This window comes from Lissotriton helveticus, chromosome 2_1 (assembly GCF_964261635.1).
Source record: "Lissotriton helveticus chromosome 2_1, aLisHel1.1, whole genome shotgun sequence".
Lineage (NCBI taxonomy): Eukaryota > Metazoa > Chordata > Amphibia > Caudata > Salamandridae > Lissotriton > Lissotriton helveticus.
Window position 1 is genome coordinate 509,140,220 of NC_136059.1, and position 144,179 is coordinate 509,284,398.

The following is a 144,179-nucleotide window of genomic DNA, read 5'->3' on the forward strand; positions in this document are numbered from 1 at the left end:
CGGCAGAACAGAGGCAAAGAGAAAATAAACAAGAGGGCAACACAGAATGCAGGCAGGCAAAAACGGGAAATACAGGGGCAAAAGCAAAATTCACGAAGGTCAGAGCACAATGCAGGCAGCAGAACGAGTCAAAGCAGTGGTGAGGGGGGGCGACCTCGCCTGGTGACGTATTGGGCAAAAGAGATTTTCCAACTCATAAAAGGCCTTTGATACATTTTTAAAAGCTTTCAATCCTCAGGGATTGCAAGCTTTGCCGAAGAAGTACAGTAAACTTTGTCACCAGCTTTATTTTTTGAGCCAGGGTCTACATCACAATCAAGCAATGAAAAGGTTCACATCAAACTCTACCAAAGAAAAATCGCCCCGATACCTCAATGGAGATGGCAGTATTTAGTAACTAGGCTTCTGTAACTGATGTGATTTTGTATAATTTTGTATCTCGCTAATCCACATGTAAAGTGCTCTGATACCTCCGGGTCTAGCCAGCGCTATATAAAACTCTGCAAATAAATAAATAAATAGTACTGCTTACTACAAACACTACTGTGATGTGACACTTTCTCCGATCTTGGTATCATGCTTCTTACTGGAACCTCTACTCCTGTAAAATAAAAGAAGAGACTGAAGTCCAGAGTGAATGTGCTTAAAACATCTCACCTGGTAATGTACAATGTAAAGAAGAGGATTTGCCACTACTTAGCAATGAAAATTTGCACCTACATAGCAAAGAGGATGTGGCATTACAAAATAATAACACTGCACTGTTTTTTCCATACCATCTCCAACCAAGAAAGGTATTCCTGGGAAGTGGCTAGCAGGAATGATTTTCATTAAAGATGGGACTGGTACTTCTGCTATTTTGGGTGAGTATTTGTACATTAAGGCATCTGGGCACTGGTGAAGTTGTACTAATTGTATTTGTGCCATTGTCAAACTCACATCCCTTGCATTTTTTGGAATAGGCCAACAGGCACAGTTATTTATTGATATATAAAAGTTGGTTTAAAGAAGAGTTGGGCTGCATACATGTTATTACTAACAGTACTGTTCTTTCTTAAGACACTAACATTACTTTCTTTATACAAAGTGATAATACAATTAGATTTAGCTTTAAGGTTGAGGTAATGGATGTAACAGATGCTGCCATACTTGTACAATGCAGTCAGCATAGGAATGTGTTTGTGTAGGAATGACGTATTGGGCCACAGAAGACTACATGGTTACTCACTATATGAGAATAAATGCACTCAACCTTGGAACAGTGAGGAGAATGTTATACCTGTCATCCTTAGGGTGGCCTTCACCCGACTTTTTGTCTGGTTACCTCCACTTTTTGCGGTATCTTTTTGTTGGTCTTAGGACTCTGTGCACTTTACCACTGCTGACTAGTGCTAAAGTGCAGGTTCTTCTCCTCTAAACATGGTGACATTGGTGTATATCTGATTGGAATTATTAGTTTACCTGTAAGTCCCTTGTAAAGTGGCATACCAGATACCCAGAGCCTGTAATCTAATTCCTACTAGCGGGGCAGCAGAACTGGTTGTGCCATCCACACAAGTAGCCTTTCAAACCTGTCTCAAGCCTGCCTTTGCTGGACCTGTCTGTGCAGTTCACTGCCACTTTGTCTTGGCATTTAAAACCACTTGCCAAACCTTAAAATCTCCTTTTATTACACATAAGTCACCCCTAAGGTAGGCTGTAAGTGGCCCTAAGCATAGGGCGCTGTGTAACTAAAAGGCAGAACATGTACTTTTACGTTTTACATGTCCTGATAGTGACAAACAGCCAAATTCATTTTTCACTGCTGTGAGGCCTACTCCTCTCCCAGGCTAGCATTGGGAATGCCTAAAAGCACTCTTAAAGCTGTAATGTTTCACCAGAAAGGAGTTGCTACATCATGTTTCATATATTTGGCATGGTGGTGATAAATTTTCTTTAGTGGTAAAGATTGGATTTGGCATTGCCATTTTAGAAATGCCCCTTTTAGAAAGTGTGTGAAGAATGGGGGAGTCAGGTCCAGGGACGTGGGGCTAGCTGGACCATTAATATAAATTCTAAGTACACAAATTGCCGGCCACACACTTACTCAAATCCTCTATTTTTGAGGGAACAAACCATAAGAGACTTCCTGGTTCGTTCGGGTATATCACTCAAACCCTTTTATTATTTGTTTGTTTTTTGTCTTTTTTTAAAGTATTGATGTATGAAAGGGACACCTTATCGTTTTGTACACCTTATATACAATTATTTACAATTCGCGATTATTTACAACACAAAAACATACACATACACATAACTAGTTGTATTATACAAAGTGAATTGCTCTGAAATATATACACTCAAATATTCATACTATGAAGAAAAAATCATCTGTAATTCCATAAAGACCAGAGTCAAAAGTATAAACTTGATGACAATCATAAATCAATGAACTACAGTTGAATGTAGACAGTTCAAATAAGGAAAAATAGACTCCAAATTAATTCATTCAGTCCATTCAACCAATAAATGGCTAATCTTTTTACGCCAACGCGTTTCGAATCCGGTATGTCAACTCTACGGATTCTCATCAGGGCTCTGTCTTAATACGGGATATCTGCAAGTGTATAAAATAAGACTTGTTTTAGCTACATTTTTGACAGTTGTTTAGCTTCCGACTACATTTAACTCAGATTCCTCATATTACCTGTTGAACCAGCAGCCGCCGGTCAAGGGTAAGGTATTAGTTCTGACTGAGTTTCTTTTCTTTTCGGGATCTAAAAACAAACGCAGGTATCATGACCTGTTCTTGCTCACTTTTTAAGACCAGAATGGGGCACATATGTTATTAACATACCTTACTGGATCATGCTCGTGATCCTACGTTTCCACCAAATGGGAGTTAATTTTCAGTCTTGTATTACAGCCTGAAAATAATGAGAATAACGTTTTATGCGCTTTTTATGCACAGACGGAGAGAGTATGGCACTCGTTGCTCTACTCGGCATACCTTTTAGAAAGTGGACATTTCTCTGCTCTGAACTTTGCTCTGTGTGCCTGCAGGCTGTCCCCAATACACGTCTGGGCTGGGTGACAACTACACTTTATGCATCCCCTCTAGACAGCCATAAACACAGGAAGGGCTGAGTGTGACAGAGGACCCATCTGCATTCTGATAGCCTTCTTAAGCAGGAAAGGGAAAAGGAGGCTCACACTTACATCTAAATAGGCTGTGCCCTGTCCTTACTCTAAGGACTGATTACCCCCTACAGATAGCCTGGCAGACAGGGCTGGGTTGAAAGGGATCCTTCTGCACCCCCTACATCAAAGGCACTTTGGGTATAAGTATTGGGGCTCTGACCCTACCAAATCACTACACTTCCGGACCTGCAAAGAACTCTGCTGGAGTAAAGACTGCTGTGTTGTAAAGATTGCCACTTTGCCTTAACTGACTGTTCTGAGGAACTGCTTCTCTGATTGCCAAGCTGCCCCGCAGGCTGCTGATCTTTGCCTTGCTGAGGACAAGGATGGGACCCATCTCACTTGAACCCAGAATGACCCCAAATGCTTGCCTCCTGGTTTCTGTAGTCTCTGATCAGAAAAGACTTCCTGCAGTCCTGCAGGTGCTGCTGGACTCTGCTATCTGTGAGTCCTACCCTTGCCTGAGTTGCCCCCTCCTGTCCTGGGCCTCAGAAGCCGGTTCTGAAGCTGATTTCTGCAAACACTGACACATTGCTTCAACTGTGTGATAGGTACTGCCACATCACCCTTCGATGCTGAGGCAGAGTTGCTCGATGACATCGGATCCACAGCCTGCATGGCTTGATGACGACGGTGGACCTGAATACCTTAACCACTACCTCGCATTCTAGACACCCACCAGATATCTTCGCTCCGCCCAACTGGCCCTGGTTACCATCCCACGTGCCCACAAAACCACAGCCGGAGAAAGATCCTTCTCCTATGTTGCAGCAAAGACCTGGAACACCCTGCCTCTCCACCTCAGGTAATCACCATCACTGTCTAAATTCAGGTAGGGCCCCAAGACCTGGCTTTTCGACTAAACCACAGCGCCTCCGACGGACCAGCAGTTCCCCCCACCCCCACCCCCACACTTCTGCGCCTTGAGACCCTTGCGGGTGAGTAGTTGCGCTCTACAAGCTCCTGATCAATTGATTGACTGATTCATTTATTGATTGTATTTACTCCGACAGAGCTTGATGGAGCGGGACCCCTTTTGCTTGGTTCGACGACAATGCAGTAGACTCCGTACGTCATGCTCCATCCAAGGTATGTCTTCAGATGGAACTGTCTGGGTATCGTAGATGGCCTGCCCTCTAATGCAGTCAGCCTGAACTTTGAATTTGCGATGATCTCTGGTGACCTCAAGTAAACGTTTGACCGCTAGTAACTTCTAAGCACTGTTTTCACATTTAGGGGCCGATTATGATGGCGGATTTCCCGCATCCACCGGGCCGGCGGAAGCCACCGCCGGCCCGGAGGATGCGGGAAATCCGCCGGGGAGCCCTGCAAGACCCACCGCCATATTAGGATGGCTGGTGGGTCTTCCTATCTGTCCGCCACCTTTCCGCCGCGGGCGGATTGCGCCCGCGGCGGAAAAGCATTAACATGGCTGGTGGTGTCTATCAGACACCGCCAGCCATATTAGGATGACAGCGGAAAGATGCCTTTACACGGCGGCATTTCCGCCGTGTAAAGGCATACGGATTTGTGTTTGGGGGCCAGTTGCGGGCCCCCAGGGGTGAAGGGGGGTGGGGGGTGCACATGGGGGGTACCTATGGTACCCCCCGGCATTTGCCTGCACAAAGCGGCAGGCACCGTGAGGTGCCTGCCGCTTTGTGCATGCAAATGCACAACTTACTTTTTTAACATTGCGGCGGGTGCTGCTTCAAGCAGCACCCGTCGCAATGATAAAAATACAGGATGTGACCGCCAGGGTGGCGGTCACATCCTAATTAGCACGGAGGGACCGCCGCTGCCCCTGTGGACGGTCCCTCCTCCTCTAGGGTGGCGGACGGACGCAAGTCCATCCGCCATCCTAATGAGCCCCTTAATCTTTAAAAATGTATATCTCAACTTCTACTTATTAGACTTTTGTCATTTTGGTCTTGTTTTACTCAGATAAATATTATCTATTCTTCTAAACCTGTGTGGAGTCTTTTTGTGGTGTTTTCATTGAGTTACTGTTATTTAAGTATTGCACAAATACTTTTCACATTGCCTCCTAAATTAAGCCTGACTGCTCTGTGTCAAGCTACCAGAGGGTGAGCACAGGTTAATTTAGGGTGTGTATCTGACTTTCCTGACTAGGATCGTGGTCCCTACTCGGACAGGGTGCAAACCTCTGCCCATTAGAGTCCTAATTTCTAACACCTGTCCTCTAGTTAGGTGAACACCTTCCTCTGGAAAACTGGTCATCACTAGCCTTTGAATACATGCATTTATCTGCCATAAAGGTTGCAAAACATTGGATCATATACATTTATATGTAAAAATATATACTGCTTGTATCATTAAGATTTATTGACCTAGGTAGAGTTGAGGGTGGAATAAGCGCTGGAAGATTGAGGCCCTACTAGATTCCACCATATCAAAGTGTGGTGGGAGACTAAGAAGTGGTGTTTGGTAGTGTCAACTCTAAGATAACCATTATCTCAGGGAAAGAGGAAGTGCATAGGTAAAAGGACAATTAGGAACCCTTGGCGAGAGGGGAGATGCATGGGGAAGGGTATGGTGAATTAATGAGATGTGGGTTGCTTATTAATAAAATAAAATTGTGTTTTTCATCACGTTTTGCATCATACCTGTACTATGCTATGCCCAAAAGGAGACCATGGGCCTATTTTAAATATATAAAGTGGGCATGCAAGTGAGACGAGATCAGTGCGGGTGAAAGACAATATTTTTTTTTTAGAAACTTAGTGTTGAACCTTTTACAAACATTCTACGAAGCCAGTCACTTTTTGTTTTACTAATAGAGAACTAGGTCCCGGGAAATGCACAGAGAGCCTTTCTGTTTGATGAGACAACCATTCAACCTTTGTTTTGTACATTCTGCTTAGTATTTCATAATTCGGCAGCCATTTCTGCAAACATTGTGAAGATAGGATATGTATAAAAATACCTATGATCTGTTGTTTAAAAGAATACTAGAAATGGCTGTGAACTCGCCCCAGGCTGGTCAAGTTTTTTGTAGGGCCTATATCAATAAATTGAAGGGGGGGGTCTCAAAGAACAAGGACCTGTTTCAAAGTTATAAATAAATGTTGCAGAATGATCAAAGGACCCTGAAAAGCAAACTGTACTATCTACAATGGTAATCCTAGTGTCCTCCCACATCTAGCAGTAAAATCCAGATCTAGCTCCAAAATCCAGGTTTAGGCAGTCCCTGTCCCCAACAAATGCAGAGACAAAAGTCTGGCAGACAAAAGCTAAGTTCATCAGCAACCAGACGGTGAATACAAGAGTACTTATTTGGCATCTTCTTTCTCTCTTTTCCAGTGCACCCCAAATGTCATATGAACAACTCCAGCAGACCTGTTCAGCAGGTCTCGACACTCCAGCAGGATCTGACACAGTGATGTCAACAGAAGCTTGCTGGTCTGGCTGAGAGGAGAGAGGGGCGAAGGAGGTTCAGGCCTGAGCGTTAGCTACATTTGCTTATGGTTGGGTAGGCCTTTTTAAAGTTAATCAAGTCCTTAGGCCAAGCCCACTGGTCATCCTGTCAAGGGCACAACACCAACTCCTCACATCCAAGACCTTTTGCCCCTGTCCTGGGACAAAGTTCACACCTCATTCATGCCTACTGAAATGTTAATTACTGGCTGGCAGAAAGGAGTGTGCAAAACACAGATATAGCTTCCATGGACTTCAAGCAGGGCAAAGGTGACTTTCTGTGCCTTTCTAAAAGTCATATTTTCCAACAATATATATAAAAAATCTGACTTCATCAGTAAATTGAGTTTCTAATAAATATTTCAAAAGGTTCACAAAAAAAATTTGTAGCTCTTGCCTAGGTGGAGATAACTTTTATTAAACTCAATATTGCATCCCAATGCTTTCCTATCGAACAAACAAGTCTGCTACAGTGAAAATCGCTTGTAGGGATTTTTCACTGTAAGGACATATTTTACATTAAACTTTTACATGTCCTACTTTTGAATGCCTTATGGGCAATAAGGAATACTTGTGGGTGATGTGAAGATATTTTAAAGGAAGATTTGGGCCTGTGAAAGGGAGTTATGTTGACAGGGTGAATTTGCAGTTTTAAACCTGCATGGCCAGGCTACGATGTTAGGCCCGGAGACATGCTTTCCAGCAACGCTGAAATGAATGGCACAATGTGTGCAGCAGCCCTCTGGTGAAATTTAACTTACAGGCCCTGGCTATGTCTGATACCATATTCTAGCGACTTATAGGTAGGCTAAATGTGTCACTCAAGTGTATACCGATTTCATCATGTGTAATGGGGGAGCACAGCCACGTTACCTCTTATTAGCAGGGGCAAAGTGCACTGAGTTAAATGGCCAACAAAAGCAATCATGGTAAAGATCATGTAAACAATCATCATTTCCAACACCATCATATTGCAATATAAGAAGAACCACTAGTAACAAATGCTTGTGAGCTTTAGGTCATGGCAAAGGGTGAGCGAGTGCTTGACACCAACTGAAATTGCGTGCAAACGTACGACAGTGTGACGTTATGCGAGCTGCCTAATGTGGTCCTTTGAGAGTTTTTGGTACTAGGCATTGTATACTGCGTGCCTGAGTGTGAAGCTTCTGTTTCCATTGAAACTCTTCTTATCTCCTTCTGCCACATCCCGGAAGTCACCAATAACTGCAGGTATTTGTCAAGGTCAGTAATTATTGAAGTGCTGCAATACCTTACCAACCTTAACCCCACCCATCTACTGCTTCTGTCCTTCACTTGGTTCTGTTTCAGCCTGGGGTCGGAACAGCCTTCTGACAATCTGCAGTCATTGAAAGCTGCTGCCAGGCTTTGAAATCTACATGTTCTGACCTTGAACTTTACACGTTATTCACTCGACCTGAAAATGAAGCAGAAGTACTCCGTTCACCTGCCAGCACTTGTTGAAAGATGCATATGGATGCCAGGGGAGCAGCTGAGAGCCACCGAGCCTCAGTTTCAACCTAACCCTTCTTTACTGATATAAAAAGGTGGCAGCCATCTTAGTAGTTCCTTTAAAGGAAACCACTCACCTCCAACGTGGGCCCATGAGCACCCGTGGTCATATCACTTCTGCGGTGCAAATGGAATCAGGGTGCACTCAGGTCATTCAAGAAAAATAAACTTGAGAATACTTTCGAAAGTCAGCGGAGTGCAGAGTACCTGCACTCTTGGATGTATGCTGGGGTACACACTTCCCTAAAGAGAAAAATAAAGTGTGTTGTGTTTAGCTAAAACTCAGTGCAAACAGGAAAGTTACGCAACACTGATTTGCATTGATAACCCTTGCAGTTTTCTGTTTTTAATTGCACTGCTCTGAAGGTCACCACCAGCTAAGCAAATTCCTTCTTTTGTCAAATCATTCTTTGGTTTACAGCTCATCTCCTTAAGCAGTTGAGACATTAGCACTGTCACTGTGACAGTCTGCTTCAGCGGCCCCCTCAGCCCCACACACAAGGGTGGCAACCGCAGTCACCCAAGTCCAAAAAGAGGCAGGTTTATTTTAGGTGTGGGGTACATTTCGTGTTAGGCAATTCAAATTGTGAGACCCAATTCATCAGAACAAGTGTAGTTCGAATGATTGTTTCTAACATATTTTGTTACTTTGTTTTCAGTTTGGGCTGGAATTCGCTAGGCTGCAACTGGAGCGATCAAACACAGTTTATCTTATCCTTGAAAGATGACAAACGAGTATTTCTTTGTTGTATGTGATACGGGCATCCAGTGCCGACCATCTATTCAATAGGACATTGCATTGTGAAATCTGTAGCTTTTCCTTTCAATGTTGTAAAAAATAACATTCAAGCATGCATGACACTGCACTAAAGAGCAGTAGCTGTAAGGTAAATGTGTCACTCATTAAATGGGGCAACTTGATGCTGATAGCACAAGTAGATCAAATTGCTGAGGGATCTGATTCTGCCTGTGCTGGTCACAAAGGACTTGTTTTAAGAGTGTGCTTGCTTCAAAATGTCTGCCTCCCACTTCCTCTTGCAATTTGCATTGGCATCCACACTGCATATTTAGACACAAACTTCCCTGCTTCGGAAGAAAACTTGGGGCCATATTTATGACCCGATTTGCATTGCTCTTTCACCACGCAATGTAACTGTAAGTCATATTTTTGAAGCCACACAAAGCCACTTTGTTATGAATTTTTAAAGTTCTAAATGAAAAATAGCGCCTAAAATATCAAAGCGCCAACCATGGACATCTAGTCACACAAGACCAGTGCAAAGTCAACAGTTATCATTGACCGCGATGGAGCATGTTTCAGATACATTCCTCTTACCTTCAGATTTAGAGGAAATTTTGAGACAAAATGCCTGGACGATAAAGTTCAGTGGGGCAAGGCTGCCAGCGGTGTCCAAGAAGGGGGGGTGATCGTCTGGGAGCTGTTGGCAGAGATTGCAGTGAAGATTTCTTCAATCGAACTTCAGGGTATATTTTCAAGCCCCGATCACCACAGGAACATCGCTTTTTATGATGTTCCTGCTGCGATAAACACTTCGCCTTATTTATTAGGCAGCGTTAAGCTACTTAATGTGGCTTAATGTCGCCTTGTAATTAAGGCCCCCTTACACGGGCGTGCAATGTGTGTTGTGGTGGGCGTTCCGCCGCAACACCCATTGATTTTGATACTGCCCCCTATTTACAAGGGTAACGTAAATAGGAGTAAGTGCAAAATTTAAGACCAATGAAAACCTGGTCCTGACATGGCAAAAAAAGGAGAAATGTCTTCTTGTTTTTGCTGTTTCTATGTGTGCTGCGTTGTGCAGCACACATAGAAACAGCAAATCACCATGAATGATTGTACATGTGCAGGAAGGTGTCCCTTCCTGCACATAAACAATCATTAAAAAAATTATGATTTGCAACTTCTACGTGTGCTGCACAATGCAGCATCACATAGAAGTTACTATTCACCATTCTGGCTTGTTTATGTGCATGATGGGACACCTTCCTGCACATAAACAATCATTCCACCCAACGCAGACACTCTTGCACCAAGGTGCAAGTGTGCCTGCATTGGCGCTAGGCAGCTAGATTTAGTGTCAGCGGAAATGTAGGGGTGGGCCGCGTCCCTGCATTTTCAGAATGGCGGAGCGTGGCATTAGCAATGTTTGCTTAATGCCACGCTTCCCCATTCCCTTATAAATATACCCCTTAGCCTCTTTTTTGGAAGTTGAAGTTCTCCAGTAGGACACAGCTGCAGGTTATATCCAACAAGGGCTCCACGAGGCTGGATACCCCTTCTGCAAGGAGCCCCTGAACAGGATTTGCTGCTGTGGAGAATAACATAGCTACAGTGAAGTCAGGCCGACCGGCAATGTACCTTGGGCATATCAGTAGGCCTCAGTCTCCTATCAGTTCTCACATCACTTTCTGGCATAAAGTCCTCTTGTTACAGCAGGGAAGACCTCTGAAGTACACAGCAGGACACAGGCAGCCGGGCAGTCCTCTGCGAGTCCCTCCGCAGGGCCAGAAGTGCACTGAAGAGTGGTGGGCCAGAGGGTCCCACTTTTATAACTGATGTCAGATTTGAAGTGGGAGAAGCTTCTGTTTTTTTCCCCACAGAACTGTTTGGAATTTCCTGCCTCCCTGCTCTGGTCCTAAATTGTCTGCAGGCACAGTAGGCTAGTTTGAAGTTCTTTGTGCTTGAGCTGAAGCAGTGTCTTTTTAGTGCAGGTTCGACTGTGCACAGCTCCACCTCCTCTTCCTGCCTTGGATAGCCCATACTGCCAACATCCTGGGAAGAATAGACAAAGGCCAAGTGCCCACTACACCTAGACATATGACCCAGTAAACAGGCTGCAGGGACCAAATGGTTAGGAAAATAAAATGCCAACCTTCTAAAAGTGAAAGTAACAAAGCCAGGATGTATATCCAAGACTACTGAGTACACTACTGCAAATCATTTGAAAAAGTGTACATGAACTCGGACCAACAGCTAAACTGATTATTTAAAAATGAAACAGTTCTTAATACAAGTGGATCACAAATGAATCAATGTGTCCAAAATTCCAAACAGGTAATCAGACGTGAAGAGTTGTTCAATCTGATTTTATCTCCATGAGTTGCAGATGAAGTCAAATTCATAAGGGAAACTCAAAAGGCTTAATATCAGCGAGATGGTTGAAAATATGATTTCTCTCAGTGCATTTTGGGCTTCTTCACTAGCCCTTCGTCAGGGGAATCTGAAAACATTGACATAATTAAATAGCGATTGCTGCTGACAGATATTGCAAATTTAGAAAAATATAGGAGAGGCTCAATACGAGGTCATGGCAAATGTGCTAAATACTGACATACGGGGTGCCACTGGAGAAAGGCCACATGTAGTGACAAAGTAGATGAACCAAGGTGCTCAACGTGAACAGTGAAAAAAATCATGAACAGAATTCCGCACTCTAATACCTTAATGGCTGGTGTGACTGCTGCATCAGCGTAAAACACTGCGTGCCATTTCATACTTAAAAACGTGCTCTATGCTCTAATACATTAATAGCTGGTGTGACTTTGAAGTTAACGGAGGAAAAACCATGCATGTTGTTACATGCTCACAAAAGTGCTACCCATATAAAGAAAAAGTGTCAAAAACAACTAAACATGCAATGGTGTGAAGCTGAATAGACTCAAACAGCATACCTTTACTGATAAACGCCTGACTAAAAACACGGTATCAGAGCCACAAGCTGAAAAGCAAATTAAAACATCGGAGCAGGAAATACAAGTCGCCACGTCAAAAGAAATAAATGACCACGACAAAAATAAGTGACTTACTAAGTCGTGGATTCGGGTAAAAATGACTCCTGCTTTCTCGCTACTTTTGGGACTACAATTTTGAATTCGGAGGACATACCTGGGTTGATTCCTTGGTGCCCTGCTCTTTTGGTGCTGCTGTTTGTTTCCCCCCGCCGCCGCTGCTGTTGCCATTCTGCGCGCCGCTGAGTGGGGGAAACTACATTTCCCGCAAACCCCTCCTGCTCACGCCCATACGAACACGCGCCCGGTGGTGCATAAAACTCCGCGAGACCTGCAGTGGAGCCGGTGCTTTCTCGCTGCTTTTGGGACTACAATTTTGAATGCGGAGGACATACCTGGGTTGATTCCTTGCTGCCCTGCTCTTTTGGTGCTACTGTTGGTTTCCCCCCGCCGCCGCTGCTGTTGTCATTCTGTGCAGCCGCTGAGTGGGGGAAACTACATTTCCTGCAAACCCCTCCTGCTCACGCCCATACGAACACGCGCCCGGTGGTGCATAAAACTCCGCGAGACCTGCAGTGGAGCCGGTGCTTTCTCGCTGCTTTTGGGACTACAATTTTGAATGCGGAGGACATACCTGGGTTGATTCCTTGCTGCCCTGCTCTTTTGGTGCTACTGTTGGTTTCCCCCCGCCACCGCTGCTGTTGTCATTCTGTGCGGCCGCTGAGTGGGGGAAACTACATTTCCCACAAACCCCTCCTGCTCGCGCCCATACGAACACGCGCCCGGCGGTGCATAAAACTTCGCGAGACCTGCAGTGGAGCCGGTGCTTTCTCGCTGCTTTTGGGACTACAATTTTGAATGCGGAGGACATACCTGGGTTGATTCCTTGCTGCCCTGCTCTTTTGGTGCTGCTGTTGGTTTCCCCCCGCCGCCGCTGCTGTTGCCATTCTGTGCGGCCGCTGAGTGGAGGAAACTACATTTCCCACAAACCCGTCCTGCTCACGCCCATACGAACACGCGCCCGGTGGCGCATAAAACACAGCGAGATCTCCCGCGTCGCGGGACGCGCGCGGGAGTAGCCCGGGAGAAGCCCGGGACAAGGGCGGGGCCGTTTGTGGCCATTCGGGGCAGGTCGAGGCTGGGCTGGGCCACCTTACTAACGCCAAATAACTGTATGCATTTATTGTGACACACTGTGTAAAGTAACAACGCACATTGGTGGGAGCTCATGGCAACTCAAAATGATATCGGAGAAAGGGGGGGGTTGGGGGTAGTGTTGTGGGAACGCTGGATAACCTCATAATAAGAGCAGCTAGTGTCCTTGAAAAAGAAATTGCCCTGACAGAGAGACGTCTCTCGTTAGACCCGTTATATCTGAGACGATCATCCATGGGTGCTATTGCAAACTCAAGTACACCACAGCAAGTAAGGTTAAAAGTGGGGGAAAATAACTTGGCAATTAGTGATGAAGGTTCCCCTCCTGCCACGATAAATTCATCTATCAGGCAGGTTAGTGGCTGTGTTGAAGAGCTAGTTGAGTCTAGTGAGTTAAATGGGGTTAGCACAATTAGGGAAAGTACACCACTCCTAGGACCAGATCTAAGACTAAAAACAACTCTAACTGTAGTAAAAAACACTCAGCAGCAAAAGTAATCTCTGCAAATACGCCAAAAACAAATAGGAAACATAGAGCAAAAACAGCGACATTAAAAGCTGGGAAAGGAGGAAGTAAAAATAAATTACCTAAGAGTGTTAGCATAGCAGTGCAGACCCCAAGTATATTAGAACAGACTGCGCCTATAGCTACAAAGAAACCATCAGATCCTGAAACCATTATGCCAGGGCATGTAACCCATGAGAAGGATAATACGCAATATATAGAGGGATTCTTGTCTAAAATGGAACATCTGGTTAAGTCACTCATGTTACCCCTTATAGAAAGCTCCGCCCCCAAGTACGCACTCTTCCTCCCCTCTCAGGCACCGTCATTGAGATGAGTTCGAATCACTGCAACCAATATTGTGGAACCATTTGTACAGTTAGATTCTTACCAACTTGATCACCTCCGTGAAATCCAGTGTTCACAGTGTACCTCTGCACTTGAGGATTCACATTATTTGGCATGGGAGCTTGTGGCACCTGTAGCTGTGGAGTAACTACTTGCTGCTGCTGTTGATTCACAATCACCTCATTCTGCATCTGTGGATTTAAATTTTGATTCATCCTATTATTTTTTTGAGCAGATCTACAATCGTTCTTCCAATGTTCAAATTACATGTCCAATTTTTCCACACGTATGACAAGGACATTTCTTCTTAGCTTCTTCTCTACTCATTTTACCTCTTCTGCTACCTCAACTGGGTACCTGACCATTTTGATTCTGACCATTCATTTGATAACCTTTTGAGAACTATTGTTTGTCTCTTGCTGCTCTGCTACCTTCACTTGCACCCACATCATTTTCTCTTTCAACCTTTTATGCTTGGTATCAATTTTGTCACTACAATACTTTGCATACCTTAGAATTTCATCTACTGTTTTGCTCTACCAGCAGATAAAATTATGCTGTATCAGGTTGCTAATCTCTGGTCTCAATCCAAACCCAAAACGGTACACAAAATATCCTATATCTTTGTCTCCGATATTCTCAAACTCAATGTACTGCTTGAATACCTGCAACAACCGTTCATAGTAGGCATGTACTGATTCCTTTGGTTCTTGGGTTGTCCTGTCAATCTTAACCCAATTGGTTTCCGTAGGGAAAAGTTTCTCTTTCAAATAAGTGATTGCCTGATTATATTTTTTCATTACTTCATCTGATGGTGCACCTGTTTTATGATCCCTAGAATATTCTTCTTTTGGCCAATCAACAGTGATCTTACACTGTGTCCATAAATCAGCTGGAACGACAATCTCAAACAATCCATCTAGATCCTTCAACAAAACCTTTGAAACTTTCACAAACCTTTCTACCTCTTTGTACCATTCAACTGGTTTCTCTCTTAACCTAGGAAAATCATTTGTGAAGGATAATATATTCTGTCTCGTCCAAGGAACATGAACATATTCACCATCTGGAACTTCTCTCATTAGACACGCCCTTTCTACTTGTTCTGCCTCTTTTAACGGAAATATAAACTCTCCTTTACCAGCTGCTTCTTCTTTCTTTCTTGTCCATCTAGCGTTCTGTGTCTCCCCATTTCTTTAAAATCTTCATCAGCTCTTTTATCTGTAAACTTTTTCCAGATGCATTCAGACTCTCTAAATCCTTATCAGTAAAGGCCAATCAGTATGATTTCTGCAACATTTTCGACTTCTCTTTGTCTATTCCATACTCACTAGCAGCTTCTGATATTTTCTCAACAAGATTCCTCTCTCTGCAAGTAATACTTTTACACAAAAACACCAATTCTTCATCTTGGTAAGTCCTTAATCTGTCTGGACTTAGTGTACCAATAATCATCTCTTCCAGATCTACTTTCAATTGGCTCACATTTATACTTTGGGGTTGAGGCTTTGGCTTTGCCATTTCCGTTATCTAATCATTTAATTCCTCTAGTGAAGGACCTGCTGAACTCCCTGCCAGTGGAGTGACATTTGGCCCTATTCTTCTTGGTTCTATTTGAATATTTCTTCCAGGGGTTTCTGTTATCATCTCACAAACCGGAAGATCTAACAATGTGTTAATCGGCTCGGTCTGTCTATTCTCATTTGCTACCATCAGCTTTTTACTCCTGACACTACTTCTTGGATCTCTTGGAACTGCCAATGTATGTACTTTTGATAGTGGAACTACGGCATGTTACCGGTACCGTTAATGCTTCCGCATTCAGACTCAACTGATTTTGTTTCTGGACCTGCTCTATTCGTGCCTTATTCAACAAGTTCATTATACTTTCTCGTACTATTCTAGCTATTTCCGTGACTTGTGGAGTTATTGGGGTTCCGATTTTTGGTGCACTTGGAGTCACCTCCCCTGAATTTCCTTCATATGGTCTTTTAGTCATAATTTCCTCTAACAACTCATCACTAGAATCATTCAGATCATCTCTAGAAGTCTTTATATTTTTGTTTTTCTCTTTACATTTGCCTCATGTCTGGTCTTCTGCAATTAAAACTGGGTATAAACCTTCCATTATCACAGCTCTTCTCCATCTTTTCAATTTATCTTCCCTCTTCTCAAAAGAATATCCAAACATTATATTTCTGTATCTTCTACTATCTAAACATTATATTTCTGTATCTTCTGCTATCTCTGAATTTCTCTCTTTCAAATGCCTCAATTTAATTTCCCATTCCTCTAATGCTTCATTCAGAGTAAATCTAGGATTCGGCTCTAGTAAATTCATTCGTTCCCTCATATTCTGAAATATCCTTATATTAAATGAACCATGCTGTGGAAAAGCTTTAGCACCATCATCCTTTGTATACTTCACCCAGTTCTTCGCGACATACACATATGGTACCCTCGCTCCAACATCATATAGGAAGCAGGCTTTCCTGGAGGTGGAATTGGAATTCCCTCTCTAGTCACAATTAGTTTATCTTTGTTAAAGAAATTCTTTGTTTTCTTAAGCAACTTCATTTTTACCCGACTCTTTACGCTATTGTATCTCAGCAAACAAACAAGCAAACCTTTTGCGTAATTCTGCTTATTCTATTTGTCAGTTCTTGTCCTATACCAGCGCGACTCACGCCAACCGTCCAATCCCGGTTTTCTACGTATCTGCTATCTCGACCAATACTAGTGCAACTCACACTAACCAACCAATCAGAGCTCAGCACACAACCGCTGCCTAACCAATGCAAGCACAGCTTTTCTGTGACATCAGTATTACTCCTACTACTAACCCTACTACTGACCCTCCCTTCACAAAATATTACAACAATATTTTTCAGAGTTTTCAGAATCAAAATTTCTGTTAGTATCTACACGAAACAATGCTACCTTGTCTGTTCCACTAAATAAAGAGGTAGTCTTCACTTTTTCAAGAGAATTCTTTACACTGCAAGCAACAATAACAACCAGCATTATTTTACCATTCAAACAAGCTCTGGGAGGACCTGGTACTCCTCTAGGGATAAAGCCAAAGACTTTTTGGTGTAAAAAGAGGTCTTGTTACTCCCCTGGGTATAAGGCTAGAGTTTCGGATGTGGACCCTTCGCTATTTCAGATACTCCACTCATGTACAAAATTGTCCCTAAATATAACACCTACAGCCCTGTGTAGCTTTGGTATTATTACAACAGACAAAGTACTTCTGCAGTGTGATTTCTTTATTCCAACACTCTTCTTCTGCCTACTTCAGGCTAAATTCCATTCTCGGGATTCCTCGGGTAACTCCGTACCGGTACTTCTAGACAACATAGAATAGGACACTAACTTTTCATGTTAAGTACATATAATCAATAATCAATAATCATTACCGAACTAATCAATAATTAAACCGTCCTCTGCTACCAGAAAACTGATCCAGTGGGACACCTAATCAAGAACCAATACCCGATAACATCACAGAACAACGGCCCATACATATTATCCCAAATCCCTGATGCGCTGGGGGTCAAGCTTTAATGACGTTACATTGTTTCTTTCTATAAATTCAGGGTTACATCTCTAAATACGTAGCTAAGCTTAATACATCTAACTTTCTTTCCTCTTGGTCGACGGACCAATTAGTTGAATTGTTGATGGTAATGAAAGTACTATCTAACTAACTATTCAGTCAGCTACATAATCACAGACTCTCAGTAAAGTTAATTAAGTTTTGTCTAAGAAATTGAAAAATGCTCATTGCATATGGTCACTAATGCAAACAATGACATTCACAAGAGGGAGAGAAAATATCAATAAATGCAAATAGTTTCAAACTCATCATTCAATTAATAATATGCGCCTGAAAAGAGTGGATAGATTAAGAGACAAAAGTTTCAGCAAAATTAATCATGCAAAATATTACACTTATGACGGAGTGGATAGGTTCAGAGACAAAAATACTATTGCAATAATTATGCAAAGTACGAGTCAGAGTAATAATACAAACCAAAAGGATCCGTGGAATACCACCCCACTGGCCAAAGAGATGGTTGGGGTCCCCTGCAAAGTAGTCAGGGAACAAAGATTTCAGGGACAGGAACGGGACAGGACAGGAACAGCCTCTCTGCAAAACTGACGGACACCCCTCTCTTCTTTCTCCTCGCAAGACAACCCAGGATGACTAAACCCCTCCCCCAAAGGTACCCCAGTTATACCCTAAAACCTACATGTCCATCCCACAACAGTTGAAACATTTCACAAAATATGACAGCTTATTGGTGGATTCAGGAGGTGGTCTGTCACACCACTGTGACTTCACAAATAATTTGGTCATTTTTATTGTTCTTCATCCCTTCTCATTACCTAATAATTGACATGTTCACACAATTTAATACATAAAACATTTCAACATTTTCATTCATAATTTTAAAGCAATGTCCGCTGAAGGAGACTTTAGTCCCATGGTCAGTCACATCCTTTCGGTATAGAAAAACAATGGTCCTAGACTATTGTGGCATGAGTTCAAAACAGTACTGTTAAATGACTGAATACATTTGTTATTAGTCTTTTGACAGTGGCCTTGAAATTTTTTGCCTATGACCTTATGTGCCTAAATGAATATCTGTATACTCATTTAACAATACTGTTTTGAACTCATGCCACAATAGTCTAGGACCATTGTTTTTCTATATCGACCAATACCCAGGTCCTTTGAATTTACTGGGTAACCCCATTTGTTATAATGGTATTTCTGAGCAGGCATTCCTGCGAGGGTCTTTTGTGTTTTCAATAGAATGTGTGTTTTTCTTTGACTGTTTATTGTCCTTGTATATGTTTTTGGTCACTTTGGGTTTCTTGAACAATTCCCACTGGACATGTCTGAAAAGGAGGCTTTATCATATAATGAGGACTACATTAACAGACTTTTGCAGACTCAGGGAGGCAGTAGTTTTCTGGGCTCTAACTCAACGAGCATCGACCTATCACTAAAAGAGAAAGTAAACAAAGTAGAGAGGTTGGAGAAAAAACTTATAAGAACCAGACTACATGGGCTTGCCTTAACTAAGTATCTGCAAGCCAATGTGATTCCAGTAGGCCTACAAGTACGTAATGCGCCTGAAATTTTTGTGGACAATCCTAAATTCAAGGGTAATTTCATTTTAATCTCCAACTACTGCTCCAGGCACTGGATGGTGCTTGGAGTCGAGACAGCTTTGGAAGAGGTGGAACGTTTGATGAAAGAAATTTCTGATCTTAGGAAGGAAATAATTGACGATAAGGCTTTAATTAATGCTAAAAAAAGCCCTAGAACGTCTTGAAAGGGAATCACTGACATAATATCGAAAGACACAATATCGTCTTACAAAAATATTGACACACAAATATCGGAAGCGTTATTATCGACATACTATACATAACTAAAAACTTACAAAAATATCGGAAATTAAATATCGACCTACATACACATCGATCTCACTAATATCGACAACATACATATCGTAATATTTAAATATCGACTATTAAAAAATATACTCACTAAGTAATAAATATCGAGAGTTAATTTATCGACAACAAAAATATCGTTAAATTAGAAATATCGAACGTTTTTAGTAATATATAAGCACTTTTTAACATTAAAAATACGATTAATACAAATTTAAACATCTCTCATAACAAACTATAAATATATTTACATTTCACAATTAAAACATACTAAATTCGATACAAATGTAACTAAAAATATTTTAAAAACTTATATAAAATTATCTCACCAATATATTAATTAGCGTTTGCCTTATATGGAAAATAAATACACAAACATAATTTCAAAAATACAAACTAACCAATAAAAACACTGCAAATATAAATTGACCAATAGCAAACTAATTACTAACTCCTAACCACTATATAAACAAGTAAACACTAAACACAACCCGCCAGGAAAAAATACGACAGGAGAAAATACTGTAGATAAATTCGATAACACCTACAAGAACATCAAGATTCAACCTACAATTCAGAGGATTAAAAGTAAGTAACTTAAATAAAGTAAATGAAGCTAACTGCTAAAATGTTAAAAAATAAAAACATGATCCAATAACTAATACATATCTATTTGTTTGTTCTCCTACCACTACAGAATACTCTACTAACAAAGAACAGACAACAGAACTCAGAAAACCAAGATACAACTAACAAAGTAAGTATGTCCAACGATTTTTATAACAACATTAAATAAATCTAAACTAAAACTTATAGCATAAAATGAAACTGCAACCAAAACTCTTTTATCAACACAATGAACACAAATAAATGCATTATTTTTACAGATAAAGAAAATACAGAAAATACAAGCCACAACTAAACATTGGATACATTCGACTTCAACTACAAGAACATCAAAACCCAAACTAAAAATCAGTAAATAAAAAGTAAGTAAATAACATGAACTCACTGAAACTAACTGCTAAATTGTAAAAAAGTAACAAACATGATTCAATTACTGATGCATATCTACTTTTTATTTTCTAGCACCACTACAGAATACTCTACTGACAAAGAACAGACAACAGGACAGAGAAAACAAAGATACAACTAACTAAGTAAGTATGTCCAACATTTTTTATAAAAACATACAATAAATCTAAACTAAAACTTATAGGCAAAAACTGTAAGTGCAACCTAAAACATATATCAGAACAATTAACACAAATAAATGCATTTTGTTTTTCAGGTAAAGAAAACACAGAAAATTAAGACCACAACTAAACAGTAAAGAACATCAAAATAAAATCTTGAATTGGCAAAAAGGTAAACATGCACGATAGAAATGTTTCCAAATTTTATTTAATATACATACATCTATATTTCTTTTTTTTTTCTCCAATTTTTATTCAAGTTTTTACAACATATTATTTATTGCCCCTGATTCCCCCCCCCCCTAATTTAGTTTGCCATGCCGCCCCATGTTTGTCCGTATCATCTGGGAGTAAGGCGTTAAAACTTTCATAGATCTCACCAATTCTTGGGGGCGTGTTGCTGCGTATATTGTCTATGATTTGGCATATTTGAAATTTAATACGACCACCCCCCTTTTTTAATAGGAAGTCTCTCGCCTGAAGATATTTAAAAAAATCCCTGTTGGGGATGTTGTAGTCTTTTTTAATTCATCAAATGATTTAATTCCCTGAATAGAAAAGAAACAACCAAGTTGCTCTATCCCTAATGCACACCAGCTCCGTACATAGGAGTCATGAAATATTTCTGGGAGATCTGTATTCTGAAACACCGGTGTGTAGTGTGAAAATCGGCCAAGACCAAGTAGTTTTTTTGTTACAAGTCTGTTTTATTTTTAGAACAAAACCCCAGAAGGGGCACAAATACACAGCGTTAAGCCTACAACCTCTATCCGAGGCCGGCCGCGAAGAATGTGCAACAGAATTCGTTAAATCAGAGTAATGAACACAGCGCCGTGCCTACAACCCCGAGGGGCCGGCCGCGTGGCTAAGAAGAAGCTGAGGAAGTTGTCCAGCGCTGGAATAGCCCCAATTACAGTTCAGGGGGGGATGGTGAGAGAGCAACAGGCTCAGGAATTACTAACGACCCAACGGGGGTCCATGAGGCCATAAGAGAGCTACAGAAGAGAGAAAGAAGATGAAAGCGAAGAGGAAAGAAGCCAGAGACGGAAGATAGAAGGGTGAGCGTGCTAACAGGTGTGACGGGTAGACCAGGGGCTGGGAAGCAGTGCTGAGCGGCAGGGGTCTGTCTCCGGAGTGCAGCTGGTATAGGAATCACCTACGGGAGCAACCTAGTAGGGTCTGTAGGGACGATGGCATCCTCAAAGAGGTGCAGGGTCCTGAGTCTAGTGGGCATGTGTCGTGCATGCTCTGTGGAGCACAGATAACGCACCAGGGGCTTCCAAACTGTTTCGAAGCGGGTGGGGCGCATCTGGAGTCGCGCCGTTAGGAGCTCCATTGCCAGGACGTGCCACAGCCGCACAAACCAGGAAGCTATTGGAGGAGCGTCAGGCTTCTTCAAATACAAGGCTATGAGTTGCTTGGCCGCACCGAGCATCTGTAGTGTTACAATCCAGTCGCTACGGGTTAGGGCCTTAAGATTTGATGGTCTAACACCCAGCAGGATCGTACCTATGGCTTCAGGCAAAGGGAATCCCAACACCCCCCTGATGTGGCTAAGGACCTCCTTCCAGAAGACAGTGAGGAGTGGGCATGCCCACCATATTTGCACAAAGTCCCCCGTCGCAGCCCGACATCTCCAGCACTGCGGCGAAGCATTGGGGAACATCTTGTGGAGTCGCAGGGGAGTGTAATACCATTGAGTTAAAAGTTTGTAGGCGTTCTCCCGTTGCGGGATGCTCCGATACACTTTAGGAATATCTCTCCACACCGCCTCCCACTGAGAAGGCGTAATATCCGCATCAATCATCTTTTGCCATTGACGCTGATATGTATGAGTTTGAAGGCGTGTTGAGTGTTGTAGGATGTGATAGATCTGGGAGACCAACCGTTTCAAGCCCCCTAGGGAGCGCACCAAGCGTTCGAAGGGAGTGAAGGCGCGCGTAGCAGCCCCGTATACACTATCACCAGAGGCCCAGTGCCGCAATTGGACGTATTGTAGCCGCGCAGTATGCTGCAGGTGAAACTCCTTTTAACAGTGGGCGAATGACTTAAAGGAACCCCGTCAAACAGGTCACAAAGCACCCTACAGTCCCCCTGCACCCAGTTCTCAAAAGCCCGGGTGCGATGGGCCGGCGGGAAGTGAGGGTTTGCCGCAATGGGGGTATGCGGGGACGGGAACGTTGTGAGACCCCTGGAGACAGCGACGGCGTCCCAAATGTCCAGCACCGTTTTCGTAGGCACTGCAAGGTACGCACTCCTGGAGCCGGTCGCCCGATGAAGCCATGGCAGATCCCAGATGGTGCGTCCCATCACCGCCCTGTCCATGTGCAGCCATCCTTTCTCACTCTCACGTACTCCCCACTCTATTACAAATCGGATGTGCGCAGCCCAGTAGTAGTGGACCAGGTGAGGACAGGCTAGCCCCCCCCTATCACGCGGAGCCATTAGGATTTTCTGGGAAAACCGGGGGCGCTTGCCGCCCCAGATAAAGGATGTGAGGTCACGCTGCAAGCTCCGTATGCAGTGCAGCGGAATGGGAGTGGGGAGGCATTGGAACACGTACAGAATTTTGGGGAGGATCGACATTTTGACTGCATGGAGGCGACCTAACCAGGACAGCATCAGGGGTTTCCACCGTAGCAACTCCTCTAAAACCTCCTTCCGGCAAACTCGCCAATTAACAGAGCTCCAGTCTTCAAGGGAGGCGGTCAAGGTGAGACCCAGGTACTTAATGTGACGCTCGGCCCACTGATAGGGCACAACCTCCCTCAGGGCAGGGAGCTCGCCCGTCGGTATGGTAAGGTTCAGGGCCCAGGACTTGTCATGGTTAATCCTGAGACCGGAGGCCCTCTCAAAGAGGCAAAGCGCTCTATGGACTGCCGGCAGAGAGTCCCGCGGACGCGTGAGAGTAAGAATCAGGTCGTCCGCGAATAGCGCCACCTTGTTGTCCCACCCTCCGTGCACTATCCCGTGTATGTCCGGATCTCGCCGTATGAGCTCCGCGAGGGGCTCCACTGCAAGAGCAAATAGAAGGGGTGAAAGGGGACACCCCTGTCTAGTGCCCCTGTGAATCGCTAGGGCCGGTGTCAGGTCCTCGTTAATCCGAAGTCGAGCGTGGGGCCCTTTGTACAGGCCATAATCCTAACAATCATCTTCGGACCCAGTCCGAGTTTGCGAAGCACCTCCCTAAGGAAGACCCAATCCACTCGATCGAACGCCTTCTCCGCGTCCAGGGAGAGAAGGCAGGCCGGTATTTTCCAATGTCGCACCTTCCCCACAAGGTGCGCAAGCCTGCGTACATTGTCTGCCCCCTGGCGATCGTGAATAAATCCAACCTGGTCGGGGTCCACAAGCCACTGCATGTACGGATCAAGGCGTTGGGCGAGAAGCTTAGTGTATATTTTGAGATCCGTATTAAGCAGGGAAATAGGGCGGTAGGATGCGCACAGCGTAGGGTCTTTTCCAGGTTTTGGTATTAGCGCAATCTCTGCCATGCCCATGTCGTGGGATGGACCCATCTCCACCGAGAATGAGTTGAACAGCCTGAGGAGATGGGGCCGAAGCTGGGACTGAAACGTGCGATAGAAAGATAGCGGCAAGCCGTCCGGACCCGGCATTTTCCCCAGAGGCAGGTCCTTAATCGCCGTCGCAATCTCATCCTCCGAGATGAGGCGCTCGAGTTCCGTTGCGTCCCCAGCCGATAGTGTCGGCCCCTCATAGTCATCCAGGACGGCTGCCATTGCATCCATCGACACAGGATCGCTCCTGTACAAGGTTGTATAATAGTCCAGAAATGCAGTCTGCTTGGAGGACTCCGAGACCACCTTTGATCCATCCGGCAGTTGGACACTAGTGATGGCCTTGGCAGCGCGTGCTCTCAGCCGTCCCGCCAACAGTTGACCCACCTTGTCGCCTCCCTCAAAGTACTTTTGCTTCAAGGCCAACAGGGCACCTTTCCGCCTTGTTGGTGCGCAACAAACGTGGCTGCCCTCTAAGTGTGGCCAGCCTCCTCCTAGTGTCTCGAGTCGACCGCTCCCGATCCTGCATCTCAGCTGTCTTCATATCTGCTGCCAACTCAGCCTCCAGTTTGCAGGCGGCTCGTCTGCGTGCAATCGCCAGGGAGGTAATATGTCCCCCGGATCGTGGCCTTGAAGGCATCCCAAACCACCGGGAATGACATATCCGGGGTATCATTAGTAGCAAAGTAGGCTTCTATGGCTTCTCGGATGCTATTCACATCGTCCGCATCTCGAAGGACACTCGGTGGAAAGGACCAGCGTGCAATTCTCGTGGGAAGCGCCGTCGGGTCCTGAAGACACATCTCAACGTGAGCGTGGTCCGACAGAGAAATATCTGAGATAGAGGCGCTTAGCGTGTCACGGAGCAGCCCCAGCGACACGAATAGGAAGTCTATACGGGAGTAGGACCTGTGGGAGTGCGAATAGAATGAGTAGTCTCGAAGGTCCGGGTTGTGATAGCGCCACACATCGAATAGTCCTAGATCCACAATCTATTTGCGCAAGGCAGAGGACATCACCCCGGAAGCGTTGGAGGTAGTACCGCAGCGGTCCAGGTCCGATTCCCACACCAGGTTGAAGTCCCCATCCAGTATCGTGTGCTGATCTCCACAGGGTACCTGCTCCCTCAGGAGTGTCTGGAGATAGCGGTCTTGTAGCTGGTTAGGAGCGTACACATTGCATAAGGTGAACCTGCGCCGTCCCGCACACACCGTGACCCTGAGGAAGTGCCCATCCCCACTCTTGAAGGGCCGGGAGTCTCTCCGCCTGAAGCCAGTCCTACAGAGTATGGCCACCCCCGCCGATTTGGTGTCCGCTGCCGCCCAGAACTGGAGAGGGTAATTGGGGTGGGCCATGCGGTGCGTGTCCCCCTGTAGTAAGTGGGTTTCCTGGAGATAAATGATGTCGGGGTTTTGTTGGAGGAGATAGCGCCAAACCTGCTTCCGCTTATTAGGGGAGTTCAGGCCCTTGACATTAAGTGATAGAACCTTCAGGGTACTAGGTATAGTCGCAGCCATAGCAAACGTCAAACAGTGGCCACCTATATGCCCCGTTCCCACCAGCGCAGAAGGAGGAGACCAGAGGAAGATGCCAAAGATCCCGCTCCCACCACCCAGACAACGGTCGCCGCCCCAGCCCCACCCCACCACCCGCCAGACCAGAGGAAAGGAACAGAAGGGAAGGCCAGATGAGGGAAAGCAAAGAAGAGAAATAAGAGCGGAAGGGAAAGAAAGAGTAAACAGCCGGAGGCCAAAAACGCCCTAGACACCTCAAGAACAGAAGAGGCCAACAGGGCCATATCGGACTACCCCATTCACCGGGCATCCTCTACCCAAGGGTTTGGACGCACTCAGGAATGTCACTCCCTATGGGGTAGTAGAGGGGGGGCACCCACAGGCAGAAGAAAAGACCTCAGCCCCAGCAACCCTGCTGCTCGAACCAGGAACAGGGGCACCATCCATCCAAGCGGAGCAGCCAGGCAGGCCAATTGGCATCGCTCAGCCCCTAGAGGCAGAGCAGGCCGCGTAGAGCAAACATAGCCCCACTGGGACCGGGTCTATCCCACAAGCAGCTCTGGGGGGGCCCACACGTTGGGGTCGGGAGCAGTGAAGTCACCAGGTACAGACCAGGGCGAGGCACCATGGGAGCGTAAGCCGCCCATGATTCGAGGATACCGGAGATCCGGCCGGCTACCTCAGCTAGACGCAAGAAACCAGGCATCCACTAGGGCGTCGGTGCAGGTAGCTAGCCAGAGCAGGTCCCCATACCGAGGAGCAGCGGCGCCTCCCAGAGCGCCGGAGGGGACCATCAGAAAGGACGTTGCAGCACAACCCAGATTACGGAGTGGGCGGAAGAGAGGTCTGGCCGTCGCGGTCATTCTCTAGGGAGCGGATGTGCGCTATGATGTCCTGCTTGGCCTGGGACGCGGTCTTCTCATCCACCAGGGGGAAGCGATGATGTTGTCGAACCTGGGTCCAGTCCGGGCGGGCAGGGGCCCTCTCCTTGTGCCGGGGTCTTGAGGGGCTGTAGGCCGGCGATTCCCGCATCTTAAGAAGCTGCGCCGCCTCCCGGTAGGATCGAAGGACTCTGCGTTTATCCTCCCAACGAAAAATGAGGGCAAAGGGGTGGCCCCATTGGTAAGCTATGTTGCGAGCCCTCAGCTTCTCCGTCACTGGGCGAAAAGCTCTTCGTCGTCGCAAGGTGTTAGGGGCCAAGTCTTGAAAAATCTGTATTTTGTGGCCTCCGTAGGTGATGTTGGGCTTGTCTCGGGCCGCTTTCACGATGGCCTCCTTCTCCGCAAAATAGTGCACCCATGTCAAGATGTCCGGGAGGGCGCCCGCTCTACCCGCCGGTCCATACACCCGATGGGCACGATCCAGGGTCGGGGGGGAGGCATCTTCATCCCCCCACACCTCGTGCAGGAGTTGCGCCACGTATGTCAGAATGTCCGTCCCTTCTTCATCGAGCGGTACGCCACGGATTCGGAGGTTATTCCGGCAGCTCCTGTTCTCAAGATCCTCCTGCTTAACCTGTAGTTCGATGTTCTGCTCCTCCAGGGCCACCACTCTCTGCCACAGCTGTTCCTGGTCCTCCGTGCGCGCATCAACTATCTTCTCCAGGCCGTCCACCCTATCGCCCAGCTCAGTGACCTTCTTGCGCAGCTCCTTGACGCAAGTTTGGACTTCCGTGCGCAAGGAGCCTATCTCCGTCTTGAGATCCGACATGAAGGAGACCATGAACACTTGAGTCACCGGCGGTGAGTCCGCCATCATCGACGAAGGGACTTCAGGTGGCGCCACCGCTCCAGTCTTTTTCCCCACATAGCCATCACCGACGTGTCCTTGGCCGACGCCGCCAGTTCCTGCTTGCCCCCTCTGGATCTCGTCATCGTCGGGTCCACAGCGAGGAGCCAAGTGTCCGTGACTCCAGGCCCAGGGGGAAGGGCGCCCCACGTCAGTGCAGTCAGAGGATAGGGGCCAACAACGCCGGGTGAAGTGCAACGCGTGACACCCGGGGCAGAGCAGCAGACCGATAGGGGACCAAAAGCCCGCACCCACACAGTCCAAGGAGTGTAGGCCCCAGGCAACGCACCGCCCCCAGCACCACAGCGGGAAGAAGCAGCAATCCACTCAAAGAGACCAGGGCAATGGCCGCCACGCCCTCAGGGCCCAGTGTTTATGACTCCCACAAACCCTCCAGCCGGCTCCTCCACCCAAGCAGTCCAAAAGCGCCCCACCGCACTCAAAGTAACGTCTGTAAGAGTCAAGGGGCAGGGCAGAGTCCAGCAACAGGGAGCACCCCACCTTACCACCAGACTGCACCCAGCAGTAGAACCAGGCGGCAGGGCCTCACACCCCCCGCTACACGCACACCGCCAGGCAAGGATAGGTAAGAGCAGCAAGCAGTAAGGTCTGGGGCCAATGTGCGTCCCACGCTGGAAGGGTCCGCTCCCCCAGGGACTCGCAGGAGGGAGGCCAGCAGGCAATGAGAGCCCAGGGCTGCGCAGCGTCCCCGGCTTCAAAAGCTCACAGTGTCCAGTTCTCCCCCGCCGGGTGCAGCCGCCAGGGTAGGCCCTTGGTCGTGGGGAGGGAGGCGCAGGATAGCAGTGCAGGCCAAGGTCCACAAGGGGCACCAGAAGCGAGGGGGCACCCTTAGCATGCAGTCACTCCCCCCGTAACCCCCAACGGATACGCCTCACCTCCTAGCGGTCTCCTGTGTCCCAGGGCTCCACAGCCACACGAGAAGACCAATCTCGGCCCACACGAGGGTCAGGGACAAAGACGGTGGCTATAGTGTCCCCTCAGGTCCGTCTCATCGCTATAGCGCCGCCTCGTCCTCCGGGCAGTCGAGCTCGCAGGGTCCCTGTACTCGCAGGCCTCTCCGCTCGCCACCAGCAGAATCCAGCGCCGATCGCAGAGCACCGCCGCACCACAGCCCCCAGGCAGGGCAGCACCAGGACTCCTCACCTCCGCAGGCCGCCCCGCCGCTTCCAGGGGGCGCACGCCTCCAGAGTCCGCTCCCTTCTCAGCTCCATCCCGCCACCTCCAGGAGCGCCGCCGGCCACACACCAGGGCCCCTCGCAGAGGCAGTCCACCGGCGCTACTGCGCCCTCCGCCGTCGCGCCTCTTGGGCTCCTCACAAATACAGGCACCGGGGCAGCAAGATGGCGGGCACAGCTCTGTACCAGGGTGTCAGCGTACAAGGTGGGGTCGCTTTCGCCCTGCCAGCAGTCCGATTAGGCCTCTCCGCCCCTCAGGGGCTCCTCAAGCGCTCCGAGCGGGCCCAACGGCCTCGCAGTCCACCCCCGGCTGCGGCAGGCCAATATTCCCGCAGGCACCTTCAAGCTCCGGGGCCGCCGCCCAGGCTCCCGTCCCTGGCAGCCCGCACCGATGTCTCCGTGTCTCCGCCAGCCAGAACGCGCCCCGGCACTCTCCTGCACCCGTCCAGGTCCCAGCCGGGACCCACAAGTAGCCCACAGCCAAGTCCAATAGTCAGGGGCTTGCGGCCGTCCTGGGAGCCAAAATGGCGGGTCCGGGTCGCTCGCAGAGGCTGCTCCGAGCCCGCTCAGTGCTTCCAGCGGGGCTATCCGCTGCGCCGACTCACCACCAGATATTGCTCCCTCCGGGGGTCCCCCCAGCACTCGGGGTCTCTGCACAGCCCCCAAAATCCGCTAGTAATTGCTAAAGTAGGCAGCAGGGCGCCGGAGCTCACAGAGGACACGTCTCAGCTCATCGCCACCTAAGCCACGCCCCCCAAGTAGTTTTTTAACCTTTCCCCAGACTTTGACAACACTATTGATGGTTTTGAATTTCACTTTTTTAAGGTGATCATCATTAACGTGTCGCCAGAGACAGCCTGTGCTCCCGTTCCCCAGGATAAGTTCTTGCGGTGTGGGAATACTCAGATCATCTGGGTTAGAGTTTAGTAATCTTATGCTGTAATTCATAACCGAAGCCCAGTATTAAAGCATGAAGTTAGGTAAAGCCCACCCCCCACGCTCTCTAGGTAATGTAATCCATTTGAGTGCTCTCCGTGGCTTGCTATAACCCCATAACAACCGTGAAAACATTGAATCTATATTCCTAAATACATGTGGTGGGAATTCTAAACATATTGCCCTAAAAAAATACAAAAACGTAGGAAAAAAAACCCATCTTCACTAAATTAGTTCTACCTCCAATAGATAGGTGCAAGTTATCTAGACGTGACAGTTCTCTCTTAGTGTGCAACATAAGTGTCTCCAGATTAATATTTACAATGTTCCCAACATCAGCACCAATGCTGACACCCAGGTATGTCGCCTTATCAGTTACTCTCGGATCTCTCATCACAATCTTAGTATTAAGCACGATTTGTGTCTTACTGGAGTTTAGCTTGTACCCCGAAACTCTACCGAAGTTCTGTGCTTCATTTTCAATCCAATTCATAGCATTTGTAGGATCCCCTGTGACAATGGCGATATCGTCAGCGTACGCTAAGCATTTTGTTTCTAGACCACGCACACATATAGGGGAAATTAACACGTTTTTACGAGCCTGTGTATGAACCCATCAATATAAATGGCAAAAAGGAGGGGCGAGCAGGGGCACCCCTGCCGTGTCCCCCTGTTGATTTTAAAATTGTCGGATAACTCCCCATTGATCAGTACCCTGGCACTGGGATTAACATATAGCTGTTGGATCGCTGTAATATATTTCTTACCTATGCCACAGTTTAGCATGGCGGCCCACAGGAACTTCCAGGAGACCCTATCAAACGCCTTCTCTGCGTCAAGCAGTATAAGCGCCATAGGGTCTCCTGTCGTTCCCGTGTAGTCAAAAAGGGATATAGCTCTTTGCACATGGTCAGTTGTAGATCTACCTGGTATAAACCTGTGTTGTCTTTCAGAGACTATATTATGGATCCGAGGTGCTAGCCGTGTTGCTAATAATTTAGAATATACGTTGGAGTCCCCATTAATCAATGTAATTGTTCGGTACGACCCCATTTCCTGGGGATCTTTGTTTTTCTTGGGGAAAACTATTATTTTGGCAAGTGACCAGGATTTCGGTGGGTTCCCTCCTTGAAAGATGTTTTGAAATAGTTCAGTCATGATAGACTTGAGCTGTGGTGCAAATTTAATATAGAATTCAGTTGGAATCCCATCCAGGCCTGCAGCTTTCCCAGTGGCTAAGGAGTTCATAGATAGTAGGATTTCCTCCCAGCATAATGCGCTATCTAGGATCTCCTGATCTTCTAATCCCAAGCCCTCTGTCACTGATGGATCTATATAACTCATGGGATCCTCGCATTCATTCTCATCCTCATAGTACAACTTCTGATAAAATACTTGGAAGGCTTTTCTAATATCTGCCGGATCTGCCTTCAAGCCAAGCGCAGGATCATTAATTGCTTTAATTAGAGTACTGGATGTCTCTTCCCGGGTTCTAACCGCCAAATGATGACCCACTTTCTCGCTCAATTCATATATAGTTTCTCAATAAAAATTTCCGATATATCGTTTTTAGCAATTGCCACCTTGTTCACCTCCCTGTCTGTCAACTCGCCATCCTGTACTGCCTTGATCAGACCTTCTTCCGCTCTCTGCAAATTTTGTTCCAAGGACATAATTTTTTGTCTTTCTATATAGTTACGTCTGAATGAAAATCGCATAGTTTCACCCCTGACATATGCCTTCATAGTATCCCAAATTATCCTCCAAAAAGGCCGGTATCCAGTTCCTCATATGCATGCAATTTTCTTCGTTATTCAATAACGCTCTTTAAAACGTCCAACTAGTAGCTGTGGGTCTATCAGCCCCCACTGTGATGGTAAGTTCTAGTGGGTTGTGGACCGAGAGAATTCTCGGGAGTTTTTTTATTTTTTTATATTGATTTTAAAGTACAGGACATAAGCATGTAGTCCAGTCTTAAAAGCCTAGAGTGAGGGTGAGAATAATAAGTATATCCAGGATCTCCCGGGTATGTCTCTGACCACCCATCTATTAATCCATGGAGTACACACAAGTCTTTCAGAGATTGATATACTTTTCATTTCCTACCATGATAACCAAAGCCTGGGTCAGATAGCCAATCACCAGGTAGATGAATGTTAAGATCTCCACAGACAATAACAGGGAGGGGCCAATGTACCACTTCAACACTTCCTGATCATCACTAATATTGCCATAAACAGTGCATAATGTCAATTTGCTTTTCCCTTTATTATAACAGCACTCGGTTATCACATATCGCCCGAATTTATCCACGATTGAGCGCGAGAACTGGATCCCACCTCTTTTTGCCAAAATGGCTACCCCTTTTGTACGAGACCCCTGAGATATAGCAGAGATGAGTCTATATCCAAGTGTTTTCAATAGGTATTGCTGTGACCCCTCAATGTGAGTCTCCTGAAGACATATGATATCTGCAGCAGATAGCTTAAACCCTTCTGCCACTTTCTGCCTTTTCTTAATATCATTCAGGCCGCATATATTCAATGAAAGTATTTTTAATTTAGTCATCCATATCTTTCAAAGTTACCAGATAGATCAAATGCGAGCCCTGAACACAACCTTTCCTCCTTAGCCTCCATTCCCATCTCCCCCTGTATACCTCTTGTGCCCCTTGTGAAAGTTCCGGTCCCTGTCCCCACCCTCCCCTCTCCCCCTGACACCCCTCTGGATCCCCCCCCTGTCCCTACACCCCCCGCCCCTCCACCATCTAGTGAGACTACCTGGTTCCCTTGGAACCAGGTTGTGGGCATCGTGTGATTCGTTGGCAGCTGGTGTCTCTGCGTCCTAACCCCTGTTGCTATGGGAATGGGGGGAAGTTTGTTATTTAGTCGTTATATTTTCTTAGATTCATTGTACACAAACATAACGTCTTTCTATGTAGCATAAGATACCCCCCTCCCTCCCGCTTTCTCAAAATGTCTTATTCCTTATGCCGCAAGTGTCTTGTTGATAGGTATTTAGTTACGACCTATTTTTCGGGATTTTTGCCCCCTCCTTTTTTAGGTTTTTCTTTGCTGTCTCTGTTTTTTGTAATCTCTTCGAGATAGGTTTGCACTTGAAGTTCGCTGATAAAACTTCTGGTGACTCCGTTATATATAATTTTCAGTCTGGCAGGATTCTGTAGAAATACAGTGGCTGCCAGCTGTTCAAAAGGAGCAAAGAGTTGCCGCAATCGCCATCTTCTTTCCACAGTCGCGTGGGCAAAATCGTATACCCTTTGTGTTCTCTTTTATGGGTTGGGCGTGCCAGGTCAAAAATGGCTTCACGTAGAAGAAAGTTGCCAAAATACACCAACATTGCTCTTGGGTGTTTCTCTGATGAATGCGATCGTTTGTTGAGGGTTAGCGGAAAGCGATGGGCCCGCTGGATTTCTTTGTCCCAGTCCCAAGTGGTGAGCTCCGGAAAAGATTCTTTAAAGAGGGATATCGTATAGCCCCTAGAGTCGTTCCCCTCGACTCCCTCTGGTATTCCCAAGAGACGTAAGTTATTCCTCCGGGCCCTGTTTTCCTTCTATATTTCAAATAACTATAACATATATTTCTTATAGATTAACAAACCACAAAATGACAGAAGGAGCTGAATTTGTTACCAGCCAAAAAGGAAAACTATTACTCTGCTACATGGGTTACACTTACACCCAAGAAAAACAATTTGGAAGGAAAGTAAATTGGAAATGTTGCAAATATTACTCTAACAAATGTTATGGAAGGACAACAACTAGGGAAGCAACAATCCTTTATACCAGAGAACACAACCACCCACCAAAACATAACCGAAATAGAAGTTAGAACAGCATTAGAAAACATTAAAGAAGCTAGTACAGGTTCTCAAAACCCAACAAACGTAATCTTAAAAGAACAGATTCCTCAAATACCTAAAACAGCCACTACCCAAATGCCAAATATAGTTTCCCTCAAAAGAACAATATCACGTACCAAAAGAACAACTACCACTACCAAACCACCTCCTAGAACATATAGCGATATAAATTTAAATCCTGACCAAACTATAACTTTAAACAAACGACCTTTTGTCATTTACGACAATGAAAACAATGAGAAAAGACTAATAATTTTTGGCACAGCCATTAACCTCATAAAACTCCAACAAACCCAATATTGGATGATGGATGGGACTTTTAACATCTGTCCCAAACCTTTTTACCAATTATACACTATACATGGCCTATATCAAAACTGCAATATACCTCTACTTTATGCACTTCTACCAAATAAAACTAATTCAACATATATGGAATTATTAAACACTATAAAAAAAAACTAATGACTATTCCCTAGAAAAAATAATACTTGATTTTGAACAAGCAATGCTTTCAAGTATTTTAAAAATACACCCCCATACCTGTATCCAAGGCTGCTATTATCACTTCAATCAGTGTCTATGGAGATGTTTGGAAAAGACAACCCTAAGCATAGAATATGCAACCAATTCATCTTTTGCCTATCAAATAAAAAAACTAATAGCACTGGCTTATGTTCCAGAAACAGATGTGGCCGTACACTACATCATTTTAATTGATACCACATTTTACAAACAAAATGAAGCTAAATGAACTGCACTCTTAGACTACTTTGAAAACACATGGGTAGGTAGGCTCCTTAGATCTGGCCACAGGAGAAATCCAAAATTCTTAATACCCTGGTGGAACGTTTACTGACGCACCTTAAACGGGGAATCTAAAACAAACAACGCTGTTGAAGGCTGGCACAATGCCTTCCTCCAATCAACAGGCAGAACTAATCCAACTTTAGAAAAAATTATCAAATGCCTCCAAAAAGAACAAAGTTATCAAGAATTAAGAATGGAACAATCCATTACTGACCTAACTCCAAAAACATCTAAACAAACCAAGCAAATGCACAAATATCTAGAGCAACAAGTAAAGCTGTACCCTAGCACTAAAGGCATAGAATACCTCAACATAATAGCCAAAACACTATTCTAAATTACTCTAACTAACAAAGCATAACGTAAAAAAATACAAACAATACAATGTAAATCACAATAATATATTTTATCTCAAAAGTAATTAATGTGTGCAATATATATTATATTTTTTAAAATATATATAAACACATTAATAATTTTTGAAATAAAGAAAACATAACAATAACCATAATAACATTACCCAACCACAATAAATAAAATGTAAAACACTTACCAAACATATCCCAAAGACTGTAGATTCCATTTCCACGAAAACAATCCATTAAGAAAAAGTGTGCCCAAAAAGAAATGAAAAAATTCAACTAATCCAAAACTAAATGATCCATTTTCCGAAAGTCGTTCGAACAACCATAAAAATCCCGAAAAATGTTAAAAAATATAACAAACGCTCCAGGAAAACCGAAAAATGTAAAGAAGTGTTCAAAATCCATTAGTTAATAAAACTAACAAACACTTCTTTAAAAAAAAACGACTCCTTCCGACATCACGAACTCCTGCAACAAAAATACATAAAACATACATTCCCACCCACACAAAACAACACATAAACTCCTACTAACAGTAATACTAACATTAGATATCACTTAATAAACATTAACCATTGAAACACTAACTCTACAAACAAGCCTATACAACGCCAAAAAGTACGTACATACACCATACGTAAATACAACATATCCAAATGCCTAATACAACTAACTTACTTCTAACCACACTAAATAGTACAAACTACTATCAAAATTAATTTAAAACACAATTAAAACATATAAAACAAACCTTACCTTCAGCGACGTGAAGAGTCTCCCAACCGCGAGCTTGTCTTCATCCAAATGACACAAAACGCCCTAAAGCGGTTACAAAATAAATGACCCAAAACTAAATAAAAAGATTAACATACCAAACATATTATTTAATGTTTACAAATATTCCTTTACAGAATAAAAAAAGAATACTATGTGAAAAAAAATTGTGTTTTTTTACTTGTATGAAAATACTTAAAAAATGTACATATTTTGTAAAATTATAAAAATAAATATTATAAAATACATAACTGAAAATCTGGAAAAAATGTACAAAATTCTTTAAAAAGAAATTTCAAAATGTATATAAATAAAGCTGTGTACAATTTTTTTCTTCATTTACATATATTGTTTAAAAATGTATTATTATTAGTTTTTATATTAATATTAATAGAAAAATATTATGTATAACCAACATGTATGACATTATAAAAATTGTATATATTTTGTGAAAATATTGTACTTTTTTATAATTTCAAACAATACTTACATGCCCATGAAAGATGTTTTTGTAATAAAATAAAGTATTAAAATCAAAATTTAGAAATTAAAAAGTTACCCATACAATTTTGTAACAAATAAATGACTAAATATATTTGTATCAAATAAAAATGTCATACTAACTCTTTTGTTTATTTTTTGTCATGTTAATAAAAAAATCACAAATTGCAACTATACACAAATTGTATGAAATGTATTTATTCTCATAAACTATATACTATACCCACTCCAGTCTACATTAACTTAGGGTAGGTGCTGGACAATAATTAAATATAATTTACTATTCCCACTCCAGTCTACATTAATTTGGGGTAGGTGCTGGACACTAATTAAATATAATTTACTATTCCCACTCCAGTCTACATTAATTTGGAGTAAGTGCTGGACACTAATTAAAAATATTTTACTATTCCTACACCAGTCTACATTAATTTGGGGTAGGTGCTGGACACTAATTTAATATAATTTACTATTCCCACTCCAGTCTACATTAATTTGGGGTAGGTGCTGGATACTAATTGAATATAATTTACTATTCCCACTCCAGTCTACATTAATTTGTGGTAGGTGCTGGACACTAATTAAATATAATTTACTATTCCCACTCCAGTCTACATTTATTTGGGGTCGGTGCTGGACACTAATTAAATATGATTTCCTATTCCCACTCCAGTCTACATTAATTTGGGGTAGGTGCTGGACACTAATTAAATATAATTTACTATTCCCATACCAGTCTACATTAATTTGGGGTAGGTGCTGGACACTAATTAAATATAATTTACTATTCACACTCCAGTCTACATTACTTTGGGGTAAGTGCTGAACACTAATTAAATATAATTTACTATTCCCACTTGAGTCTACATTAATTTGGGGTAGGTGCTGGACACTAATTAAATATAATTTACTATTCGCACTCCAGTCTACATTAATTTGGGGTAGGTGCTGGACACTAATTAAATATAATTTACTATTCCCACTCCAGTCTACATTATTTGAGGTAGGTGCTGGACACAAATTAAATATTATTTACTATTCCCACTCCAGTCTACATTAATTTGGGGTAGGTGCTGGACATTAATTAAATATAATTTACTATTCCCACTCCAGTCTGCAATAATTAGGGGTAGGTGCTGGACACTAATTAAATTTAATTTACTATTCCCACATCAGTCTATATTAATTTGGGGTAGGTGCTGGACACTAATTAAATATAATTTACTATTCACACTCCAGTGTACATTAATTTGGGGTAAGTGCTGAACACTAATTAAATATAATTTACTATTCCCACCCGAGTCTACATTAATTTGGGGTAGGTGCTGGACACTAATTAAATATCATTTACTATTCCCACTCCAGTCTACATTAATTTGGGGTAGGTTCTGGACACTAATTAAATATAATTTACTATTCCCACTCCAGTCTACATTAATTTGAGGTAGGTGCTGGACACTAATTAAATATAATTTACTATTTTGAAATTTTGTAAAAATGTAAAATAATTTTTTTCATCATTCACCACCCTTACACTATAAACACAACAACTTTAACCTAAATTTTAATAAATATTTATCACATTTTAAAATATATATTTTTTGTTTTTAAATATATATTTTTTTTAATTACACTTTTTGGGAAAAAATACAACACGTATCCACTCTAAACACTCCAACTCAATAATTAATATTTTCAAATTTTTACAAATTTTATTTTTTGCAAAATTTAAAAAAATAATTGAATTTAAAAAAAATTAAATATACAATTGTATAACACTCCCCACCATTACACTATAAAAACAACAACTGAATCCTAAATTATTATTTTTTTTTAAATTTAAATTTATTTTTATTTCAATATTCTATTTTTTCTAAAAAATTTAACATTTTCTAAATAAAAACAACCCTTATCCACTATAAACACTACGGGGTCCATTAGGATGACGGGCGGACTTAGTCCACCCGCCATCCTATCGGGACCAGGAACCGCCCGCCATAAAGGCGGGGTCCCGTGTGTGGCATTAGGATGCGGCCGCCACAGTGGCAGCCGCATCCTGCATTCATAACATTGTGGCGGGCGGTGCACTCTGCACCGCCCGCCACAATGCCATGAATGCATGCACACATTTGCATACACAATGCGGTAGGCACAGCGCGGTGCCTACCGCATTGCATATGCAAATGCAGGGGGTACCACAGGTACCCCCCGTGTGCACCCCCCACCCCTCCTTCACTATGGGGGCCCACAGGGGGCCCCCAAAGTGAAGACCGCATGCCTTTCCGTCCGCCGTGGTCCCCCCGCCATACTAATATGGCGGGGGGGGGAATTCTGGACACGATGTCGGGCGGATTGCCTCCGCCAGGCCGGCGGTGGCTACCGCCAGCCTGGCGGAGGCAATCCGCCCGACATCGTAATGGGCCCCTAAAACTCTATAATCATTTTTTTTAATTAAAATGTTTTTTGTTTAAAAATTTTTTAACAAATTTTGTAATTTTTTATTCATTTAATATACATTTTTAAAACACTCCCCTCCCTTATCCCCTATAAACCCAACATCCAGCTCCTAAAACTATATATGTTTTTTGAACAAACATAAACAAATACATTTTTATAAATAATTTTAATTTTTTTGGGGAATTTTTTATTTTTTCTTAAAAATGTAACATTTTCCAAATAAAAACAACCCTTATCCGATATAAACACTACAAACTTATTAAAAAAAGTGTAATTTTAAAAATCTTTTTTTTGTTTTAATTTTTTTTTTAAATGTTGTCATTTAAAAAAAAATGTAATATACATTTTTAAAACACTCCCCACCCTTATCCCCTATAAACCCAACATCCCGCTCCTAAAACTATATATGATTTTTGAACAAACATAAACAAATTAAATGTTATAAACACATTAAAATTACAAATTTTAAATACTAACAAAATATATTAACATAATTAAACACATTAATAAAAACTACACATTTTCGATATTTTAACACAAGCATATTTTATCATTCTGTATTTTTACTTTCGGTATTAAAACACACATACTATAATCGATATTTTGGTACTCGATATTCAATATTTTGATATATATTACCATCGATATTAAAACATCGATATTATGTCACATCGATATTTAAATTTCGATAGCATGTCTACTTACCCTTGAAAGGACCCTGAAGGATTTTGACATCAACGCCCATTCAAACAAACTTGAAAAACTTGAAAAGTATATCAAATCCTATGACAAACTTGGAGTGGAGGGTAATTACTGTAAATTGAGAATAGATCTCACCAGGGATATCTCTAGCACCATCAGGCAGGTGACCAGAATGGTATGAACCAGGGATTTCTGACTAAACATGAATATATAGGTACCTCAATAATGAACAACCCAGGAAGCTGACCATATATACGCTTCCTAAGGTACACAAAAGACTAACCAACTCACCCGGGAGACCCATCATCTCCGGGTGCGGTTCGGTTTTAGAACCACTCTGTAAGTACATCGATGTTTTTATAAAACTGATTGCAGAAAACACTACAGCCTATTTACGTGACACTTTGCAAGCCATACAATTGGTAGATGAGCGCCCTTTCAACCCTACAGAGAACCTTCTAGTAACTATGGACATAACTTTGCTTTATACAAGCATCCCGCAACTAGCAGCACTTGATACCATCAGAGTAGCACTAGATAAACGTCCCAGACCATGGCAGGTCCCGACTGAATTTTTAATTCAGCTACTCAAGATCACAATGACAAGGAATTTTTTCTATTTTGAGGAAGAACATTATGTGCAAACCAAGGGCGTGGCGATGGGGGCAAGTTTTGCCCCGGGCTTGGCCATTATCTACATGGACACATATGAGCATACGCATGTCTTCAGCGACGCAAACCCCTACAGAGACCAGGTCTCTTTATGGCATCGGTATATTGACGACGTTTTAATGATATGGAGGGGGAATGAACAACAGTTGTTGGAGTTCCATACCTGGCTGAACAATCGTTCACACGATATCCAGTTCTCTCTGGAATCAGACAAAATGGTTATAAAAAATGCTGACATCGCGATTAAGGAGGAGGGGGGCAAACTCCACACTACCCTCTATAGAAAACCCAGTGAGAGGAATACACTCCTGCGCTACTCTAGCCACCATCCACGCAACCTTAGGGACAATTTACCATTCGGCCAGTTCCTAAGGTTGCAAAGGAATTGTAGCAAGAAAGATGACTTCTTTGAGGATTCGGCGGACCTGATGGAACGCCTCAGTGAGAGAGGATACCCTAGAAGTCTGCTCAAGAAGGCACAGAAACGGGCCTGGTTCTGTCACTGAGACTTCCTTTTAGAATTTAAATCACACAATCGATCTGCTAAAGAAGCGATTGTCAGTGCCACTACATTCTGTACCAGAAGTAGTGATGTGAAGAAGATTGTCAACCAACATTGGCACCTGGTGGATGACGAATTTGGCATCCTTGACCCACCGATGCATGCTTTTAAAAAAGGCAAAAATGTGAGGGACTTTGTGGTTAAATCATTATTACCAAAAAAAACCCAGCGAAAACCAGACGACCCTGTGGAATATACCACCGATCCAGGGTCACTACAAGTGTGGGACATGTAAGGCTTGCCCTCTAACTAAGGAACTCAAACATTGTACATACAACACTTACACTCACACAATGAGGCAGCATACCAACTGCAACTCGGCTGGAGTCATCTACGCCATAGTGTGCCCATGTGATTTCCTGTACTTAGGACAAACTGTGCAAAAAGTGAAATGTCGCATCTTGCAGCACTGCCGCAGGATTAGGTGCGCCACTCAAGGTGCCCCTTTGGTGGACCATTTCATCACCTTTGGACACTCGGTGGAGAGTCTAAGTTGGTGGGTCATTGAGAAAGTACAGGCCAACCCACGAGGTGGGAATTTTGCTAACATAATGAATGTTGGCGAGTGCAAATGGATTCACATTTTTGACACTGTAAACAGGGGTCTCAATGAGCATGAGGAAATTTCAAGACAAATAGGCACCCTCAATAATGGTTAGTTGAGCTTTATCTGATCCCATTATGTTTAACACTCTTGCTTTTCCGAGGGATTCATGATGGAATAATTGTGGCACCATTCCATGGAGGCCATGTGATTGCTAATCCCAGGTGCCAACATGGGACAATTCCTTTGTATATATCCTTGTTTGCCTGTAAACCTGGTAGGCAGGATATGGCCATGTGACTCCTTCGATAATTGGTTCCCTGCTTGGTGGTATGACTTGAGACTTCTGCATATGTGCTCCGTTATACACAGCGGGGCAGCATTCTTATATTTATTTTGAATGTATTTCTTATTGTATTTGTATATGGACCATAAGTGAATTGTACGCTGTTGAATAACCGCATTGGGTGGAAATCTGTCATATATGGATTACATGGGAAGTATAACTTGGTAATAACCTCATTGGGCTGCTAATCCATCAAATTTATTGTCCATTATACCCCGTTTCTATTTACCCTTTCACAACACTAGTGCAGCGTTTTTACCCTTTCACAATAACAGTACCTTTATTTATTCATTTTTTCTACATGACACTCGCCACCTAGTCTTTCCACACTGTAATTTCTTCAGCGCATCACGCCATCGCCTGAGCACTTGGTTTTCAACGTGCACGCTTTTACTTAAACCGGCTGTAACCGCCGATCTTTCTCTCAATCAGCGAGGCCGACGGATGCGGCGCGCTGCCTAAATCGGACAGAGCTCCAGACAAACTTTCATCTTTCAAGGTATGTCCAAACCCGACACGTGCACCACCTTCAGTAGTTGTAACCTAAGGCGTGCTGCCTTCACTGTCACGCTCGGCGTGATTGATTAATATAATTTTTCCCGCAGATTAACAAAGCACTTGACTAATATCCCTAGACACCCCCACGCCGCTCCTCTACACAGCGGGTGAGTCTGTCAACCTTTTCAGTTGCCCCAAGTGCACTTCACGCATTTTCCATGTTGTCTTAATGTCACATTTTTGTATGTTTATTTATAGTGCTGGGAAACGCTCCCAAATCCTGATGTACCTACAGGATTGACTATTCATTGAAATTTGAAGCCAAACCTTTGGTTACTCACCAGACTTATAACATTGGTGAGCCCTATTTTATATGTTGAGGCACATTTTTTAATTTGTCCAGGCACTCACACTGATAGAATTTACCACACTTGGCACAGCCATTTTATCTGAAATATCACGGTTATTTTCAGATACCCCCTGCCCCTGCCCAGAGGAAGACCCACAGCTGAGGACCACACTCACCCTTATGAGATAGGGGCGAAAAGTCAACACATCTGAATAGGCCTACACTCTACACCTGACCCCCTACACCTGAACCACAGATGAGGTTACACTGGGAAGAGAACAGTCTAACAAATGTACTGTACTTAACTGTGCTTATAGGGGTAGGCCTGAATATCAAAAGGGATCAGGTGTGGGACAGGGGGCATGGAGGGAGTGGTAGTGCAGGCCTCCCACCCCCAAACAGGCCTCACAAGCAAGATGGCTACCTAGATATTAGGTGAGGGTGAACATAGCAATGGCTGACACATGCTCCTGCGTGGGGGAGGCCTCTATCCTGCTCAGGTGTGGGACAGGTTGCATGGTGGGAGTCGTGGTACAGGTCTCCCACCCCTAAACAAGCCTCCCAAACAAGATGGCTACCTACCTGTTAGGTGAGGGAGAACAGGGCAATGGCTGACACATGCTCCTGGGTGGGGGAGGCCTCCATGCTGCTGGAGTGTGGGACAGGGGGCATGGTGGGAGTCGTGGGACAGGCCTATCATCCCCAAACAAGCCTCCCAAACAAGATGGCTACCTACCTGTTAGGTGGGGGAGAACAGTGCAATGGCTGACACATGCTTCTGGGTGGGGAGGCCTCTATCCTGCTCAGGTGTGGGACAGGGGGCATGGTGGGAGTGGTAGTACAGGCCTCCCACCCCCAAACAGGCCTCACACGCAAGATGGCTAGCTACCTGTTAGGTCAGGGTAAACAGTGCAATGGCTGACACATGCTCCTTGGTGGGGGAGGCCTCCATGCTGCTGGAGTGTAGAACAGGGGGCATGGTGGGAGTCGTGGTACAGGCCTCCCACCCCAAACAAGCCTCACAAGCAAGATGCCTAGCTACCTGTTAGGTGAAGGTGAACAATGCAATGGTGTTTGGGTTGTGCAAGGAAGTACTTCTCAGTGTGTTGGTTGTCATTCGTTTGTACTTACCAGCCTCCATTCCCCCGGATACTCCTGTGAGACTCTCTGGATGCAGAATGGCAAGCACCTTCTCCTCCCATGGTGTGAATCTTTTCTGTGGGATGGGAGGGCCACTGCCAGTCTGGTTAGCCAGCTCTCAGTTCTTGCTCCTCCTCTCTTGACAACCCTCTTCCGATCATGCCACCACTTCATGATCTCCTTCTTGGATCTCGGGGTGGTCCCTACTGCATTGACCCTTTGGACTATCCTTTCCCACATTTGTGTCCTTGTGGATAATGGTGTCTGTTGGACCAGGCTACCAAACAGTTGTGGTTCCACTCTCACTATTTCATTGACCATGACTGTCAACTCACCCTCTGTGAATTTTGGCATTTTCTGTGCTGCCATGGTGAGTGGTATTTGCTGTGTTTGTGGGTGCAGGGGTGTGTGTTGTGGGTGTTGTGTTGATGTGTGAGGTGTTGTGTGCTGGGGGATTGTTGGTGCTGGTGTGATGGTGGTAGTGATGGTGGTAGTGGTGGTGTTGGTGGGGTGTGTGTTGTGTTGTTTTGCCTCTCCTGTCAGATGTGGTGCATGCCCTTCTCTTCTGGGGTGTTGCAAAGGAGTGTGGTCAGTAAAGGGGCTGGTTTTATACTCAGCTGTGTGGGTGTGTCCAAATGGGCTCTTGCTGTGAGGTGTGTTGTGGGTGTTGTCCTGGGAATTGTATTTAATTTTTGGGCATTTGTTTTATCATTGGTATGTGTTTAGTGTATTTGTAGGGCATGGCTACTTTGGTTTGTGCTCAGTTAGGCATCGTTGCGGTGTTTTGGCATCGTTCGCCATGTTTTTTATGTACCGTCCGCTGCGGTGGCTATGCTGCAGCTCTTCCGCTGTCTCTCCCATTCACTCCTGTGTGCGACCGTGGCGGTCGGAAACTGCGGATCGTACCGCGGGACCATTGGGGAAATCCTAATTTCCCATGCGGTGTCACCGCTTTGCTTGCAGCGGGTTGTAGCTTTTCCGTTGCGTTTCCGACCGCAGCGATCGTTTTTTGGACGTCACTGCCCACGTCGGGCGGTTTTTGTTAGCCCACTACCGGGGCGGTCTGTCTTTTTTGGCGGTTGTTCCTAATTTGACCGCCGGTTTGTCCGCAGTCCCGGCGGGTGGTTGTTTTCCGCCTCCATGGCAGTCGGGGTGATTTTCCGCCCGCTATCCTAATGGGGCCCTTTATGTTAGAAATTCTTGTGCTAAAGTGTATTTTTATGTTTCACATATTCTGAAAATATGCTGAGAAAAGTGTACAGAGTAGCATGTTAATTATGAAATAATCACTGCGCTTCTTAGAAAAAAAAAGTGAAGTGTACCATAGATTGCTAGAAAAATATATAGAGATTTATAAACAAAAATGGTAATTGTAGGAACATGTCTGGGAGTAACGCAGTACTGCTGGGCTACTTTGTATTTTTAAAACAAATATTTAGAAACTTATAAATATTTTACACTACCTATTACCACTTCACTAAAGTAGTAAAAAATAGGGAAAAAATCCAAATCTAATACTTACGTACATTGGAAGCCTTAACGCAGAACACTGGCAAAGTATACCTAAAAGCAACATGCCTGCCTGTAACTTTTGTAAAGGCAGTCTTTAGTCAATTAGCTAACGGCTTCTCATCACTATGTGCCATGGTAGAACAGCACAATAGATTAAAACGTATAAAATAGTTACATTACTTACCTGCACTACCCAGAATAATGATCTGCGCACCATAATATGTAATCCTGCCAAATTTTGTCAAAATCCGAATGAAGGTTTTCGCAATACGCAAACTACAAAAGTGTGTGGAAAATTTGCTAGATTTATACACGTTTGGGACACTCCCAATAATTACATATTGTAATATATATTTCAGAGATATAACATTAGCATCTGTTCACACACTTTAACAGTACATTTCATTTAATTTATACACACCAATTTACACCAGTCCCCTGTGCAACTGCTGACTTTATGCCACTCCGCGGAATGCTTTTAGAGTATTTTACCCCAGTTTACAACACTCCAGTATATGCCACTACATTGTACGGTAATCAACTATGCGTTGCGACACTCTCTCCACCCAACTCCACTGTATAACACTCCAGTTTACACCTCTATACTCTACGTTATTGAACTGTTCCCCACTATATTCTATTGCATGTTTGTGTATGCCATTTTATCAGACGCTCCTAAACTGTACCGCTTGCAACTGTAAATTATTCTACTGTACACAACTTCATTTTAAGCTATTCCACTATATGGTGTTCACTATACCCCACTTTATGGCACACTACTGGAGTGTAGGGTATTCCAGTATATTCTACTCTACTCTACGGCCCTCCGTTGAACTAAAATGCAGTATATGCCATTAGACTGTACCAGAATCCACTGTGTGCTATTTTACTGTACATTACTACTTTCTGTGCCACCCCACAAAACATACTTCACTGTATGTCACTAAACTCTATGCTTCTATAATGAACTCTATTGAATTGTGCGACACTCTACTGTATGCTACTCCACTATATGCCACTTCATTGTATGTCTGAACAATTAATGCCACTAAACTCAACATTATTACACTGAACACTACTCAATTCTACGCTACTCCACTGTATGGCACTACACTGTATGCTACTCTACTATATGCTATCGCACTGTACCCTATTAAACTATATCCCACTGTAGTGTATGCTATTCAGCTCTGCACCACTGCACTGTACAGCACTCCAATATATGCCACTCCACTTTACACAATTTTACTCGACAATACTACACTGTACCACACTCCACTTTATGTAAACCCACTGTACACCACGCAACTGTACCCCACTCCAATGTATGGCACTCCACTGTACCCCACTCCAGTGCATGCTATTCCAGTTTACACCACTCCACTGTACCACACTCCACTGTATGCTATTACAGTATTCAATAGTTCAATATATGCCTCTACACTATACAACACGCAAGAGTAAAGCACTGCACTGTATGCCAGTACAATGACCACAAATACACTCTACAATATTTACAGGACACAACGCCACTTTACTACTCTCCATTCTACGCTATCCCACTGTATATCACTGCACTGTATGCTACCATACCCTATGCCACTCCAACATACACCACTCTTTTGTATTCAATGTCGCTCTATGCCACTCCAGTGTATGTGACTCCAATCTTCGCTGTCTGCCATTCCACTGTATTCTATTCCAATGTATACCACTCCAGAATACCTAATTTCTCTTTATTCCACTCCACTATACCACACTATACTGTACCACAGTACACTTTACAACACTATTCTCCTCTGTATTGTGCCATACTCTACTTAATAAGACTCCGTTCCGCAAGAATAAACTGGACGAGTAGAACAAATTTGTTACTAATATTATAAAAACCATTGAAATTCACAAAATAAACCAAAGATTAAAAAATAAATGATAGGAAATCTTTATTTATGTTTGGTATACAAACCCAACTTAAACTACACAAACATTAGAAAATGTAAAATTAAACTTATGTGATGAATGTATACATGTTGTTTCGCGGTAAACTTTGGATACGTCCTGCTTTGCTCCCTTAGATATAGGTAAGCATTGTCTCCAGAACAAAGAAGGCTGCACTCCGGGATAGAAGCTCCAAAGTGTACCTTATTTCAGCAACCAGAAATGATGCATTTCGACCTTAGTCTTCATCACATACACATGCACGCTATTCCCTTTTCCCAAGCCTAATATATAATCTTTCTTCCATTTTTACTAGCGGGAACCCTGCTCATAAGCAAATTCATGAAGTTAGTGTAGGTTTTACACAGAGGACACAGGAGTTGCCAATGGCATTAGGACTCCTTTCCTGTCATAGGGTGTTCAGTTTTGCTCAGTGCATGCTGCTACCTTCCATCTCGCTGAATTAATCCTCTGTGATCTTTTTGTTGATTTTCTGAAATCAGACTGCTTTACTTTTACATCCATCCAATTATTATGGGTGGATGTTTACAGTAATATCTGTTTATTTTTTAATCATAAACAAATCTTACTACATAACTTTCAGTAAGTAGAAAATCTGCAATCATAGTTCTATGTTACGATTTGCAACTCCAGGAGTAGTGGCAGCAGCAGTAGAACAGTATCATTGAAGAGTCAGCCTTCTAAATTGTATATGCTGCTTCCTGTTACCTTATTGTGACCTCGTCATATAACCTGCCACTCATGCCACTTCCCAGATGAATCATTTCTGCTCTTCGAATGTGGGGGCGAGATTAAAAAAACTACATTTTTTAGCCAACTAAGCACAAGGGCACCATTCCAATTTGCTAACAGAGTGGCATTCATTTGAGATGGTTCTTTTCATCCAAAATTGAAATGCAGTGTTTTGATTTCTTAATACTTGATCTAATGTGTCTCCTTCACTACCTGGAACCCTCACCCTATCAATTCCTATCAACCGCAATCATCCAGACATTATTATGTTTCTCTCCTAAATGCCTAGCAACAACTTAGGATATATTATCATTCCATACTGCTATTTCGTGCTCAGTAATTCAGATTGCAGCATCGTAATTGCCCCATCCTGCCACAACATAGTAACAGATAAACACACATACTTCAAACTGTAATTGATAAAACAATAGATATGGCCTGGCTTAGTGAGGACACCGAATATTTCATGACTACTCACTTAAGCACACATCCTACCTGCTCACAGAGAAGTTTCAAACCCCCCATTCCACAGCGCTGCTGTGAGCTAATGTGTCCTGTGGATAAAGAGGCAGTCTGTGCATTCCCCTCTGTTGTCTTTCCAAGTAATGCTTTAAAACTGGGACATTCTATCGGATTTTACAATGCTGTTCTACAATCATTTATTTTAGGTTATCATGTGTATAAAGAGGCCTGTCAAGATGTGCTCACACAAGAATGTACAGTGGTGGTAAAGAGGATGAATTGCCAGACAAGGCTAGGAAGCACATGTATTATGACTAGCACCACTTGTAAAACTGATATGAATTCTCGTCCGTGTTTACATAACTGTTATTCATTATTATAGCCATCACCAAATTATCCTCATCTGACTTTAGCACTCTATTAATTATCTTGTTCATGATTCAATGTATGCTCTGCTGCGCCAGAAGAGAATAGGGTCTTTGGAGCTGAGAATACCTTTTGGACTCCCGCAAATGGTATACAGATTTTACAAGCACGTACAGCCGTTCGGACTTCAAAGAGTGGGAAGAAAAACCCATCTAGCTGACTGGCACAGTGGGCCTTCTTCCAAGAATTCATAAAGGGAGAGTACGTCGATTGAAGGGTACAGACGGTCCCGCCACAAGGGCGCAGTTCTCCGCACCTTATATTTCACTTAAGTAGTGTTCTTAGGTTTTCCAAGGTGTGGTTAGCTTTGGAAGTTTGGGAATGCGTGCAAACTTCTATAATTCCTGTTTGCAGCCTGGAGAGTGCTGGTGTAATCCCTTTGCACTGTGGAAAGGGGAATGAAACACCACTAGATATATAGCGGTGTAGGAAATGGGGTTTCTCCTTGGGAAAAATGATCTCCTCAGTGAAAGAAAAAAAAGTTTATCTCTACCAAGAAGAAATCAACATAGAAGGAATGGAATCACAATGGAAATATCACATAACATCCCAGGAATTACTTTCAGTGTGGATTTATGGATATTTTAGTGAACTCCAGAAAGTAGTAAATCTATACTGAGGTGCAGATGTAAATCGACAAGTGGAGAATGAGTTATTATTTGCTTTGTGAATGAGTCCTAGTAATTTTTGTCACGGTAGTATGGGGCAGGGTAGATAAAAGTGGGTTGGAGTGGGGAGGCAGTGGACATAAAATAACAATACAGACCTAGCTGGTGCAAGCAGAGATGCCACCTGTTCACCTGTGTGGGTTTTGCTAAACCAGGCAGCAGTGGAGCACAAGCTGGTGTACTTTTGTCGTGTAGTTCCTATAAACCTATATAGGATCAGCGCGTTTAGACAACCTCCACTGTAGGATTGGTCCAGACAGATTATAGATACCCCCACTGGGTATGTTAGCCTGTATACCAGCTAGTTCACAGACAGTACTTCTAGAAACCCCTCTTACCATGGAGAGAATAGTTCTTGGCAACTATCGAACATGACAACTCTGTCCCATCAAGGATCGCGGAAACAGGGCAATACTTTTCGCTCAGTCACTCGTGCTCACTTTGTCTCAGAGAGATACACAGAATAAACAATGGAGATATTTCTCAATAAGCATTTATTAAACCTGCGTCATTCTAGTGTAAAATTGGTGTGCTGAAACAACCAAAGGACAGTAACAGATATAAATGATTATAAGCACCAACAGAGGAAAAAGAAGGTAGATTTCTACCATAGTGCTAAAACAATTATTACAGGCAGGTATTAAAATACCATGACAGTAAAATGCGTACTCCTATGATGCGATCCTAACTAGATGTACCTAAGTGTAACTAGCATGTATGTAGGTGTAAAGCCAAGAATCCCTCTAGCATAAATTCAAACCCATTACCTGAAGTGAGAGACTGGGGGACCCCATATTGGTCTCGAGGTGGACACCTCGCGAGGAATGTCAGACCACTGCGAGCTGGAGTGTCTGCATGCAGGAACCTCGGCGTCTCGTGTCAGTGTGTCAGCATGGAAGTCCTTTTCTCCTCTGAATACCTCAGCAATTATATACCCAAAGTGCTACCCTCGGTCGTTCTACCTTGCTGTGTCATGTCGGACTTAGGATGGACGGAAGGAAGGACCCTTGTACATAGTTATTATGCAGGAGATGGTAATCCTGCTGTTTCCAAGAATCCTCATGCATAATGGATGAGGCTAGTTTTCAGGGAAAACCCCACGTCCTGTAAGCAGTACCGTAGTTAGGTAAAAGGTCAGTCCCAAGAACCGTTATGTAGTGTAATGATAGGGGATAATATAGGTGAAATGTTGGGTTGCTATTTGAGCCTATATTGGGGTACCTATATGAAACATAACACTTTGGTCATGAGTAAGGCTGCAAAGGTATCTCAGTGTTTGAAGCTGCTTCAAGCAATGAGACTGGGAATTTGCAGAGGAGAATCAACTGTAAAGTTGCACTTTGGGAGTGCTCTCTGCAGCGAAAAATATTGTTTGGGACAACTGCAAAGTTAAGAGTGATGTCTTGGTATTGCTCCTGAACTGCAGGGCATATGTACCTAAGTCAACAGAAATAGCAGAGGCAGCCCAGAACCATTATGCCTAGATTTTGATATTGAATGGAGTGCATCAGGGGGCCCCTACCGAGATTTGAGTTGGATTGTGGGATCCTGCTAGGCTTGACTCATTGTTTGTCTCCAGTCTGTCTGCCTACCTACCTCCTTTCTCACCTATGCTCTGCCTTTCTTGGCTCGATTCAACTGTTCTTTTGTATCCACTTAACTTCTCCACATTTGCATTGGCAGCTACCTCTGCCACTAACATAATACTTTACAGAGCCACACCAGTAGGGGCTCTGGGGTGTGCCACTGGATTTGGGGATGCGCTGGGCCCCTGGACTTCTACGGAATGGCAAGGGAGCCAATTAAATTTCTCCAGTGAGCCACAGTGCCAACTGTGATAGGGCATGGCACTGTTTCATTATTTTTGTTTTTATTGCATTTACGTGCAGAGGTGGCTGTGAGAGATGTAATGGTGGAAGGCTCTGTTTAACTGACTGTGGCCTCTGATAACTCCTAGGTTTTTATGTCTTCGTGGTAACAGCAATAAAAGTGGAGGCCTAGGAAGGCCAAAAAATAGAGCAATAAAGATTATGGGGCAGAGCTACAAGAAAGTGCAGCAGCGCGCCACCGTAAGCCCTTTGGCTGCTCCACGCTGCAGCACTTTCAGAGCACAGGAATGCAACATATTTACAATGATATGTCACATTCCTGTGCTCATCCCTGCGACAGCTGGCATGCACCAGCGCAGGTACCCTTGCACCATGGTGCAAGGATGCCTGCATCATGGGGAGATTGTTTTTGTGCAGGAAAGAGCACCTTCCTGCACGAAAACAATCACTACAGGCATTTTCCTCTGAGAATGCGTGCTGTAGAATGCAGCACGTATTGAAAGAGGGAAAAAACAAGGAGAAATTAAAACATTTCTCCTTGTTGCACCTCGCTACACCACCCGTAGGGTGGCGTTGCATACTGACGCATTTCCAGGATTACGATTACTCATACATCTGGAAATGTGCCTGGTTCCATGGGTGTTGCCTGGGAACACCCACAGCAACACCCACCGCAACACCCATGGAACGCCCCTTTCATGCAAAGTGCTGCGTGTAAAGGGGCCGTATTTACAAGGACAGGAAAAGCCTTGCAGGGTGGCTTTTCCTGTCCTTGTAAATATGGGGCAGGGAAATGCACTGCCAGTGCGTCACAAAAAGTGATGTACTGGCAGCCCAGGGGGCTTGCAAATCTGCCCTTATGGATCTAGCTACTCTAGAAATGAAGCCTCGGAAGGCATCAAAAGCGAATACTCAATCCAAATAAATTAACCCATGAAACTGGGCTAGTGGCCAAGGAAGATTAGTACAATAGCTAACACAGTTAGTACCCACTTGGCACCTCTTGAGGTTTATTTTAATGGGAGTGACGTATGTCTACTGGAGAAGTAACGGAAAGTCAATAACTCTAATATCTCATGAGGATTGCCTATGGATGCTTTAATGGCATTAGCACACGACTTTTGCCCTTTATGTAGCTGACCCCTCACACAGAATAACAGCAGAGATGATATTTACAGCAGTAGAGAACCAAGGGGTTCCCTAGCGAGATGTCAAAGAAATTAAACATTGTTGGCCAGACTCCCCGTTTCTAACACTACACTATTTGCAGAAATTATATATTTTGTGACCTAAGTGAGGAGAAAACGTATAGGCGGGGACGACATGTTGGCAATGAAACAGTGTCCTTCACAGAAGGTGTTGTCCCCGCTCTCAAGTGCTTGCTAAATATTTATTTTAACTGTAATTCGAAGGATCTGATTTTCTCAGAAAATATCCATTCCCGGCTACCTTCACCCAGAAATTATCAAATTTGGGACTCCACAAGAGTCGTTGAGAGAGGGGTGATATTTAAAGACCACGAGCCAGACGAAAGAACATGGTCTGGCCAAATGGAAGACATAATTAAAAAAAATCAAATAGTCTTGCTGCAAAGAAAGTCAACTTGATTAGGGGCAGAAATAAGCAAAAACACCTTTTTGACTTTTGCTAGTTTACACATCGTGCAGCCAGACATGACAAGATGGAGTGTCATTGGCCCTGCGGGATGGCGATGTTTTCATTGTTGGCATACTGTTTCACTTGTAATATTTCCTCCTGTTTGTTATCCTATTTGGTAATACTAGTCTGTATCCATATCAAGTGCATACTTTTCACCACTTATTATCAAGTGCCACATTGCTCCTAAACTTCAATAGAATGGCTTAGGAGCCAGATTATTATTTCTAATGTTTAAATGGCTTTCATGTGTGATGTCTACTACGAAAGATGTAGTATAACAATGATGCCTAAGTGTGTGCTGTCAAGATTTGGGATGCCCCTTTTTTGTGCAAGACAAAACTTTAAAGCAAGGCGGTCAGCTGGGGCACATCTAATTGTTTGATCCATGTCATGGAAATTTATATTGCAACACTTGGGCATCGTAACATCCTGGATCTAAGAATTTAACCAAGACCGCATGCAATAACAAGCATTGGAAATGCAATAGGTCTCGCATTAGGAAAGTTTGAGCTATTGGTCTTATAAATGTTTTTTTTAATTTATGTGTTACTTTTTAAAATAGCTAAATTAATAGCTTTGTCATTTACAATGCCAATAGTTATAACTTTTGCAAATGTGACAACTATAGCATTTGTAATGCAACATGTTTTTTATTTACGTGACTTAGATGTATTGATATTACAAATAACAATGGCTTTTAATTTTTTTAAATAATTAATACTTAAATAATTTATTTAATTTGTAATGGCAATAACTTTTGTAAATAACTTTTGTGAAGATTATGTTCCGTGTTTTTTATTGTGACGAAAATCCAAGAAAGAAGTGAAATAAACATTTTTTTGTGATTTGTAATAAAGCGTGAAAGCTTGAAAACAGCTTGAAACATTGAAAGAACATATTTGATTATACCAAAGAGAGAGTAAGGGTATTTTTAGGTACCTACTCCTTAAACCCCTAGGTTAACTTTGCAAAAACAATGACAGGAGTAGTCACCAGGACATAAAACACTAATGGTCTCAAAACAGAGAAAAATTAATAAGAAAAAAAGAAAAAAGAAGTTTTTTTTCTTTAATAAGAAACCCCTCACTCACCGACCTGGTCGGTGACATGCTTCATCATCGGGGCCCACCCAAGTAGCCGAGTGCCACTTAGGTGTGCTACGACGCCTGCAATTGCAGCAGAGCTGTTTTTTTTGTGTGTAGTGAGGGGTGAAAGAATAAAAGAAATGGTGAGGTAATTAAAAAGTATGCATCAAATACTCCTTCAGACAAATTTATTCTGGAGTCAGTGTAACCAAATTAAAAACTGGTGAGATACTGCTCATGGTGCTATTGGCCATGTAGTATCTAGAAGTGATTTAAAAGGTGGTCGACATGTTTCAACCTCTTGTAATTATAGGTTTTCTTCAGGACCAAAATGGGAGGAACGAGAGGTCTGCACACGCTAAAGTGCACCCTTCGCAGACCCTTCAGTGCAAATACCTCGTACTCACGGTTATCGTTCTATGTACAGCATTCTGTGTAAGGACCTGAAACAAAAACACACATAACATAATGACAGTAATGTTCTGTTCAGGTACTCATTCATCTCTGTTCATTTTTTTTTTTTGTAAAATGCACCCTATTTTAGCATGCATTAGTGTACACCAACTGTGTAAAACAAGGACCCCCTGAATAGGGATAAAAGTTCCTAGGACAGGAAAAATAATGTATGTGCAACAATTCCTAGGCAATTATGATAATAACAAGGAGAACTAGTATAAGAGGAAGGAGGACATTCAAGGAAAAAACCCATAAAATCATATAATATTTAATAAACAACAATAAATTGTACAGATAATGTTCGTTTCAACATGTTAGTTACACTATAAAATACACAAATTAAAATCAGACCATAATATGGCAAAAATAAACAGTAATTACATTCAATGAAGAGAAAAATACATAGTTAAAAAAGTGGCAAGGTAATATATTCGACACGCGTTTCGGCGTGTAAGACAACGCCTTCTTCAAGAGCCACACAAAGTTCTGTAACATATAACAAAAAAAATATATAAATATAACAATACATAAACTACTATACACAGAATATAAAACAGGAATTAATTATACAAAATACATTCACATCTGTTTTTACATATATATAAAATTAATGTCCTCCATGATAAGAATACTAGACCCTAATAATACAGTTGAATGACCCAGACAATAAAATATACAAAAAAGTGTTACGGCCAATACGATACTAAAAAACAAGATTCATCATTTTCAGCCAAATTTCTAATAATTTGGGGCATCAGGTATTGAATCAAATAGCAACACAAAGAAATAGCATTTAACTCCTATAGTCAACAGTTCATTAAACCAGTATACATAAGTTGTATATAGAGACTAGGCTTGGTATAGATCTTATTCACATAAATTGTTCCAAAAAACACACATTGTGCAGTATTTATAAGGAATAACTTACTTTAAAAAGAGAGAGGAAAGATACATCTGTCTTGAATCTCTTATTAGATGTATCAAAGACCTATAAGCGATGCAGCGTAGTTTCCATAAGATTAAGTACGATCCTTAATTCAATAATGGAATCACCTATTTGTTAAATAAGGAATATCTATTAGCAATTTTGAAGCAACCCGAAAAAGATAAAACCAGATATTAGATGAAGCCATATACCCTCACCTTAATGTTGGGGATTATGTTTAAAGGATAAAACACTGTTTCGCTGTAAATCAGCCAAAGTCAGAAAAACGTATCTTAGGGCAGAATAAGCCAAGGTTCAAATAACGTTTTTATCTACACAGAAAGAAAACAAGATGTCAAATATTCATTCTAAACATAATGGCCGAAAAATAGGGATTAAGGTCCATTGTGCAAGTAACAGACTCACTAATAAAATTTAAAGGGAGAGATATCCAATAAGTACGGAGAAGTGATTAGTTTAATTCAAAAAGGGTGTTCCGCGATTATTTGACCTGTAGATGTCGGGCGAAAATATGTTGCGTTGTTTGATCGCTTGGCAGACAATGTGATTTCAATTGCACAAGTCTGCAGAGAAAAGAATAAAAAAAATGAACCGATATAATGTCAGTGTGTTACAATACAACTTCGGTCGGCAAGGCACTAATAGGTAAACGTACTGGGAGGCCATAGCCGCCAGACTATACACTTACCGCGATAAAGCCAGGAAATTGTCGAGAAAACGGCAATGAAGGGAATGACTGGCGGCGTCCTGCGTCCGTTAAGATGATAACAAACGGGGCACGCTTAGCGGAAGTTTAAATATCTTCCGGAAAAAGGTCACATGTCTAACTGATAAGGTTTGTTAAAGGTATAGTGTTAACCTACAATTTAAAATGTAGTGCTATTTATATTTAATACAACGAAGATAATCTATACAAATAATCAGGATGGTACCGCAATTGAGGCGAAAAACTTACTCAGTCAATGCGTCTTAAAATGGAGATCATGTCCAGTTAATTATTCACTTAAAACAGAATATGCGTATGAGCAATATTGTAGTGTCTTGTTCCAATAATCCCCAAGGCTAAGGCTCATCATAGCGGGAACCAGGGAGATATACAAATATAATATACGGATCTATCCATCTATCTGGACTAAGTTTTTCTAAGGGACTGTATGTATTTTTTAAAGGGCTGTCTGCTGCCGAAGGGCACACCAATGATTAGTCCAGATATAAAAGGGTTATTTCCATTGGAGTATAATAACTTACAATGGAGTAAAAGGCACGTCATTAGATAATTCGAGTATAGCGAATGTCTTATATACGGGGCGAGGAAAAGTTTATGCAGGACCAGAGGTGAGATGTTCAGAATATTGCATTCTCCCAAGGGATTTCAGAATTTAATCCCTTGGAGAAAGTATTAAAGACAAAAATCCAATAAACTTCTCGCTTTTTTCGAATGGCGCATCCTCCTTTGCTGTCTGGCACTCTTACTTTCTCCAAGATGCGCCATTGAAATTCGTCTGGTCTATGTTGCTTTTCTAAGAAATGTTTAACTAATGGTGCCAAAAGCTTGCCAGTTCTAATAGCAGATCTATGCTCTGTGAGGCGAACCTGGATCGATCTGGAAGTTTCGCCAACAGAGCCCAAACCACAGGGACATAAGATGAAATATATAATGTTTGTGGTTTTACAAATCCAAATATGGCATGCCTTCGTAGAGAAACCATTATGAGTATAGTTTTCACCTTTCAAAATATTAGTACACGATTTACAGGAGGAACAGGGCACTGTCCCATGTACAGGGAGATTATTTAACAAAGAACGTTGAGAGGGGCCACTATTAATAGATCTGCTGTCAAGTCTCGAATGGACAATCACATCTTTAATGTTTTTGTTTCTCTTGTGTGCAAATAGGGGTTTAGCCAAAGTATTTTTAGATGTCGGATTACAATTTAGGATGTGCCAATTGCTGTTGATAATCTGTTTGACATGGTCATTTAAAGTAGAGTGTTTAATGACACAGACAAGTTGGTCATTGTTTTTCACTTCCTTTGATTTCAATAGAGCATTACGATCGTAGAATCTCGCTCTTTTATAAGAACTCCTCACTAGTCTATGCGGATACCCTCTCTCAATGAATTTCTTCCTCATCTCTGAGGCTTGTTTATCAAAATCACTGTGGTTCGTACAATTCCTGCGAACTCTCAGGAACTGGGAAAAAGGAATACTTTCACGTTGACTCCTAGGATGGAAGCTGTTAAAATGGAGTAACGTATTCCCAGCTGTGGGTTTGACAAACAGATCAACTTGTAGTTTGTTATTTTCATTTTTTATCAATAGGTCAAGAAATTCCACCTGATCAGTGTCATATTTAGCAGTGAATTTAAGATTGATATCAGTCATATTAATCCATTCAAGGGATTCAAGTAAGGAGTCTTTCCCATTGGTCCAGATAAAAAAGATGTCATCTATATATCTGGACCAATGGGAAATAGACTCAAAAAAGGGGGCAATTTCATTGTTAATGAATCTATCTTCAAATGCTGACATGTAAATGTTAGCAATAGATGGTGCAACTGATGCGCCCATACTAACTCCCCTTATTTGACGATAGAGGGAGTCTCCAAATTGTAATATATTCTCTGTGAGAACAATGAAGAGACAGTCAATAAGGAATTTTACACCAACATTATATTTCTTAAATTGCTGGTCAAGATCGGTGACCCAATTCTATTGTTGCTTATCGTTTTACATTTTTGGTAACAATACGTCACAGGCGTACCTCTACTGTTTGTAAGGACACTGTATTAGGTCACCATGAAAACATGGTCACTCCTATTTCGTGGACTCATGTTATTTTTAAATATAAATGTGGCGAAAGATCAGGTAGTCCAAGGTTTTTGTTAATAGTGATGCCAAAAAAACGCACACTTCCATTATTCCCATAGAACACACACACAGATCAGCGACTTACTTAAATAAGGTACTAAATATGCCTCATCGACATCATGGGGGGGCAGCCTTCGAGCGTTCTGTAGGAAGATAAAATCAAACGCCCGATTCGATTATTACCGACACAGGAAGGGCGTGGATGAAAAGCACCCGGTAATGCAAGGGAGAAGTGGGGATCCGTTGTTTTTTATCACTTACTTGTCAATCGGCGTTAGCCCGCCAGAAACCTATCTTTCCTGCACGGGGTCCCGGGGATACTGAGTCCTCGACTTCCGCATATATTAATACCTCCTAATCATTGGGCCGCCAGAGCACGTGATGTCAACGCTCGCGCTCGGTCTTTTAGGCATTGTATGTAAAGAGGCGGTACTTTGTCTATGTAAGGGAATATCGAATTCTACAATGAAGACCAAAAAACTTTATTGACCTCATATCGGCGTCCAAAAGTCAGTGATCTGCGTGTCTATTGGGAAAATGGGTCACAAACGGAAAATAAAAACTTTAGAACCCAAAAGAGATAGTAATCAACGCGTTTGTGGTCGATATCTATGGTTTTAGGGTTGTCAGAGAAAGACTAAATAACGAGGGAGTCGTAGTTTGTTGATCTGAGGGCACATGTATTGAATCAATGTTTTGGATCTTATAAAAAAGTTTTTTATCAAGTATCAGCTCAAGGAGAGTGTTGACTGGTGTCATTCATTGTTTTTTTCTCACAGTGGACCACGGGATATTGTCGTTTAATCCAGATATATGGGTTGATAAACGATATATCCAACGTTGTTCTTTTTCGAATAGACGATGGGTAGTATTATCGCCTGTTGGTATTTTTTTCGATTATTGTCCACCTTAAGTCATTCGTGGTGTGATTAACTGACAAAAAATGTTCCGTGAGTTTTGTGGCGACTTTTTTGCACCTGATGGAGCTCCTATGCTCACAGATGCGCTGTTTAGCTTTTCTACCGGTCATTCCCACATACTGTAGTCCACATGGGCAGGTGATTGAATACACCACATTTACACTGTTACAATTTGTGTGTATTCTTTGCGTCCATGTTTCTCCATTCGTCAGCTGCAGTGTTTTTGTTGTTGTTGTCAGATGACAGACACTGCAATTTCCGCAGGGATGGTGTCCCGTCACTTTTGGAAGACCCCAGGCACTCAGTACATTTGGTTGTTCCGTCACGTTAATTTTTCTTGGTCGGGTGTGTACCAGAGTGCCCCTGATGCTACGTGCTCTTTTAAATGAAAAGAGAGGTTTCTCCCAGTGGAGATTACCAGTGTTCAAGATTTTCCAATGTTTTTTGATTGACTTAGTCACTCTATTGGATAGACTATTAAATGTAGTGACACATGTTAATGGCAATGATTCCACCTCCTTGATTTTGTCTTCAGGGATAGCGTCCCTCGGCTGATTACGTGCTCTCTTCTGTCCTTTGCGCAGGATGTGTTTTGGATACCCCCGGTCAGATAGTTTTTTTGTTAGTTCTTTTGCTTGGCATTTGTAGTCTTCCAATTTGCTACAGTTGCGTCTGAGGTGGAGATACTGGCCATAGGGCAGGTTTTCTTTTAGGGCCCGCGGATGGAAACTTTCATATCTTAATGCGTTGTTCTTTGCAGTTGGTTTTTGATATGTTTTCGTATGTAGTACTCCATCTTCCTTCGTTATTTCCAAATCAAGGAAGACCATCGTTCTGCTTTCCACCGAATGTGTGAATTTTAAATTTTTATCGCAGGTATTTATCCAAGCGATGAACTCCTTCAGCCTTTGCTCCGGTCCCTGCCAAATGGCAAGGACGTTGTCAATGTATCTTTTCCAAAATACAATATGCTCTCCATAGGGATTGAACTCTGCCAGTATGAAAGTCGAAAACGTAGAGACCCGCCACGCTAGGAGCGAAAGGGCTTCCCATTGAGGTCCCCCCAGTCTGCAAGAAGAGGGTACCCTCGAATTCAAAATAATTTTTTTTAGCGCAAGGGCAGCACATTCTAATACAAATTGTTTTGGGACGTGGTAGGGCCAGGTCATTTCTTCCAACGTTTTTCTCAGTACTTCCAGTGTTTTATTCTGAGGAATACTGGTATAGAGACTTTCGATGTCAAAACTCAGTAATATAGTCGTATCATCCACTCTGATGTCATTAAGGAGGTTTAACAGACTCTTGGTGTCTTGCAGATATGTTTCAGTTCCCTGTACCATTTTCTTAAAAAAGCAATCACAATACCGTGAGAGGGGTTCAAGGAGCGATCCTATGCCCGAAACTATAGGTCTTCCAGGTGGTGGCAATTTATTTTTATGCATCTTAGGTAAGATATAAAAATATGGAATTTTTTCTTCGCTGCTTCTTAGAAAATCTGCCTCTTGTTTGCTTATGTGATCACATGTCTCGGCTAGGTCAATCAAAATTTCAATTTCATGTTTTAAGGCCTCTGTGGGGTCAACGGACAATCGTTGGTAATTGTTATTGTCTGATAGTAAGCGGAGGCATTCTGTCTGGTAGTCTGATTTATTTAGAACTACGATTCCTCCCCCTTTGTCCGCGGGTTTTATTATAATTTCACTGCAATTCTTTAATTCTTCCAGTGCTCGTCTTTCTTCATTGGTTGTGTTGCAGAAAGGTTTTTCTTCTTGCATATGTTCTATGTCATTGAAGACTGCTAGTTCGAATGTGGATATTTCCACCGGAGTCATATGCGGGGGGGGGGTTGAAAGGTGGACTTCTTCCGCAGTGAAGTATCAGAGTCAGATATTGTATCTGTTTTTTCTGAATTCTTTTAAAAAAACGCCTTCAACTTAAGTTTTCTGAAAAACTCCGCCAATTCGCAGTGCAAAGCAAACTTATCAATTCTGGCTGTCGGGACAAATCCAAGCCCTTTGTTCAACGTGTTCAGCTCTATGTCTGTTAAAGGCCTTGAGGATAGATTTGTCACTAGGTTTTGCTTGTCGACACCTGTGCGGTCTGTGTTTTGCTCTGCGTGTAGTTCCCCACGTTGTCTTGTTCCTCCCAATGTACCTGGTTGTTTCCCTTGTGTCTTCCTCTTCCTCTCCGTCCCATCCCTAAAAAAGGAGGGCGAAAAGCATTTTGGTGAAACATCGGTGGCGGGTATGGGGGCCATCCATATCCTTGGAACTGGTTATGTGGATCAAACGGCCCTAGGAAGTTTCCCATCTGAGGCGTATCAAATTGATGCCAGCGAGGTTGTCCTCTTCCTCTGCCCCTCTGTCTATTTTTACTACTTCCAGTGCTTGACCCACTGCTGATAGAGACATCATCGCTTGATACATCCGAGTTTTATTCTCCTCTTTGTGGTGGCTTCGTGTGGGCACCTAGTATACACACGGAAATAAAATGATCAAATGAATATTGCCTTTCTATCCTGCAATTCATTTCTGGGCACATGATCCAGGCAACATCTCTTACTGTCTAGTTTTTCAGTAGACTATTTGTTCTTCTGCGAAAATTAATTATTTCTTTACTTTAAGTGTATAAGCAGTTCTCATCATAACAGCAATAATAATAGAAACGTGATTAGATTTCTTTGTTTTACACTAATACACATTTTGTAATAAGCAACGGGCCAGAGGCAAATGACAGCTGGCAAGACCTCTCTAAAGAATACCATTTTTTTTTTTTTTTAAAGGAACACTAGGTGTTGGAGAGCAACAAAGGAGCCGATGGGGGAGGGGGGGCACAATGGATAGTCGGCGGGGTGAGGGAGTAACGGAGTGCTTGAGACTGACCAGCTGCACGAAGAGGACGAAATTATTAGCAGAACTTTAAAAACTGTAACATGCTCCCTGGAAAATGCATTTACAGTGAAGAATGTTTGTGAATGTGCTTGAGTTAAGTTTAAGTGAACTTTACGTGACCCTTCATTGAAGTTACTGGCTTTCTATAAGATAAGAGTGCCAGACTGCAGAAGGAAATAAAAAAAACAAAAAGGGCTATAGGACAATGGAGGAACGAGCCAAGTATACAATAAATAAATAATAAACGAGGCACAAATGAATAGAAAAGGCGCGCCGCGTGATGCGTGGGCAGAGAGAAGGCAGGCGCTGGAGAGAGAGGGGGTGGGCTGCTGGGAGAAGCTTGGGGCAGACAATGAAGAAAAGTCGGTCTAATTACAGATCGAAAAAGTAAGACATTTTGGAAAATACACAAAAAATTGACGTGTGTGCAGGTTACAAAAACGAACAAAGTACAAGGAGAGGTATAACGCGGCAATAAATGGCAGGCACTGAAACGGAAGAGAAGAGCAAAAGAAACTTGCTGGGAGGAGAGATGGGGGGGTCTGGAGGCCTCGGAGCACGAGTGTGAAGCTCTCTCGGCATTGCTGTGGCGGCGACCATATGGAGAGGGAGGGGGGTGGGCTGCCTGCTGGGAGAAGCTTGGGGCAGACATTATTAAAGGTGCTATAATATTTAATTAGTATTGCAATATAGCACGTTTACAGGCGCGTACAAAAGAATACAGAGACTTTTGCTAAACTATGTAACGGGGTTTGGTATTTTACGAAGCAGCAACTGAATGTAAATGCGCACCATAATTTGCATTATTGACGCTTCATTGGCATCTCCTTGTCCATAAAATGAAGATTATCGTAACGACGAGCATTAAAAATATGCATGAAAGAAAAGCTTCATAATTATTGCAGCATTATTACTGGGCATTAAATTAAATGAAAGTGCCAACAAAAGCAAACTAAGAGATTTATGCAACCGCATAAAATGTAAAGGGGACGCAAATACAACGCAAGACCTGGACAGCACGCACGTGAATAATACATAATTGTAACATCGCAGCTTGACAAAATGGCTTTTAATGTGTGTAGAAGGCTTAATCATTGGCAAACTATAATTACGGGCTATTATTGTCGCCTCATTGCCATTTCTCTATGCATATAACTTGGTAATCTTAACGACAAACGTTAGTAATACGCATGACGATTTAAGAAAAGCCTAATAATTATTACACCATGATCACGGGGCTTCTAATTAATTGAAAGCGCCAACAAAAGTAAACGGAAAGAATTAGGCAACCGCATAAAATGTAAACGGAATGCAAATATAATGCAGAAATTGCACAGCATGCACGTGAATAGTACTTATTTGTAACATTGTGGCTTGAAGACATGGTTTTTAATTTATTTATTCATTTGTTTGAGAAGTTTCACATAGCGCTGGCTAGACCCGAAGGTATTAGAGCGTTTTACATAACGATTTGCGAGTTGCATGACTACAAACAGTTTCTGGAGCATAACAATACAAACACCAAAAACAGCAATGTTATATAGGTCGTTGACACAGGACGAATGGGGAAAGTGAGGAAGAGCAGTAAGGCAGGGAAGGATGAGAATGGGTAGCGATCCAGGGGATCAGCAAGGGTGAAGAAACTTAAACCAATAACTCAAAGTGAGAATCCACAAATGGGCTAGGACCAGCGATTCAGAAATTTCGGAGTCAGGTTCACTTGTTGCATCAGATGTTCTAGTACATGGCAAAAACGAGTTGGGAGGGCACAAGAGCATAGTCAACGGGCAGATACCAAACAGAAACAAGAGAAAAGTTTAAAAAAAAACAGGAGACACCCGTGAAACTGAAAGGGGAGGAGAAATGGCTGAGTCAGAGCGCACGCTTTGATGCAGCAAGGGGCGGAGCGGAGCGGGAAGAGCTGGGGAACAGATGGCTGGCGATTTGATGCTGTGCACGCGCATTTTAACTCATTGCGCTTGCGCATTGACCTAAAAGCGCACGTGCACTGCATCAAATCGCCACTTTGGTTAAACCCCTATATCTCTCGCCAGCTCGAATGCGCAAGCGCATCGGCAGGCAAGACCTAAAAATGATATTTCACAGCGTTGTGTGCTTACGCCCTCCTGTTTGACTTATATATCAACAATTTGACTGAGGCATTTGGAAATATACCCTCATTCACTATTTTTTCTGATGATATAATGCTTTTAGGCATCACTCACTTGGAACTTCAATGAAAGATTGACCAATTGAATACTAACAAGTCTTTCAACTTGGGCAAAAAAGATAATGTATGTGGGATATGGTAGGAATCAGAGCAATTAAACACATGCAAATTAAAGATTTTTTGCTAGCCACAAGTGCTTGGTTGTACTGGTTGATAACAAATGAACAAAGAAATCTCTGCGAGAGGAAACATACTTTTTCGCCAGATTCAATGTAACATATGGTGCTTATTCAGTCTTAATATATGTAGCAGAAAACGCATGTTTGGAATGTGAGCATTATACAACTAACTAAAGGGCCACACGGAAGCAATGCGGTTCTTCCTTAATTGGTAACTGGAGGAACCCATCAATCAGGTCACACCCTAGATGGTATCTTTTCCAATAACCCTCAGTTATCATTTACAAACCTTCGCCCTCTCACATGGTCTACTCACATGGCAGTTCTGTTTAAACTCCCCACGCCCATTCATTCGGGTACAAAACCTACCAAAAATCTTGAAACAAGAGCATGGAAAAACATAGAAGCAGAGGATCTACATAAATTGTTAATTTCGACTATTAACCTGCTTCCTACCGATCTGGACGAAGCAACTAAATCCTACAGGAATTGGTTAGAAGAGGCAGGGAACAGCTAGCTCCCATAAAACAGCTACACCTCCACAGTCAACAGCATTCCTTACCTTGGTATTCACAGGAGCTCAGGGACCAAAAACTAGTCTGCAAGCAACTGGAAAGAAGCTGGACGAAGGAATCCAAGGACGAGGATAAAAAACTGAGCCTTGCTCAATACAAATTGTTGCTACAAAATACCGAACAAAAGTATTTTACTAAAAAAATCCACAATGCCAAAAACTCGCCCAAAGAGTTGTTTAAAACAGACTCTTTACCACCACTCCTTAAAACTTCACTGGCTGACGATTAGGAAGTGTACCCAGTTTAAGGTTCTATGTCTGGTCTTTAGAGCTCTTCAGGGAACGGGGCCAGACTTTTCAAAACAACACCTCCGCTGGTACACACCAAAAAGAGCACTTCTGTCATCTGAGGCCAAACTGGTGGTGATGCCCTTGGTGAAGAAATCGAATTGGGGGGCAGAAGTTTCATTGCCAATGCAGCCAAGGCCTGGAATACCCTCCCAACACATCTGAGATGCATGACCAATCTAATGGCCTTCAGGAAGGCATTAAAAACCTGGCTTTTCACAAATTAGGTTGTTCAATATCACTTCTCTTCTCAGTTGGGCTTCACCTAGCGCCAAGACACTTTTGGGTAACAATTGCGCTCTACAAATGCAATTAACATTAATTGGCACTATAAGGAAGCTCGACCTAATCTTGGCACCCTATTGGGCCTAATATATTAAGAACAATCTAAGATTCATATTAACCGGTGACAGGAGCATTGGGGAAGTTCAGTTACTTCTTAGATCATTGGCTAGTGAAAGGGTTTTTCCATAGTAGGGAACAGTTGAGTATCCTATTCAAGACTGCAACTTGATCTGAACAGCAGGATTGCTCAAGGATCCAGAATTTGCATTGTTATTATATAATGGCTCTCTTGCATCATATATGTGCTTCCATAATTATGAGAATATCAGCACTATTGACATATGAATCTGCCTTAAAGAGTAAAGCAAACTTAACACTTACATGAAACTTAAATTGGGAGTATTCTGCTATTAGGAGTTAGAGGCATGCCTATGCCAGTTCTGTGGGCCTCTTTTTGAGATTAGGCCTCATATTCTTTTACAGTGCATTTTTAATCAGGTTAGGAAAAATACCAATTATCCTCTTCTACACAGCCAAGGAATTTATTATGATTGTATTTGCGAAATTGAATAACTGGTGTGCTTGCACTGCAATTTCTTTATAGTTGAATTGGGCTCTACTATTATGTGTAGGGTATGGCAATTTGATGAAAATATATGAGTTCCCCGCAAATTACTAGGCGTCACACTACACACACCAACAGACGTCTTACTGTCCTTAAACAAAGATTTCATCCTCCTCTCAAAGTGTTCCAACACTTGGGGCGTGGCTTCGGCGCGAAGCGGAATGGCTGCCTGGTGAGGGAGCTCCGTTAGCCGGCAATCTCACCCTGTACTAATGTCCTGTTGTAAAGCCCCCACCCGCAGAAAAATCACGGAATAAATGAAGCTTGCAGGAAAAGGAACATATCGGAGGGGTTAAAGCGGCCGGAACTGAGCACTTGCCGAAGTATTGTGCCACGGAGGTCGGAACCGCTTGGAGGAGATGATGGTGGTGGCGGGAAGGTGACGGCCGAGATCGAGGGCCGAAGGGACCTGGAGGTGCACAGGCTGCACTACATATCCAAGAGAAATGGGAACACAGGCCGGGAGAGACTGATGCACAGTACGGTGTGAGCTGAGGAGGACGCTGGGGGAAGTGTTGGGCCTCCGATACTTCATGGGCCTGGCGGAGTGTGTGCTGTGCGCATCAGTGGGGACCCACTGCTGGAGGCAGCATGAGTGATCGAGCACAGCTCCCCTGAGACACAGCGATGGCCCGAGGAGACACCGCGGCGTGGAGGAGCAGTGACAAGGCAATCCTGGGGGGCGAGGCTGGTGGAGCCCGGACAGGGTAAGTGAAGCGGCTGATCGCATCGGGCCTGGGTTGCTGGGTGGCGCGGCTGGTGCCGGGCGCCATTTTACTGGTGTGCGGTGCGGTGCAGGCCGCTGGGCAGTGAGAGGTGCGGGCCTAAGGTCGCGTGCACGAGGACCCAGGGCTGGCTTTGGGTCGCCTCCTCGAGGCTCTGTCTGTGGGCATCGGGATCATCCCCGATCTGGATTGCAGGTCGGGGGGGTCTGGGTGGTCGCGGGGGGTTTCCTGGTTGACGGGGGGCAACGGCTCTGCCTGGGGACACTAAGTGCGTGGCGGTATTAGGTGCTATGTCCGGGCTCCGAGGCTAGTTCACTGGAAGGTTCAAGACTCGTGGCACTCCAGCGTTGGGCGACCGAAGAGGCATATATCAGGAGCCGTGAAAGTGCGCACTTGGGCAGCTTGGAACTAGCATCTTGATAACCTGCTGCACGGTGGTGAAGTGGACAGTGAAGCTCGGAGTCAATCGCTGTGACGGGCGAGCTGCTAACTGTGGTTGCGGGTTGGGGCACACGCCTAGCGACACATCGGTGCGCACCGCAGCAACGCCACTTATTATGGGGAAGTCGGCGCCTAAACAGGCCAAACTGCAGTTTGAGACCAAGCGCAGTACACGTGCTGCAGATGGCATGGGTGACCATGGAGAGCAAGGAGGAGCTCAGGGGTCGGAGGAGAGTGCAGCTCTATATTGTTGGAACTCCGAGCTGGCATGAAAACGATTGACAATAAGATAGAAACGTTGGCTACTGGGTTGGATATGGTCAAAAAGAAGGTCGAAAAGCATGAGCAAACGTTAGATGTCCTCAAAAACTGAGTCTCGGACACTCATGATGCGCAGGCTGAATCCAGGACACAGATCCTGCAGATGGAAAAAATCCTGGCGGTTATTAGCGCAAAAAATGAGGATTTGGAAGCGCGCTCTCGGCGCAACAATCTGCGAATCATAGGCCTATCGGAAACTACACCCATATCCCCAAAAAATGGAGACATTTGTTGAGGAGCTGCTGCGTGAACTGTTTGGCCCAGCACTTTCCGCGGTGATGATAGTGGAACGAGCGCACCGCTCCTTGGGGCCCAGGCCCAGGCCGGGCACACCGCCTCGCACGATCATAGCACGCCTTCTGAACTATGCTGACAGAGATGTGGTATTGCGTGAGGCAAGGGCCAAAGATCCGGTGATGTATGAAAGGCGACAAGCTATCATTTCACCCTGACTACACACTGGGAGTTCAAGCAGCTAGGAAGGAGTTTGTGCCGGTAAAAAAACTGTTGCGAGAGGCCTCAGTCCCATACGCCATGTTTTATCCGGCTAAACTGAAAATTACACACGAAGAGCAGGCACATTTCTTTACTGATGCGAAGTCAGCGTTAAAATTTACCAGACATATTTGCAAGGGTAGACCAGCAAATCGTATGCGGGAAATGACGCCCGAGGATTCTGGACTGAACGACGCAGACTAGGTAGAAGGAGATACCTCTTCCACAAGTTGGAGTAGTACGACGGCAGCGGGGCTCTGCGAATGTTGTCTACATGGTCGAGATGATGGACATGACGAATGGAACCTAGTTGACACTGTACGCTGTTTGTTTAATATGTGGCATTTGTAACTATAAGATATGTCCTTTTGGAAACCGGCGGGTGGGGGGGGCAGGCTGTTGAAGGCCGGCAGCCGCACCATGGTGCGGATAATCGCTGCTGATCCGCTTCCCCTAGCGAGTGCTCCCCGATTGGTGGGTCTGCATGGAGTTCAATACAAACCGATGGGAGGGTTGTGGGATTTTTTCGCGACCTGATTGGGAGGTTGGAGTGGGTGGAGGGAGGGAAGGAGTGAAGTGGGGTTTGATGTAATTTATGAGTTATATGTTTCACAATTTATTTTTTCACGTGACTACAATGGTACATATAGCGAGTGGATGGATGTTAAGAAGGCTGAACCGTCAGGCGAGATGCTCCTCTGGGAATGGGCGATGTAGAATTGATTATCGATGCTTAGAACATTATGGTTGATACATGTAGAATGCTGACCTGGAATGTCAGGGGCCTGAATTCGCCGAAAAAAGTTAGACAGGTGATGGCGTATTTGGATCGTCGCGCGATACATATATCTCTCCTGCAGGAGACACATCTAACTAAATATACAGATAGAGAAGTGGCCAGAAGGAGGGCGTGTTCTAGACTGTCCGCGTCGTTCTCTTCCTATGCCAGAGGGGTTATGATAATGATGAAGAGGGGAGTGGACTTTCAATCTCTGCACACGTATAAGGATGAGGAAGGTCGATGCGCCATGGTTTGTGGTAGATTGAATGGACGAGTGGTTACTATAGTGAATATGTATGGTCCCATTGCGGATGATGTGACCTGTGTAAAGCGAGTATGTGGGGTGTTGTGAGAATGGCTGGAGACCCCTATATTGTTGGGAGGCAACCTGAATACATATTTAGATGCAGAACTAGACAAATCTAACCCTTTAACCCACTGCACCCTTAAAGTCGCCAAGATGTTGAACTGTGAAATGGAAGAGTTTGGTTTGAGAGATGTGTGGAGTGAGGTGAGGGCAGGAACACATGCGACACCTGCGCACAGCAGCTGGTCAAGGTTGGATTATTGGTTAGTGGGAGAGGAGGTGATGGGTTGGGTGCGGGGGATTACTCCGCTAGCTCGTACATTGTCAGACCACAATCCAATTAAGCTAGAAGTGCTCTTCCCCTCAGTAAGACGCCCACCTTTTACATGGCGCCTGCGATCTGAAGCTTTGCTAGATCCTGTACATGAATCGACAGTCAGAGATGCCATTACACAGTATTTTGAGCTCAACAAGGGCTCGGTTGCGGAGGCTGCTACACTGTGGGAGGCCTTTAAGGTCACAATACGAGGAGTCTGCATTAGCACAGCGGAGGGTATACTAATAGACATACGTACCCAGCTGAGGAACACTGAGGGTACACTAGCGCAGATATGAGGCAGACCCTAGAGCGGATACGCTGGTGGATTTACAGAAGTTGCTCAAAGATTTTGAGGAACTGGCTGACACTGAAGTAAAGTACCTGTCACGGAGGCACACAGCTAGACGCTACGGGGAAGGGGGATGACCAGGGCATGATCTAGTGCTTCGGATCAAAACACGTATAGAACAACCGCGAGTAGATAGAATTGTTGATGACCTGGGAGATGAACATCTTCATCAGGGAAACATATTGGAACAATTTCGGAGGTTTTATGCAGACCTGTATAGATCTCGTGGGCAGGTGTCGGAGACAGAAATTGTTGACTACCTAGACGATATTGCGTGTGCTTGGTTGTCTGATGTTCATAGAGAATATTTGTGTCTACCGATAGATGAACAAGATGTGAAACTGCGATTGCGGCACTGGCTAATGGTAAAGCGCCTGGGCCGGATGGACTGACGGCTCAATTTTATAAAAAATATGCCGATCTCCTGGCGCTGCATCTCGTTGAAATGTATGCAGAGGCTCATGAATCTGGGGAGTTACCTCCATCTCTGCGAGAGGCGCTGGTGATCACGTTACTTAAAAAAGACAAGCCACCAGATAGGTGCGATTCATATCGCCCGTTGTCTCTGCTTAATATAAACGCTAAGATTCTGGCCAAGATTCTGGCAACTCGCCTACAACCACTGATGCAGAAATTGGTACTGCCGGATCAGTCGGGTTTCATACCCGAGCGCTCCACGTCTTATAATCTGCGAACGGTATTTTCCATGTTCCATGTTTTAGAGCCGGGGCTGCAGGCAGCGGCAGACTTTTTAGATGCGGCCAAGGCGTTCGAATCAGTTGAATGGTACTATCTAAGGTATGTGTTGCGGCGTATGGGATTCCCACGATTGTTTCTGCAGTGGATAGCGGTGCTATACTCCAAGCCGAGCGCGCGGGTACGGGTAGGTGGTCTCACATCAGACTCCTTCCTCATAGGAAGAGGCACGCATCAGGAGTGTCCCCTGTAGCCACTAATCTTCGCATTGATATTAGAACCTTTGGCGTGTGTGATCAGGCCGCGACATAGAGAGGCAGCACTCAATTTTAACTTCCGGCCCGTGGTTATATCACTTTATGCAGACGATATGGTGCTCTTTGTTTGTGAATCATCCAAATATCTCGCACAACTACTCAGAGAATATGTCCGCCTTGGTCACCTGTCTGGGCTTGTTATAAATTAGGATAAGTCTTTTGTAATACCATTGACTACATCGACCACATGTCCAGATTTGGAATTCCCATTGGTGTGGACCACAGATCCGGTTAAATACCTAGGAGTCTGGATACACAGGGACCCGAAGATAGTGGTTAGGGAGAATTATGGTAGAGCATATTCGGCATTGGAAAGCCAAGTAGATGCTTGGATAGCGCTGCTGCTGTCGCTAGCGGACCGAATTGCCTTGATAAAGATGGTGGTGCTACCGCGGTTTCTCTATTTGTTTCTTAACATTCCCATAGTGCTTACACAGCAGTTTTTCAAGACTATAAGGAGTCAGTTGATTAGGCTAGCATGGGGAGGAAGACATGCTCGTGTGCAGTGGACGATACTGGCTAAAGGGTACGAGAAAGGTGGATTTGAGGTCCCTGATTTTTATGTTTATTATTTGAGTGCACAAGCTCAATATTTGTATTACTGGTACAGGCCGCACGCCTTCACACCGCATGTTGCGGTGGAGGGGGGTGACGCAGCCCCGATCCCGCTTCATAGTGTGATTACTCAGCGCAGGCGTGGCACTCCGAAGGCGGAGATTAACTCGGTGGACGCTACTATTTCTGCTTGGTGGAACATCGGGCATCTGGCACGGAAACTGCCGCTCTATGCACCGGCGTTGTACCTAGAACGTCTGTGGCACAGGAGACGCCATCATCCATCTATTGCATGAGGCGGGCCTCAGACATATGTCAGATGTTTATGTGAATGGCTCTGTACTGGCGGAGGAGGATTTGGCTTATATCAACAATCAATCGTTGCTGTTTCGGTTTGCAATACACCGCTTGAGACATGCACTTAAGGTACACTACCCTACATACCCACAAGAGCCTCCAACGCTGGCCTCATTACAGTATGCGCTCACCACCGCCAGCAATAAAAGTTTAGTTTTGAAATTGTATAAAATAATAAAGCTCGAAAGTGTGGAGGTCCGAGATCGTAGTTGGGAGCGCTGGTCTGCTTGTTTGCCTGAATCCATTTCTGAGACAGACTGGAAATATATATGTGGCCTAACAGGTACGCTGAGTATCAATGGGAATTTGAGGATAATTAACGTTAAGTGTATACACCAAGTGTATTATACCCCACTACGGTTGAATGGGTATGGATTGCGTGCATCTGCGGAGTGTAAACGCTGTGGTCGTGAAAATGCGGATTTTATGCATTTGGCATGGTACTGTCAGACAGTATGGGAATTCCGGGAAAAAGTGGTGAACTGTCTGAAAGAAATGGTGAGTGTGGAGCTGCGCTGTGATCCGCTCGCCTGTCTATTATGTTGTATACCGCACGTTAGAGGAGTAACCGGCAAGTTTGTGCGCCTGGCACTGCTGATGGTGGCTCGGAGAGTGGCGATTACGTGGGGGGGCAGAAGCAGACCAAAGGTGGACTTATGGATCAAAGACCTGGTCTATTGCAGAGACAATTTGGTGGCATATGCTGAGGAGTTGCCCGAGATCTCGAGGCCCAGGGACATATGGGAGCCGTTGAGGATGTACCTGCTTAATCAGGAAGAATCTGCAGATGTTTAGTGTTAAATGGAGAGGGGTGCACAAATCGCTATGTTCGGCTTAGCTCGCAGCTGTTACAGGATGGTAGGACTAGATATCGTACATGGTAGCTGATGTGGAACGATTATGTTTTGTTTCTTTCTGTTTGGGGGGTGCTACTTGTTTTATGGGGGAATATTACATATAAGTCAGAAACAATCTGTGTTCTGTTAAGATTGTAGGATTCTGCGTTAGATGGCTTATGAGTTCTTCAGATGCCTGATGTGGTGGACAAACCTACTGTACAAATGACAAAGGAGTATATTGGTTTTGTAATTGCCTTCTCTTTTCATTTAATAAAGTTTAAAAAAAAGTGTTCCAACACTTTGGAAGTACTAATACCCACCTTCAAATTCGGATTGCCCATTATCCACAATTGTTCTTGAACCTTCTTGCTCCTGACGTGTACAATAATCTGGGGCCATATTATCAAGGAAGCTGCGGTAGTTTATCGCCGCTTTACCGGCAGGAAACTGACGATAAAGCGGCGATAATGGGCTTGATAATATGCGATTCGAATTTCAATCGAAGCCCAGGTTAGATGTGTGAACATATAACCTGAGCTTCGATTGAAATTCGAATCGCATATTATCAAGCCCATTATCGCCGCTTTATCGTCAGTTTCCTGCCAGTAAAGCGGCGATAAACTACCGCAGCTTCCTTGATAATATGGCCCCTGGTCCCTAATCATCTCATCAGTGATTGGTCCAAAGTTGCAGTTTGTGGCAAAAGCTCGTAACCCAGTGAGAAACTCATCAAAAGTTTCACTTTCTTTTTGTGCTCTGATGTAGAACTCAAATCTGTTGAGGGCCACACTTGTCGTGGGCTTGAAGTGATTTTTCATCAGTAGCATGGCCTCATCATATACATTACGATCACCACCACCTTCAATTTGCAGTAATGTTCTAAAAAACACTTTCCCTATCGTGCCTAAACAATGTAAAGAAAATTCTTTTTCCTCTCTGATTACATCCTTTGCCAATGGCCTTTAAGTACGTAATGAATTCCTCTTTCCATCTAATCCATGGAATGAGTGGTACCCCTTTACTTTGTAGAAATGTAGTTGTTGTATCAAATTGTATTTTGCCAACTTTGCAAAACAACCACAATAGTGACAATAATCTGCAGAGAATAACTTTAATCTTCCAAAATAAGTACTAGCACACAAGATGGCTGAGTAAATTAAAGGAATGTTGACAGCATGGAGAATACTTAATGGTAGGCAGGATAGTAAATTCCATATTAGAAGAAGCACTTTAAATATAAACGGCAGACCCAGGCGTAGTTAATGTCGCACTCACATATGGAGCATTACTCTTATAACCATCGAAAGATTGGAAGGTGCAACTCGTTGCAAGCCATCTCTGATAAAGCCGTAAATGCAAAGGCAAACAATCGGAAAAGAAAATAACTTTCGGGTCAGCGAGCAACGTGGAGACGCCCAACTGGGTAAATACGCTGAGACCCAGCCGCGTCAATACACGCTGTATCCTGGTAACGCTTCTCTGCATCTAGGTAATGCCTCTCCATTCAGAGCTTATGGGCCGGACTGCTGTTCACCGAACCAATCCACATGGAATTTGTAGCACCAATCAGCAGAATGGTATTAATTGACCTTTGTTGTGATATAATGAGTGTTAATATTTGGGATATATCAATATCAATATGTCTTTTCACAATCTATTATTTTTTGATTCTTACTGATACTCAGAAATTGCTGGATCAAGTTTGATTGAGTATATGCCTAATTGTTTGTTTAGATTGTAATTGATTGCCACTACTCACCCTGAATAAAGCATAATTGGTTATGTGTATAGGTTTACATTGGCGCCTGCCACGGTTACTTTGCTTGTAGCTTTATATATTTATTTTTTGGGGGTGACAATGTATATGGCAAATCTTTGATCAACCCGCTGATCTCTGTTACAGTTCCTTTTTTAGTATATTTAAATTGGAACAAGACTGTGCAATACTCATTTAATTTAATTAGGTACGTTAGTATGATGGCAATGTATATGACATTTCCTTGATCAACTCAGATATGGTCAGGACGAACTATGGAACTTAGTTCATCACTGTTAGAACCGGGGGTCTCTAGTTGGCAGAGGTAAGTACCTTAGACCAAGTAGGGACCCTTGCTTCTAGTCAGGGTGAAGGAATAACCCTCTGAGATAACCCCTGCTCACCCTCTAGGTAGCATGGCGCGAGCAGTCTAGGCTAAACAGAGGCAATGTGGATAACATTTGCACTTAACAAAACAGTAATCCCCAATCCACCACAAACTGAGACCACACAGGTAAGTATATTTTATAAAAATATATAACTTTATCTAGTTTCAGCAATGTAAATAAGGCAGTTGCACGATAATCACTTGGTTATAAAAATGATGCACTTAATCTTAATGGTGGTACGTAGTTTCAGGAAGTTCTCATGTAAAACAAATGTCTCAAGTCTCCTTAATCAGCAGGTAAAAATATTGCTACTGATTTATAATTACTTTGCTCTCAAAACGAGACAGGAAAACAATGTCAGCGTTTAAAATAGCCAAGGCGATCTGCCCCTAATGCCAGGAATGCCAAGCGCTGCAGCGCGTCTCACCCGAGGGCTGGGGGGACTCCTTTTCCCCCTCACGGCACTTCTTTCTGCCTCAGGCGAGCCTCCCTTGCCAGCGCTCACTCGCGCTCGGGCCCGGCCAGTCTCAGCAGGTTCTCCGCCCGCTCCCAGTCTCTCGGGGGCGGCGAGGAGCAGAGACGGCAGGCCGGGGGCTCGAGCACTCTTACAATTCCCTCGGCGGGGTCGGGTCAGTCTTCCCCGGTCCCGGCGGTGATTACGCAGGCAGACGAGGACCTTGACGACGGGAACCAATCCTGTCGCGGCACTTCAGCCGAGCCTCCCGTGACGACACCGTCACTCAGGGGGAATCAGCCAATCCGGTTGCGGCGCTTCTGCCGAGCCTCCCGTGACGTCACCGCCTGCTCTGGGGAAATCGACCAATCCGGTCGCGGCGTTTCTCACTCCGCCTACGGCGGCAGCCAACCACAGCGCGGCCCCTTCGTGGCTGCGAGCAGACCCTCGAGGGTGATTTCAGGGCCCGGGCCCGCGGCGATGCTGAGGCGGGTCAAGCGGACTGAACCGGCGCCACGCTGGAACGCTTCAGAACCCTCTGGCCCCCACCAGCACGTGTCGATGAACACGTCGATCTCAAGATACAGCGGTTAGCAGTCAGCGCGGCGCTCTCAAGCAGAACAGAGAGCAGCCAGCACGCTACACGGGGCAATCAGCAGGGCTTAGTCCAGCAGTCACCGAGTTTCCCTGCACACAGCAATTTCGCGATCTCCTTGCCACACAGCAGCTTCAGGGGGGCACAGCAGAGTCTTGTTATCCTTGGGCAACCTTTATGTCCCTGGGTTGCAGACAGGGGGCCAGCTCTTCTCAGGCCCTTGGAGATTCAAGATTGTAGACACAGCACACAGCAAAGTCTTGGCAGTTTCAAGAAGGCAGGGTCACAGCACACAGCAAAGTCCCTTTCTCTTCCTCAGCTTCCAGTTAGACAGCAGAACAGGTCAGCCCTTAGAGCACACAGCAAGGCAATCTTCCTTTAGTTCTCCAGCCGTCCTCCTTCCAGCAGAGGTTCCTTCTTGCTTGTAGGATCTTAGAATCTAAACTTCTGTAGTCAGGGGTCCTTTCCTTATACCCCTCAATGTCTTTGAAGTCCTTTGAAGTCTTTGTGCAAGGGGGCCCTGACTCCAGTCTAAACCAGTTCTGGGGGTTGCGGAGCACTGAGGTGTTTCTGGTTTTCTTCTTCCTGTCAGCTCCAGGGTCAGAGGTGTTAGTTGGCCGGCAGGAGAGAGCTAGCATGGGGGGTAGGCAGGCACAGCCCAGCACTTATCAGGCGTTTCTTCCTCCCACCTCCCGGGCAGGCAGATGTGCCCTTTCATCCCCGGGCTGGCTCCGACCCTCTCCTCCGGGGGCTCTGCAACCCCCTGTCACATCCAGACCAGACAGGCATTCCACAAACCCAGGCACACAGAAAGGTTTAGACGAGAGAACAGCCACTTTCTAAAAGTGCTACTCTCCCACACAGGATTCAAAAACACCCTTCACTAAAAGATGTGTCATTAAATTCTGAGTTCAGGGATATCTTTCACTTATGTCCCATCTTGTTCCTATGGGGAGATAGGCTGGCATCACATGGGGCCAGTCTCCTCCATGTTACTCTATGGAGCAAGAGAGCCTTACAGCAGTGAGCACATAAAATGGCTGCTGCCCACTACCAGAGCATGTGACCTGCACTAGTACATGCTCTACCTTATCTATACATTGCACCCTGCCCAGGGGGTTACCTTGAGCCTTCCATAGGGGTGACTGATGTGCACAGACAGGGAAGGGTTAGGCCCAGCCAGTGGAGACACTGGCCAGGGGGACAGGCAGTCACTAACTGCACACAGGCCCTGCGCTGGCAGGCCTGAGTCACCTTTTTAAGGCTACTCATGTGGGTGGCGCAATCTGCGCTGCAGGCCCACTAGTAGCATCTGTCATCACCAGCCCTGGCACACACAGTGCACTTTACTAGGGACTTCGGGGTGATACAAATATGCCAATCAGGTATTCAATCTATATCACAATTTACAGAGGGAGCACTTACACTCTGGCACTGATCAGCAGTGGCAGAGTGTCCAAAGCATCTAAACCAGCAAAAACGAAATCCAGCACAGCATCAGAAATACATGAGTCAGAGGCAAAAGGATGGGGGAAGAACCACGCCAAAAGGTGTCAGGTCTAACAATCACGTATCGGTATCATATGTGACATTGATTAGATATTTTATAAATATTTGATTACTGTAGAATTTAGATTGCTATTTGTTACCTTTGCATATGTGATATGACTATTAGGCATTTGTAACACGCATTGGGTTATACATTGTACATGGCGGTGCTGTTTACAGCCTCCTTCAGTCATACAAATACACTTAGTTCACAGTAACACATTGTGGTTTCACATGGCTTTTCAATTACTCTAACGCTGTGTGGTTGTGGTACCATTATTATTTGAACCATGTGGGATCCTAGTTTTCTATTGATACAAGCACACGTAAGTGGGTTCATTGTTGGGGATATGCAATACACTTAGGGCCCGATTTCGATGCCGTTAGGAAGGCCTTTCCAGAGCTGTCCATAGCCAGAACCTCCAACCGTCCTGGGAGCTGATTCCTACAAACGGCGAAGTACGATGCCCAAAATCCTTTATTTACCAAACGACTCGCTCACTCTGATTCCGTCTTCATTTTCCCAATGAGAACTCTCCGGAAACGCTGAATGTAGTTGTCTGGAGGCATATTCCCATTCTGATTCCGAATGACCAAGTACGATGCGTACTTCCCATGCACCAAATCGTTTGCCACAACCAACACATCAGAGCATCCAGAAGGGGAGTATTTCAGCTATGATTCGCACCACAACACGATTCCTGCAAGCGAGATGGTGCAGCCATGTATCCTATTGTGCATGTTAACCCTATACACCACATCTACGGGCAATACTACAACCCCAACCGAAGTGGTCGCCGCAGAAAGTAAGTCCGACACCTACCCTCACACAAAAACACCACTACACCGTGAAAGGAAACATAATATAAAGCAGGGGTGAAACCACAGTTATACATGGGTTGGGGGGACTACTTGCAGCAATGTATAGGCAAGGTGGGTAGGGGCAATAGTTACAGCAAATCAGACACAAGGGAGGCCTGGGGGGGGGGCAATACTCCCAGCAATATCCAACCAAAATTGGGAGTTGGAGGTCTAACACTTCCAGCAATGCAGAGTCAACACCGGGGTTGTGGGCGAATAACCCCAGCAATGTATAGCCAAATTGTGGGTTGTGGGTCAAATAGACACAGCTATGTTGAGCCAGTCCCGGGTTTGGGAGGCAGCAATGTTGATGCAAATTGTGGGTTGTGGGGAAAATAGCCACAGCTATGTTGAGCCAAACTGGCGTTTTGGGTGCAGCAATGTTGATGCAAATTGTGGGTTGTGGGGCAAATAGCCACAGCTATGTTGAGCCAAACTGGGCTTTGAGGGCCAAATACCCTCTTAAAGGTAGATTCCAATCTGGGATTTGGGGGGCAAATACCCCCATTAAAGTTGATGCAATTCTGGGATTTAGGGGGTAAATACCCCCAATAATGTTGTTGCAAATCTGGGGTTAGGGGGGCAAATATACCTTTTAAAGTAGATACAAATCTGGGTTTGGGGGCATATACCTCCATTAAAGTAGATGCAAATCTGTGGTTTGGGGGTAAATACCTCCAGTAATGTTGATGCTAATCTGAGGTTTGGGGGCAAATAACCCCATTAAAGTACATGCAAATCTGGGGTTTGGTGGGAAAATACCCCCAGCAATGTGTACATGAACAATGTATCTAGAGCACATCCAAACTTCCCCAATACTTACAGGTGTAGTACATGCTGCAGGAATGTCTAAATTAACAAACACAAAAGTGATTTTTCATGAAATGTATCCCCATAACATTGCTGCAAAAGTAACAGGGAAATTTGAGGGATGGCCAGAGTGGAGCTGCAGGTGCTCTAAGAACTATTATAAAGCAAACAAAGTCTCATCATCCAATAATTGGCCCCTTAAAAACCTGTGAAATACTGTGAGGCTGATGTGCAAGCAAGACAGACCAGCCACCTACAGCAACTCAAGGACTGTATTTGTGTGCGTCGAAGCTGTCTGAGTTTGGGCTGGCACTCATGATGGGAGGCCAAAGGCTATATAGCCTTCTGGGTGTTGAGCCCATTTAGAAAGAGTGCAGCATATCCTTGGATTGTCCCTGCTGGCAATTTAGCTTTGTTTTATGGGCTGGTGCACCAGGGTCACCTGTGGGCCACGGTTTTGGGGACTTTGTAAACCATACCAATAGCCTTTTTCACTTCCCCAGTTGCCACCAGGCCACAGCAATGTGGTGCCACTATCCTGTCCGCTGACCTGCCAAGCTGAAAATTGAGGATGGGGGCCAGACTTTGGAGCATACTCACATTGGTGCCCTGCGTCACATGCCTTGCAAGAAGCAGTGTCATCTCCCCCACCCACCCATTTATTTTTTTTAATATATTTTATTGGTTTACGTATGCAGTTGGTTGATACACAGTTATACAATGCCAATATAATAAGACAGGAAAATGTCTACGTACAGTTGCATAAAAAACAAGATGGTATATTAAGGTAAGTCAGTGGCAGCACTCTTCAAAGCAGTTGACATGCATATCGATTCGCATTTCAGAGAGGCTGTGACAACATTTATAGATATCCTGTCCGCAATGGGCGCAATAGCTTTCTATTTTGCAGGGCAATGTATCATCAGAGTATCATCGAGCAAAGTGTAGTGGGAGGTGGCATGTACTTGTGGCTTCGTTCCGTTTGTACCTGAGTCCTGGTTCCCAGCGTGTGGCAGCGCCGGATGCGGTGTGTAATTTGGTGTACCGAGTATCAGGTGTGGCCAGTCCTCCAATTCAACATATCCAATAATTTAATAAATATGGCAGTTAGGGCTGCCATAGCAACTCCCAAACAAGACCCCTTCAGGAATAGGAGGTCAAACAGGGCAAAAACAGGGAAAAAAAGAATAGGGTCTCAGGTATCACGAAGTGACCGTTGAGTGGGGTAGAAAGAAAAAATGGGGGGGATAGGTCGTGTCATTAGATGGACAGCGTCATGATGTGGGTCTATTTGCAGCCGTGGAGGCGAGTGCCCGGGTCAGTGTTTAGTATGGTGAGAGTGTTGTAGTCATTACTCAATGGGTCAGGGGAGGCTGGTCTGTCACTAACCAGGAGGTGGTATAGAGGTAGGTTGTTTGGGCTCGTAGGAGCCAGGGGGCAGCGTGGCTTAGCTGTGTGGTAGTATCTCATCCCATAGGTGTTCGTCCCGTCTGTTATGCCATCCCCTAAGTGAGCCCTTGAGCCAAGCTAGCCTGTTGAAAGGATCGTAGGGTATCATCCCAAAGTTGTGCAATTGGAAACTTCCGGAACCCTGCAGTTTCTTCTCGGTGTAGTGTGATGCTTTCAGCTCTCGCCCAATTAATGAAGGAAGTGCACCAATATTTAGTGAGCGGGGGTTCACCCTTCTTCCAATGTTTGGTGAGCATGCGTTTGTCAGCGATGAGCCCTAAGTCCCAGAATCTGGCCGGTACTTTATTCAATTTAGTCCTCTTATACAACCCCAGAATGCATGCTTCCCATGTGGGGGGTAGGCCTGCGCCTGCACTTTGCGTCAACAGGGTCGTCACCCCATTCCAATATGTGGTTAGAGTGGGGCAATTCCAGAGCATATGTAGAATGCCTGCGCCAGCCAGGGTGCATCAGGGGCAGCTAGCTGTGGTGGTCGCGAAATATTTATTAATCTTATCTGGTGACAAATATGCTTGGTGGAGGATATAAAACTGTATTATTTTGAAGCGTGCGTTACGAGGGATGTTTACAGGGCTGGCCAATACCATTGTACACTCCTTGTCGGTCCATCCCCTCCCTCGGGAAGCCGCCCATTTATCCCGTAGTGGCTGTGTGGATCGGTGTGTGTGTACGAGAAGGGCCTGTGCTAGCCAATGTATAATATGGGAGCAATTACCCATTACATGTAGGTACTGTATGAGAAGATGCATTGGCAATTCCTCATGTATATCACCCCAGGAGTCCGTGTATGTGCGTAGCAGTGATGCATGGAGGAGGAATTGTCCGGATGGTATGTCCGCATTCCCTGCCAGTTCTCCGAAAGGAAGCAGTGCTGCATCCGCAATAAGATCACCTATCGTTTCCACACCAGCCGCCATCCAGGCCTCTAACATGGTCTGCGTCACCACCCCACCTCGCCTGGGGGTGCCTAGCAGGGGAAGCGCAGGCGCATAAGGCTTTACCCCCTGGGTCAGTTTCAGGCTACGCAGGAAGCACTTGGAGCCACCGCTAAATGTAACGGTAGCGGGCGGGGCCCTTTGGTCAGGGTGCATGAGTCCATACCGTGATGTCAGTGGCGGTGTCATCCAGATTTCTCCCACCCAGCCAGCACGACACCCACTGCAGCTGTGCTGCCAGATAGTACAGTTCGAAATTGGGGACTGCCAACCGCCCCGTCTTGGTGGGCGCGTAGAGTTTTTTCAGTGCAACTCGGGGCCTTCCAGCATTCCATTCGGGCAGGTACATAGAATGGAATATTGGCAAAGTGATACAACAACCGGGGTAAGACTATCATCTTGGATAGCACTATCCGGCTGGGCACGTTCAGGGGCAGTGTCTTCCAGAAGGTCATCTGTGCGCGTAGCGAAGAGATTGTACGCGTTAGGTTTCCCTCCATTATGTCAGACGGGTTCCGGTAGATGTGCATTCCGAGATATTTGAACGTAGTGGGATACCAAGCAAGCCTCTCACCACTGATGCGAACGTCACATTCCTGTGTGTCGGGGCTGAACGAGTACACACCAGATTTGGCCCAGTTGACTCTCAGGCCCGACACCTCCTCAAAAGTCTGGAAGATGTCCGACAGTAAGGGCGGCACACATGTGAGGTCTCACACGTATAGGAGGAGGTCATCCGCATAAAGCGAGACCACGTGTAAGCCGTCCGCCAATGGAATCCCCCAGTCCACCCCTCGTGTCCGCAACAACGCCACAAGGGGCTCAATAGCCAAGGAAAAAAGGAGCGGCGACAAGGGGCAGCCCTGTCTGGTGCCTCTTCGCACGTCCCCTGCATCCGAGAGCAGCCTGCCCATTCGCACCCGTACAGTAGGTCTCTGATAGAGCAGCCCAACCATGTCGACGTATGTGTCTCCCAGGCTGAACTTCTCCAGCACCGCCCTGAGGTAGGGCCATTCTACCGAATCAAAGGCCTTCTCAAGGTCAAGCACCAGGCACCCCGACCTCGGCCAGTGAAGCGTGGCATGCTCCTGTACCCTGAAGAGGCGGCGAATATTGTATGAAGTGCTGCAGGCGGGCACAAAGCCATTCTGGTCATGATGGACAAGAGTTGAGGATACGGCAGTCAGGCGTCGAGCTAAGAGAGAGGTAAAGATTTTATAATCTGTATTTAACAGTGCGAGTGGCCTGTAAGAGCCCATGTTTGTGTTGTCTCTGCCAGGTTTGAGGAGCGAGACGAGAGTGGCCTCGTTGAGCGTGGTGGGGAGCGCCGAATCGTCAATTGCAGCAGTATAAACTTTAAGGAACTCAGGAATTAGGATTTTGGAGCATGCCTTAAAAAATTCGGCAGGCAGCCCATCCGGGCCAGGCGATTTGCCATTGGAGAGAGCAAAAATGGCGTCGCGCAGGTCCTCTGACGTGAGCGGCGCCTCTAGATCTCCCCGCTGCGCAGCTGTGAGGAGTGGCAGCTGGATATCCGAGAGATAGTCTACGATATCTGCGGTAGGAGCCCTAAGTTGAGACCGGTACAAGGCCCGGTAGTGTCGTACAAAAGCTTGGTGTATTTTGCCTTGTGTGTATACTACCCCTTCCTCAGCACTGTGGATAGCAGATACAGGCGCTGTGCGATCTTCCTGTCTAACAAGCCAGGCCAGTAATTTGCCAGGTTTATCGCTAAGATGGTGCGTGCGCGCGGAGTGAGCGGCATAGTTAAGGTGACAGAGCCGTTCCAGCAGTTGTGCGTGTTCGTCGTGAGCTGCAAGTAGTGGACCGTCGGCCCCTGTCATCGCCTCCTGCTCCCGTCGGAGCAGGTCGGCCTCCACTCGTTGCAAATCTCCCTCCAGCCGTTTCTGCATATGTCCCTGTGTGCCTAGGCAGTGCCCCCTGATCACGACCTTAAAGGCGTCCCATTCGATCTGTGTGGAGGACGCGGTGTCAGAGTTATCCGCAAAGTATTGTGCTACGCAGGTGTGCAGGGAATCTCGGAAGGGGGGGTCCAATAAGAGGGCGTGCTATAGTCGCCAGGTAGGAATGGGTGGGTGTGGGCGCTCCCATGCTATATCCAGTGTATGCGGGTTGTGGTCCGAGTGTGTGCGGCCCATGTACTGTGTATCTATAATGAGGGGCAGAATTTCAGGAGACACCATATATCTGTCCAGGCGCACATGTAGAGCGTGCGCTCCTGAGTAGTAGGAGTACACCCTAGAAGCAGGGTTGCGTGTGCGCCAAGCGTCTTGTAGGTCCCACTGTGTTTCCCAGTGAATGAGCGCCTTCATAGCGCCACAAGTCGGGGCGCCGGGCTTTGGTGGAGCAGAACGATCTAGTGTCGTTTCTTGTTTGCAGTTATAATCGCCCCCGATTATCCAGGGGACTCCGTGCCAGAGAGCCAGTTTCTCTGATAAGTGTGCAAAAAAGCTCCCCTGATCTGTATTGGGAGAGTACAGGGAGGTCAGGACCACAGGCTGTCTATCTAGCCTGCCATGTACCAGCACAAACCTACCCTCCGGGTCAATGTATGAGTGTGTCATGGCAAAGGGAGTGCCCGGCCTCACCCATAGCAGCGCTCCACGGGCATACGAGGTGTATCCTGTGGCGTATAGTTGTCCCCTCCAGCGACGGCGTAGTGTGAGCACTTCCGCCTTGTTTAGGTGTGTCTCCTGTAAGAGAGCAATTTGAACCCGGTGGCGTTTGAGGTAGGAGAATATTTTATCCTCAGTTCAGCAGTACAGTAGCTTGGTAAGAGAAGGGGGTCATCAGCCTTCCCTAGGCCTCACGGTGCAGGCATCGCTTAGCCATATAGTAGTGGGTTAATTCGGCATGGCTTACCATACAGAAGTCTCGACCCGGCCAGCCATTCTTGGAAAAGTTCAAGGCTGGCCGCACCCCCCAGGTCATGCGTGTGGCTGGTCGCTTGTGGGCAAAGGACAATGGACAGAGGAGGTGCAAGGGAGCCCCCCGTATTACAGCACTGTGGTAGTGTCTGAGCGACATGGGCAGTACTCACTGTGTCCCGATCCCTCCGTCTCTCCCGAAGGCGAGGATGCCGCCAAGCCCCAGAGGCACAGCAGTGTCCGTCCAGGACGCAGCCAAGACAGCGGTGGCCCGATTGGCCCCGCCGGAGCTCCGCAAGTGGCATCAGTTGAGCAGGTCTGCGGTCTGGGGTGTAACATCCGGTGGGTCGGTGGAGAGAGGAGAATCTGAGATCCCGTAGATGGCTTCATCATCGCTCGGAAACGTCCGTGGGCTGGTGTCTAGCGCGGCGCCGGCCGTCGGGGAGCTGCTGATTTCGGTGACTTTGTGGAGTGCATCTCGTTGCTTCTGGATAACCTGTTCGGCAGTTGGGGAGCGGCTCACCGTGGCGTCCAGGTGTTGTGCCAGAGGTGCTCTGTTCCTGCGGCGTTGCCGTGGTCCGCGTGCTCGCGGTCTCGTCGCCGGGCGCTGCAGCTGTCTGGGTGCCGTGTCAGTGCCGCCATCGAGCCAGGCGTCAGCTTCTTCTGGGTTGGTGAAAAAATAAGTTTTGTCCCGTGCCACCACCCTCAGCTTGGCAGGGAAGAGAAGGTAATATTTGAGACCTGCAGTGCGAAGCCGTTGTTTCACCTCGAGGAAGGAATGTCTCTGGCGTTGCACCTGAACTGTGTAATCAGGGAAGAACATCACTGTAGCGTTATCTATGCGAACTTCTCCGAGCCTTCTAGCTTCCCGCAGGATGGAGTCACGGTCTCGGTAATTCAATATCTGGAGAAGCAGTGGCCGTGGGTTGGAGCCAGTGGAAAGTGGTCTCGTCGGGACACGGTGCGCCCGTTCCACCACGAAGTAGGGCGATAGTGTGCCCTCTGGCAGTATGGTTCTCAGCCAGTCCTCCACATGTTGAGTGGGATCGTTCCCCTCCCATTTTTCCGTAATTCCCACTAGCCTGACGTTGTTTCTTCATGCCCGTCCTTCCGCGTCCTCGGCACGGTCTTCCAAGAATTCAACCCTATTCAGGAGGTCTTGAACATGTTTGTCTGTCTGATTGACTCGGGGCTCAAGGTCCGCTACCGCTCCTCCCAGGACTTTGGTGCGACCTGCCAGCTTTTTATGATCGTCTCTCAAATGGGTGAGCTCAATCGCCACACAGTCTATTTTGGTCTCCAACGAGTTTCGGGTCAGCTGGAGCGATTCTTCCAAACGTTCCATAGCGGCAAGCACGCTGTCCAGCCTCGTTGTTACCTGGTCGGCGTCCATTTTCCTCAATGTCTTGTCGGTCTTGCCTTTCAGTAGGGCACCTCCTGTGCCAGTGCGTGTTTTTACCCCCCCAGACATGGGCAGAGCGACGAAATTAGGTACCAGGCAGTGTCCACAGGGGGCCTTATCAGCTAGGCGCTCCCTAGTTCGTGGCCTGAAGAGGTGTGGCGTTTTCTACTTTATGAAGGGTAGCAGGGTATTCAGCGTCCTCAGCGCGGGCAATCGGACGTCGCCGGCAGGCAACAATAGGAACTGTGGACTATCGGACCGGGCATACAGAGGCAGGCATCGATGGGATGATGCTGTACAGTTCACGGTGGGAGCGCGCGGCCAATGCGGCGACGGTAGTGCGCGGTGTCAGCACTCACCAGTATGGCCGCTCCCCCACCCACCCATGAGGGCACAGCAGGTAGAGGGAGGTTGAATCGGTTGTAGGGGCCTTGCAGGGAGGCAAGTCACATTTGGCCATTTCAAAATATCCCCCCCGGTTAGCAGCAGTGTGCCTCATCGAAACCTTCCTTGACAGGTGAAATCGCAGAGGCTACTATGAAAGCGAGGATCACGGAATGTGTGGCAATTACTTTCAGAGTGCCCATGCATCATTGTGATCCCAATTGAACATGTGTCCATAGCATGTTGTGTATGACCAACAAGGGAATGTCATCATTAGGTGGGTACACTCAGCCCCTTTGCAACATATTGACAATGCCAACACCTGTGAAGCTGGGAGTACTGTTCCAGTCTCACATGTGAGTTTGCTGACAGTGCAATTTGTTGTCCGCAGCAAAACCAGAGATATCATCACAATTAGTCCACTCCCATGGTGCCCCCACACTTTGGCCATTCAAAGTTAGAATGCTATAAATACCCATGTGTGTGTAGTCTACTGTAAAGCATGGGGATGCGTTTCTGGAGTTGTCTGCCCTCAGGTGGTATAGCAACACACATCCATGACTATTTACTTGAGGGGGCAATAGCCCCTTAAGCAATGGACTGCTATCCAATGTTTCTGCGACATAACATCAGAAGCGATCACCACCTCCATTCCAGGGCTCGATCCAAGGGCAGGAATGACTAATCAGTGACCATAACTACCTACAAAGGGCAACACTTATGCACACATACAAAGCAGAAAAGGCAAGCCTAGGTGGAGGCCACTTGTCGTGTGATGTCAATAGGTTTTGCACATGCCAGTGTACTCAAAGTGGCCATCACAACAATAAGTCATGAACATACATTGGCAGACTGCAAGCTGCAGTAAACACATCACACATCTACATATTCACTGTGGCTATTGTTTCTGCATACTCACATACACATATTACACACACATATACATTTCAGCGTAACCATAAGGCCTGCATGAACTCAACTTGTGAAGGTATGACTCCTCTCACATGCACTTCAAAGTACATCTTCATGTCTCAAAACTACTAGACACACAAGCACGCTAGAACCCCCCTTTGGTGCTGCTAGACGGAAAAGCATGTTTGCACCACAAGCTCCAGAAATGTTCTCAAACTTTACCAAGCTGAATCATACTAAATCACTTTTGTGCTGCCCTTCTAACATCCACACCTAATCTTGCAGCACCATTCTTCCTCACTATGTACACAACAGCTCTCACATACATGACATGCACACAATGTGCTGTACTCATCATCACAGTCCACTCTGATATGCACACTTAACACCTCACCAAATTTCACAACAAGACACTTGTTGCAGGAATTCTGCACATACACAGAACTATGCACAGGAATACGGGACCTCGGTGTATAGGGTCAATGCCTTCCTACCACCTTAGTACCCACAATCCCAGGACCAACTAGCAAGTGTCTAACTAGCTCTCCTAACCAATCATGAAGATGCAAATGATTAGACACCCCTGAACACAACACTCCCGGATCTCTCAGGAATCGCAGGACCAAGACACAGCTTTTCGCTCACTCACTCGTAGATGTCCACAATAAGAACTGAACGAGACACAATTATAGTTTAAATTGTTTATTTTAACTATTGTGTTCTAAAATGCAGTATATGAGCCACAACTAGCAGCAAAATGCACAAAGCTAACACAGTTAGCATTGCTGCTAGGCCATGTATCAAAGGGAGATATCATTGTATTAATACAGTGGATAAAGGACTACGGGCTAGTTGTAGGTGGCTAAATACCGCTCGATAAAGCCAAAATTCGTTAAATTTCAGCGTTACCGACCGGTATTTAGCCATGTGCGAAGTAGGTATTACCATCGTAATACCGAATCGGTAAATGAAAGGGAAAGAGTTACCTATTCCTTATTTACCGATCGGTCAACAACGAAACCTCAAAATACCAAATCGGTAAATAAAGAATCGGTAAAAATGCGGTAGTGCGATGTAGCAAAATTCGGTAATACCGAATTTTTCCAAATTCGGTATTAAAGAATCGGTAATTACCACTGACCCAGAGCAGGTGGTAATCAGGTGCAATGCATAAAAACAGCCCCGAAACAGTGTGAACACAATGGCGACCCTCTACTTCATAGCAAGGAGGCTACATTTGCAGCAGGACTGAGGGTTTGGAGACGGGAAGAGCATGTGTACAGACTGCGTGTCACACTGTTCCAAATGACTGAGTCAGAAATCCATGAGAGGGACAGGCCACACCCATACACCATCCTTGAACTGACACGGGACCTGCAACCATACCTGGAGCATCAGACACGAAGGGCGCACGCAATACCCACCCATGTACAGGTACTCTGTTGCCTGCATCTCCTGGCATCAGGAAGTTACCAGAGTGTGATAGCGGCAGCAGGTGGTGTGTCACAGAGCTGCCTGTCCCGTTTCTTCAACTCCTTTCTGGATGCAATGATGCAGAGAATGTATCACTACATACGCTTCCCCAGCACACAGGCGGAGCTACAGCAGACCAAGCTGGATTTCTACCAAAGGCACAGTTCCCACATGTAATAGGCTGCATCGATGAGACCCACATACCAATCTGACCACCTGCTGCAACAGAATACATATACCGCAACCGCAAATCAACTCACTCCATCAACGTGCAGGTGATATGTGATGCAAACTTCATCATTTCTGACATTGTCGCCAAATTCCCAGGGAGTACCCACGACTCCTACATATTCAGGAACAGTGAGATCTATACACGTCTGGCTGCTGGTGAATTCGGAGAAGGATACATACTAGGTAATACTAGATACTAGGTAAATCAATGTGACACACCCTGATGCATACCTTGGATTAACGTGTTGGTGACCCAAATGAATGGCACTTTCTTTCCCATTTAGGTGACAGCGCATATGCCCTCCGGTCATTCATACTAACTCCATACCTCAACCCATCCACCCCAAGGGAGAAGACATACAATGTGGCACATAAAAGCACGTACAACATTGTGGAGTGCACCTTTGGACTGCTAAAAAGCAGGTTCTGTTGTAAAACCTGGGCCAATAATCATGAACATTACCTGCGCCATCTTGCCCGATGGTCCCTTTTTGGTCCCTTTTTGCGCACACATAGGCCACAGCCATTTTGATCGACCGTGACCATTTTGTGTTCTGTTGTTCACCCCTGTTTCACCTGCACTTCCACAAGTATCTGTATAACCTTCTGACCGACTTGGTATGTGTGATAAGGGTCATAATCTAGCGGACATGCCCACGTTTGATGTTAGTTTAAGAACGACATTCTATTGCCGCCGCAATCCTCTGCATTCCTTGTTCCTCCCCATCCCTGTGCATGTAACCAAAGATTGTAGATACCAAAAGGTCCCACACTAACCTGGTTTATTGCATCCCAAATAATGCACCTCCCGATGGACAATGGAACTTGTTTTCCTATCAACAGTAAAGAACGTTAACCCTGACCAGTCTCACATGTTCCCGACCCTGAGGCAAAGGCCAGCTGCCTGATAAACATCATATGTCCGACTGTTTATGATTGGGGGGGTACGAACCAACTTGTCTGAAATGTATGGCATCTTGTCCGGGGCGGGGTACCAAGCTTACATGACACAGCTCATAAAGATTGCATTGTCAAAACACTGTATAAGAGTAGAAGTTGAAGTTAGAACACCTCCCTGAGAGACATCCTCTCTGCGGTAGACGTGCTCTCCTCTAGAGTAAATAAACCTTGTTCTTGCCTTCCAGTTTCCAGCGCCTGCCTCGTTATTTTAATACAATCGCAAAGTGAATTAAAGGTGATAAACCAAGCAGCTTCGGGGGTCTCAAAGGGGGCTGCTTTTCATCACTGTTGCCTCCACAAAAGTGGAGGTGCACGTCACTACCGCCCCATCATCTGCTGCAAAATATTAGCAACATGTTCAATGCTGCATAACCTTGCCACAAAGAAAGGAGCAGCAGTGGAACTAACTGACTCTGAGGACGAGGGTGAGGACAATCCACTGGCAGAGCCCTGTGCAGCTGGTGTGGCAGCAGCACCGGATGGGAGACATAGACGGGCTGAGATAACACGCAACTATTTCTGAGTGAGTAAGGAGAGATAGCCAGTTACTGTATTTGCATGATGGTGTTTAATGACCAGTGCACACCACCGAGATCTGAATTAGTCTAAAAACACCCATGGGTTACATCACCCATTAATGTACAACCATGGCTGGCTCTATTTTTTGCATCCGCGCACTGCACTGCCACGTTCCTTGGCCCTACTGTCTGCACTGCCAGTATGTTCCTGGGCAGCGCAGCGGCGTTCGCTGCGCCTCCTGGTCTTGGTGGGAGAGGGCGTAATGCTACTACGGCTAGTAGCCTCCTCACTGTCCCCCCTCTGCTGTTGTGGCTACCTTCTCAGTTTGCAGCAGTTCAAGTGCTGAGGTCATTGTGACCAACCCCCTAGCCACATCCCTACTACAGTGTGCCATCTCCTCCTGCATGGCAATAGAGCGTCTGCACATGAGGGAAGTAGCAGTGGACAGGCGGTTCACCGCCTTGGTGTATGCATCAAGTCTTTGCCTCTCCCTGCGCCTAGATAGGCGGTCCTCCTCAAACTTGGTGCAAAGCTGCCTCACAGCCGACGCCATATCACTCATGCCCTCAGACATGGTGATGTTAATTGCACTGATGGCCTTTTTAATGCGATGCATGTGCGCATTCATGTGTGACATCTCCCGCTGCACTGACCGCATCGCTCTCCATTGCGGCACTGGACCATCAGCATGTTGCCTTCCAGCCCAGCGAACACACTGTCACCTTGGCCTGGGATTGGAGGACTGGCTGCTCTTGCCCTGCGGCACCTTGAGGATGTGTGGGCACGCTCTGATGGGGACTCTGATCTTTCCCTGTTGCCGTTCTCAGCCACTGTTGACTTTTGTACCCCTGTGCTCTCTTCCTCCGACACCTCAATTTGCTGGAGGGTGGCCATGGCATGCCTCCTGCCTGACTGTGGTGGTGGTGTTGATTGTGGCAGTGGTGATGGTGTTGTTGGTGATAGCGGCGTTGTCTGGAGCTGTGGTGATGGTGGGGATGGAGACGTTGGTGGTGCTAGTGGTGGTGGGGTTGTGTGCCCTGCAGGTGACTGCTCCTCCTCCTGTTGTCTCCCCTATGGCCTGGGTGCCTGCCCTCTGCTCCCCTCTGCTGCACTGCGAGATGTCTCACCTGTAAAGACAGAATGTAGATATACTCACTTATCTGGCAGCATTTGCATTGCATTAAACATTATGCCTGCCAATCACACTGACTGTCCTCTGCTTGCTAATTGCTGTCACATCCCTTTGAGTTTGCTAGACTGACTGTTCTGAACATGTGTTACTTATGAATACATCTCCCATAATGCATTGCAGGTTATGAGTGAAACATGGACTGGAGTGGGAGTACCTATGCCTCTCTGGGGATTGGGGTTGGGGAGGGGGGTGCAAAGCATGCTGTACATAAAGCTTACCTTGTTTGCTGGCAGCTCTGGCAGAGCTGTCTGTGTCACCGATCCCACTCATACTCTCCGGCTGGAGTGTGGACTCCACCATGAGCTCCAGGGCTGTTGGTGCAGGTGCTCTCCTCCCCCCTCCACCAGTTTTGGTAGCCTGCCTCTGCCTCTATGCCATCCTCGCCTTCGCAGTCTTCCTCAGGTCATACCACCTTTTCTTTATGTCCTCAATGGAGCGCTGGGTGACCCCAATGGCATTAATCTTGCTCTGAATTGCAAGCCAGATCTGTCTCTTCTGCGACAACCAGGGGTAGACAATTCCCAAAAACTCCTTCAAAGAGAAGCATACTAGATAAAAAATGTACAAACCATGACCTAGTCAGGACTCAATGATAAATTTGAAATGTCGTGTTTCCTTTAAATGAAGCCATCAGCATGTTTTACATTCGAACACATTGCACCCACGTTTGTGTTTTTTTACTTCCTAAAAAACTAAACACTCAGAAAGGACAAATCAGTTGGTTAGCCAGTTGTTTTATTCATTGCGATTACCAATACATTGTGATTTGAGGATGATTATTGCTCGTATTATAACTTTGTAACCAGAAGTTGAAGTCCTTCACACGGTGTTCAGCAACTCAACACTAATATTTATCTATCACTGTTTATGTGCACTATTTTCTAAAATGGGACTACAGTGTGAGTGCACTGGGTGACATTAGGACACTTATTTTTGATTCAGTCCGTTTTCTATGAACACATTCAAGACCCGCCAATCTTTATTGTCCGTCCTCTCTATTCATCATTGCGATACAACCATGTTCCGAATGCATGAAACAGTTTTTTCCACTTCGAATTTTTACAACTTCGTCTTATGATCTTTTCATTAGAAAACAGGAATTTCCTAATACAAACAAGTCCTCGTTACACATTGATTCGCACGTATCATGTACACGGAGAGAACGACAGTCTCTCTTCAGTGTTCTTCGCTTACACCATGTGACCAATCACAACTGTGATTTGACCGCTATCAGAATCCGTAGTCTCCCTGACGTTCGGCGCTTCGAACTAGACGTTAATAGGGGAGTTACACTTCATGACCTCGGTAAGAACACTAGTTTGATTAACCCTAAGCTTTCTCGATTGAATTTGTAACTAGTGCTTTCCCTTTATTCAAGACTTCAATGCGCATTGGTACTGAAGCATACAATGGTAATCCATCCGTCGACCAGTGGTTTATGATAAAGGTCACCACGAGTGATTAGGTGAGCCCTCGTTTTACATAGAGTACGTCTCCGTTCATCTTAAACGTATTGACCCACTTGTTTTCATTCACGCTTTTCAGATTGATTATGACACTCCGAATTTCCAATTCTTTCAGTGTCGAACGTGGTGTTTTCAATTCACAGGTGAGCATGTTCAGACTGACGCTTGTTCTCCCTTGATAACATGAGGTGATAGATCAGTCATTGTTAGTTTTATTTTTTCAGTAACTTTGGACTCCCGGATACCTATAGATTGATCGCTGGTCATTTTTTTACGCATACGGTCTTCTAATTTGGGAATCTTACTTTCAGGTCATATCCACGTAATTTTTTAACACATCATTGAGACACACAAAGAATTATGATCTAAAGGTATGTTCATGTCTTACCTGGACACTAAATCTTTATCTTCGGGCATTATCCCATGACCAACACTGTTTCATATTTACATTTTTTTGCAGTTGGCAGCAGCAATTTGTCAAACATTTTGTAGTAAGTTCGGAGTGAGCACAAATTGTTTCTACACTGGGTGATGGTTGATTCACAAAATATCGAGTATGCTATTTGAGTTATTCATGCTGACTACTAACACATAAAATATTTGTCTTTGTGCGAAATATGAACTTTGTTTCTTCTTAATTTTCTCTTTTTACAGATAACCCCTGAAGAAGGGACTTGGTCCCGAAATGCATAGGGTTGGATTGTAGTTATTTTTAATTGAAGCACTTGCTTATGTTTATATCTGCTATAATGTATGAAAACAAGTTGTATTCACTGAAATTAGATGTATGATTAAGATACCTAAGAATCTCATTGTTGAAATTTATTTGTATTAACGTTTTTTTGATTAAATTTGAATATACCGCATATGACAATTGTCATGGTTGTTGCATGTTAGAGTCCTAGTTGCCTGAGAAGGGGCTAGGCCACTCACATTTTTTCAGTTAAACATATGCTCAGTAGGCATAATACTAACATTGCACACATATCGAATTATAACACAGATTTTATGGCAAGACCGGAGGCTCCTATTATGCATTCTTATCTTGCATATTTATTACAGCAGCCAAGATAAGTGAAACCACAGTTCCCAGAGGGCCAGGCGACAACTGGGCCATGGGAACGAGAAAAAACGATAACTCAGTAACCAATCACCATAAGGAACATAGATAAGAGACCAAACTGACTGAGCAGCTTCCTCTTTTCTTGCTTCTCGCAGTCAGATAAGTGTCTCTTATCTTTGCTCCCAGTATTTGTAACTGCGTTGTTCTTGGTTTATTGATAATTGTGCTTATTGCAGGTTTTTATTTGGTGTTGCGCTGCTTCGCGCTTATCACTAGCGCTTGACGCGCTCTTTTGCTTCACTGTTGCTCGGCATTGAGCAGCCTTCCCCCCCCCAGCCCGGGCCGGTGGTATATCCCGGCGCTGCTTCTCACGCACGTCTTCACACCTCTCTTCCCACCTTCCTCTGAGGGTTTTTCGAGGTCGTCCTCATTCGGAGCTCGCGACGCAGCCTGCCTTCTCCTTCACCGCTCTTCCTTGTGTCTCGAACCGGTGCTCGTCACGCCCCCGTACACGCCCCCAGGGCTCCTTTGCTACATTCTAACCCCTACCTGCCTTGTCTTTTCTCTGTGGTTATGGAACGTGATAGTTCCTCTGAGGAGGTCCCTACAAAAGAGGACAATGATTCATTTAAACAGGATTTGAATACATTTATTAACAATTCTGTGGAGCATGCGGTTGAACTGTCTATGAGACGCATGTCCAAAACTATGGAAAATACCATGCTCAATATGATGTCCAAGGCTCTGGCCCAATCTGCGGGGGATAGCAGAAAGCGTAAGGTGGACCACTCTGCTTCTGTTTGTGCTCCTAAAAAAGCGTCACTGTTGACTAGCGAGTCTTCCTCGCTTATGACTGAGGACTTAGTGCCTCCCAGGCCTCCTGGCAAGGAGGGGTTTGTTGGCTCCGTGGGCAAGAGAAAGCAAAAGTCAAAGCACGCAGAGTCACCAATTGAAAAATTGGTTATTTCCACCGTCTTAGACACGGATGATGATATGGCTGATGCTGATGATTTGTTTGACCTTTTCGATGTTGTAGACCCCCCCTTCCAAACTTGCCAAGTCCGATTCCTTCACGTTTGAGCCGGTCTAGGACTCTGAGGGTCTCCCCATGTTTGATCCCTCCTCCATTCGTCATCCCAATTCCACTGAATGGCTCCCCTCTCATCATGTTGGGGAATATATCTCGGCACGTCTGCGCCTTCCCCTGGAGACTGCGGTTCGGTCCAGACTCAAATCTGAATGTCCAAAACCCGCCCAGCCTGACAAAATCACCCTAGTTCCCTCCATAGATCAACCCCTTCTCACTTTCTTCTCCAAATTTGGCAAGGACCCCCGCAAAGGGGTAGATAAGGCATGGTCAACATGCCAGGACAAACTGTTGGATATTGTGGGTCCTCTGGCCCGGATCTTTGATATGGCGGAGTCCGCCCGCCTGGAAGGTTCCGAACTCTCTGCTGAAGACATTTCTTTGTGGGCACAACGGGCCTTTTGCCTCCTAGGTAATGCCAATGTGGCCATTACTCACGAGCGTCGCAAAGGCCTCTTGATCAAATTGGATCCCAAACTCGCCAATCTCGCCCCAATGGATCCCAGCTCCAAAGCTAACGGTCTCCTTTTTGGTGACAACCTGGTTTGTGACCTCAGCAGGTTCGTCTCTACCTTTGCCTCTTTGGACAAAGCCCAACAGTCCATCAAAAAGGTCTTTACCCCTCGTGTTTTTGGACGGGCCGGACGAGGCAGGGGCCGCTCTTCCGGCCGTCCTTACAACCAAGGCTCCAGAGGCTCCTACAGTAACACACAGGATTACAAGCCCCAATTCTACCCACAATGAGGCCGTGGCTTCCGGGGTAGAGGACAAAAAAGCTACCGCAACTCCAACTCCAACCAGCAAGGTAAGCCCTTCTTTTTCCCCTCCTGTAGGGGGTCGCCTAAAACTCTTTTTGGCAAAATGGCACACTATAACTTCAGACCCCTGGGTCTTAAACACTGTTCAGGGCTATTTTATAGAACTCTCTTCTCCGCCTGTCCAGACCTCTTTCCCTCCTCCTCTCGTCTTCTCCTCCCATATGGCCGATCTAATCTCAAATGAGGTCAATTCTTTACTTCTGAAACAAGCCATCTGAATTTTTCCCTTTGACTCCTCAGGCTTTCTAAGCTCCATTTTTATGGTACAAAAGAAAAACAAGAAGCTACGTCCAGTAATCAACTTGAAGTGGTTCAACCAGTTTGTGGTGTACCGTCACTTCAAAATGGAGACGATTCTTCATTTACGGGACGCTCTTCGTCCCAAGGATTGGATGGTTCGTTTGGACCTGCAGGACGCCTATCTTACTGTTCCTATTCACCAGTCCCATTGGAAATTCCTGCAATTTCATTGGTCAGGAGTGACCTACTGTTTCACCTCTCTTCCCTTTGGTCTCTCTTCGGCACCTTGATGCTTCACAAAACTATTGAGGCCAGTGGTCGCCTTTCTTCGCTCTCTCGGGATCAGACTCATCATCTACTTAGACGACATTCTGATCTTGAACTCAGACAGACAGTGTCTGCTGTCAGATTTACAGACGACTCAGTCTCTTCTCCTAGACCTTGGCTTTCTCATCAATGTCGAGAAGTCGTCTCTGACTCCATCTCAGAACATGGAATTCTTGGGTTTCCTAGTGGACTCAGTAGCTGCGTCTCTCCGTCTTCCTCTTTCCAAGGTTTCCAGAATCAAAGCGGAGATTGCTTCCGTCCTTCAGTCCTCTCTTCTGTCCCTCAGGTCTCTGGCCAGGATCGTCGGTCTTCTCTCCTCTTCCATTCAGGCCATCTTCCCAGGTCCTCTCCACTATCGTGCTCTCCAAAGACTAAAATAAGGCATCTTCGCCAAGGTCTTGCCTACGCAGATCTCGTCGCCCTAGACCTCGAATCCCGAAACAAACTTCAATGGTGGATAGACCATTTAGATGCGTGGAACGGGCGCACTATCTTCGCCTCAGCCCCAGATCTTGTGTTAGAATCCGATGCCAGCCTGTCGGGTTGGGGCGCCCGATGTGGTACAATCTCGACTGGAGGTACATGGTCTTCAGAGGAGTCCAAATTGCACATCAATTGTTTAGAGATGCTAGCAGGTTCCTTTGCGATTCAAAGCCTGTCAAAAGACAGAATCCATTGTTCCATCCTCCTGCGTATGGACAATGTTTCTGCGGTCCGCTATATCAATGATCTTGGTGGGACCAAATCCAAACCTCTAGCGGATCTAGCGAAAAGCCTGTGGGAGTACTGTCTAGCTCATCAGCTTTCCTTAACAGCAGAGTATCTCCCAGGAGACCTCAACTCAGTGACGGATTGGCACTCGAGGTTCCTCCGAGACTCCAGCGATTGGAAGCTCTGTCCCTCTGTTTTCCTTTCTCTTTCTCACAAATGGGGTCCCTTCTCTATCGATCTCTTTACTTCCCGGCTCAACTCACAATTTCCCTGATTCTTCAGTTGGCGGCCAGACCCCCTGGCCCTGGCAACGGATGCCTTCCTTCAGGATTGGTCTTGTCACCTCAACTATGCCTTTCCTCCTTTCCTCATGATCAACAGAGTACTTTCTCAAGTTCGCCGACAATCCACCTCTCTGGTGTTAGTTGCTCCCTTTTGGCAAGCTCAGATCTGGTTCCCCTCTCTTTTGGAGATGGCAATAGACTTTCCAGTTCTACTCCCGTCCTTCGAGGATCTTCTTCTCAATCGCCAAGGCGATCACCACAATCTCATCCTGGACAACTCCTTGACTCTGTCGGCCTGGAAAGTTTCCGGCCTTCCTCTTCTAACATTCTCATTTCGCAAGAGGCTTCTCTCTTTATCAGCCAAGCCTGGGCCCCTGGAACTTACAAAGCATACAAATCCGCCTGGTCTCTTTCGCCAGGTATAGTACCACTCAGGCTCAGGAAAGAAGATGCATCGCGGAACACGTAACTACATTTACTATAGTCCTTAGGGGCGATACCACTGGTGTGTGAGTAGTGTGCGACCCCACCCCCAATTGTAATGTTAAAGCTCCCTCGAGCAGTTGGCTGACGAGCCTGGGACCCCGCACCTACGTGCCTGAGTGGTACTAAACCTGGCAGATATTTGGCAGCCACCGGCAACCCCAGAACACGGCCTATCCCTGCTGACGAGGGGTGATACCCCGAAACACGTGTCCAGGGATGACGAAGACACTGAAGATAGCAGAGAATCGAAAGAAGTTGCATCGCGGAACAGGTAACTACATTTACTATAGTCCTTAGGGGCGATACCGCTGGTGTGTGAGTAGTGTGCGACCCCACCCCCAATTGTAATGTTAAAGCTCCCTCAAGCAGTTGGCTGACGAGCCTGGGACCCCGCACCTACGCGCCTGTGTGGTACTAAACCTGGCAGATATTTGGCAGCCACCGGCAACCCCAGAACACGGCCTATCCCTGCTGACGAGGGGTGATACCCCGAAACACGTGTCCAGGGATGGCGAAGACAGCGAAGATAGCAGAGAATCGAAAGAAGATGCATCGCGGAACACGTAACTACATTTACTATAGTCCTTAGGGGCGATACCGCTGGTGTGTGAGTAGTGTGCGACCCCACCCCCAATTGTAATGTTAAAGCTCCCTCGAGCAGTTGGCTGACGAGCCTGGGACCCCGCACCTACGCGCCTGAGTGGTACTAAACCTGGCAGATATTTGGCAGCCACCGGCAACCCCAGAACACGGCCTATCCCTGCTGACGAGGGGTGATACCCCGAAACACGTGTCCAGGGATGGCGAAGACAGCGAAGATAGCAGAGAATCGAAAGAAGATGCATCGCGGAACACGTAACTACATTTACTATAGTCCTTAGGGGCGATACCGCTGGTGTGTGAGTAGTGTGCGACTCCACCCCCAATTGTAAGCTTACTATGTTATTATGTTTAATCCATACTAATATAATAAAGAGAGCGCCCAAACCTTTGAGGTGGGTAATCTCAGGAACCACAGCACCAATCACATCACCCAATACAGCGTTGGAAAGGGCAGTTGCAGCAGAAGGACATAGGCTATGCAGACGCCCACCATATACATTTAAAAGGTAAAAGAACCATGCCAGCAAAGTAGTCCCTTGTGGGCGTGTCTGCGTTGTGCTGTGGGCGTGTGCTGGGGCGTGACAAACGCTAGGGGCGTGTGGTACGTTCTGCCCTTCGGGCTGGACTGTTCCCATGAGGCACAGGGTCAAGTCTGATTTGCATATGGCCATGTCTGAACTGGGGTGGTGTGGAGTGCAAAAAAACGATGGATTTAGGCCCAGATCTCTGTACTGGGGTGAATGTATGACATTGTTCTGCATTCTGTCCATCAACTGTTGTTTTTGCATTTGTCACCCCGAGTGGGATGGGTATACTCAGACGTGAGTCCCATGCTCTCCATATCACTGGAGTCAAGCTATCCTGGCTGAAGATGCCTGATAGCCAGAAACTGGTCCTATGATGCTTGATTCTAGTCCAGGAAAGACATGGCTTGGCAGTTCGGGCTGGACTGTTCTCATGAAGCACAAGGTCAAGGCTGATTTGCATATGGTCATGTCTGAACTGGGGAGGTGTGGAGTGCAAAAAACAATGGATTTAGGCCCAGATCTCTGTACTGGGGTGAATGTATGACATTGTTCTGCATTCTGTCCATCAACTGTTGTTTTTGCGTTCTGCCCTTCATGCCATGTCTCATATTGTGTGCTTGCGGCGTGGTTGTGTGCGGGGCGAGGCATTATGGGAAAAAAACATTCCAGCGCTGGGTGTCCACCCTGCTCCCTTTAAATACCCCTTGCACCCCATAATCATAACCTACCCTTACTCCTTAAAATACCCCAACACCCTTAAACACTAACCCATCTTAACCCTATAAATATACCCTGTACCCCAAAACCCAAACCTATCCCTAAACTCTAAAAATACCCCTGTACCCCAAAACCCAAACCTAGCCCTGAACCCTATAAATACCCCTGTACCTCAAAACCCAAACCTACCCCTGAACCCTAAAAATACTCCTGTACCCCAAAACCCAAACCTACCCCTGAACCCTAAAATACCCCTGTACCCCAAAACCCAAACCTAGCCCTGAATCCTTAAAATACCCCTGTACCCCAAAACCCAAACCTACCCCTGAACCCTAAAATACCCCTGTACCCCAAAACCCAAACCTAGCCCTGACCCCTAAAAATACCCCTGTACCCCAAAACCCAAACCTAGCCCTGAACCCTTAAAATACCACTGTACCCCAAAACCCAAACCTACCCCTGAACCCTAAAAATACCCCTATACCCCAAAACCCAAACCTAGCCCTGAACCCTAAAAATACCCCTGTACCCCAAAACCCATACCTATCCCTAAACCCTAAAACTACCCCTGTACCCCATAACCCAAAACTATATCTGAACCCTTAAAATACCCAAACACCCCAAAACATATACCTCAGTACCCCAAAACATATACCCCTATACCCATACTTACCTTATCCAAACATTTAAAAAAAAAACATGCTTTTACCATTCATGCACTTACAACGAATTTTGTTGTAAATGTATGCGTGGTAAAAGTATATGAAATGTAATGCCATGCATTATAATGGCATTGCGGAGTCATGTACTTTTGTAATGAAAGTATGCGGAGTGATGGTATGCGGAAAGAAAGTTGCGGAATAATGGTGTTTACCCTCCCCCGGTAAGTACATTGGTGGCACGGCGGCTCACATCTCCAGCAACATACTCATATTTTTTCACCACCGATTTGAAAAATGCACAGGTCTCTCTCATTGATGGCCAGCACCGACATACACTTTTAGACACACCTCCCGCCACAAGTTCTAGAATTGCGACCTAGAGCTGGGGAGTTACGTTCGAATCACGGCATCAGCTCAACATCCTGTGATTCCAGGCAAATTGCTTTGTCTCCTGTGCCTACCACAAATGAATGTGTTCTTCTGTAATGTAAATTGTGCTCATGCCATGTTGTCGAGTTCTCGCTATATAATATTGCAAGGAAAAATAAAGTAGGGAAACTCGAGTTCACACACTGCTGAACGCGCACTCTTAAGTGCATCAGCAGTGCACTGTGAATCGGAGCGTTTCACAGGCCTGTCACAGATAAGAAATGCTATCAAAACGAAATCCTACATAACAATATACTACTGGCCGGCAGCAATTCATACCCGGACAACGTCGGGACGGGCTGCTAGTATCCATTAAAAGAGTATCTGATGTTAGAGCTTTAGATGTTTCATCTCGTCAATTTTCCCTACAGGTGTGTTGTTCCAGATGCACAGACGAACCGAGACTAATTTAGACTCTGTTTTTTATCCTTATTTTCCTGCTAACCCCCAATTATGTGTAGGACAGTGTTTGAAGGTGTACGAACAGAAAACAGCTGATCTCAGATTGCCCTCTTGTTCCCAACTCCTTATCTCTTTCTGTAAACCCCACCTTCCTGTCTCCTTCCCTACTCTTGCCAGGTGGGTTCGTTGGGTTATGTCCCTTGCCGGTATTGACGTCTCCGTTTTCGGAGCGCATTCGGCCAGGGGAGCCACGGCTTCGAAGGCCTTTTGGTCTTGCTCCCGCTTGGAGGACATTCTGAGATCAGCCGATTGGTCCAATGACAGTATTTTTCGTATGTTTTCTTGTAAGCCGATACATTCGGTAGCTTCTGATGTTATTGATATGCTTTGAACAAGCATAATAGGAGCCTCCGGTCTTGCCATAAAATGTAGATTTTCCTAGTTGTTATGACGGAAAGTCTTAATTTTATTAAAGACACGGAGGCGAGTATTATCCCACCGCTACACTACTAACATGTGTTCTCCCTCCCTGCAGCGAATCCGGCCTTGCCACCTGCTTCATCATAGGAAGTCTTCTCTCCAGCGGTTTCGTTCCTCACCCTCTTGGACTGTCCCTCCGGCTCTTCTGGAACCCTCTGCGGATGCCCACGTTGGACTGATGCCCTGGCTACTTTTGGTTCAAGATGTCTGTTCCTGGACTTTGGCTTTTTCTTTAATTTTGGCTATTTTTCCTTTGTTTTTGAATGTTATCTGACCAGCTCGCCAGAGAAAAGACGAAGCTGCGCAGTCAGTTCGGTCTCTTATCTATGTTCCTTATGGTGATTGGTTACTGAGTTATCGTTTTTTCTCGTTCCCATGGCCCAGTTGTCGCCTGGCCCTCTGGGAACTGTGGTTTCACTTATCTTGGCTGCTGTAATAAATATGCAAGATAAGAATGCATAATACTCGCCTCCGTGTCTTTAATAAAATTAAGACTTTCCGTCATAACAACTAGGAAAATCTACATTTATCATCATAACAGAGTACGCTTCTCCACCCACTTTCATCTTCTGCGATTCTGGCACATGGAGGGACTGCTTGCCAAACAGCTTCTCATGGTCCTTGGTGACTTCTTCAATGAGGACCTCCAGCTCCTTTTCACTAAACTTCTGTTTTCGTTTTTTTTCACCTCCATCCTTCTCTCTTTCCTGGTTTGCCATTTTCCAAGTTTTTATTTCTTGGCAAAGAAAGGCTGTGTTGCTCCTGGCTCCTCTGCTCAGCTACCTGCCTCACAGCTCCAGGTTCAGTGCAGCTGCCTGGGTGTGGCCACTTCCTGTTTGGGAGGTAATTGGAATGCACAGGATTGGCTTATTCAACAAATTCCAAATTTTCAAATTACCGAATCGGTATTTACGGATTCGGTATTGGATTCGGTATTTACGAATCGGTATTGGGATTTCGGTATTTTTTTTTTTAACCGAAACCTTCCGAATCGCTATTTGTTACCGAATAATACCGATTCGGTAATTTTTACCGAATCTTTATGTACATCGGAGATACCGATTCCTTAATACCGAATCGGTAAAATTTGGTGTTAAGTAATCGGTATTTCACGTTTACCTACATCTAGCCCTATAAGGCCTAACCACCCTCCCCTTGGTAAAAATAAGTATTATTATATAATAGAAGATCTCTGGGCTTTGTCAGCAGACACCATACCTTAGAGCCTAGATGGTATATCTACATCATAGGAACCGCATGACTCTTCTCCCTGGAAAGATCCCTCTCCAAGTGTGTGTTAACCAAACCTGCATCCGCATAATATCAAAGCACACATTGCCAGCAGCCGCTGTGTTAGCATGTTTTGTCTAGGTGCTGACCAGAACAGAATAACAAGGGGCATTGTTTATCGACCTTGCTTACAGTGGTCAGACTAAACTCCAGGAACCAGCAGAGAAGGCACCAAGCAGACGGTTCTGATGTGAAAGATATAAGCACAATCTTGCAAAAATAAAGTCATGTAGTAACGTACTCAAAAGCAGCATCATGGCAGCTGGGCCCATCTAACTTAGCGATGTCGACAATGTCCCTGTCGGCCATACCACACACTTACATAGCTCAATAAATATGAACTCAGTCATCCACACATCACCATGCACCCACCCATATCAGCTCAAGTTGTTAAACAACTGGTGTAAATCCCTTCACATACACTTATACAGTCAGTCACATATGACTAGTTTAACCTTGAGTCACTGTGGCCCTGTGACATCAACACATGACTTCCATGTTCAATGACCCCATAGACTCATGCACAGTAACAACTAACGTGACTCATCCAAAATGCAGTGTTAGTCATATCTCACAATGGTGCCACTGACTACAGCTCTCTTCACCTGCCATAATCCAACCTTGTCTATCTGGATATACCCCTATCACATCTACTGATTTCTACCATACCTTGCTCAGGAATAAAGCAGTTTAACCAGTTAGCATACTCTAACTCACACTCAATCAATCAATCAATCAAAGACATTTATAGAGCGCACTACTCACCCGTAGGGTCTCAAGGCGCTTGGGGGGGGGGGGGGTGCCTTTACTGCTCGAACAGCCAGGTCTTGAGCTTCTTCCTGAAGGAGAGGTGGTCTTGGGTCAGGCGCAGGTCGGGAGGGAGGGAGTTCCAGGTCTTGGCGGCCAGGTAGGAGAAGGACCTTCCTCCTGTGGTCGCTCTACGGATGCGTGGGACGGCGGCGAGGGCGTGGCTGGTTGATCGGAGGTGGCGTTTGGGAGCGTAGAAGTTGATTCGGTTGTTGAGGTAGCTCGGGCCTTGATCGTGTAGGGCTTTGTGTGCGTGGGTGAGGAGACGGAAGGTGATTCTTTTGTTGACGGGGAGTCAGTGCAGGTCTCTTAGGTGTCCGGAGATGTGGCTGTTGCGTGGGATGTCGAGGATGAGTCTGGCTGAGGCGTTCTGGATCCGCTGAAGTCTCTTCTGGAGCTTGGCGGTGGTTCCGGCGTAGAGGGCGTTGCCGTAGTCCAGTCGGCTGGTGACGAGGGCCTGGGTGACGGTCTTCCTGGTCTCCGTGGGGATCCACCAGAAGATCTTCCGTAGCATGCGCAGGATGTTGAAGCACGCCGAGGAGACGGCGTTGACTTGCTTGGTCATGGAGAGGGAGGAGTCCAGGATGAAACCCAGGTTGCGTGCGTGGTTAGTCGGTTTGGGTGCGGTGCCTAGGGCGGGGGGCCACCAGAAGTCGTCCCAGGCGGTGGGCGTGGAGCCCAGGATGAGGACCTCCGTCTTGTCTGAGTTCAGTTTCAGGCGGCTGGTCGTCATCCACTCGGCTACCTCCTTCATCCCTTCGTGCAGGTTGGCTCTGGCGGCGGTGGGGTCGTTGGTCAGGGAGAGGATCAGCTGGGTGTCGTCGGCGTAGGAGATTATGTTGAGGTTGTGTTGGCGTGCGATGGCCGCGAGGGGGCTCATGTAGACGTTGAAGAGGGTGGGGCTCAGCGAGGATCCTTGAGGGACGCCGCAGATGACTTCGGTGGCTTCTGACTTGTACGGTGGTAGGCGGACTCTCTGTGTTCTTCCGTCGAGGAAGGAGACGATCCATTCCAGTGCCTTCTCCTGGATTCCGACGTTGCTGAGGCGTTGCACTAGGGTGCAGTGGCAGACAGTGTCGAAGGCCGCGGAGAGGTCTAGGAGGATGAGGGCCGCTGTTTCTCCGTTGTCCATCAGGGCTCGGATGTCGTCGGTGGCGGCGATGAGGGCGGTCTCGGTGCTGTGGTTGGCTCGGAAGCCAGACTGCGAGGGGTCGAGGGATCCGTTCGTCTCGAGGAAGGCGGCCAGCTGTTTGTTGATGGTCTTCTCGATGACTTTGGCAGGAAACGGGAGGAGCGAGATTGGGCGGTAATTCTTGAGTTCGGTGGGGTCTGCTGTAGGTTTCTTGAGAAGAGCGCTGAGTTCGGCGTGCTTCCAGCTCTCGGGGAAGGTGGCGGTGTCGAAGGAGGTGTTGATGATGTCCCGCAGGTGGGGTGCGATGACAGCGTCGGCCTTGTTGAAGACGTGGTGAGGGCAGGGGTCGGTCGGCGATCCGGAGTGGACGGAGTTCATCATGCGGACGGTGTCTTCGGTGCTGATCGGAGTCCAGGTTCGGAGGGCGGCGGTGGGCGGCGTGGCTGTGGTCGTGGCGTGCGTCGGTTGGGTGCTGAAGCTGTTGTGTATGTCCGCGATCTTGTTGTGGAAGTAGGAGGCGAGGGAGTTGCAGAGGTCTTGCGAAGGGGTGATGTCGTTGTTTCCGGCGTTGGGGTTGGAGAGCTCTTTCACGATGTTGAAGAGTTCCTTGCAGTTGTGTGCGTTGTTGTCCAGCCGGTCTTTTAATGCAGTTTTCTTGGCGGTGCGGATCAGTTGGTGGTGCTTCCGGGTGGCGAGTTTGAGGGTGGTCTTGTTGCCCGGTGTAGGTTCCTTTCTCCAGACTTTCTCGAGCGCTCTGCAGTTCTTCTTGGAGCTCTTGAGTTCGTCGGTGAACCATGGGGCTTTCTTGCTGCCGGGTCTGCTGGGCGGGGTCCTCAGCGGGGCGAGATCGTCCGCGCAGTTGCTGATCCACTTCGTGAGGTTGTCGGCGGCCTGGCTGGGGTTCGCTGAGCTGGCAGGAGGGTGCTGGCTCAGGGAAGCGGCGAGCTGGTCGGCTGTGATCTTGTTCCAGCTTCTACGGGCAACCTGTTGCTGGTGGTGGTGGATCGTTGTTCTTTCGAAGGTGAAGTGTGATGGAGCGAGATAGAAAACAAAATTTTGTTTAAACTCGCAAAGTCACATTTCCATAACATGAATAAAAATATTAATGATTTGTGATATGTCGTGCTAATACAACTTAGATTAAACTTTACACTTGGGGGGACTAACAAGTGTGCTCATAAACGTGCATAAATGTTGCATCTTTTTGTTCGTGCAAAATAATAAAATAAATTATTGTTTTCGTTTTTGTCATTACTAACTGCTGCAAACTTAAAAGAAGCATGTGCTTATTTTGCTTTTCCTTGTCTGTGTGTTGTCATTTCTACTATTCTAGGTGCATATGGGTCTCATGGAATAACGGAGACTGGTAGATATAAACGCTGCTTTATTTGTTTGCAAAGGCTAGGTAACATTTTGATTAATTGGGTGGGTTAAATAATTAGTGAACCAAGGGGTGGATACAGAATCTACATTATTTCTTACATTAATACTTTTCTTGTGTTTGTTTTATATTAGAAATCATAAGTTGCCTGCTTTTGGGCCTAGTCATTTGAACCGCAGAAAAAGAGCTGACATATAATTCTGCAGAAAGTCACGAGACGCCCATTCTGAATTAAAGCGTTTATTGAAGCTGCATTCACAAAGCAAAAACTGATGAGCTGACATCATTCTGTCGGACATGGCCAAGGTCGAAAGTGAACATTTTGTCAGTCCTTAACTTGGCATCCGCGGAAGTCGTATTGAAAGTCTATGGACGCTGCGAGAATGACTTAATACATTTGTTGCAATCTCAGGAAGCTTCTGGCTTCACGTGGAAGAAACAATGGTCTTTATGAGACATGATTTAATGGAACTTTTTGAGAATTGGGTGACATGTCACTTGTCACTCTCAGCCAATGGGACGTCGAGGATTTCTGAAAACTTTCCTTTGCTAGTTTAGTTAGCGTAGAAAGGTATAAAAAGTCATGCCCTTAGGGTTGGGCTGGCTGCTGCTTTCTGACTTTCCGATGAGGGTGAAGTGCTGACGGACTTTGCGTGGAGCACGTAAGAATCCTCAAAGAACTTTACTTTAATTTCTATCTATTTAGCTCAGTTAGGGAATTAGGTTTTAGAAATGCTAAACTTTATATATTTACTTTAAATTTTATTCACTTGCTTAAATTGTATTTTTCTCATATTTCATTACAATCATGCTTGCTTTAATGCTAATAAAATTCATTTATAAAACTTTCAACTTATATACCATAATTTAGTAAATAAAATCTTACTTTTGACAAACAAGCTGGTCTTGGTTATTCAGAAGTGTAGGTTACTTTTAGCTAGATCACGTCGCCAATGGTGGTCATTTAAATGGTATAGTTTTATTCTAATGACAACATTCTTTTCGCAGATGTATAAATTGTATATAGTTTGTAGATAATGTGTATATAGATTTATTCTGACCACCTGATTCAGTAGGCCCAAAATATATCAGGCTTATAAATGGGTCCAAATTTAGTATAGAATTTAGTTTATAGGTTATGAAGTTGGGTAGCGTAGTTTATGATATATTTTCTATAGCCCGCTGGATCAATTCTCTGGTAGCAGAAATTGATGGTTGCTAAGAGGTAACCAAGGTAATATGTTGGTTGCTAAGGGTTGCGTTATGGTATGGAAATAGGATCGATGTTTTAACACATGTTAAGTTCGTTTTTCGTGCCTATCTGTAAGCTATACCGGTATAGATTGTGTGGCGAGAAATTAGTCACGCAAGCCATCTGTTCTGTTTGTAGTGATATCGCCGAGTATCACAAGAGGTATCGCCGTGTACCATAGTGTTGTCGCCGAGCAGCACAGTTTTAGGGCTAGGTCTGAATCTTGTATAGTGAGGGTTTTCTAAGAAATTAGAGCAGCATGAGAATAGGGACAAAGCGCCTTCCATAAAACTCACTGTGATAAAAGTATTAGTTATATCCGAGCTTGAGTGAAGGGTAAATTAGCGTCGGTGCATGATTATCTATAAACAGGTTAGAGTCCTGTACGGGTACATGTTTCATATCTATAAACAGGTGAGAGCCCTGTACGGATAACGTCGTTATTTTGCTAACGGTGCATGATTTCTATAAACAGGTGAGAGTCCTGTACGGATTTCATGTGTGTTTGAAATCAGGGAATTTTCCGTATGAAAGTGCGAGTTTGAATTGTATTTTATGTTCAAGTGGAACTCTTAGAACTTTCACTTCGCGGTGGGTTCAGAGCAAAGCGAGTTCATAATTATACGTGTTAGAAGGGTGGGGTAAGGTTACTCTACTGACAATTGAATATTATCCTTAGTGTGAATAGCGCCGTCTATTCCGAAGTGTGGATACTTGAATGTATGTAAACTATCCTAAATAGTGAAACGAACAGATGTTGTCCTTATAGTCATCGTTAAAAATTAATTTACACTGAAAAGTGTCCTTAAAATGGCGCTGTGAAAAGATTTTGTGAAGGAGGGGTAAGCGCCAGGAGTGAGAAACGAGAAACCGCAGCTGCTGTGTACGTCACAGAGCCGCGCTGGGATTGGGTGACCTACGTCACAAACTATATTCTGATTGGCTCTTGAGTCTCTGACGGCCTGTGAGCTGATTGGTCGTTTGGAAAAACTCCAAAATTATTGGTGGAGCAGAAAAGTGACGTAGCTCAACTGTCATTGGCTTGTTGGTGTGTTTCGCGCACGGATTGGTTGTTTTACGGAACATCCCGGAAATATTTTACGAACGATTTTATAAATTAGTTTTAACTCTTAAAAATGAGTTATCATTTTAAACATGTTGAGAAAAAGACAACATTATTTCAGAAATTTAAGAATTTATTTTCACCTGACAAGAAAATCGAAACGCGAGGTGGTAAACTACTTCATAAGTATAAAACACCTGCAGCGTATATGGAAGGTGAATACGGATATCATACTGTCTTATGGTTTGACAGTTGGAAACGTTATACTAAAAACGACGGTGTTTTAGCTTGGCCTGATGATGGTTCATTTAATGTAAGAGTTTTAAGAAATTTACGAGAGAAAATGAATGCTCTTGTTCCAAAACCGAGACCAACTCAATTTGAAGCTTTAGTTGAGTGGGAAGACGAGATGTATCAGTTACAAAGAGAAGCTAGTGGAATTAAAAGACCTTCTAAAAATCCATCTTGGAAAAGAGAAACTCATGAAGATAGATTGAGAATGTGGAGACAGGGAAACATGAGTGAAGGATTGTATTTAATTCATGAAATGGTAATGGGTACTCCTACAGGGAAATCTATGGAAAGTGAATCTGAGGATGCAGTTATGGAAGAAATATATACAACTGCTAGAAAGAATCAGCCTAATCAGCCTTTGAGACCTCCTAGGTCATGGTCTACTCCGGTGGTTTCTACTGAAACTTCACCGAGTGCACCTCCAATTAATGAAGCTCCTAAACTTTATCCAAATAATTGTGAAATCAATGAAACTCCTAGAAGACCAGAATTCGAGAATGTTCGAAATGAAGGTAGACATTTTTCAATGACTCCAAGAGTAAGGGAACCTCCAAAAGATTATACAAGAGAGACAAGAAATGTTGAAGATGTTGATTATAATGAATATTTAAGATCTAAAGAAGAACTAATAAAAAGAATGACAAAAGGCATGGAAGCTGTGACAGTTCCAGTAACAATTGGTCCTGTTCAGCCTATATTCGACCAAAGGGAAACAAACAAAACTGGATTAACTATTCCTTTAAATACAGAAATTCAAAAGGCTGCTGAAAAATTTTATTCGGATTTATCTGAAATAAACACTTCTAAATCAAGAATGCCTGATTTAACCTTTAATGAGGATTTATCTCCAAAAACACCAATGGGTGCTGTATCAGATATAGGGAGTCCTGAAGTCAGGGTAACCACACCAAAACTAGATGTGGCCAAATTAAAAGCGAATATCGAAGAATTAATAATTGGAACAATTGGTCCAGATAGTTTAAATTACTATCGGGATGATGAATTACTGTTCATTTGCAAAAGCATTCAGTGGAAAACGAAAAATAAATATGATCAACTAGAGGATCTAGCAGCAGAACTTGAAATCGATGTAAGTAAACAAAAGAATTTTGCAAAACATTACAGATTAGATTTTTCAGAAAGTGACATTGAGAGTTTGAACTCAATGGGAAGAATAGTTCATATTAAAGATTTGATTGTATATATCAAAAAGCTAGGAGAACTGAATAAATGGAGAGTAAAATGGACGAAAAAGAAGGAAGATGAAAGATTGGATAAATTGTCAAAACAATTTCCAATGAGAGAAGTTGCAGGTGGAGGATATGTTCATATCCCGTGGTCGAGACAGGACATTCTGTTATTTACAAATGACTTTCCAAAATTGAGGGAAAAACCAGTTGAGTGGTACAGGCAAGTCGATAGATTTATTAAAGTGTCAAAAGTTCTGTGGATTGATTTAGATGGATTTTTTGACATTGTTGTTCCATCTGATCTTTGGACAGAATGCAAAATATCGATTAGTTGGCCAAAAGCAGAACCCGAGCGAATTAAAGAAACAGGTGCTCCTAATCCACTTGTAATGGATTTTTATGAAAAGGTAATTGTTTGGATGAAAAACAAAATTCCACCCAAAGAAGTCGATTGGGTTAAAATAGAAAGAACAGAACAGGAAACAAAAGAATCAGTTCATTCTTTTTATGAAAGACTACTGTTAATCTTTAAACAATACAGTGGTTATGAAAAATTAGATGAAAAAGACATGAGTCATTTTGTCTATAGATTTGTTTATGGACTAAAACCTGAAATTGGAGAAATGATCAGAACTAGTATCGTCGGATGGCAATCACTATCTGTAGATGATATTCTAAGAAAAGCAAAGTATTGTAGCGACGAAATAGAAGTAAAACAGAAGAAGCTGAAGGAGAAAGCCATGTGGGCTCAGGTAAAGGTGGCTGAGCAACAGATTGCCAGCATGGGAAATAAGAACACTAATTTTGTTCAAACTGGAAATACAAACCAGATACAAGGAAAGTTTAAAGGTAATAATTTCCCAAAGAAATTTAGCCCAAAGATTGAGGAACTGAAGCAAAGATTACCTTGTTTTAATTGTGGCGAAATTGGACATTGGAGGGACGAGTGTCCTCATCCTCCTAAAAACTTAAAGAATCCCTTATTGAATCCACAGATGCAGAATGGTGTTGACCTGCAGCGACAGCTACAGATGCAACAGGGGTTAAACGAATTTAATATTCAGCGACAGTTACAGCAACAGCAACAACAACAGGTGAATAATCGTAAAGACCAATTGCCACAACCACCTTTTCCGAATTATGGGGGAGTTCAAAAATATAATCCAAACGTGGGATTTCAGGGAAGTGAACAGGTAATAAAACCACAAAAACAGCAAAAGCAGCAAAGGGTTCAAATGCAAAATGCTTCACAACAATTTCTATTAACAGAAAGTCAAGACAGTGATTCAGATGATTATTGCTGACGGTGCCCGAGAGAGGAGGAAGAGTGTGTTGTTGGAGCCACTCTTGAGGTTGACCAGTCTGGTCCTTATGTAAACGGGAAAGTTAATGATGTAGACATCACTTTTCTAGTGGACACTGGTGCTACCCGTTCTACTGTTAGATCAGTGGAAATTGAAAACCTACCTCTCTCAGGGGATACCATCCAAGTTGTCGGAGTAAGTAATCAGCAAATTAAAACTGACTTAACTGATCCAGTACCAGTTGAAATTGGAAATTACAGAGATAAACACAGATTTGTGGTTTGTAATAGTAGTCCAGTAAATCTATTAGGCAGAGACATCCTATGTAAAATGAATTGCAGAATATATTGTTCTCCTGATGGAGTTGAGTTACAAACAATGGAGGAAGATGGTTTATACAGGATGACAATGATGATGATGGAAGCAGAAGAAACAAAATTGTTTCCTGCATTTGAAGAAAAAGATCTACCTGAAGAACTCAAAGAAACAGTGAAATCCGAAATATGGGATTTTAGTGGAAATGAAATGGGTCTGATGAAAAACGTAGATCCAGTAAAAATTACATTGAAACAGGGAATAGAATTTCCAAACACTCCACAATATAAGATGAAAACAGAAACAATTGAAGGTATTACACCTATAATTGAAAAATTAATCAAGCAAGGTGTATTAAAGGAAATGAAGAGTAGCTCTTGTAATTCACCAATTATGGGAGTTAAAAAGTCTAACGGAACATTTAGAATCGTACAAGATTTGAGAAAGGTTAATCAAATTGTTGTTCCATGTTGTCCTGTAGTTCCAAATCCAGCAGTAATTCTATTTCAAATTCCACATGATGCTGAATGGTATACAGTCATCGACCTTTGCAATGCATTCTTTACTGTTCCCTTACATCCAGACAGTTATGAAATATTTGCTTTCAGATTCCAAGGTAAAACCCTCGGATGGACAAGAATCCCTCAGGGCTATACAGAAAGTCCTTCAATCTTTAACGAACTGTTAAAAAGATCATTAGAAGACCTAGATTTACCAGGTAGGTCTACGCTAGTGCAGTATATTGATGATTTGCTGATAGCTGCAAAGTCAAGAGAAAATTGTGTAACAGACACAATAATTCTGTTAAATCGCCTTGCAGAAGAAGGACATAAGGTGTCCCCAGCGAAACTACAGTTTTGCAAACAAGAAGTAAAATATCTTGGTCACAGAATTGCAAAAGGAAAAAGACAAGTAACAATAGAGAGAATAAAAATGATTCAGGCAATGTTACCACCAAGAACACAAAGACAAGTCAGAATGTTCTTGGGAATGGTAGGTTACTGTCGACAATGGATAAGTGGATTTTCAGTAATTGCAAAACCACTACAAAGACTGACCAAATCAGATGTAAAAGATCCAATTATTCTCAATGATGCTGAGATGGAATCTTTTGAGAACTTGAAAAAGAGCTTATGCCAAGCTCCTGCTTTAGGTATGCCAAATTATGAGAAAGATTTTGAACTGTATTGCAGTGAGAGAGAAGGATGTGCATTATCTGTGTTAATTCAGAGACATGGAAATTTAAAGAAACCTATTGCATACTTCTCTGCAGTTCTTGATCCAATTGCAAAAGCATTACCAGGTTGTTTGAAAGCAGTTGCAGCTACAAGTATCAGCCTTGAACAAAGTGAAGGAATCATTATGGGATTTCCTGTGAAAGTTTTTGTGCCTCATTCAGTTGAAATATTACTGACAAGAGGTAAGACTCAACATTTAACAAGTAGCAGATTGACAAAGTATGAGAAAATCATACTGGGAGCAGATAATGTTTCGATTTCAAGATGTTTGAATCTGAATCCTTCTACATTACTGCCTGATTCTGAAATTGTTGATGACATTGAGACAGAACATGAATGTTTAGATGTCATGGAATTCTGCACTAAACCAAGAAAAGACATCAAAGACAGACCTTTGTCTGAATCGGATTTTGTCTACTTTGTAGATGGCTCATGTTTAAGATCCGAAGGAGGTGTCTTGAAAGCTTCATATTCAGTTTGTACAGTCGTAGATGTTGAAGAAGCATCATGTCTTGAAGGAGTTCGTTCAGCACAAGTGGCTGAATTGATTGCTTTAATTCGTGCATGTGAAATATCAAAGGATATAAGAGTTACCATCATTACTGATAGTCAGTATGGGTACGGAGTTGTGCATGATTATGGACAACTCTGGTCACAGAGAGGATACATGACATCAACAGGATCACCAATTAAAAATGCAGTTTTCATTAGAAGATTAATTGAAGCAATACAATTACCAAAAGAAATTGCCATTGTCAAATGTGCAGCGCACACTAGAGGAACTGATTATATTTCCAAGGGAAATGCCTTCGCAGATGAAACAGCAAAGTACTGCGCAAGGAAAAATTATTCATATAATCGGGAGAGGAGTAAAGAAACTGATTCAAATTCATTAATGCTAACAACTGTTGTAGAAACATGGCATGAGATTAGAGACTTACAAAATGAAGCAGAAGATGAAGAAAAAGACCTATGGTTAAGATCAGATTGTAGACCACGTGAAGAAGATGGAGTGTGGGTTTACAAAGATGGCAGAGTAGTCTTACCAAATTGTTTGATTGCTGATATGGCCAGATTATATCATGGTCCAGCACATCTAGGAAGAGATTCTATGGTCAGACTTTTCAGAGAAACATGGTTCAATACCAAGTTTAGAACTATTGCTGAATCTTTTTGTCAAAGGTGTTTGTCATGCCAACAAATGAATCCAAACAGAAAATCAGTGGTGGGGACAGGAATAATTGGTCGAGAAGGTGGTCCCTTTACCAGATTACAAATGGATTTCATTGAAATGCCCTTACACAATTGTTTGAAATATGTGCTTGTAATTGTATGCTTATTCTCAAGGTGGGTAGAGGCTTTCCCTACACGACATTGTGATTCAATTACAGTAGCAAAACTATTGCTCAGAGAAATCATCCCAAGGTACGGTTTTCCAGTCACTATTGAGAGTGATGGAGGAAGCCATTTTGATAACAAACTAATGAAATTAATTTGCGAAGCTTTGAGCATTGAGCAGAAAATACACTGTGCATACAGACCAGAGGCATCAGGTGTAGTTGAACAAATAAATGGAACAATCAAAAACAGAATTGGAAAAATGTGTCTTGAAACAGGTATTAAGTGGACAGATGCTCTTCCACTTGTTTTGATGTCATTAAGAAGTACACCAGATAAAAAGACAGGTTTGAGTCCTCATGAAATTTTAATGGGAAGAGTTATGAGACAAGCTTTTGTACCTGTTGAGCATAAATGACAGTGCAATTTTGGATTACTGTAAAAGGTTATCTGATATGGTAACTTCTGTGTCTAATCAGGTGGGAACTGAAGCTCAATCAAATGAAAAAGTTTTGACTCATGATCTGAGACCTGGCGATTGGGTCAGAACGAAAGTACATCGGAGAAGGAATTGTCTAGCTCCTAGATGGCAGAAACCTAGGCAGATAATTTTGATCACTACTAATGCTGTAAAGTGCAGAGGATTGAAACGTTGGATACATCCTAGTCATACTATTCCAGTACCAACTCCTGAGAGTTCTGATATTGAAAGTGATACCACAGATGATTCTGATTCTGAAGCAGAAGACAAAACAGAAGGTGAAATAATTCCAGATTCTGAAGATCGACAAGAAAGTCGACATCTGGAAACTGTGTCAGTGAATGGAAATCTGACGAGAAAAGACTTAGAAATAATTGAAATAGATTCTGAAGGTGAAGAGAATCTGTTAAAAGGAAAGATAACTGAGGATTCGGTTGTCTCCATTGAAGACAGAGAAGCTGAACAAAAAGAAGTTTCAGACCAGGAGAGTATCGAAAGGCAGAGAACAAACTCTGAAGTAAGGAACAAATATCCGAAATCTGGGAAGTTAGAGGTAATTGAAGAAGAGGAGGAGAACGAATTACCAAGTACCAGTGATGGAAGACAAAGTGAAGTTCCTGAAGGAGTGAAATTGCCGAATAGAGAAGTTCCTGAGTCAATTGAAATTTCAGACTACGAAACTGAAGAAAGTGACGTGGAAGGTGAAAGTGAAAACAGAAAGAAAAGGACTTGGAAGTCAGAATCAAATAATTCTGAACCAAAGAAGAAGTACGTGAGAAAAGCAGACTACTGGCCTGGTGGAAGATTGAGAGTCAGATTGATCAAGAAACCAATAGAACAAGTTGAAGAAATCAGTAGTCAAAAGAGTCCTGGAAAAGAAGTTGGAGTTGGAAGGAAAATTGAAGTGATATCAAGAAAAGGGAAGAGAATAATAAGACCAAACCAAAAATACAAGTCTCCTGAGTGGACTTACTTAGTAATTCCACCTGTTATTGACATATATGATAGTAGTGAAGAAGAAAACGAAATCCAAGAAATTAGTGACAATGATTGAAGTACAGAATTAATAAATTGGCAAAAGGCTGAAGAAAATTTGTTAGTTGACACAAGGTCGAAGAAAAACTGTTTAGTTGAAGAAAACTTATGTATGACATAAGGTCGAAGAAATCTTGTTTAGGGTTTTAAAAGAAAAAGAAAAAGAAATTTTAAAAGGGGGGTGTATATAAATTTTAAAATTTATTTTTATTTTTATTTTGAGGCTAAAATTAACCAAAAATGCCTTATGTTAAGGAGAGCACTTCAAAGTGTTCTGTTTTTAAAAGATGCTGTAAGATGACTCTGGTATGTCTGCTCATTTTAGTTCTGCTCTGGTTGGTTCTAGCTGTGATTATCCCTTTAGAAATGAATAGAGAATTACACAAAGTTAACATAACAAGCAAAGCTCTGGTTAGCCAAACTAAACATAGTGCATCTGCAAAAGTTATTGATCATCAGCCTAACATTCATCAAGATAAATCAATAGGTGATTTTTCAAGTAATACATTTACAAAGCTATTGAGTGAATATGTTAAGGTAATGGATGCAAAAGACTGCTATGTCTGTGTTAAATTACCTGCTTCTGTTTCTGAGGGAGTAACATATAATATGCTTCCTCTCACTTATGCTGTAACATGTAGTGTATTAACTAGTTTATTTTATCAAACTGGACGTTTAGAATATTACTATTCAAATTATGATGAGATTTTTGCTAATGTTAAGATTGATAATGCTTTAAATAAGCATAAGAAAGCAAAACAAATGAGAGAATATTTCCTTGTTACTAATGAACTCACATACGAGTATGCTTACAAGAATAATTTAACATGTAAATTAAGTGCTGAAGGAAAGAAATTTTTGAATATGGTTGAAGAGAGAAGAGCAATTTATAAGAGGAATGAATTAGTCAAGCAGACTAAGTCAGCCTTCTGGCAAAAAGAGGATGAGAAATTAAATGGCAAAATGCTTGAAAATATTGCAATTCACATAGACAAACCAGTTAGTGGAAAACTTTGCATTAGAAGAGATAATACACTTTTTGATAATTATTTTGTAGGTGCAAGTAACTGTGAAGATACTTATCAGATTTTGGGAGGTTGGGGATTTAAAGGTGGAAAGGATCCTATCTTTCCTGGGATTTATTTTGTTTGTGGTGACAAAGCCTACTACAACCTTCCAGACCACTGGTATGGAACTTGTTATGTGGGAATTGTTTTTCCTAAAGTGTTTCATGTTGACAGAGATTCAGAAGGATTGTTTAAAATTCATAATTATATAAATAGAGCTAAAAGAGAAACTTTTACTGAAATTCTGGGAGATATTTTTCAAGCTGTAATACCTTTTGTTGGTATAACCTTAAATGCAGGGAGAATCAGAAAATTGTCCACTATAGTTGATAGATTATCAACTGACACAGCTGATGGGTTTCAATTAGTGAATGTTGAAGTTATTGCAATTAGATCTATGGTAATTCAAGACCGACTTGCTCTAGACATACTCCTAGCAAAAGAGGGAGGAGTCTGTGGCATTTTACATGTTCAACATTGCTGTACATATATACCTGATGAAAGTAAGAATATTGAAATGTATATTAAGAATATTACACAAATGCATTCAGAGATAATTCCTTTAGAAGAAGAAGATTTTACAGGGAAACTTTCAAAAAGGTTTCAAGCAATTAAAAACTGGTTTCATAATATCGGAAGTTCAATTCTTGGCAAGATTCTGGCACCTTTGATTATAATAGTATTCATTTTTATTTTGACCAAATTAGGTTGTTTGTTACATAAAAGAAAGAAACAGTTGAAAGAAAAGAAAAGAATCTATAAACTTAGAAAAGAAGAAGAAAGGGAAATTGAATTACAGGAGTTACATAGAGAGCGTCATGTTAATTGCAAAGATTATGCAGAAACAGACTTTTAGGTTTACTGATACAAATGAATTTGAATCGATTTCTTATAAATTTAATTTACCAAAATTTTGAGTGCTGGTGTGGTGATTTGTTAATCACCAGATGAGGGAGTTGATGTAGCGAGATAGAAAACAAAATTTTGTTTAAACTCGCAAAGTCACATTTCCATAACATGAATAAAAATATTAATGATTTGTGATATGTCGTGCTAATACAACTTAGATTAAACTTTACACTTGGGGGGACTAACAAGTGTGCTCATAAACGTGCATAAATGTTGCATCTTTTTGTTCGTGCAAAATAATAAAATAAATTATTGTTTTCGTTTTTGTCATTACTAACTGCTGCAAACTTAAAAGAAGCATGTGCTTATTTTGCTTTTCCTTGTCTGTGTGTTGTCATTTCTACTATTCTAGGTGCATATGGGTCTCATGGAATAACGGAGACTGGTAGATATAAACGCTGCTTTATTTGTTTGCAAAGGCTAGGTAACATTTTGATTAATTGGGTGGGTTAAATAATTAGTGAACCAAGGGGTGGATACAGAATCTACATTATTTCTTACATTAATACTTTTCTTGTGTTTGTTTTATATTAGAAATCATAAGTTGCCTGCTTTTGGGCCTAGTCATTTGAACCGCAGAAAAAGAGCTGACATATAATTCTGCAGAAAGTCACGAGACGCCCATTCTGAATTAAAGCGTTTATTGAAGCTGCATTCACAAAGCAAAAACTGATGAGCTGACATCATTCTGTCGGACATGGCCAAGGTCGAAAGTGAACATTTTGTCAGTCCTTAACTTGGCATCCGCGGAAGTCGTATTGAAAGTCTATGGACGCTGCGAGAATGACTTAATACATTTGTTGCAATCTCAGGAAGCTTCTGGCTTCACGTGGAAGAAACAATGGTCTTTATGAGACATGATTTAATGGAACTTTTTGAGAATTGGGTGACATGTCACTTGTCACTCTCAGCCAATGGGACGTCGAGGATTTCTGAAAACTTTCCTTTGCTAGTTTAGTTAGCGTAGAAAGGTATAAAAAGTCATGCCCTTAGGGTTGGGCTGGCTGCTGCTTTCTGACTTTCCGATGAGGGTGAAGTGCTGACGGACTTTGCGTGGAGCACGTAAGAATCCTCAAAGAACTTTACTTTAATTTCTATCTATTTAGCTCAGTTAGGGAATTAGGTTTTAGAAATGCTAAACTTTATATATTTACTTTAAATTTTATTCACTTGCTTAAATTGTATTTTTCTCATATTTCATTACAATCATGCTTGCTTTAATGCTAATAAAATTCATTTATAAAACTTTCAACTTATATACCATAATTTAGTAAATAAAATCTTACTTTTGACAAACAAGCTGGTCTTGGTTATTCAGAAGTGTAGGTTACTTTTAGCTAGATCACGTCGCCAATGGTGGTCATTTAAATGGTATAGTTTTATTCTAATGACAACATTCTTTTCGCAGATGTATAAATTGTATATAGTTTGTAGATAATGTGTATATAGATTTATTCTGACCACCTGATTCAGTAGGCCCAAAATATATCAGGCTTATAAATGGGTCCAAATTTAGTATAGAATTTAGTTTATAGGTTATGAAGTTGGGTAGCGTAGTTTATGATATATTTTCTATAGCCCGCTGGATCAAGTGTACGCAGCTGTGGTCCGTCCAGTGGAGTTCTGTGGCGTGGCTGAAGGTGATGTCTTTGCTGGATGAGAAGACGGCGTCGAGTGTGTGTCCGGCGAGGTGGGTGGGGGTGCTCACCAGTTGCTTCAGTCCAAGGTTGGCGAGGTTGTCGAGCAGGGTGCTGGTGTTGCGGTCGTTGTTGTTCTCCAGGTGGAAGTTGAGGTCCCCCAGGAGGATGTAGTCGGCGGAGGGGAGGGCATGCGGGCTGACGAAGTCGGCGATGTCCTCGCTGAATTGAGTGCGTGGTCCCGGGGGTCGGTAGATCAGGGTGCCTCTGAGGGTGGTCTTCGGGTCGGTGTGGAGCTGGAAGTGCAGGTGTTCGGCGGTGGTAAGGGTGTTGTCGGTGCTAGTCGTGATTCGGATGGTGTTCCTGTGGATGATGGCGATGCCTCCTCCCATCTGGTTGGCGGTGCGGTCCCTCCGGGTGATCTTGTAGCCCTCTGGGATGGCGATGGCGATGTCGGGTGCTGAAGAGGCGTTCATCCAGGTCTCCGTGAGGAAGGCGACGTCGGGGGCTGTGGTGTCGAGGAGGTTCCAGAGTTCGACGGCGTGTCTGTGGACGGAGCGGGTGTTGAGCAGGATGCACTTGAGGTGGTTGCTGCTGGTGTTCGGCTTGGCAGGTGCTGGTGCCGGGCAGGTCCGGATGCAGGTGAACTTGCAGGCGAGGCAGCTGAAGGGTCCGTGGGTGCGTCTCGGGGTGGCTTGGTGGCATCCCGGGGCTCGGCCGGTGTTGAGTGCGATGAGGGTGGCGGCGGTGTATGTCAGGCGGGTTGGCCGGGGTCCTCGTGGGCCAGGGGTCCTGGCACTGGGCGCGGTCCAGGCGCGGACGGGCGCAGACGGGCTTACCTTTGGCGCGCCTTCGGCGCACAATCGGCGCGCCCGCTGCGCGTGACCGCTGCGCGTGACCGCTGCGCGTTCGCACGGTCGCCATATATGGCGAAGTGCGCGGGGGGGCGGAGCTGCTGGGAGGCGGGAGCGGGGAGGGTACAGAAGGCAAAAGGGGCGGGGTTAGCGGCTGTGGCGGGAAGCGGGGAGCGGGGAGGGAGGACGAAGGGGCCAAACGAAGCAAGCAATTCAGGAGGCAAAAAACAAGTTACAGGGAGACAGGTAACAAAACACTATACAGAACAGTAAATACGAAGGGGCAGATCAGGCGGTCACGGACCACTCCGCAGAAGGCAGGGGGCGTGGTCACGCGGCGGAGGCTCGGCTAGCGAGGCAGAAGGCGGGGAAGACGCACGCAGCAGCTGGTGGCCGTGCGGCGCGGGGGTGTCCCAGAGCTAGAGCTCGCATTTAAAGCACTCACATTGGGTCAATGTGAAGTCTCCACGTCTCATACACACGAACTGCCTATGAACCAAACACTTACCTCACACTCTCAGACATTCTCTATATTTGTCCAGACCCAATATGTAGGTGTCACCACTACATAACAAAGTTTGAAACACCAGCCTCTCTCACCTCTACCCTTGTGTGTGCCATCTCTTCATATGTAATATTAACCTTGCTAAACACAGCTGCAGTTAGACCTCACAATCAAAATTCCACATACTGCCCTGTGTGGCAACAAAGAGCATGGATGTGACACTGGCTCCAGTGGCATCTGCACGGCAGACAGACACACTACACTTCTGTGCACCCACTGTCCACTCAGCTTACCACATGTAGCACAGGCCATTCCAACAGACATCACAGCAACCCTAGGTCAGCTCTCTGTGAGCAGGCACAGCATCACGCATGGCTCAAAAGGACACCATTAACCGTCATGCACAAAGGACTACCTACTCACAGATCTATGCTCACCTACGAACGATGTGTGGCTGTAAACATGAAATTCCATCTTGGACAGACCAAACACAACATCAACATGATTTGGCCGGACAGAAGCAGGCTGGCACGACTCACATTAAAATTGGAAATTCCTGGACTTGTAACACGACACCTTGCCAAACTGGAACATCTGCAGATACTTAACTCTTTGGAGGCAGCAGGGTGTGAAGACTGTGGGAATACAGCTCAGCTGACACTCACCATGGGCTCTGGAAATGTATCAGATGAACCCACATCAATGATTGGAAATTGCCTACAGTGGAATGCCACCTGTTTCAAGCTTGTCATTGCCACTGGTATACCAGACCAAAAGGAGACACAGACATGGCTCATCCACTATCAAGTCACATACAAGTATTGCACACTCCCCTTGTGTACATGGGTGTGTCCAAAGTCACCACCACATACTCAAACTCCATATGTACCCAGATGTATTGATGAGACAGGTGACTCCCTGCACATCACAGACATATTCAGCATGCCCCTCCTAAACTGTAGCACTTTGCAACACTTGCACTATGTTGACATATGGTAGCATGACCTACATGCAATTGTGACTGAAACAGATGAAAGGGTATGAATGCATGTCACCCTCATAGCCCAAACTGATATGGGTGATAACATCCAGAAAATGTAGACAAGTAAACTTAAAATACATATTGTAAAAGCTCACCTACCCCATGGATCACATGCAATCCATGACATACCAACATCATTGTGTACTCACACCAATAATTGTACATGAATGACATTTGACGTATGATCCATTTGTGGGACACAGAAATCAGCATTTAAAAACTTTGAACATGGTTTATTCGGCATGTTGTAACCAAGTGTATTTAAACAAACGCAAGGCCAATGGCCAGTCAAATAAAAGTCCAACTTTTGATGGGGTTGAAAAACTTCCCCATCAACTCTTGCCTTCACTGCGATTGCAAGGGGTCACCTCCCCTGTGAGGGGCATCTAAGGGGCATGCCAGGTGCCAAAGGGACAGAACTAGGGAGTATTGGTTCAGGATTTGGGAGGGATGGGATCAGAAGTGGTGGGTGGGTACACTACAGTGCATGTGTCAGATGGAGATGGCTGTTGGTCTACTGCAGTGGATGAGCCAGATGGATGGGGTGGTTGGTCCACTGCAGTCGATGAGCCAGGTGGAGGGGATGGATGGTCCACTGCAGTGGTAGGAAAAGACTGAGCTGGGTGGCTGTGCTTGAACTTCTTGATGATGGTGTAGTTGTGGATGGAATAAACAGGGATGGGGATGGATTCTGACTCTTTGGGAGGGTGTTTCTTGGTGCGGGAGGTACTGGTCTGGGCAAGAATGGGTTGCTGAATGGAGTTTTGTCTTTGGAGTACAGGGGGATTTGTGTGTGGGCTGCTTGGTGCTCTTTCTCTTCGTGGGCTGGGGGCAGGTTGAGATGTCAGGGCATGTGGGTTGCCTCTTTCATTTGGGAGGGAATTTGGATGGGTTGGAAGGGTAGAGGCCAAGGTCACTGAGGAAGAGTCTCTGGGCAGAGGGGTGAACAGGAGAGTCAAGGGTAGGGGTAGTATAGGCAGAAGGTTTTGATGTCTGCGGAATGTCTGTGGATGCATGTGTGTCTTTTGCTGGCATGTCCCTAGCAGTGTGTGCGCTGTCTTTCTCTTGAGTGTGCATGTGTGTGGGTTTGTGCTTGTGACTGTGTGTTTTTGTGCTGCATGGGGCTGTTGAGGTGTGTGCATGTGCATATTTGCATGAGCTTGGGCCAGGTAGAGGAGTTGGGACTGCGGATGGGGAAGAGGCATGAGTGGGGTCGGAGTGCTGGAGCTGGGACACTTCTGCCGTCAGTGTGGACGCCAGAGCATGATTGGATCTCTGGAGGGCAGACATGTCAGTGTGACTGCACTCCATGTATGACACCATTTGTGTCAAAAGAGTGGTATGCGCATAGAGGACATTCAGCACGAATGTCTTCCCTACAGAGATCTGCCTCAGGGTGTCAATCGCCTCTGCACTGTGGGCAGCAGGAACACGGGGCAGGGGCTGAGGTTCCTGGTGCAGAGGATAGCTGTCCCCTGCCACAGGACTGGCCACAGACAATGGGAGCAGTTGTGAGGATGGAGATGGGAGTGGTAGTGATGCACTCTGATGTTAATGAATCCTTTCCTTTGTCCTCTACCACCAGGGAGTCTTCACTGGAACTTGACTGGTCCTCAGATCCTGCAGTTGTAGTTGCAGACCTGCCCTCAGTGTGGCTTCCCTCATCCTCCCCACCAGTCGATGCCTCCACATCCGACTCAGCACCGGATCCAGACTGGCAAACTGCTCCCTCTTCACCCATGGCTTTCTCTCCTTCGCTGGCCAGTGCTGATGCTGTGAACAAAAATGCAAAAGATTCACATAAGTCATCTGTATGTACTTGAAACATAGCTCTATGTATATGTATCAAAGATGTATGTAATTGATGTAGCTCTGTGATAGGAGCGTTAAGGTAATTTGGATGTAGTATAGACCCAGCCAAAACGGGCCACGTGGCCCCATCTATCAATAAGAGGCCTAACCGGACCGCAGACATAGGGTGAGGAAGGGTGCCATTAAACCATATGGTGTGTTACTAAGCTGTCAATGGAACTTTAAGAGATCGATAAGGTCTATATTCCGGCGGAACTACGCAGGCAGTATATTTGTGAAACAAATGATCGCTGCCATCCACAAACAGAAAGGTAACCCAAGAATAGAAAACCTCGAAGCGGTGTGCTGCATCCACCTCAACGACAAAAATAAGATCAGCCCCAGCATTAGGGACTCCATACTGAGTCAAATCAGCCGTGACTGGAGCACGATTTGGAGCCACTATGGCAACCGCCATAATAAGAAGAATGTAAGATTGGTAGCGCAGCTACGGGCAATATACAAGGAAGAACCTTTTAAAATCTAAGCTTGAAAAACCTATAAACATCAATTATAGGAGGCTAAGCCCGCTCACCACAGACATCTCCGAAAACTGGTGAGACTATTGTGGACACACACAAGTACTACTCAGAGGTCTTGTGAATAAGTACCAGAGCAAACGTTGGTGGCGCCATGTTGCAGGGATTCTGCACATACACAGAACTATGTGCATCAATACAGGACCGCGGTGTATAGGGGCTATGCCTTCCTACCGCCTCAGTACCCACAATCCCAGGACCAACTAGCAATAGTGTCTAACTCACTCTCCTAACCAATCATGAAGATACAAATGATTAGACACCCCTGAACACAACACTCCCGGATCTCTCAGGAATCGCAGGATCAAGACACACCTTTTAGCTCGCTCACTCGTACATGTCCACAATAAGAACTGAACGAGACACAAATATAGCTTAAAATGTCTATTTTAACTATTGTGCTCTAAAACGCAGTATATGAACCACAACTAGCAGCAAAATGCACAAACCTAACACAGTTAGCATTGCTGCAAGGCCATATATCAAAGGGAGATGTCATTGTATAAAGACAGTGGATAAAGGACTATAAGGTCTAACCACCCTTCCCTTTGGTATTATTTGTATATAGAAGATCTCTGGGCTTTGTCAGCAGACCCCATACCTTAGTGCCGAGATGATATATATACTTCATAGGAACCACATGACTCTTCTCCCTGGAAAGATCCCTCTCCAAGTGTGTGCACTGTTAACCAAACATAAATCCCCATAATATCAAAGCACACATTGCCAGCAGCAGCAGCTGTGTTAGCATGTTTTGTCTGGGTGCTAGGGACTGACTAGAACAGAATAACAAGGGGCATTGTTTATCGACCTTGCTTACAGTGTTCAGACTACACTCCATCAACCAGCAGAGAAGGCACCAAGCAGACAGTTCTGATGTGAAAGGCATAGAAGCAAAAATAAAATATTGAGACTCATTTAAAACTTACCTCAAGCTGGTCCGAAAAGCTACAGCAGAATATATTGCTGATAAAATAGTGAACAGTATCAATCCTTCTAAAATTATTTTTTCACTTCTTAAGACTATTAAATGCTCTAACTCGAAAGCTGATTCTCCTATCACTTCTAATACTCAGTGTGATGAATTGGCTAAGTATTTTGTGAGTAAGGTAGAGAACATTTATAATGGCTTTCCTTTGGCCACTATTAGTACCAATATGGTAGATTGGTTGGAGGATAGTGACCCTACAACAAAAGAAACACTGCTCCTTTCCCGAAAACGGATCCTAAACCGCGAAATTAGAAAGTCACAAGGAAACGATCAGATTAGGGGAGAAAACACAAAGCGAACCTATCTCTTGTTGAGGCTGAATCTCTCTTCACGAGAATTAAATCAGGCTCCCCGGCTGACCTCATAAGACCAGCCCAAATTCGCCAATTGCATAACTCTGTTTTACCAGTGGCGAGAGAAACGGTTAATTTATCCTTGTCATCTGCTTCCATACCTCCATCTTGGAAGCATGCTAAGGTAATGCCACTCTTAAAGAAATCCTCTCTAGAACCCTCAGAGCCAGGCAATTACCGCCCCATCGCTCAGCTGCCTTTTTTGCTAAAGCTACGGAATGTTATGTAAACCATATTCTCACTGAGTTTGTCGAGCGAAATGAAATCTTGGACTCCTCTCAAAATGGCTTTAGATCTTGCCACAGTATTGAGTCTGCTCTGCTGGCAGTGATTGAAGAAATTTGCAGTAAGTAAGTAAATTTTATTGTATATAGTTCATTAAAACCGTTATATATTTTTTTTGCTAAAAATCTCCAATTGGCATCTAAAAAGTAAAAAATACACAGGCAATCTATTTTGTCATATTAAATAGAAATTGAAGTTATTTTAGGTTCGGACTGTTTTTGTTTTTTTTTTGTTAATTTCTGCCCAAAATGTCCTACTATTGTTTGATTTGCTTATTTCTAATAGTTTTTGCCAAGTTTCTGTTTGTTGGTTTTTCTTTGCTATCCAACCCTTGTTTTTATATTTTTGCCTTAATTTGTGGATCTGTCGCTTTGTGTTTTCTCCCCTAATCTGATCGTTTCCTTGTGACTTTCTAATTTCGCGGTTTAGGATCCGTTTTTTTCCCACAACGGAGCCAAGATGTTCCAAAGATACTCTCATTGGATTTCTTCCGTGGCTATTCTGCTGATAACCCAATGTGTCTATCAAACTTATGAGCATCTTTTCCCAATTAGCCCGATACTCTACCAATCTTTGATCTTCACCTGTTTCCTGTACCATTTTTATGTGGGTCATAATTTCTTCGACATTCTTACCGTTCCATGCGAGTCGTTTAAGGTTATATGGGCTAGGGGTTTCTGTCAAGACCTTGCTTGCTGGTGCCCTTACATATTGAAGGCTAAGATCAATTCATTGCAGACTGTGGTCACACTCCAATTTGTGTTTTATTTGGTAACTGGTAATCCTTTGAATTACCTCCAGATCCACTATAGTGTAATCTAGGACCGTTTGAGACTGTTTAGCTATTCTGGTTGTGGCAGCAGGCTAGTCTTGTGGGAAGCGACCGTTAAAAGTGATCATGCCAATTTCAGCCAGATTTGAGGTAAAAAAGTAAAGTAAAGTCCACATTTGTAAAGCGCACAATCACCCGTAAGGGTCTCTAGGCGCTGGGGGGCCGTCGGGAAGATTAAGCGAGCTATTGCCCAGAGTCACATGGTGCTGGGCTAAACTGCCGCCGGAGCCGGGGATCGAACCGTGGTCCCCAGATTCCAGCGTCAGTCGCCCTGGCCGCGGCGCCACACCTCTTCCACTGTACACAACTGACCATGTCTATCCTTTTTTCGGTGATTTTTTATCAGTGGTGGAATTGTTTTGCCTTTCAGTATGTTTTGTTGGTTTTTTTGTAAGTATTCTACTTGAAGTAAAAACATGTTAAAGTTGCCTGACACTACCAATCCCGCCTGTGGGAAGGTGGATTGCAGGGATTTGACCAGTGCTTTGAGGGTAACGATTTTCTCTTGTTTCTTCCTAGAATCTGGGTGAATGTAGATGTTACAGATTACCAATGCCCGAATATCTGGGGAGGCCTGCGATCCTGGGCAGGTGTCTAAAGGTAATTCAATTTTGATGCATTAAATCCATGATTGTCCTGAGGCAATTAGATCGTATTTCCATAGTATGCTGGTGTTCAGGTAAATTGATAGTCCGCCGGCTGCCCTACCAAGTGAACGTCTTTTGGTGACGTGTTGTTGGAATTCTTTAAATCCGTTTATCTGAACCGATGTTGTTGACCAGGTTTCTTGGAGTAATAAGATGTCAAATTGTTTTAGAAATGCTAATAGCTCTGCATCCTCTTTTTTGTTGCCTAGACCGTTTATGTTCCACGAGCCCATTTTCAAGTTGCATTTTTATGCTTCATTTTTTCTGTGGTCCATGAAACTTGGTGTTGGGCGTAGCACTTTCCGAGTCTGGCTGGTGGCTCCTGATGAACCTTGATGGATAATACGGAGGTTGGTCCATCCTTCCTTGGTACTTGCTGTTCGACCAACTGCCCCCCGGAGTAGACCGTTGTCAGATTGTAATTTTGGCTCAGCCATCATACATAGCGGGCCTGGATATCTTTCAATTTCTATTAATCTAATTTCAATTCCCCATTTGACGAACTCTTCTCTGTGCTGCCAACATTCTTTGGCATTCTTTTGATCGCTCCAGGTTACCACTGTCTTTTCTCTCCCCTTTACATTTGAGAGAGGTTTGAATTGAATACTTTTGATATGATTTGAGTTAAGATGTTTTAATGTTTCAATTGCGCAAGTGAGTTTTAAGATAGCACTCCGATTAAGGATGTTGTGGTTCCCTCTGGTGCTATAATGCGGAATAATTTCAAGTGTTGTTTGGCTTACTGAGTAAATTTTATCATTGTTTTCTTTTGGTTCCAAAAGCATGTTTTGCGCGCTTATTTTTAGATTGTTTGTTGAACTGGTTGGGGACCTTGTCTTGTACTATTGCCTCAATGCCAAATACCGGCGGGTTGGCTCTTAAAATCTCTGGCCCTTGTGATTTTGTTTTTGGTTGGTGCACGTCAGCCATTAAATTTTCTTTTTGGGCCTTTGTAATTATTGAAAAATAATGGGGTATGCTTTTGTGTGCTACATGGGTCATCTGTTTTGGTAAGCCATCTGCGTTTATTTTTGTGTTACATTGAAAAGACTGAGCGTCTTTTGGAGTACTTGGCTGTACTGTTATTGAGACTAGTTGGGGCATTTTAGTTCTGTAGTGATCGCATTCTTGGCTAGCTTCCCCTAGTTCTTCCTGAGCCCTTTTAGTTGGCTCTTTTCCCCTCGTCTCGTGTTCTGGCGATGATCTGGACGAAGTTCTATGCTGATAGCTTTCCAGTGGAGTCTCTTGAGCCTGATGCGGAGAAAAAAATGCTGTTTTTTTGTTCTGTTGCCTATTTTGTCTGGCTTTTCGCATTCTTTTGCGTTCGCGTTTGGTTAAAGGGTTTGCACATTTTTGTGGCTCTTTCGATTGGAGCCTGGTTTCTTCAGTCGGTTGGTCGTCGTGATCCGGTGGGATTTTGTGAGTGCTTTGCAAAGGCATACTTTGGGATGTTTCTGTTGAAATGTCTGATGTAAGATTTTGTAATATGCCTTCCGTTGCGTCCACACTTATTTCCTCGTTTGCTGAGGTGTCCGCGCTGGTAGTGTATTTCAGATGGTCTAAATCATTCTCTATACAGGGGCTGGGAATGCTATAATGGTGGTCAGTTGATCTGTTTTTTACCTCTACCAAGATGTCTGTTAGAATTGCCGGAAGGGCTTTGAGTTGGTTCATTGTTCCAGAACATTGGCATTCATGATACATTGAGTGGGGGTCTTTCTGTACCCGTTCAATAAGTACATTTAAATCCTTTCTGGGTGTTGCAATAGTGCTGAGGATATGGTTTCCATAAGGCTCTGAATGGCATCCACAATGGGGCCTGTGTTGGAAGGAGATGTTCTGTTTGATTAGCACCTGCCTGCTGGCTTGTCCGGGTATCCTCCCCTAATTTATTCCAGATGTTATACTGTGGGTCTTTTCCCCCCCGAATGCCTGGTTCAGGTTCAGGTTCAGGTTTTGATGGTTTGTCCCTTTTTGTTTGGGAGCAAAAACCATTCTCTAGTTGGACCTTGATTGGTGAGAGCATTGGCATTGGTATGATAAGAATAAGAAAACCCTGTCGAGCCATTTGGTGGATTTACATTTGACTCTTGGCAGATTATTGAAATATTTGAGCCATCATGGGCTTCCTGTGTATCTGAAAATTAAGCAAATTTTATTGCTGATTTTATTGTTTGAGCTTCCTGTGGTAGCTCCTGAGTGCTTGTTGAAAGCTTCAGTGCCTTCTGTATTGCCAAGTTTGAATGAACTTTATCTTTTGACTGGCCTCCTGCTTGATCTACGATGATTTCTTTTTCAGTTGTTTCAATATCCATTATGTACTTACTTGAGGCTGATAGCTGGCTGCCCCCAAAATCAAGCTCCTGGGCGCAGAAGAGAGATCCAAGACTTATGGATCCTTGCTTGGTTTTTTCCTTTGGTGTTTTTTCCTTTGATGCCTCTCCAGGTGTTTTGCGGAGTTTTGTTTGGCTAATATTTAGTGCTTCTTTTCTGTTTATTTGTGCGGTTACTGTTATTCTATTGGTGATCATTTTAGGGGTTTTAACAGATTTCCGGGGACTTTGGCTTTGACTATTCTCTATTGAAGTATTGAACTGAGATGATGTGTTGGACTGTGGCAATAGTGGGATGGACATGGAGCCAACAGAATGAGACTTTCTATTTTGGAGACCTGAGGTCCTGGATGCTGGTAATGATTTTTATTTTCAGAGCTCATTCTCTGAGGTCATGACGCTAGTGATGCTGGTGAAAATAAAAAGTCTGTGATCTTTGAATTCCTGAGACCTGGTGTTTTTGATCGCGTTTTGGCAAGGTGAGAAGGGTTCTTGGTGTTTGTCTCTTGCTCTTCCTCTATGGAAGCGCTTAGTTCTTCGTTTAACCCGCCACTATTCTGTTGGTTTTTTGTTTTGATCTCTGTTCTGTCTCTGTCTCTCCCTGATCTCATGGTGGTATTCGGTGTTGCCACGCTCCTTAGGTTCTTTTTGGGGAGATCTTTGGGATCTTGCTCCGCACTTGGGGCTGGTTGGGGCTGGCTGGCTGGGCGGTTGTGCCCCCCCTTACTCCTTCTCCTGCTGCTCTCCTTTTTCCTTTCACCCCAGTGCCTCCGAGCCGCTCCCACAGGGCTCTGGGTGGTGTGTGTGGTGTGGGTGGTCTGGGTGCGCCGCCCTTTGCTCTATTCAGTGTGCCCTGACACTGGTTGCATATGTCTTTCAGCACTTATTTGCTCCCATTCTTCGTTTAACCCGCCACTATTCTGTTGGTTTTTTGTTTTGATCTCTGTTCTGTCTCTGTCTCTCCCTGATCTCATGGTGGTATTCGGTGTTGCCACGCTCCTTAGGTTCTTTTTGGGGAGATCTTTGGGATCTTGCTCCGCACTTGGGGCTGGTTGGGGCTGGCTGGCTGGGCGGTTGTGCCCCCCCTTACTCCTTCTCCTGCTGCTCTCCTTTTTCCTTTCACCCCAGTGCCTCCGAGCCGCTCCCACAGGGCTCTGGGTGGTGTGTGTGGTGTGGGTGGTCTGGGTGCGCCGCCCTTTGCTCTATTCAGTGTGCCCTGACACTGGTTGCATATGTCTTTCGGCACTTATTTGCTCCCATTCTCGCCACCACAGTTTCCTGCCTTCATCGGTTCGGATGCCAAGGTAGCACTGACTCCATTTGAAAGGAGTAGCTCATTTTCACCATGATTTACATTGCGGTGTGCGTCCCAAACTATCGGACCTTTTAGCCACAGGGGTCTTAGCTAGACCACTCCCTGTTGCAATGGTGTGGCCACATTCCTCTGTTTGTATGCCTTGTGTACTGACCTGAGTGCTTGGAGGCTCCTTGAGGGGTCCAAGAGGCATAGTTTCATGGCTACTCTGACATAATAGCGCAGCGTCCTCAGACTGCACCAACTACTGTTAGACAGTATGCATTAAGAGATGTCTTTGGTAACCAACTCTTCTGTTTCTAGTACATGGAATGAGCACCTGTAAATCCAGCATGCCCACTCACCAGTGTTCACCATAGTAATTCTGGCTGTTCACAGTTTATAGATAGGGCCCTCCATCCTTTTGTATACAAATACTTGAGGCAGGGTCTGCACAGAATATGCATGTTGATGATAAAATATGCTTGTTTTTTTCAGTTTTTCTTGATTAGGTTGGGGATGAGTACCTAGAGTATGGGTAGCCATCAGTGCTAATACGCCCTACACCTTGAAGAACAAGGTACCGCAGGTTCACAGGCTCTAGGCCTGGTACCTGTCAGTTTCTTACTTTTTTTGATAAAATGTTTTTGGTCCTGACGAAGCGCACCCGGATCCATTAGGGACCACAAAAAGAGCGCAAAACATGTTGACCCGTTTCTTATACACTTTCTGTCATTAGAGCACACGTCCTGTGAGTAGCGGCTATTTACGCAACCGCCCGTGCTATTTGTTTAAAGGGACTCTCCAGGACCCACACCATTTTAATTGATCACTCGAACCCCCGAATAAAGTCAGGTACGGGGTATTGTGTGGTTATTTTAACTCCCTTTCACCTTGTAGGCCCTCACACCCACAAGCACAACTGCAGCACCTCCAACAAAAGATCTCCGCTAAAGAGCCCTCTGTGGGGCCCGTGAGGGACAGCAGCGCCACCCACACGGGGAGCAACGCCCAATGACGATACATCACACTCGCAAGGGTGTCTGAGGGCACCATAGACTAAGGAGGAACTTCCCCTGTAATTCTCCACACCAACCTATCAAGACTACAACTTATAAACATTTCTCTACATCCCTCTGGGACACCTGTTCCCTCACGAAACTGCAATTAGGTTTTTCTTTCCCTCTTTATCTTTGAGGAACTTTAGCCAGTTCAGTGTAGACACTGGTTGTCTGGTGTCAGGGTCTCAGGTACTCAGGATCTCACGGTTAACAAAGCCTCTGTCCGCTGGGGTGGGGAGTGGTATGCTGTTGAACCGTGGGTGGGAGGAGGTCCTCCTCCGGTGCAAGCAGAGGTGACCTCACCTCACCTCCTGCACCTCCCACTCCTCCTGTGGAAGCCCTAGTTTCCAGGGAGGGATTAGCGGATTGCCGCCTCCTATGATTCCTGTTGGATTAGGTTCTGGCTGCTGGGCTTCTGGGCTTCTGGGGCCCCCACCCCCCTAGTGGCTAAGGGGTATGGGGCGGTGTGGACTACCGGGGTTCCGCCGAGCCTCCGGTGAACTCCTGCCCCTCCTCCCTCTGCTTGCTCCTGGTGTGGCTCTACACTGACGCTGGTTGGCTGGTTGTGTTTGTCTGGCTGGGACTGGCGGGGTTTAGAGGAGTGTCTCAGAGCAAAGGCATGTGACTCGGGGAGTGGTGAGCTCCACAGTTTTCTTCTCCACCTCGCACTCCTCTCACCGCCCGTATCCTCAGATTCCGCTCTGTTTGCCCGCTCGCTGCTCGCTCTGTGGCAGCGCGGCCCCCGCAACGCCGTCTGCTCCGTCAGCTCTGTCCGCCCTTCTACTTGCTTGCTTGCTCTGGAATCGGCTGCTTCTGCTACGCAGTAGCTTGAATAACGGTAACTCTGCGGCCTTAATTCTTCTTGACTTGAGTGCCGCTTTCTATACCATCTCCCACGAGTTATTGATTCAGTGGTTACAGGGGATTGGGGTCAGAGGTAATGCCTTAGCCAGGTTTAGTTCTAAGGTGCCACCTTACTACTCCCAGGAGTATGCCATCAGACACGGGGTACCCCAGGGTTCAATATTGAGTCCTATGCTCTTCAATATTTCCATACAACCCTTGGCTGTGTTAGCTAAAAGAAGAGGGTTGTCGTTGGTGCTGGCAGGGTCAACACTGAGCCTCCTTCTTCGTTGACAGTGGTAGTATTATCTGCCAACTCCAGAGGGCCCTGTGTTGCTGATCTTTTGGTGGTGGCTCGGGATGGTGTGCCCGTGAGGGTAGGGGTCAGCTGGGTGTTGTCAGCTGAAGCGGGAGAGGTCACAGAGGGTGCTGATGTTACTGCTGCAGCATGCTGACCCACACATGATGTGCCAGGGTCGACCAGAGTCTGGGACTTGCAGTCCTGGTATGTGGCAGAGGTGTTCCCAGCTTGGCCTGTGGGTATGTAAAAGACACAATGATTGATTTGAATGTCCATAGCCGCTCAAATCATACACATTACATTGGCTATTGAACCCAAGGATGCTTTTATGTACATAGATTGGGATCTTTCAGCAGGGAGGAGAAGTGTTTTCCATGACCAGATCTCCCATCAGGCCCTGCATTACACACACACATTCCAACAAGCAAAAATGTCCCTGGGTTTATGGTATCCATGAGAGTGAGTGGATATGTTAGAGGTCTGACACTAGTGCCTGGTGTTTGTAGCCCAAGCCCTGTTGGTAGTTGTGGCAAACTTAGACACCAGGGACCAGTGAATGTATCCTGCTAGTAAAATTGTACACACTGTGGGTAAGCTTAGTTCCTGTTGGCCTGTGTGTGCTGGGTAGAAATCTATGTTGGACAGGGACTGATATGAGTTGTAGTCTTTCCAATTACTCCTCCTTCCACCTAGCCCAGCTTACTCCTCTGACACGATGGCTATTTGTCTGCGCGGGGCAGTGTAGTAGAAAGGAGGCTGACACTGCTGCATGTTGTAAAACTTGAAGACAACTCCCAACAAGACCTTGTGCACATAACACCATGCTACAGTGCCAGCCATCTTGCTGGTGCACTTCCTTTCACTGTCATCTAGCCAGCGGCCCAGATGAACTTGTTGATTTGTGTGTGGGCAGGAGTGTTTGCTATTACTCCAACTCCCATCAGACCCTTTCCTCCAAAACACATTCCCAGCCAGCACATATAGACCAACAGGAACTGTGTTTCCTGAAAGTAAGTGGGAAGTGGACTGTAAAGATGTCTGTCACAGGTGCTTGTTGTCAGAGTTGACTCCAACTCTCACCATGGCCTTGTGCTCCAAACACCATTTCCCAGTATCATCCATATTGTTGTTGAAAATTAGTACGTTCTGGTGAACATTATCTGCGCCATCTTGCCTCTTCCCCTGATGCCACACTTTTGTCGTGCGCGCCCGCCATTTTTTTAGATGCCCCGATCAGAACGAACCCTTTTGCATGCCGCTGGCCCCTGACATAGCCCTTCGCCTTCACTAAGCCTGCACGCTGACCACCCCCTGCTTGCACCTGCCTTGAGTCATAAACCCCTCTTCGGCGCTGCTCTGCCCCAGGCCTCCATCCTGTTCCCAGCGCGACACCTCCCTGCTTCCCTTTCATGATCTCCGGCCCTTAGATGCAAACCCCCTTTTCCCCGTGTGCCCGTTTTGTCTTCCCCGTTCCCAGGCCAACACCCAGCTCTGCCGATACCATTCCTTGCCCCTCCCCGTACAATAGAAAGCGTCCCCCATCAAAGGATCCCCGGGTTGATCAAAGCCCCCACTCCATGAGACCCGATCAAACCCCCCACATTCCGTGAATCAGCGGAATATCCAGCTGCGTGATACTCATCACCTGTTATGACTAGGGTGGGGATTTCAACTGTAAATGTGTGTGGGAACGGGCCCCAAAGGGGGATTCCGGGAATGTCTTTCCGTATATCAAAGCTTTGTCACATGTATGTAAACTATAATAAAAACCACAAAAACTGTATATAAGGGGCCAGGCCTCAAACGTAAGTTAGAGCACCTCAGAACGATACCTTCTGTCCGTTTCGTTGTGTTCTCCTCCGGAGAGAATAAAAACCTTGTTTCCTGCTTTCCAGTCTCCAGCGCCTGCCTCTTCATTTGATTAAATAACTAGAGGGTCACAGAGGCCATACCGCCGGGCAAATATCGATTGTCCCCGACCCGACCCAGGTTTTTACAATTGGCGTCCCAAGCGTGGGGCCCATCAGCGACTCGTGGATCCAGTGGGAGAGGTCCCGACGACAGAGTGAACGACTGCAACGATCGGGAGAGCTCTTGCCCAATAGACCCTCGTCTGGCAGCCGATCATCCGAACTTCACTAGTTCCGAACAGACCTCTCTCGAGTGATCTACGGTCCTGACTGGGAACCATCAGGAGTGCCGTGAGAAATACGAGAAAAAGAGGACGATCGGGCGCTGGATTCGGAAGACAAGAAACTGTCCATACGGTCCGGGTAAGGTCGTGTTACCACGGCAAGTTGCGAAAATTTGCTTGATTGCTTGTTTGTTTAAAAATACTAGTATTGCTCTTTTTTATTTGTTTGGAGATTCACTGTCTGCAAACGGAGAAACAACAGGCTCTCTCTCTTTGCAAGCAGTGGAGGATAGGTAGGGCAGCAACCGTGCTTATTTTTTCTCCCCCACGCAATAATTACTTGAAACTGAACTGTTGTTCGCAAAACTATTGTTTCCTGGAGATTCCCTGTCTGCAAACAGGGAAGAGACCACCCTTTTTGCAGATAGTGAAAAGGGTAGGTAACGCAGATCTTTGCGGACCTACTCATTCTCCCCATTGTTATTTATTGGTCGTTTGGTTTTTATTATCATTTTTTTTTGATCCATGAGGTATTCACTGCCTGCAAACAACGTTGAATAGAAATATTCTGTACGGTCTTTGCACCTAGTGATAAGATAGGCAGTGCTGACTTTTTAGTCCCTCGTTACGAGCCGTCATGTCTGTCTTCTCCCCACTGATAAATAGCCTGTTTAGCCCGGACCGCGTATTAGAGGTGGACCATATAGCTCCATTAGAAGGCACCCCTAATAAGGACATGTTCATAAACTATGGATTAGTCACCATAGCCTATAATAAATTGTGGCACAAGTATACCGAAGAGAGTCAAGACAAACAGTGGCCACTGACAGGATCCTTTGACCTTGATAAAATAGAAACGTTAGAAATAGCCCTTCGAAATAATAAGACAACGCCAATTATGCTCGACAGTCTCGGTATGTGGCGCAGAGAGGCTACGAAACGACAGAGAAAAGACGAGGACAAACCAAGTAGAGAAATATACCGACAGGACAACCCCAGGACACCGCTACCCACAACTTATCCCCCGACACTGTGCAAAAGACGACTAGACTTAGGGCCAGACCAATGCGCTTTCTGTAGGTATGTCGGACACTGGAAAGCCCAATGCCCGACTCTACTGAGCGTGAGTAAAGGCAAAGGGCCGACAGGAACGACAGACCGGCAGTACGGGAAAAAGCGCGAGACAAAGAAGAACCCGACTTACATAGACAGACCAGACAGAACCACCACGTTTGATTATGCCCGATGGCACAGATTTCGCCAGGAAAATCTCAGCGGCATGCTCAAGTTCTCCTAGGTCGGGCAATGTCAAGACAGGAACCCAGCCTCGTTTCAAATTCACAGACGGAAAGAGATAATTATGACCAATAACTGTTTTATATTTGTCTTGGGTCTTTGTATGTCGTACTTGTACTGTCCCCCGTCTGAGTTTGTGTGTATGTAATGTACAAATCTGCGTCATCCCTCTACACGTGTTTCCGTGTTACTCAACCTCTGTTAGCAGAAACTTAGCATAAAAGCAACCTTGAAAGAAAGAAATGGTAAAACAAAATCCGTAGACCATTAATGAACTTGAACTTTTAATTTAACACAACAAACAAGGAATAATAACGGTAAACTGTAGAAAATGAAAGTCAAACAGAACATTCGCCCCCCCCCCATTCTGGAACCTTCCAAAGTAGGGCAGGGTTACGGCTACGCCCAACCAACGGCAACCCATATAAAGGCGGGCCCGGCCGCCAACTCTTGGTCAGGAAATCTTAACGTATGGGGGAGCCGGAGGAGAGGCAGGCTCAGCCAGCAGCCGGGCTGTTGTAGGTAGTCCCGCCACATGTCCAGAGGAGAACGAGGCACCTTTTTTTCCTTTTCTCTTCCGTAACAGCCGCAGCAGCTCTGGACGGCGGGATGTCCTGCACGTACCTCCACAACAATTTGTCCAAGTTGGGCTGGGAGGGAGAGGCGACGCGGACGAGCCTCTCCCACCTCCACCGGTAGGAGGTTTCCCAGCCCCCGGCCCGACGCCGAACACCCCCAGTCAGGCGATGGTGCCCATACTTCCACAGCACCGAACACACCATGGTGGCACCCCAGTACTTGCGCAGCACCGAACGTACAATGGTGGCCATACTCCCACAGCACCGAGCACAGGACTTGGGGAACACCGGATGTGGAGAAACCTTCATGCGGGGCGATGAAAAGGAGCGGCATGGAGCGCACCGGGAGAAGGAGACGATGCGAACCAGTCTCCCTCGCCCCCCAGGTGGGGGCATCACAGCTGCACCCCAGCCGAACGTCCCGCTTTCACAAAACAGGGACCTCTTCCTTTCACTCCGAAGGGTCTCTTCCACTCTTGCAAACTCGACGAGAGTGGCCCCGGTAGGGCCTCAAAATGGCGTCTGGGTCCGCTGGAAGACGGGCCCCGGCCACTAGAGTAACTTTGACCAGCCATATAACTCGAACATTTGCCCCCTGGAGCACGAACCCCCATCTCCGACAGCATCTCCGCAGCCTTGAAGATCCTACAAAGGTCCCCGACGGAACCTTCGGCCTTTGCAGGTTTCCGGTAAGGGACGGCTGCCTTGATCGCCAACGAAACAAACATGACATTGCCACTCCTTCTGTTAGCATGAATTCTAGAACTGCCGAAAAGGACTCTGGTCCAAACTGCCAGTAATGGGAAACATTTCCCCTGATGCTGCTTCCGGACTGAGCCGGCCCCGCCCAAAATGGCGCTGGTATCAATCGGAACTCACGAACACCTCGTGGTGTTCCTTCGCACTAATATAAACTTGATGTTCTGAGATTTTATATGATCCTTTGTACACTTGGCTAGAAAAGACAAGGAGAACTCACTCGACGAACAGTATGAAAGAATCCCCGATACAAATGTTAATTACAAATGTACAATGTATTATATTTTTATAACTGATGTAAACCTCATTTACGACGCACACGTGCGGTATGCATATAGAAAATCTGATTACAACCATTGTGATTATGCTTCTAAATTATGAAAATAAATGCCCCCGAACCCCCAGCCAATTAATAGACGTTTTAGTTTCTTACAAATGAATGAGTAACACTTTCCGATGTTTTTATTGCTGCAAGCGACACCCCCCACTGTATGCACTTTAGCCGTTGCCACGACCGGCCGAATACGACCGCACCCTCATAATCCACATGCTGAAATAATTTTTGCAAAATAAAGTTTTTGAAACTATGGACGGGTATTGCATGCTTTATTTTAAAAATGTGGGATCGGTGGGAAAGTTCTTTTCTGTGCACCCTACTCTGCTCTCTCTTCAAGGTTAAAAGAAGATGGTTACCCAGCCCTGGAGGACGGATCGGATCAACAACACGACACTCCGCCTTCAAAGTACGCGGCTGACCCATGAACCCTCGCGTAGAAGAAGACCTTGACTTCCAAGGATGGGTAAAACGAACGGTGTAAATGAGGGAATGTAAAGGGAGGGTGAAATGAAATAATATAAATGTTATAAAGTACCACGTTCCAAAGTATCAGGGACCCAAGAACCGAAGAACCTTAGAACGCCACAGCGTTGAAAGAGGTTTAAGGACCCCGATAGTGAGATACATCCTTTGACTAGATACCTCGCACTAGGCACCTCTGGTTTCCTTTTTACGTTTCCCCGCACACGACCTATATGGACACACTACCCCCCCTCGACTCCAGAAACCATATCCCCGGGGACCCTGCCCCAAGGAGGAAAGACGAGTAAGAGGTAAGTAAAGGACTTATGAATCCATGTATTTGAATGCGCGCGAATGCTGTCTCCCCCACCCCCCCCCCCTTTTTCCTCCCTCTGCAGGTTACATCAGAGATTACAGCCGAGGTGTGGCGAAGATCTGAAGCCTCGCCATGTCTAATACACGAAGCGGACTGGTGCCGCAAGGTGGTGTCTAAGCACGCCTGCAAACTACTCACGTATCGAACAAGCCCGAAAAATTAGCACAACCTGATAAAAAGTGATCACCCTTAAACCAGACCGGACGAATGAACCCATGTCACGTATGATGCGAAACTGTGAGGGAATGTGTGTGTGTGACTGAGACGTTGACCCAACTGGTCGAAGGGCCGAGAATGCGAGAAAGTGCGACAAAATGGTACCTCCTTTCTTCTTTCCTTTTTCAAGGCATGTCCCCTCTACCCTGTCTAATGCTCAAACTGCATGATTACAAGATTCTAACGCAGACCCGTGAATGCCTTTTACTGTGTAATGCACTAAATAGCCTTTCTTGAATACACTGCCACCCTCTCTGTTGCACGTGTACTATTTAGTCTGCCGTTGCACTCTCTCTCTCTCTCTCTCTCTCTCTCTCTCTCTCTCTCTCTCTCTCTCTCTCTCTCTCTCTCTCTCTCTCTCTCTCTCTCTCTCTCTCTCTCCCTCTATTTTTGCACTCCCACTCTTCCGAGTGATTAGCCCCGAAATTGGCAGACTGCCACCCCTAGCACACCACCTAATTGGCTTCAAATACCGTCAGTATTTGCACAAAAACTTGTCTTTAATACAATCACCCTGAGGCCGCGTCGTTACCTCTCCTTTTCCGCTAGAAGTCAATGAACCAAGGTTGGGCCGTAAGGGAAAGGACAGGTAAGACGACAGAAGTTCCCTAATCTGACCCGAAAATAAGGGAACTACATGTCAACGGCTCCTATAGTATAAAACAAGGACCTCAGAATACGCGACCCCCCCCTCCCCGAATCGTCGCAATACCCAAACCGGAAAAATGATCACCCCTGTTACCTCCCCTGTATCAGCCGCCCAAAACTGGAATTATGAAACTACCCCCCCATTTCCGGTTGTGAGAGATGGGTCGATTTGTGCCCTTACCACAAGTTTCCTATGTCCCTGGTTGTTTCCCATAAAACCCCTGTCCTTCCTAATTAAGTAATCGGGCTGTAAAAGGTTACGTAGGACCCAGAATGATGTTTTACAAGGTTAACAGACTAGTCCAAGGTAAAGAAATCATCAAAACGAACCCCGTAGTAGTTGAAAAGCAGGATGCATCAATAGAAAGGAAATGTTTAGCCATGTTCGTCTCTCAGCAAAATACCTGTGTAGTAACTAATTGTAAAGGAAAGTCATAGTAAATCCAACAAACCTGTCACCGGTCATTCATATGCCAGTTGTGACCACTAAATATAACGGGCATTTTCATTCTTTGCCTGGAGCTGGGAGAGAAATAGACTTTTTGATTATCTTCATCTGCAAATTTTCTAAAGACTGTCTTTTCAAACTTGTTTAAGGGTACTGCTGTTGGAGGAGAGAAGGACCGGATGTGGGAGCACGAGGCCCGACTGCAGACTAAGGAACACCTGCGACATTAGCCAAGGCGAGACCACGACTGAAAAGAGCTGCAGGACGAGGCACTGTTTTCGACAACATGAGAAGAAAGGGTCGACCTGATGCCCCTGCTCGATGTCCAGTGCCTGTCGACAAGTCCCCGCTCTCTGAATTCGGTCACACGCCCGCCTATTTGAAGTCTCTCGTTCCCCTAGTTTGTTCCTAATTTGGCCTTGCTCCATCCCCCTTTTCCTCTGACCTACCCTATGGACTGTTTTGTACTCTCTTCTTCCATCTGAACTTTCTGACAATCACCTCAAAGGACACAGGGCGAAAGGGACCTTTCCGACCAAAAACGCGAGGAAAGGGTCGTGCCCTGCAACGCAGAACTTAGAACAGAGCTGGACTCGTAGCTCCACCGCCGGTGCTCAACAGCGCCAACGAAAGACAACAAAGAATAATGAGAACTCGTTAACTTCGAACATTTGACATCCCCAATCGCCGTTTCTGCTAGACCTCATTTCTCTCCCAGCCGCCATTGTATTGATCATGCTCCAATCCGAACCTGATATATATGTAATAACCTGCCAGTATGAAATATGCTTGCTGCTCACGCTACAGAATCGTTTTTGTATTGCATTTCTATGACTTTCCTGCTAAAACAAATTGATCAAAGTTTATCAAATAGGCTCACCTCCTAAAAACTAGAAATGTTAAAATGTATTGTTTACAACTCTTTTCCTCTAGGGTTCCTACCGTTTCCTTTCTCATGCCCATCACAATAGAACCAAGTAGAAAATGAACCAGCAAGATGTCTTGAATATGTTAAAGGGAGGACTGTTGAAAATTAGTACGTTCTGGTGAACATTATCTGCGCCATCTTGCCTCTTCCCCTGATGCCACACTTTTGTCGTGCGCGCCCGCCATTTTTTTAGATGCCCCGATCAGAACGAACCCTTTTGCATGCCGCTGGCCCCTGACATAGCCCTTCGCCTTCACTAAGCCTGCACGCTGACCACCCCCTGCTTGCACCTGCCTTGAGTCATAAACCCCTCTTCGGCGCTGCTCTGCCCCAGGCCCCCATCCTGTTCCCAGCGCGACACCTCCCTGCTTCCCTTTCATGATCTCCGGCCCTTAGATGCAAACCCCCTTTTCCCCGTGTGCCCGTTTTGTCTTCCCCGTTCCCAGGCCAACACCCAGCTCTGCCGATACCATTCCTTGCCCCTCCCCGTACAATAGAAAGCGTCCCCCATCAAAGGATCCCCGGGTTGATCAAAGCCCCCACTCCATGAGACCCGATCAAACCCCCCACATTCCGTGAATCAGCGGAATATCCAGCTGCGTGATACTCATCACCTGTTATGACTAGGGTGGGGATTTCAACTGTAAATGTGTGTGGGAACGGGCCCCAAAGGGGGATTCCGGGAATGTCTTTCCGTATATCAAAGCTTTGTCACATGTATGTAAACTATAATAAAAACCACAAACACTGTATATAAGGGGCCAGGCCTCAAACGTAAGTTAGAGCACCTCAGAACGATACCTTCTGTCCGTTTCGTTGTGTTCTCCTCCGGAGAGAATAAAAACCTTGTTTCCTGCTTTCCAGTCTCCAGCGCCTGCCTCTTCATTTGATTAAATAACTAGAGGGTCACAGAGGCCATACCGCCGGGCAAATATCGATTGTCCCCGACCCGACCCAGGTTTTTACATTGTCAGTGCATTTCCACTCAGTGTCAAGTAAGCAAAGTTCGAGGTGAGCTGTTTGTGCTGGGTGGGCCTGCTGGAAGATTTTGTCAGGGCTAGCACTCCTTCTCCCAACCAGCCCAAATAGTCCATCATGAACCATGCTTACCTGCCAGTGAGTAGAACTTTTCATTCAAGATGTCTGACACTGGTGCTTGTTGTTTGACTTGTCTGCAACAACCATCAATGGCTTATGCTCCAGACACCATGCAGCAGCACAAGCCTTCTTGGGAGCACATTGCCACTCACTGTTAGGGAAGCAGTGTTTCAGTAAGCTATTTGGGATGCGTAGGAAGCTGTGTGTAGGACAGAGCCTGATGGTAGATGTAGTCAGTGCAAACACTCCTAACCCCACCTAGTCAACCTGGGTCATCTGTGCCTATGGCTACCTGACAGCGTATGGAAGTGTACCCGCAAGATGGCTGACATTGTTGCATGGTGTGGTGTTCACAGAGACTTGAGCCCCAGTGCCAGTCACCTTGTAAGTACACTTACCCTCACTGTGAGGTGAGCATAGGCCCAGAGGAGTTCTCTGGCCTGGGTGTGAGAATGGGTATTTGCAATGGCTAAAACTCCCATCAGACCTTGTCCCCCACATATCTTCCCCCCAGCAGCAAAAGCCTACCTGTAACTCACCTTCCCTGACAGTGAGTGGGAATGTACTAGCAAGAGGTGTGACACTGATGACTGTTGCCTATTTGTCCTCAACTCCCAGCAGTGCCTAGTGGTCCAGAACACCAGTCTCCAGTGTCAGCCATCCTGCCAGTGCTTTTCTACTCACTGTGAGGAAAGCATAGTACCAGGTGGGCTTGTTGGGCTATGTGGGAGGAGGAGAATTTGCACTGACTCCCATTGTGCCCTGTCCTCAACACACCTTCCCACCAAGTTCAAACAGCAGACCTGGGACCATGCTGTCCCTGAGAGTGAATGGTAATATACTGGAAAGACGTCTGACACTGCTGCCAGTAGTTTGATTTGCCCACAACTCTCAGCAGGGCTGTGTGCTCTTCACATGTGTACCCAGTATCAGCCATCTTGCCAGTACTTTTCCACTCACTGTGAAGAAAGCATAGTAGCAGGTGGGCTTGTTGGGCTATGTGGGAGGAGGAGGATTTGCACTGTTGTCAACTCCCATCATACCCTGTCGTCCACACTACCTTCCCATCCACTTCAAACAGCACACATGGAACTATGCAGTCCCTGACAGTAAGTGAAAAAGTACTGGCAAGATGGCTGACACTGGGGACGTGTGTGAGGAGCACAAGGGCCTGCTGAGAGTTGTGGGCAAATGGAACAGCAGGCATCATGTTTCAACCTTGTTGACTATCCTCTCCCACATCCTATTTCTCTTGGACAGGGGGGTCTGTTGAACTAGGTTCCCAAATAACTGTGGCTCTACTTTGACAATTGCATCTACAAGCACTTCCAACTCCTTCTCTGTGAACCTTGGCTGCTTCTTTGGGGACATGGTGAGGGTGAGGGTGAAGATGGAGGTGGGGTTGAGTGTGAAGGTGAGTGTGAGTGTGAATAAGTAAATGAGTGTGTGTTTGAGAGTCCTTTAGCAAAATAAAATGTGTACAAGTTGTATGGTGTGTGAAGTGTGTGTATGAGGTGGAGAGCAGTGAATCAGTGGCTATGTATGTGTCCTCTAAGCAGCTCTGTTGTTGCAAAAGATCATGGTCATCTGTTTGGGCCTGTTTATAGGTGGATTGGTGGGTGTGTTAATGATTTAGAATTTCTTGGGGGCATTGCCAATGCTTTTATTGGCATTATTTGACATTTTCCTGTTGCCTTTTTTGACACAAACTGACACAGTTCAAAGACTGCGCCATATGCATCGTCATCTGTTCGTGGGGTAAAGCGAGTCTGAATCATGCCCACAATGCTATATTTCTACGTTTACGTACAAGCCGGTCACTTAAGTCTGGTTTCTGGACTGTTCGGTCGGACGGATTGAACTCTGGAAGAGTCGGTGGGAGTTATCATGCAAAGCATAGGACTCCGTCGTTCGGGCAGCTCGCAGTCGACTAGTTTGGAAAGCATTCTGGAACTGGGTTGGTAGGAATACTTTTCTAACAAGATTGTAATTGCCCCCAAGTGTTAGATTAGTAATTAGTGGCGGGTTGCCCGAGGCGTAACAAACAGGACTAATTTCAAGTCCAGAGAGATGATGGGTTGGGTTCTCCAGGGAGTGGGGAAGTGTGGGGTAAGGGGGGTGCACTGGGTGAGACGCATAAGGGAAAAAAGCAAAAGAATAACTCATAAACCTCAGCAAGACAGGTTTTTAGTA